Raw genomic sequence first — 111,978 nt, forward strand, 5'->3', positions numbered from 1 at the left:
AAACTGGATCCCTTCTAGCCATGACCATGAAAAGGGGAGCCACAAATTGTACAATATGACATCCATATTGCCTGGAGGACATTATTTTCAAAAAAGCTCCAGTGGTTGTCATATATTCATATAATAACCCAATGGAAATTTGTTGAGAACTTTATTCATAAGAGTGAAAATGTGTGGACATTACAACATAGGAAAAAGGCCTCAATAGGATAGGACAACCTGCTGTGTTGACTATTGCTTGTTCCAGCCCAACAATAGGTGTACTCTTTATATGGCATTAAAACACCAGAATGAATTAAACACAACCAAACAATTAAGAGCCCTGATGGTATAGGTGACCTGAAGAAGGGATATTCCAACATCAGGTGTGCTTTTCATTTGTTGATATACTACTGTAGGTTCCCCAGCTGACCTCTATTATTAAGACACCCATGCTGACTGGAATCCCACTGTGAAGATGAGAAATGCTGCAGAAGCATCCGTTTCTACTTCTACTACTTTGTCCTTTTCCAAATATGAAAGGAGACTCCCTCAATTATACAAGACGGTTGTTATATGTGCTTTGGTCAATCTGAATGATTCTGTTGTGCCATTTGAGTAGAGCACCTTCACCTTGTCATGACAAAAGTGCCCCCTTAAACTGTATGAATATATCAAATGTAATTTGGAATGTGTAAAGTACTGTTTATGATATTGTAAACATACTGTACTTTAAAAATAGGCTACATTGTTGTATGGGTGAATTGAAAATAGTAATATTTGCTTTGCCTAGTCCCATTGAATAGAAAGTATTTCTTATAGCCCAACTATTTTATTTCTTAACAATTTAAACACATTTTGCATAGACAATGTAATTGTTGTGGTAGTCTTAGTCAAACCATCTTCATTATCACAGTGCCACTCAGACCTTCTTGGAGAAAAGTATCTGGCATTGGACTTGGTAGTAGTAGTTGTGTATGTTTTAAGCTAAGGATCCCATCTCCTGCTTCCAGACATTTCACCACCTAGATTACAAGGGTTGAATTTGAAACGAAATATGGAATGTCAGCACAAGGCATGTACAAAATGTAGTATAATGATTAGCTTTACAAACATTGTCTCCTGGTATCATTTTTAAATTGAGAACATATAGCTGAACAATATGTAAACAGTGTGTCTGAAGCGATCCTATGCTTCAGATGCATAATGTCAAGGGGTGCATTGCAAATGCCCAAAAGGCAAAGGCCATTATACTGTGGGCAAGTGGTTCCCTACTCCGGTCCTTGAGTATCCCCAACAGTACAGCTTTAGTGTAGCCCCGGACAAACACACTTGTCAACTAATTATCAGGCCCTCAAATGAGTTGAATCAGGTATGTTTGTCTGGGGCTACAACAACAATTTGTGCTGTTGGGGGTATTCAAGGACTGGGGTTGGGAACCACTGCTGTAGGCCTATGGCTGCACTGGCATTGTATGACATTATCAGCTGCAAAATGGGTTCACATGGTTGATATCCTGAAAAAAATAGCAAGAATCAAATAAAACTAATTGGAGAGCTTATGACTGAACAAAAAGGTAATGTTCATTTGAGAAAACAGACAAATTTGAGACAGATTCCCTTCCCCTCTTTATTGCAGGAATGTGATCTGTGATTAATCAACATCAACACTAGTTAATCTTGAATAATAGTTAACAATTAAAACAAGTTTAAATACAACTTCAAAGAATCAACAATTTCATATAATTTCAATGTGTATAAGTAAGCTAACACATATGTAAAGGTTAGACATTTTAGTAACAAGTAGGCTATTATTACCAAAACAATTTCCGGTGAACCAAAAAAAGCCAATAGCAGTGGTGGCCAACCTTGAGCCACTGATCCCTGATCTACTGGGTGAGCAGACTAGGCAGACTAGGCTTAACTAATTAGGCTTGATATATTGAATCAGGTGTTTTAGTGCTGGGCTAAAACAGAAGCGTGCACACCCAGCAGGGTTGGTCTGCTCCAGTTGTAATAGGTTTACACATTGTGTGACTTTTAAAAGTGTATACCCTTACTCTCCAGGGACATTCACTGAGACCTCTTCATCTGCAGACAGGCTCTCTGTATCTGAAGACAGAAAACATCACTAGGAAACAGGCTGCATTTTTTCCTTTCCATTATACTCAAGTTAGACAGCCCTTAATATTACGTTGCTATATCACTCTGTCCTCAGTTTCTCGCTAGGGACAGGAACTTCCCTATCCCGAGTAGCCTACCCTCCCTTCTCTGACACCTGGAAGTGCTAGCTAATCCATTCACCCTCTTCCATGGCTGTTAGCTAGCTAACGTTACCTACCTAGCTACAAATGCATTTGGTGTTACAACGATAAATAAAGTACATCAAGATAGCTAATATGAAGTTAGCAAGCTGGTGATATGTAAAGGTAACTAACTAGCGACATTTTTACTTACTTGAATAGCTTCTCCCACTGCCTGTTTTATGGGTCCTTAGAAAACTAAATAATGATTGTAGCAAAAGGCAGCGGTTGGCATCCAATTTGTTGCATTACTGCCACCTACTAGACCTTATACTTTACTTAAAATAGAAAAATGTACTAAATAAATACCCTACCATCTAACACTATATTCACTAATTTCAAAATGATATAAAATAAAATGAACACCTCCCAACCCCACTAATTAAATGTATTTATTCCTACCTCATGCCATCACCCTAAAATGATGGGACATCACCACATCCTGTAACTCTCCTGCTGTCAAGTCCTGCACACCCAAATGCCTCTGCACCACAACCTACATTTTCTGAGACTTCTGATCTATTCCTGCAGTACAATTAATAACCATTGCTATAAATCCAATCTTACTGAAACTTATTTCACTTTTTGGCCTATCCCTCTGTACTGGTATATCTCTACTACTCTCACCCCCTTAACCCATCTTCCTCTACTTTCTCCACTGCCTCAGCATATGACTTCTGCTCTACTCCAGAAACCTCAACCTGAACCTGCTTCTCTAGCACGGGACATTTCTGATCCCCAGCCCCATGGGCACCCCTACAATTAACACATACCACTACTTTCCCCAATACTACACATTCCTTTGTCTCGTGCCCTTCTGCACATTTCTCACACCTTGGACCCTCCCTCCTACACACTGCTGCCACATGCCCATAAGCTTGACACCTGTAACATTTTAACATATTCGGCACATACGCTCGTACAGGATAACTTATATATCCTAACTTCACGTTATCAGGCAGACTCAGCTTCAAAACTCAAAACAGACTGACTCTTCTGTTTCCCCACCCTGTCTGCGTCACATCAAACGCCGAGCATCACTTACACCGGGAGTCTTTCCCCTAAGCTAGTCAACGTTTATATCTACTGCTACCCCAGTTATATCTCCTTTCATTGGTGCCTTTTTCTTGAGAACGAAACAATTCATTTTACTTACCCCCATTCGTTTTACTTCAAGCGTATTCTTCCTCTGCCCAACAGAAACACAAACAATTATCACTAGACCATTTCTAGTTACCCTCACCGATTCCACATGACCCAACACTTTTTTTTTTCCACCCACCGTGAAACCACAAATGGATCAGCCAAAAGGCAAGAGTTCACTTTCTCCATAAACTTCACTCCTACTGTCACAGATTCTTCTTCATCCTGATCCTCGGTGCATACATCGATCTCCGATGACTTTATCGCACCTACCACCTCCGATACTTCGCCCTCATTCACTTCCATTTCTCCTCCTGTCTTCTATACGGCGTACAGCTCACTCTGCTTACACTTTCTACCATTCTTCTTTAACAAACAAACCATCTTTTTTTCCCGTCCACCATTTCTAACCGACTCAAACACCCTTTTCCTCCTTCTCTCTCCTAGACCTCATCTTCCTCTCTTTTTCCCTCTAATCCTCCCCCGTATTTCAAGTATACCTTTCCTTGTGATAATACTGCACTTTTCATCCTGACATACATCTTGTTCTTGTCCTCTCAAGGGATGCCATTTAACTGGCTCTTCCAACCACCATCTACTGTTTCCCTCCCGAAAAGTCTGATGTTATTTTGTGATGTAGCTATACATGGACGTGTTCGAGAGGATCAAAACCACAATGTATCACGGGTAAATTGTGACTGACTGACTGATCTACAAATAACAATTGTAGGTTTATAATTTGTGATGTACAAGTTTTGAAAAAGCTCAGAAACCTATCTTAAGTATGAATGTTTATTTTCATACAGTATAGTTGTGGCTGCCCATAAGGTAATGTAAACACGGTTTAGATATTGTTGTGTCAAACAGTGGGTTGCGCCCACAAGGGGGAGCGCGCGGGGTCGTCAGGAACTCAGTCCGGCTTTAAACTTACTCTTGAAAGTTTTAATAGTAGAATGGTGCAATTTTGAAATTGGGTCAAATGCATCATCATTGTCATGTTAGTCATTGCATACCTTAGAGAGAGATGTATAACTTTTCAGAAATGTCCAGATCAATTAGCTCATGTCAGCTACAGTTTTTTTATTTAGATTTTTTAGTCCATAGATATTGTTGTCATTTTTTAGTCACTCAAATATCACATGAATACACATTAGACATGGCAAAATGTATAGAATTGCAAGAAAATGTGGCAACATTTTCTTTGCAACCCCTGACAAAATGTGTAGAATTGTAGGAAATAAGCTTTAAACCTGAAAGATTCTCTCCATCAACAAGAGGGGTGTAAACAGTTTGTGTCATGAACAGTGTTTGTGCCCACAGAAATAGACTTGCACGGGGTGGGGGTGCACGGGATGTTCCCCAATTCTGGAAGGGAGGACCCGATTTAAAAAGTTGGGGAACCCCTAGTATAATCCACTATTATTGTGGTCTTCCAACGATTTCCATTGGGAATTGTTTATACCTGTTGCCACCAGCAGGGGTCGCGAAGGAGAATGAGCACAGCGGTTTGCTTCTCCCCTCCCTCCTGTCTCCTATTTCTTTGTTCTGTTATACAGGTTGGTACACAGGTAACAATTTCAAAGATTTTACTGAGTTACAGTTCATGTAAGGAAATCAGTCAACTGAAATAAATGAATTAGGCCCAATGCTATGGATTTCACATGACAGAATACACATATGCATCTGTTGGTCTGGATAAGAGCGTCTGCTAAATGACTTAAATGTAAATGTTGGTCACAGACACCTTAAAAAAAAGGTAGAGGCATGGTTCAGAAAACCAGTCAGTATCTGGTGTGACCACCATTTGCCTCATACAGCTCGACACAACTCCTTCGCATAGAGTTGATCAGGCTGTTGATTGTGGCCTGTGGAATGTTGTTCCACTTCAATGGGTGTGCAAAGTTGCTCGATATTTGTGGGAACTGGAACACGCTGTCATACACGTCGATTCAGAGCATCCCAAACATGCTCAATGGGTGACATGTCTGGTGAATATGCAGACCATGGAAGAACTGGGACATTTTCATCTTCCAGGAATTATGTACAGATCCTTGCGACATGGGGCCGTGCATTATCATGCTGAAACATGAGGTGATGGCTGCGGATAAATGGCACAACAATGGGCCTCAGGATCTCATCATGATACCTCTGTGCATTCAAATTGCCATTGATTAAATGCAATTGTGTTCGTTGTCAGTAGCTTATGCCTGCCCATACCATAACCCCACCATGGGGCACTCTGTTTAACACATTGACATCAGCACACTGCTCGTCCACACGATGCCAAACACACAGTCTGTCATTGCGCGGTACAGTTGAAACTGGGATTAATCCGTGAAGAGCACACTTCTCCAGTGTGCCAGTGGCCATCGAAGTTGAGCATTTGCACACTGAAGTTGGTTACGACGCCGAACTGCAGTCAGGTTAAGACCCTGGTGAGGACGACGAGCTAAGACGTTTTCTGACAGAAATTCTTTGGTTGCGCAAATCCACAGTTTTTCATCAGCGATCTCAGAAGGTCCCGCAGGTGAAGACGGATGTGGAGGTCCTCGGCTGGGGTGGTTACACATGGTCTGTGTTTGTGAGGCCGGTTGGACGCACTGCCAAATTCTCTAAAACAACGTTGGAGGCAGCTTATGGTAGAGAAATGAACATTAAATTCTCTGGCAACAGCTCTGGTGGACATCCCTGCAGTCAGCATGCCAATTGCACACTCCCTCAAAACCTGAGATTATTGTGGCATTGTGTTGTCTGAAAAACTGCTAATTTTAGAGTGGCCTTTTACCAGCACAAGGTACACCTGTGTAATGATCATGATTAATAATCAGCTTCTTGATATGCCACACCAGTCAGGAGGATGGATTATGTTGGCAAAGGAAAAATGCTCACTAACACGGATGTAAACAAATTTGTGCACAAAATTTGAGAGACATAAGCTTTTTGTGCATATGGAACATTTCTGGGATCTTTTATTTCAGCTCATGAAACATGGGACCAACAATTACATGTTCCATTTATATTTTGTTGAGTGTAGTATACACAAGCACATTATCTATAAAAATGTTAGCCGAAATGGTTATCTGAGTGATACTAACCCTTTTATGTTGAAATTGTAAAGTTTAAATGTTGACATTGATCGAGTGAAAACTGTCAGCGATCTTGATATAGAGATGAATGGGTTTGCAGCTAAGCTAGGCTAGCCCATGGAATAACAAGACAAAATGCTAATATTCTGGTTTGAATTGATTGATTTATAGCTCCTCTGGAGGAAATATTGTTGTTTCTTTTTTATTTTGTTTATATGGTCCTAACATCTCTCCAATCAAGTGTTATATATTACAGAGCTGTATTTTTGCGATACACTCTAAGCTAACTACGGCTCCTAACCAACTGTGCTTTTTCGCATTGTTTGTAACTCATTTTGTACATAATGTTGACGCTACCGTCTCTTATGACCAAAAAGAGCTTCTGGACATCAGAAAAGCGATTACTCACCTCGAACTGGAGAAATATTTTTTCCTTTAATGTGTCCGATGCAAACGATATACTGCTTTGTCAGGACAAGGCCCAAATCCCCGTCATCAGCGTGAAGAAAAGACGGAGGAACAGGGGGAGGAGGGCGGGGTGCCTTGTAAGAATTTGCAGACGAGTTGGTAAACCACCACTACCCTCCGTATTATTGGCCAGCGTGTAATCACTGGAAAACAAACTGGACGATCTACGATTAAGACTATCCTACCAACGGGACTGTAATACCCCATAATCCAGGCTGTATCACAACCGGCTCTGATTGGGAGTCCCATAGGGCGGCGCACAATTGGCCCAGCGTCGACCGAGTTTGGCCGATGTAGGCCATCATTGTAAATAAGAATTTGTTCTTAACTGACTTGCCTAGTTAAATAAAGGCTAAATAAATAAATTAAAAATGACAAAGGTTGAGAGAATGCCAAGAGTGTGTAACGCTGTCATCAAGGCAAAGGGTGGCTATTTGAAGAATCTCAAATATATTGTTATGTTATTTCATAGTTTTGATGTCTTCACTATTATTCTACAATGTAGAAAATAGTATAAATTAAGAAAAACGCTTGAATGAGTAGGTGTTCTAAAACATTTGACTGATAGTGTATATGTTAACACATATTGCTAATGTAACCGATGTGAAATGGCTAGTTAGTTAGCGGTGGTGCGCACTAATAGCGTTTCAATCAATGACGTCACTCGCTCTGAGACTTGAAGTAGGGTTTCCCCTTGCGTTGCAAGGGCCGCAGCTTTTGTGGCGCGATGGGTAACGATGCTTCGTGGGTGTCAGTTGTTGATGTGTGCAAGGGTCCCTGGTTCGAGCCCGGGTTGGGGCGAAGAGAGGGACGGAACCTACACTGTTACACTAACATATATTTTGAAATATAAAGGGACATACATATAAGGGACATACACATACAATAAACATTTGAATAATATGTGTCACATTCAGACCCCTTGACTTTTTCCACATCTTGTTAGGTTAAAGCTTTATTCTCAAATTGATTAAATCGTTTTTTACCCCTCATTAATCTACACACAATACCCCATAATGACAAAGGAAAAACTGTATATTTATTTTGCTAATTTATTAAAAATAAAAAACTGAAATTTTACATTTACATAGGTATTCAAACCCTTTACTCAGTACTTTGTAGAGATGGGACAAGGCATCAGCTTTGATGTTTTTTTAACCTGGGCGATATGTCAGTGTGAAATCAAATCTGGTGAAGAAAAGGGCCCACTTGGCTTGGTGCGGGTTCAGTCGCCTCACTGTCCGTATGTACTCCAGGTTCTGATCGTCGGTGAGGATGAGAAATGGGTCCTCTAATGCCAACTTCACCGCCAGGAGCTCCAAATCATCAACATCATAGTTACTCTCTGCAGGAGACAGCTTCTTAGAGTAATATGCACGTTTTCTTTGGATTACCTTGACGTTGGGACAGGATAGCCCCCACACTTACTTCTGAAGCATCCACCTCCACCACGAAGGGCAGCGTAGGATCTGAATGTTTGAGCAATGGGGTGGAGGTGAAACATCCCTTCAGTAGGCGGAAGGCTTCGTCAGCTGCAGGATTCCACCCCAACTTCCGGGGACAACCCTTGAGGAAAGAAGTGAGGGGAGAGGCGATCGAGCTAAAGTTCTTAATGAATCAGCGGTAGTAGTTGGCAATCCCCAAAAACGTTGGAACCCCTTTATGGGGGTTGAGACTGGCCATGACCTGACAGCCTCCATCTTCTTCTCATCCATCATGACTCCTTGCGGGCCGATCTAGTAACCCAAAAAGGAGACATCCTCCTGATGGAATAGGCACTTCTCTGCTTTGACATATAGGTGGTTGGCCAGGAGGCGTACCAAGACCTCTCGGACGTGAGCAATGTGATCCTCCAAGGTAACCGAATAGACCATGATGTCGTCGATAGCCAGCCTGCCAGCTTAGTGGAGTCTGCCACTAGCACAGTCAGCGTAGTCAGCTCAGCTTTCCCCATTGAGACCGTGTCTGTGCCTCGATCTAGGTTGGGCAAAATAAAAAATGGCGGTGTTCGCTTTAGCAATCTCACTAGTATAAAGACCTCCTCCATTCCTGCCATTATTGAAAGAGATTGTGATACCTCACATCTCAAAATTGGGTTACTTAATGTTAGATCCCTCACTTCCAAGGCAGTTATAGTCAATGAACTAATCACTGATAATAATCTTGATGTGATTGGCCTGACTGAAACATGGCTTAAGCCTGATGAATTTACTGTGTTAAATGAGGCCTCACCCCCTGGTTACACTAGTGACCATACCCCCCGTGCATCCGGCAAAGGCGGAGGTGTTGCTAACATTTACGATAGCAAATTTCAATAGTCAAATTTCAATCCTCACTGAGTTCCCTGAATTCCTATCGGATCTTGTAGTCATAGCAGATAATATTCTAATTTTTGGTGACTTTAACATTCACATGGAAAAGTCCACAGACCCACTCCAAAAGGCTTTCGGAGCCATCATCGACTCAGTGGGTTTTGTCCAACATGTCTCTGGACCTACTCACTGCCACAGTCATACTCTGGACCTAGTTTTGTCCCATGGAATAAATGTTGTGGATCTTAATGTTTTTCCTCATAATCTGCTCAGACCCCAACCAAGGAGCATTAAAAGTCGTGCTATAAATTCTCAGACAACCCAAAGATTCCTTGATGCCCTTCCAGACTGCCTCTGCCTACCCAAGGACGTCAGAGGACAAAAATCAGTTAACCACCTAACCGAGGAACTTAATTTAACCTTGCACAATACCCTAGATGCAGTTGCACCCCTAAAAACTAAAAACATCTGTCATAAAAAACTAGCTCCCTGGTATACAGAAAATACACGAGCTCTGAAGCAAGCTTCCAGAAAATTGGAACGGAAATGGCGCCACACCAAACTGGAAGTCTTCCGACTAGCTTGGAAAGACAGTACCGTGCAGTATCGAAGAGCCCTCACTGCTGCTCGATCATCCTATTTTTCCAACTTAATTGAGGAAAATAAGAACAATCCGAAATTTATTTTTGATACTGTCGCAAAGCTAACTAAAAAGCAGCCTTCGCAAATGGAGGATGGCTTTCACTTCAGCAGTAATACATTTATGAACTTCTTTGAGGAAAAGATCATGATCATTAGAAAGCAAATTACAGACTCCTCTTTAAATCTGGGTATTCCTCCAAAGCTCCATTGTCCTGAGTCTACACAACTCTGCCAGGACCTAGGATCAAGGGAGATACTAAAGTGTTTTAGTACTATATCTCTTGACACAATGATGAAAATAATCATGGCCTCCAAACCCTCAAGCTGCATACTGGACCCTATTCCAACTAAACTACTGAAAGAGCTGCTTCCTGTGCTTGGCCCTCCTATGTTGAACATAATAAACGGCTCTCTATCCACCGGATGTGTACCAAGCTCACTAAAAGTTGCAGTAATAAAGCCTCTCTTGAAAAAGCCGAATCTTGATTCAGAAATTATAAAAAACTATCGGCCTATATCGAATCTTCCATTCCTCTCAAACATTTTTGAAAAAGCTGTTGCACAGCAACTCACTGCCTTCCTGAAGACAAACAATGTATACGAAACGCTTCAGTCTGGTTTTAGACCCCATCATAGCACTGAGACTGCACTTGTGAAGGTGGTAAATGACCTTTTAATGACGTCAGACCGAGGCTCTGCATCTGTCCTCGTGCTCCTAGATCTTAGTGCCGCTTTTGATACCATCGATCACCACATTCTTTTGGAGAGATTGGAAACCCAAATTGGTCTACATGGACAAGTTCTGGCCTGGTTTAGATCTTATCTGTCGGAAAGATATCAGTTTGTCTCTGTGAATGGTTTGTCCTCTGACAAATCAATTGTAAATTTCGGTGTTCCTCAAGGTTCCGTTTTAGGACCACTATTGTTTTCACTATATATTTTACCTCTTGGGGATGTCATTCGAAAACATAATGTTAAATTTCACTGCTATGCGGACGACACACAGCTGTACATTTCAATGAAACATGGTGAAGCCCCAAAATTGCCCTCGCTAGAAGCCTGTGTTTCAGACATAAAGAAGTGGATGGCTGCAAACTTTCTACTTTTAAACTCGGACAAAACAGAGATGCTTGTTCTAGGTCCCAAGAAACAAAGAGATCTTCTGTTGAATCTGACAATTAATCTGGATGGATGTACAGTCGTCTCAAATAAAACTGTGAAGGACCTCGGCGTTACTCTGGACCCTGATCTCTCTTTTGAAGAACATATCAAGACTGTTTCAAGGACAGCTTTTTTCCATCTACGTAACATTGCAAAAATCAGAAATTTTCTGTCCAAAAATGACGCAGAAAAATTAATCCATGCTTTTGTTACTTCTAGGCTGGACTACTGCAATGCTCTACTTTCCGGCTACCCGGATAAAGCACTAAATAAACTTCAGTTAGTGCTAAATACGGCTGCTAGAATCCTGACTAGAACCAAAAAATTTGATCATATTACTCCAGTGCTAGCCTCCCTACACTGGCTTCCTGTTAAGGCAAGGGCTGATTTCAAGGTTTTACTGCTAACCTATAAAGCATTACATGGGCTTGCTCCTACCTATCTTTCCGATTTGGTCCTGCCGTACATACCTACACGTACGCTACGGTCACAAGACGCAGGCCTCCTAATTGTCCCTAGAATTTCTAAGCAAACGGCTGGAGGTAGGGCTTTCTCCTATAGAGCTCCATTTTTATGGAATGGTCTGCCTACCAATGTGAGAGACGCAGACTCAGTCTCAACCTTTAAGTCTTTACTGAAGACTTATCTCTTCAGTAGGTCCTATGATTAAGTATAGTCTGGCCCAGGAGTGTGAAGGTGAACGGAAAGGCTGGAGCAACGAACCGCCCTTGCTGTCTCTGCCTTGCCTCTTTCCACTGGGATTCTCTGCCTCTAACCCTTTTACAGGGGCTGAGTCACTGGCTTACTGGTGTTCTTCCATGCCGTCCATGGGAGGGGTGCGTCACTTGAGTGGGTTGAGTCACTGACGTGGTCTTCCTGTCTGGGTTGGCGCCCCCCCTTGGGTTGTGCCATGGCGGAGATCGTTGTGGGCTATACTCGGCCTTGTCTTAGGACGGTAAGTTGGTGGTTGGAGACATCCCTCTAGTGGTGTGGGGGCTGTGCTTTGGCAAAGTGGGTGGGGTTATATCCTGCCTGTTTGGCCCTGTCCGGGGGTATCATCGGATGGGGCCACAGTGTCTTCTGATCCCTCCTGTCTCAGCCTCCAGTATTTATGCTGCAGTAGTTTATGTGTCGGGGGGCTAGGGTCAGTCTGTTACATCTGGAGTATTTCTCTTGTCTTATCCGGTGTCCTGTGTGAATTTAAATATGCTCTCTCTAATTGTCTCTTTCTGTCTTTCTCTCGGAGGACCTGAGCCCTAGGACCATGCCTCAGGACTACCTGGTATGATGACTCCTTGCTGTCCCCAGTCCACCTGGCCGTGCTGCTGCTCCAGTTTCAACTGTTCTGCCTGCGGCTATGGAACCCTGACCTGTTCACCGGACGTGCTTGTTGCACCCTCGACAACTACTATGATTATCATTATTTGACCATGCTGGTCATTTATGAACATTTTAACATTTTAACATCTTGACCATGTTCTGTTATAATATCCACCCTGCACAGCCAGAAGAGGACTGGCCACCCCTCATAGCCTGGTTCCTCTCTAGGTTTCTTCCTAGGTTTTTGGCCTTTCTAGGGAGTTTTTCCTAGGGAGTTTTTCCTAGCCACCGTGCTTCTTTCACATGCTTTGCTTGCTGTTTGGGGTTTTAGGCTGGGTTTCTGTACAGCACTTTGAGATATCAGCTGATGTACGAAGGGCTATATAAAAATAAATTTGATTGATTGATTGATTGATATACACGACCACCTGGCATCCAAGCATGTTCCGGAGCACCTTATTGACGAATGCCTGGAACACTGATAGAGCATTGACTAATCCAAAAGGCATCACCAGCTACTCGTAGTGACCATCTAGAAAAGAAAAGGAGAGCCGCACACTCTAGGATCTCAGATGCAATAATTGAATAACCTAATAACCAACATTTCGACAGACAAGCTGTCTTCATCTGGGTATAATGACAAACACTACGGGTCACTAGTTTATAAAGTGTCAAAGAACACACACAGGTGTCTGTAATCATGGCCGGGTGTGGCCTGATAACATTGGTTAATTCTCAGATATAAGAACATACAAAAACTTGAATGGATAGCATACGATAATAGATACATAGTCCTACAAACATTTACAATGAATAGCGAAATCACAAGAATGGCTTCAGATCAAAGTCAATGTTGAGACCGACGGGAGCAAGGGTCTTTAAATTAAAGATCCATGCAGCCTCTCGATTTAACAATAAATTGTCGAGGTCACCCCCTCTCCAAGGGAGGGCGACATGTTCAATGCCGATATACAGTTGAAGTCGGAAGTTAACATACACTTAGGTTGGAGTCATTAAAACTCGTTTTTCAACCACTCCACAAATTTCTTGCTAACAAACTATAGTTTTGGCAAGTCGGTCAGGACATCTACTTTGTGCATGACACAATACATTTTTCCAACAATTGTTTACAGACAGATTATTTCACTTATAATTCACTGTATCACAATTCCAGTGGGTCAGAAGTTTACATACACTAAGTTGACTGTGCCTTTAAACAGCTTGGAAAATTCCAGAAAATGATGTCATGGTGTTAGAAGCTTCTGATAGGCTAATTGACATAATTTGAGTCAATTGGAGGTGTACCTGTGGATGTATTTCAAGGCCTACCTTCCAACTCAGTGCCTCTTTGCTTGACATCATGGGAAAATCAAAAGAAATCAGACAAGACCTCAGAAAAACAATTGTAGACCTCCACAAGTCTGGTTCATCCTTGGGAGTAATTTCCAAATGCCTGAAGGTACCACGTTCATCTGTACAAACAATAGTATGCAAGTATAAACACCAGCCATCATACCACTCAGGAAGGAGACGCGTTCTGTCTCCTAGAGATGAATTTACTTAGGTGTGAAAAGTGCAAATCAATCCAAGAACAACAGCAAAGGACCCTGTGAAGATGCTGGAGGAAACAGGTACAAAATATCTATATCCACAGTAAAATGAGTCCTATATCGTCATAACCTGAAAGGCCGCTCAGTAAGGAAGAAGCCACTGCTCCAAAACCGCCATAAAAAAGCCAGAATACGGTTTGCAACTGCACATAGGGACAAAGATTGTACTTTTTGGAGAAATGTCCTCTGGTCTGATGAAACAAAAATAGAACTGTTTGGACATAATGACCATCGTAATGTTTGGAGGAAAAAGGGGGAGGCTTGCAAGCCGAAGAACACCATCCCAACCGTGAAGCACGGGGGTGGCAGCATCATGTTGTGGGGGTGCTTTGCTGCAGGAGGGACTGGTGCACTTCACAAAATAGATGGCATCATGAGGAAGGGAAATTATGTGGATATATTGGAGCAACATCTCAAGACATCACTAAGGTAGTTAAAGCTTGTTCGCAAATGGGTCTTCCAAATGGACAATGACCCCAAGCATACTTCCAAAGTTGTGGCAAAATGGCTTAAGGACAACAAAGTCAAGGTATTGGAGTGGCCATCACAAAGCCCTGACCTCAATCCTATAGAAAATTTGTGGGCAGAACTGAAAAAGTATGTGCGAGCAAGGAGGCCTACAAACCTGACTCAGTTACACCATCTCTGTCAGGAGGAATGGGCCAAAATTCACTCAACTTATTGTGGGAAGCTTGTGGAAGGCTACCTGAAACGTTTGACCCAAGTTAAACAATGTAAAGGCATTGCTACCAAATACTAATTGAGTGTATGTAAACTTCTGACCCACTGGGAATGTGATGAAAGAAATAAAAGCTGAAATAAATCATTCTCTCTACCATTATTCTGACATTTCACATTCTTAAAATAAAGGGGTGATTCTAACTGACCTAAGACAGAGCATTTTTACTAGAATTAAATGTCAGCAATTGTGAACCTGAGTTTAAATGTATTTGGCTAAGGTGTATGTTAACTTCCGACTTCAACTGTAAGTAGGGACAAAATCGAGTGGTTCGCTTCCAAAAAGTGGGCTGCAATTGGGTAAGTCGTGTTTTTGCACCTAATGGTACTACGATGCTCTGAGATTCGTACTTTTAATTTGCGCTTTGTTTTACCCACATTTTTTACCACAAGGACAAGTTAAGATAAATCCGAAAACACATTTTCAATACTGTCATCGGATCTTAGAATGTGCCAATGTTTGTGAACTATTCCCTTAATTTGTTCAGAGAACTTTGAATAGCAGGTAATTAGAACGCAAGAATGCTTATTTTTGCGAGACTTTCCTTGAAAGAGATCATGTCTCAATTTGTTTAGAATTTTTTCAATGGCAGTATTAATCTGACCATTTTTGTACCCCCTCACCTTGAATTTTCTTTGCATCTCAGCCATATTCTTGTCGAAATCTGTTTTTTGCAAATTCTTTTGATTTGACAGAATTGACTGTAGGGCAAACTGTGTTTCAAGGGAAGCAGGTGACAACTCATAGTGACCAGACATCGTGCTGAAGGCAGTCTTCCATTCATCCCCCTTCCGGATGAAGATCAAATTGTAGCCCCACGGAGTTGTTCGATCGCGGCCGGCACCAACGGGAGAGGGTAGCGGTTCTTCGTGGTGATGGATTTCAGATTTCTGTAATCGATGCACGGGCGCAACCCTCCGTCCTTCTTGGCCATGAAGAAGAAGCCTGCCGATGCAGGGGAGGTGGACTTGCGAATGAAACCCTGCTGGAGCACGGCCACATGGAGGCGCAGAGCCTGCAAGCAGGTCGATAGCACAGTCCCAGAGGTGATGAGGAGGGAGACAGGTGGCGCAGGTCTTGGAAAAAACCTCCCGAAGATCAATCAATCAATCAAATATATTTATGAATCCCTTTTTACGTCTGCCTATGTCACAAAGTGCTGAACAAAAACCCAGCCTAAAACCCCAAACAGCAATCAATGCAGATGTAGAAGCTAGGTAGCTAGGAAAAACTCCCTAGAAAGGCCAGAACCTAGGAAGAAACCTAGAGAGGAACCCGGCTCTGAGGGGTGGCCAGTCCACTTCTGGCTGTGCCGGGTGGAGATTATAACAGAACATGGCCAAGGTGTTCAAACGACTTGTGGTAGAGAATTCTCTGCTGTTTGGAGATGATGCCGCTTAAGTAATGTTGACTCATTGAAGAACGCGGAGGACCTCATCCATAACCATTCCCAAAAATGAGCCAGCTGGTCATGGTGTTGACAAAGTAGGTGTCCCTGTTTGCCGACCATCTGGGAGATTAACTGCTGCTTCCATTTGTTAAGGTAGTATTCTGTAACGTAGACACAGGGAGTCAGGTGCAGTTAGTGAGTTTAATGATAACGAATATGGAACGATACAAAACAAGAGAAGAGAAGAGTCTGACCTGAAAACACAAACAATACTACCTGATGACTGACAAAACAGTGTACTAGATAAATTATAAGTAATGTAGGTAGTAATGAAATTCAGGTGTGACAGATTTTTTTTAAAACCTTTAATTAACTAGGCAAATCAGTTAAGAATAAATTCTTATTTACAATGACGGCCTACCCCGGCAGACGCTGGGCCAATTGTGCGTCCCCCTATGGGACTCACAATCACAGCCAGATGTGATACAGCCTGATGATAGGATGCATGTGATCGTAATGATGGGTGCCAGGTGTGCATAAAGATGTGTTGCCAGGACCGATGGTTACTAGACCAGTGATGTCAAGCGCCAGAGCGGGAGTAGACACAACAAATACGTGTCACACATACAATACCAGTCAAAAGTTTGGCCACACCTATTCGTTCCAGAGTTTTTCTTTATTTTCACTATTTTCTACATTGTAGAATAATAGTGAAGACAAACTATGAAATAACACATATGGAATCATGTAGTAACCAACAACAAAGTGTTAAATCAAAATATATTTTATATTTATCATGACACTAGGCGAGACCCAAATGCAGACAGGAGGCAGATGGTTGGAGTTTAAGATGTTTAATAAATCCAAAGGGAATAGGCAAGAGAATGGTCATGGACAGGCAAAAGGTCATAAGCAGATCAGAGTCCAGGAGGTACAGAGTGGCAGGCAGGCTTGAGGTCAGGGCAGGCAGAATGCATAGGCAGCCGGTAAACAGAGTCCAGAACAGGCAAGGGTCAAAACCAGGAGGACTAGAAAAAGGAGAAAACGCAAAGCGGGAAAAAACGCTGGTAGGCTTGGACATACAAGACAAACTGGCACAGAGAGACAGGAAACACAGGGTTAAATAGACTGGGGAAAACAAGCGACACCTGGAGGGGGTGGAGACAATAATAAGGACAGGTGAAACAGATCAGGGTATGACAATATTTGGGATTCTTCAAAGTAGCCACCCTTTGCCTTGATGACATCTCTGCACACTCTAGGAATTCTCTCAACCAGCTTCATGAGGTAGTCACCTGGAATGCATTTCAATTAACAGATGTGCCTTGTTAAAAGTTAATTTGTGGAACGTCTTTCCTTCTTAATTAATTTGAGCCAATCAGTTGTGTAGAGGTGGCATACAGAAGATAGCCCTATTTCGTAAAAGACCAAGTCGAAATTATGGCAAAATCAGCTCAAAGAAGCAAAGAGAAATGACAGTCCATCTTTACTTTTAAACATGAAGGTCAGTCAATACGGAAAATCTCAAGAACTTTAAAGTTTCTTCAAGAGCAGTCGCAAAAACCATCAATCGTGTGTGATTCAGGCCTTCATGGTCAAATTGCTGCAAAGAAACCACTACTAAAGGACAACAATAAGAAGAAGAAAGCAATGGACATTAGACCGGTGGAAATCTGTCTTTTGGTCTGATGAGTCCAGATTTTAGATTTTCTGAAATATTGAAGGTCCCCAAAAACACAGTGGCCTCCATCATACTTAAATGGAAGAAGTTTGGAACCACCAAGACTCTTCCTATAGCTGGCCGCCAGGCCAAACTGAGGAATCAGGGGAGAAGGGCATTGGTCAGGGAGGTGAACAAGAATCCGATGGTCACTCTGACAGAGCTCTAGAGTTCCTCTGTGGAGATGGGAGACATTTCCAGAAGGACAAACATCTCTGCAGCACTCCGCCAATCAGGCCTTTATGGTAGCATGACCAGACGGAAGCCACTTCTCAGTAAAAGGCACATGACAGCCCGCATAGAGTTTACCAAAAGTTACCTACAGACTATCAGACCATGAGAAACAAGATTCTCTGGTCTGATGAAACCAAGATTGAAATCTTTGGCCTCAATGCCAAGCGTCATGTCTGGAAGAAACGTGGCACCATCCCTATCGTGAAATATAGACATATATGAATCCTACTACACTGGCTTTGAGCTCGTCGTATGTGGCAGGGCTTGCAAACTATTACGGACTACAAAGGGAAACCCAGCTGTGAGCTGCCCAGTGACGCGAGTCTACCAGACGAGCTAAATGCCTTTTATGCTCGCTTCGAGGCAAGCAACGCTTAAGCATGCATGAGAGCACCAGATGTTCCAATGTGATCAAGACTTTTAAACAGGTCAACATTTGCAAGGCCGCGGGGCAAGACGGATTACACGGACGTGTACTCAGAGCATGCGCAGACCAACTAGCAAGTGTCTTCACTGACATTTTCTACCTCTCCCTGACAGAGTCTGTAATGCCTACATGTTTCAAGCAGACCACCATAATCCCTGTGCCCAAGAAAGCGAAGGTAACCTGCCTGAATGACTGCTGCCTGTAGCCCTCACGTCGGTAGCCATGAAGTGCTTTGAAAGGCTGGTCATGGCTCACATCAACACCATCATCCCGGAAACCCTAGATCCACTCCAATTCGCATAACGTCTCAAGAGATCCACAGATGATGCAATCTCAATCGCACTCCACACTGCCCTTTCCCACCTGGACAAAAGGAACCTATGTGAGAATGCTGTTCACCTATGTGATAATGCTGTTCATTGACTACAGCTCAGCGTTCAACACCATAGTTCCCACAAAGCTCATCACTAAGCAAAGGACCCTGGGACTAAACACCTCCCTCTGCAACTGGATCCTGGACTTCCTGACGGGCCGCCTCCAGGTGGTAAGGGTAGGCAACAACACATCTGTCACACTGAGCCTCTACACTGGGGCCCCTCAGCAGTGTGTGATTAGTCCCCTCCTGTACTCCCTGTTCACCCACGACTGCAACACCATCATTAAGTTTGCTGATGACACCACAGTGGTAGGCCTGATCACCGACAACGATGAGAGAGTCTATAGGGAGGAGGTCAGAGTCCTGGCAGTGCCAGGACAACCTCTCCCTCAATGTGAGCAAGACAAAGGAGATGATTGTGGACTACAGGAAAAGGAGGACCGAACATGCCTCCATTCACATCAACGGGGCTGTAGTAGAGCGGGTCGAGAGTTTCAAGTTCCTTGGTGTTCACATCACCAACAAACTTAATGGTCCAAACACACTAAGACAGTCGAGAAGAGGGAACGACAACACCTTTTCCCCGTCAGGTGACTGAAAAGATTTGGCATGGGTCCCCAGATCCTCAAAAAGTTCTACAGCTGCACCATCGAGAGCATCCTGACCGGTTGCATTACCGCCTGGTATGGCAACTGCTCGGCATCTGACCGTAAAGCGCTACAGAGGGTAGTGCATACGGCCCAGTACATCACTGGGGCCAAGCTTCCTGCCATCCAGCACCTATATACAAGGCAGTGTCAGAGGAAAGCCCAAGAAATTGTCAAAGACTCCAGTCACCCAAGTCATTGACTGTTCTCTCTGCTACCGCACTGCAAGCGGTACCGGAGCGCCAAGTCTAGGTCCAAAAGACTCCTTAACAGCTTCTACCCCCAAACCATAAGACTGCTGAACAATTAATCAAATGAAAACTATTTACATTGACCCTCCCACACACACTTTGTTTTTACACTGCTGCTACTCGCTGTTTATTATCTCACTTTACCCCTACCTACATGTACAAATTACCTTGACTAACCTGTACCCCCACACATTCACTCGGTACCGGTAACCCTTGCATATAGCCTCTGTATTGTTATTTTATTGTGCTACTTTTCTTTTTTTTTACTTTAGTTTATTTAGTAAATATTTTCGTAACTCTATTTCTTGAATTGCATTGTTGGTTAAGGGCTTGTAAGTAAGCATGTCATGGTAATACCTGTTGTATTCGGCACGTGACAAATAAAACATAATTTGATTTTATATGTGGGCAAATACACTACATGACCAAAAGTATATGGACACCTGCTCATCAAACATCTCATTCCAAAATTGTGTGCATTAATATGGAGTTTGTCCCCTCTTTGCTGCTGTAAAAGCCTCCACTCTTCTGGGAAGGCTTTCCACTAGATGTTGGAACATTTCTGCAGGGACTTGCTTTAGCCACACGAGCATTAGTGAGGTCAGGCACTGATGTTGGGCAATTAGACCTGGCTTGCAGTCGGCATTCCAGTCGGCGTTCCAATTCATCCCAAAGGTGTTCGATGGGGTTGAGGTCAGGGCTCTGTGCAGGCCAGTCAAGTTCTTCCACACCGATCTCGACAAACCGTTTCTATATGGACCTTGCTTTTTTGCACGGGGGCATTGTCATGCTGAAACAGGTAAGAGAAAGCATTTCCACTGCTCCAGAGTCCCCACTGCTCCAGAGTCCAACGGAGGAGAGCTTTACACCACTCCAGCCGATGCTTGGCATTGTGCATGGTTGATCTTTGGCTTGCTCGGCCATGGAAACTCATTTCATGAAGCTCCCGATGAACAATTATTCTGCTTACGTTGCTCCCAGAGGCAGTTTGGAACTCAGTAGTGAGTGTTGCAACCGAGGACAGATGATTTTTACACACTATGCGCTTCAGCACTCCACGGTCCCGTTCTGTGAGCTTGTGTAGCCTACCACTTCGCAGCTGAGACATTGTTGCTCCTAGACGTTTCCAACAGCACTTACAGTTGACCAGGGCAGCTCTACCAGCACAAAAATGTGACAAACTGACTTGTAAGGAAGGTGGCATACCATAACGGTGCCACGTTGAAAGTCACTGAGCTCTTCAGTAAAGCCATTCTACTGCCAATGTTTGTCTATGGAAATTGTATGGCTGTGTGCTCGATTTTATTCACCTGTCAGCAACGGGTGTGGCTGAAATGCACTCATTTGAAGTGGTGTCCACATATTTTGTATTTATAATGTATGTTTCCACCACATATGCCCATATAAAACATATAAGTAATATAAATATATTGCCATATATTACTTTTCTTAAAGTACGATGGCCGTGTGGTCGAATCCCCCTAGGGCAACATTTTTATTTGATCACAAAATGCTCCACTGTTGGTCTTTGAGTCAAATAATGCTTATGTGACAAAGTAGATTATTTTTAGAACGTTGTACATTTAGTTTACACGTCTATGTAGTCTGCGCTCACTGAAGTCTGAAAACACTTTCGAAAAACTCTATATTTATATAACCTTACAAACATGGCGATTGCAGTGTCCATCAGCGTGTTTTAGAAGAGTTATTTTGCTGACCAGTCCTTTACAAGCGCTTTCATCCAATCCCAGTCCTGCTTTGCATAGAATGCCACACCCTCTCTATCGTCACTCAGGAGATGGTGGTCCTGTGTGAGTTTGTGGTCCTCGTCTTGGCAGGACAGGGGAAACGCTCGGATTTTCAGAATTAAAGCAACAACTGACCGAGAGGGGTACAGTAAGGAAACGGGTTCAACCAATTGCTGATTCACTTCTAAAGGTGTATCATATCAAGTATTCGTTTGGGTCTTATTAACTTGAGACATAACAAAGTTCTAGAATTGTTTCGCGTCATTGTATCCGAAACGAGAACCCCTTTGAGGTTCGACGGATAGATAAAGCGACAGGGTCAGACAGACTATTGTTTCCCCGTGTTTTTTCTCCAACTTCAGCCATTAACAGGGTTAACAAAAAAAACAAAAAGACTGGGATATAAAAAAATAAAAAACTTTATACAACGCCAGAGAATAAATGGGATAATACATGATTCCGGTAAGTTTGTTTCTTTGTTATTACCGAAGCGTGTCCGAGTGAGTGCGCCTGTGCAGTCTGACCATTTGAGCTAGTACGCCACAAAGGATCAAAATATCTGTTCCAACTTGTGAGCTGTTCAGCATTGTATGCTGTCTTGATGTTACATTTGTAACAATGTTAAAATTATGAGGGCTGTTTAGGCTACTATTAGCAAAGCGCCGGATATCTTTCTCTGTCTTCGGCCACATTTGTACCTAGCATTTTTTTGTTGTTGTCATGGGCTACTAGTTTGCTCGCTCACTGATTGACCCACATCATTTTGGGGAATATAAATGTATAATTTCCGAAAACGAATGACTTGCAACAGAACGCAGCATGATACATTTAGTTCGCTAATCACTTGAGTGATTTGGTTCTGGGTTCGGAGATTATATAGCCCAGCCCCTGACCGTCAGTCTCGTAAATTGGATCAGGGCCAGCGCCCGAAGGAACCAATTGGACTGCCATTTGAATTCTATAGGCGGGACCGTTTTTTATCAATGGGTGTTCTAGTAAATGGGTGTCACAATAAAGAAATGGGCAGCTCCTGAGTTTCAAATTTGGGCAAGCTTACAATTGATCCTACATTTCTACCTATCTGCGTGTCAGTTGAGTATTTGTAAATGCAAATAAAAAGTTGGAGAAGATGGACACGTTTCATTTCAATAATTGTCACGTGGTTAATCATAAAAATCTGAGTTAATTAAAATGAAACAAATAAAAAAGTTTAAATGTCACTAATGCAAGAGCACCAGCCTTTGCCATATGGACACATTGATTGCCTACACCGTGATCCATTGGCGGCTAAAGAAATTAGCGCTTGGAACTCCGAGATAGGTCTACTGCGCCATTGGCCTATAGGCTATCACTTCCATCGTCAACTAAGTAAAATGCATAGGCCTAAAGCCAATAAATAGAAACAGTAGGAAATATCCTGATACATTCAGGTTCTTTTAATCCCATTAATCTCTTTTGCGTCTGTCTGCCTCTGTCTTGATTTGAGCTATCTCTAGTGAAGTGCAATTTTGTATGACCTCAGCAGTTTGGTGTGCTCAAGCGCGCACACTCCCTCAACGTTATCAGGACAGAGAATCCAGACACATGCTCACATGAAGCACTCCAAACAAAAGACAATGACATTTACAAAACTCGTAGATGATGGTTATGAAATTAACCAAAAGTTGTTTCTCACAAGTGTAGCCGGTTGTGAACTCTGCAAACAACGTTTACACTCCGAGAATGTGAACGTAAATGACTGTAATACATGCGTTAACAGAAATGAATGTAACCAAATGACTGGGATTAATGGTACATTTTACTAGGCCTACTGGTTAAATATGTAAAAGGGAATTTATAAAAATAAATAATCAAAGGGCAAACAATTCACACAATGAAGCAATGAATGTGCAAGAATTGGCAGGAGACAATGGGGCACATTCTGTAAAGCTGAGTGCATGCATTCTGGAGAGCGATGACCATATCTTTGCCACACAACCCTTCCCTTCTAGGCCTATGCACTTGTGATTTTTATTTAACCTTTATTTAACTAGGCAAGTCCAGTTAAGAACAAATTCTTATTTACAATGATGGCGTACCCCGGCCAAACCCTAACCTGGACGACGCTGGGCCAATTGTACACTGCCCTATGGGACTCCCAATCACGGCCGGTTGTGATACAGCCTAGAATCGAACCAGGGTCTTTAGTGACACGTGATTTGTCACATATGCCGAATACAACCGGTGTAGACCTTACAGTGAAATGCTTACTTACAAGCCCTTAACCAATAATGCAGTTTTAAGAAAAAACAAGTGTTAAGTAAAAAGTAAATAAAAAAGAACTAACAAATAATTAAAGAGCAGCAGTAAAATAACAATAGAGGCTATATACAGGGGGCACAGGTACAGAGTCAATGTGCGGCGGCACCGGTTAGTCAAGGTAATTGAGGTAATATGTACATGTAGGTAGAGTTAAAGTGACTATGCATAGATGATAACCAGAGTAGCAGCAGTGTGAAGGGGGGAGGGCAATGCAAATAGCCTGGGTAGCCTTTTTATTAGCTCTTCAGGAGTCTTATGGCTTGGGGGTGGAAGCTGTTAAGTCTTTTGGACCTAGACTTGGCGCTCTGGTACCGCTTACCTTTCGGTAGCAGAGAGAACAGTCTATGACTAGGGTGGCTGGAGTCTGACTATTTTTAGGGCTTTCCTCTGACACCGCCTGGTAAAGAACACCAAGGAACTTGGTGTTGAGGTTCAGCGTAGTGGATGTGTTTGTTACTTGCCTCGAAGCGAGCATAGAAGTAATTTAGCTCATCTGGTAGGCTCGTGTCACTGGGCAGCTCACGGCTGTGCTTCCCTTTGTAGTCTGTAATAGTTTGCGAGCCCTGCCACATCCGACTAGCGTCGGAACCGGTATAGTATGATTCAATCTTAGTCCTGTATTGACGCTTTGCCTGTTTGATGGTTCGTCGGAGGGCAGAGCAGGATTTCTTATAAGCTTCCGGGTTGAGTCCCGCTCCTTGAAAGCAGCAGCTCTTCCCTTTAGCTCAGTGCGGATGTTGCCTATAATCTATGGCTTTTGGTTGGGGTATGTATGTACAGTCACTGTGGGGATGACATCATCGATGCACTTATTGATGAAGCCAGTGACTGTGGTGTACTCCTCAATGCCATCGGAAGAATCCCGGAACATATTCCAGTCTGGGCTAGCAAAACAGTCCTGTAGCTTAGCGAATGACGGTGATGAGGGCCTTGTCGGGTGTCTGGAGTAAATCCTTTGCGTCCGACTCGTTAAAGAAAAAAAAATCTTATCCAGTATGGGGTGAATAATTGCTGTCCTGATATATAGAAGCTCTTTTCTCATCATAAGAGACGGTGGCAGAAACATTATGTACAAAATAAGTTACAAATAATGCGAGGGGGGGGGGAGAGAAACACGCACAATTGTTTAGGGGACCGTAAAACGGCAGCCATCTCCTCCAGCTCCATTTGGACAGGCACGGAGGTACGGTTGCCCGCCCATAACGCCGTCCCAGAATTAGACCGCATATCTTAGTCAACTTGATCTAATTTCTCAAATACTTAGCTAATTTCATTTTGGGTTAGTTTCGGCTTATGTTATTGTAATCATCATGTAAACTCCTATCTGGAAGGCTGCAGGGTTTGCATATTTTGTCCCATTTATGCCCTTATTCATTCATTGTATACAGTCGTGGCCAAAAGTTTTGAGAATGGCACAAATATTAATTTCCACAAAGTTTGCTGCTTCAGTGTCTTTAGATATTTTTGTCAGATGTTACTATGGAATACTGAAGTATAATTACTCGCATTTCATAAGTGTCAAAGGCTTTTATTGACAATTACATGAAGTTGATGAAAAGAGTCAATATTTGCAATGTTGACCCTTTTTCTGCAATCCGCCCTGGCATGCTGTCAATTAACTTCTGGGCCACATCCTGACTGATGGCAGCCCATTCTTGCATAATCAATGGTTGGAGTTTGTCAGAATTTGTGGGTTTTTGTTTGTCCGTCCGCCTCGAGGATTGACCACAAGTTCAATGGGATTAAGGTCTGGGGAGTTTCCTGGCCATGGACCCAAAATATCGATGTTTTGTTCCCCGAGCCACTTAGCCACTTTTGTCTTATGGCAAGGTGCTCCATCATGCTGGAAAAGGCATTGTTTGTCACCAAACTGTTCCTGGATGGTTGGGAGAAGTTGCTCTCAGAGAATGTGTTGGTACCATTCTTTATTCATGGCTGGGTTCTTAGGCAAAACTGTGAGTGAGCCCACTCCCTTGGCTGAGAAGCAACCCCACACATGAATGGTCTCAGGATGCTTTACTGTTGGCATGACACAGGACTGATGGTAGCGCTCACCTTGTCTTCTCCGGACAAGCTTTTTTCCAGATGTTCCAAACAATCGGAAAGGGGATTCATCAGAGAAAATGACTTTACCACAGTCCTCAGCAGTCCAATCCCTGTACCTTTTGCAGAATATCAGTCTGTCCCTGATGTTTTTCCTGGAGAGAAGTGGCTTCTTTGCTGCCCTTCTTGACACCAGGCCATCCTCCAAAAGTCTTCGCCTCACTCTGCGTGCAGATGCACTCACACCTGCCTGCTGCCATTCCTGAGCAAGCTCTGTACTGGTGGTGCCCAGATCCCGCAGCTGAATCAACTTTAGGAGACGGTCCTGGCACTTGCTGGACTTTCTTGGGCGCCCTGAAGCCTTCTTCACAACAATTGAACCGCTCTGCTTGAAGTTCTTGATGATCCGATAAATGGTTGATTTAGGTGCAATCTTACTGGCAGCATTATTCTTGCCTGTGAAGCCCTTTTTGTGCAAAGCAATGATGACGGCACGTGTTTCCTTGCAGGTAACCATGATTGATAGAGGAAGAACAATGATTCCACGCACCACCCTCCTTTTGAAGCTTCCAGTCTGTTATTCGAACTCAATCAGCATGACAGAGTGATCTCCAGCCTTGTCCTCGTCAACACTCGCACCTGTGTTAATGAGAGAATTGCTGACATGATGTCAGCTGCTCCTTTTGTGGCAGGGCTGAAATGCAATGGAAATGTTTTTGGGGGATTCAGTTCATTTGCATGGCAAAGAGGTACTTTGCAATTAATTACAATTCATCTGATCACTCTTCATAACATTCTGGAGTATATGCAAATTTCCATCATACAAACTGAGGCAGCAGACTTTGTGAATATTAATATTTGTGTCATGCTCAACTTTTGGCCACGACTGTACACCTGATTCAGCTAATGAAGGTTCGGTATTGGCGATCGAAGTTGAATTAGATGTTAGTTCATTTTTGTCATTTAGCAGATGTTCTTATCTAGAGCGACTTACAGGAGCAATTAGGGTGAAGTGCATTGCTCAAGGGCACATTGGCAGACTTTTCACCTCGTTTCCTCTGGGGTTCGAACCAGTGACCTGTCTGTTACTGGCCCAATGCTCTTAATCGCTAGGCTACCTGCCGTTAGTGCCAGGCTAGGACATCCACACTGCAGCCCTCCAGGACCAGGGGGGCAAAAAGGACCGTATGGGATATTGGATTTAATCCAAACTTTGTAAATATATTTGTCAGGGGGAAATGTGCACATGATACAAATGGTGTACACACTACAGTACAATAAAATGTTTACTTCCAGGTTCCCTCTCAATAATGCTACAACAAAAGGAATATAAGAAATACAAAATATGCACTTGTTGCGTTCCATAGAGTTTTCTCTGTGAATTGACAGTTAATTTATGCTTTTGGTCAGAATCGGGCAGAGTTGTACAAAAATTCTCCCTAATAGCCAGTCTCGAGTTTGCCTTTTGTATGAAGTCAATTGTCCTCTGCCATAGCTGTTTTTCAAAAAGAGATTATATAATCAAACATCTTACTCTATGAATGACAATTTTTATATATTTTGTCATGTATGAATCGCCTACACATTGAAAATGTCAAATGTTCAATCTTTCTCTTTCCATAGGTGTTTCTGTTGTGATTCACTGCCTCTGGTGGTGGGTCAAACTTGATTCTCAGAGGACAGAGAACTTGTGAAAAGAGGACATAGCGCTTTGAAAAGTTGATGTAATTCTACTTTACTGTGGATATATTGTCTCACATTCCTACCGCCAAAAGGACCAACTGCACGGACAACCGGTAAAGTACATTAAAATAAAAAAAAAATCAACATTCTTGCTTGTAGAGGTTGTGAGAGCACACTTTCCTGATTCAAATGCTAATTTCAGCCCGACAGGCAAGCGATCTACCTGTTGGAGACCCCTGGACTAGACATATTTTTTGTTAGTGTGATAATCAATTTGAGCACAATGTATTTTACATCTTTGTCTTATCTCTACTAGACTGGAGTGACGTGCTGTGACATCACCGATGGCAACACACGTTGACCGTAACAGAAGAATAGGACTGGAGGTGAACATGGAGTCATTCCAGAGTGACGTCACGAAGACAGCGTGTGAAGGAAAGCATGCCTCCCCGCGTTCCTCCAAAACTCCACACCACCAGATAACCAATGGAAAGAGCCATCTATCCTTTGACCACAATGCAACAGACAGTGATGGAGGCAAGGTCAGAGATGGTGGTGTTAGTTTCAGCACCAACCACAACTCTGTGGTGTGCCTGCCTTTGGTCTCTGAGGGCCTGAAGCTAGTATGGACACAGTCAAATCAGACACGTGAGCTTGACACCATCCAAGAGCTGGTCCAGGCATTCAATGTGTTCCCATACCCAACATCTCGTGAGGTGAATGCCTTGGCACGGCTCTGTGCCCTGCCTCTGGACAAAGTCAAGGTCTGGTTCATGGTGCAGAGAATCAAATACGGCATCAGCTGGGCCTCAGAGGAGATTGAGGAGACGCGTGGCAAGCTGGCCGGACCTGAGTGGACTAACGACTATGCAAATGAGAAAGAGGAGATGAAGATGAGGAAGGGGTGTGGGGAGATGTCTGTGGAAGCAGAGGACAAAGGTCAAATGAATAATGGTCTTAACTCTTCCCTGCTCCACCCAAGAAAACGAGCCAGACATGAGACTCCAGAACACTGCAAACCAGCCTCCACTATCCGACATTTCAGTTCCTCTCTCCCACCCCCTCAGGATTCATACTACTACCACCCTCCTGTAGACATGCCAGCAGCTACTGCAACAGAGGCTTCCCTGAGCCTCTCTGAGACCTCACTTGGCTCTACACAGCAACAGCAACGCGGACGCTACAAAAAGACCAAAGCTCAGCTTGCAGTCCTTCGCAGCAGCTTCCTGCGGGAAAACTGGCCTGCGGAGACAGAGCTTCGATGCCTGCAGAATGAAACGGGCCTGAGCCGCAATGACATCCGCAAATGGTTCAGCGACAGCCGGTACCAGCTTAGAAATGGGCGCGGACTGCTTAGAACATCCATGGTCTACCCTCAGCTCATCATAGGAGAAGCAAAGGACAAGTCTCAGCAAGTTCAGTCTTTTCCACTCGTAGCTCACGGGCCTCGGGATCAAGAAAATGGTATTGAAGTGCAGAGAGGGGCTCAAGGGAAGGGAGCTCGCAGCAATGGGGTGAAAGATTCACATTTCTTCCAGAACTTCCTGTCAAACAGCCTGGAGACCTTTGGGGAGGGAGCAGTGGAGGAGGTTGCAGAGGAAGCCTCTGTTCACACTGAGACTGTTAAGGAAGTGGAGGTGAAAAAGGAAGAAAAGCCCCTACAGTTTATTAGAGGCAACAAAGACCCAGAGATTAAACAACCACCATCAGCCGTTACCATCTGCGCTGCTTCTTCCTCCCCCTCTCATTCTACCACCCCTCCCCCTTCGACTACTGTCCCCACTATTAAGCATAGTTCCACTAGCACCAGCACCCTGCAGAAGTCTGCTTGCTCAGCCAAAGCCTCACTCACAGCCCTGTCTCTCTCCAGTCCTCCCTCATCCTGGTCTCCTCTTACACCTGCTGGCCGACCACGGAAGACCAAGGAACAACTGGACATACTAAAGGAGCACTTCCTGCGCTGCCAGTGGCCTAAGAGTGAGGACTACACCCAGCTGGTAGAACTCACAGGCTTGCCCCGTGCAGACATCATCCAGTGGTTTGGGGATACGCGCTACGCTGTTAAAAATGGGCAGCTACGCTGGGTGCAGGGGGTCCGTGAACAATTTCTGGCTGAACTAGCCACACAGCAAAATGGCAGTGGAGTCACCGGTGGAAACGGTTCCAGTGGGATCCCTCGGGTTATGGGTAGCCGCAAACGTAAGACTCAAGCGAATGGCGCCACAGCAACATCCACTGCAGATTTCCCGGACATCAAGCCGCTGGGGGTTTACCATCGCTTGACAGGGGTTCTTCATGAGAAAGACCTTGATGCCCTTTGCAAAAAGTCACGAATGAGCTACCAGCAGGTGCGAGACTGGTTTGCATCTCAGGAGAGCAAGGAAATTGACCCAGAAACCAATGTTACTGATTGAGATTGTGGGCGGCTAAGGGTTGGAAATCGGCACTCTCTTTTTTTACAGAGGACAAGACAGATCATGTCTTACGCAGACCGATGACGCTCATTAGTTACAAAAACGTTTCATATTGAATTTACTTAGCTTTAATGTGAGCAGGTGTGACTCTTAAATGCTTACTGTCTTTGTAGTATAAGCACAGATCTGGTGACTGTGCTGAATTATTGCTGCATTCAGTGTTTTTTTTCTCATAAGCTTGGTCTTGAGGTCCTGCTTGTGCTGCCTGCCTACTATAGATAGGACATTACCTAGTGCACTGGTTCAATTCCCCCACCCCCTTATGTTGTTTGTGTGTTATGATATAATTTGTAGTCTAGTATTGTAGCAAAATATAATTAACTGGATATAAAGTATGTATTGGTTGGAGCTCCTTAGGTAGTGTAGTTCTCCATTTTTCAGAAGTGAAACTGCACTGTGGAAACCTAAATAGAACAATTTATGAGTCTTAGGGTAAAGACACTGACTAATCACTGAAAGTAGTAATCATTAATTTACAACCTACAATTCCTTTCCACTAGATTAACAAACTGGACATTAACACTTTATCCTTCTAAATAGACACGTTGCACTTGAATATTTTTAACCCTGACATTTTAGCTGCCATAATGTTCATTAAATGTATTCCTTTTTATAAAAGTTTGAATTCCTATTAAAATTGTTATGCAGTTTGCACTGACCTACAGATGTTTTAAAGTGAAGTTCAATGTCCGTGCAGACCACACGTTTAAAACATTTTGATCAACTGAATTGCACTCTTTGGTCCTGTAAAATCCTGTATTTTTGGCCTCTGCTCACCTCTGAAAATGAATTATGTACTGAAGGGCTGCAATGTAGGCTTATTTTATCGTTGTGTGTGCAGTTTATTTCCCCTTGTTCATACCCCAGATTGGTGGGAGTAGAGTATTCTGCCTATATCGAGCATTTGTGTGAGTAGAATGATTAGGGGCACAGAAGTCACTGGAAATGTGTAATCCAACCAAATTCAAAGTTCAGGCATAGAAGTAATAGGTTGGCTTAGTCCACTATAATCCAAAACAATAACTGGTGTTTTGTGCAGGCCATTTCCTATGTCTTAGAGATTAAAAAACATGCAAATGTGTCATTCAAACCGGTATACTAGAAAGTATTTAATCAATATTTTCTAGTGTAGAAGTTTGTTCTGTTAGCTATGAGAAGATTACAAGAATACTGAAGGAGAAATGTTTGTCTTATTACACTAGTCATGTTGCAGCCTTCAGTTGTAAACAGTTTTTTACATTTGTACTTCACTGGATAGATGGCACTCATTTTCATAAATTAATGTTTGTTACATTTCAAATTTGCCCTACTGCGTCACTAGAAACAAGTAAAAAAAAAAACATATTTGCAATTGTGTGAATGTTTCCTTGTTTGTGTGAACTGGTTCGAGGGAGGCCTTTCATTCCCTGAACTTTCTGAGATGGGGTCAGCTTTTCATCACAGATGCTGTAGGAAGAGGTAAGAACTATGCCAAAATACTTAGTTGTCTTTTGGCTTAATGTTATGTTAGATCACATAACGAAATTGATCAATTGGATCTCTGTTTTGTCGTTTTGACGAAATGTAATTTTAATTCCAATGTGGTTTACTTGCCATTTCTGAAAGGACTTGCAGAGTGTTGTGATTATCCAATTCCAGTTCTTGACTGGGTTATGTTAGCTACAACTTTCAATGACGCACCGTGGAAATCTTACCGGATGGGAGTGTTAATAATGGTGGGTGTCCCTATGAGGAGAGATAAAAACTATAAACATTTCAGTCCCACATTTGATGTTTGAATTGATTTACAGAAAAATAAAGTATTGTTCCTTGAATGGACAACGATGGCATGCTAAGACAATTTTGTGCCAATCTTTTACCATCTGTATGTGGACTTTAAAAATATATATTGATACCAATCATGAGAAACGGCAGTAGAATGAATACACACTGAGCAAAAATATAAATGCAACATGTAAAGCGTTGGTCGCATGTTTCATGAGCTGAAATTAAAGACCCCAGTAATTTTCCATAAGCACAGAAATCTTATTTCTGTCAAATGTTGTGCACAAATTTGTTTACATCCCTGTTAGTGAGCGTTTCTCTTTTGGCAAGATCATCCATCCACCTGACAGGTGTGGCATATCAAGAAGCTGATTAAACAGCATTATCATTACACAGGTGCACCTTGTGCTAGGGACAAAAGAACACTAAAATGTGCAGTTTTGTCAGACAACACAATGTCGCAGATGTCTGCAGGAATGTCCTCCGGAGCTGTTGGCAGATACTTGAATTTCTCTACCATAAGCCACCTCCAACGTAGATTTTATTATTTTAGTAGGACAGGCAACTGGTCTCACAACTGCAGACCATGTGTATGGCGTTGTGTGGGTGAGCGGTTTGCTGATGTCAACATTGTGAACAGTTCCCCATGGTGGTGTAAGCTACGGACAATGAACACAATTGCATACAGTGAAGAGAGGCCAGTTTATTTTTAAAGGTAACTAACCAACAGATGCATATCTGTATTCCCAGTCTTGTGAAATCCATAGATTAAGACCTAATTAAGACCTAATGAATTTATTTCAATTAAGAAACTGTAACTCAGTAAAACCTTTGAAATGATTGCGTTAATTTTTGTTCAGTGTACAGTTTGGTAATTTTTTTACGGTTAGAAATTATACAATTTGAACATGGCAATGTGTGAAAATAATGGTTGTGGAAGACCCTTTCCCTCCCCTGATCCCAACCCCTCCTAGCTGTCACTTTGTGGACTGTTGAATTATTTCTGTGACGTCTTTAAAAAATGTTTGGCATAAAAATGTGGCCGAAATGTATTTTTTTAATGAGATCAAGTAATCTGGTGTGTACCACTCACTGAAGCTACCACGCTCGTGCAGAGAGCTCAGGCTGGAGATTGATGTGGCAGAACCAGGTGGAGTCTGGGAGCAGGCAGGATTGAGACCGTAAGCAAAGGCACTACTGGAGGAAAGAGTTAGTCAGCTGCAGAAGAATGTCAAGACAGAGGACAGGGACATGAAACCCGCTTCCGCAAAGAAGGAATGCAAATTCACTGCAAGGGTGAGTAGAGTTTCTGTCTCTGAACATCCCCTGGGATTCAGCAGAGCCTGGGTGTGTCAAACAGTTGACGGGTGAAAACATCTCTGAATTGAATAAATTGAGACCATATAGTACATTGTTTGACAAACTGTTTTGTTAGTACGCATACAGATGTAGGATCTTAATTTTAGCCAGTTTGCTACAGCATTAAACAATCATGGATTATGATTAATCAAATCTGAAATTTGAAAGTGGAAATTACAAACGTCAGAAGACTTTTTAAACCTCAATTACACTACACGTTTTACATTTCCTGCATTGAAGAAATCCTGCAACATGGTGATCAAATTAAGATCCTACATCTGTACATGCCTATCTGCAACCATATATCTTCAATCTAATAGGATGTGAGCGAGAGGTGGCTGTAAGAGTAAGGATAGATACAGAAAGTTGCACACCATTGCTCATCATCTGAGGTTTAAAATGGATTTCCCCATGGGGATTCATTTAAATTGTATTGTCATGTTAAGATCTCTAAGATGCATCTGACACAACACATCAGTGTTCCCCATTCCCTGGGGAGATGACAGCCACTGGTAGACATACTTTTGACACTGCTGGGGAAACAGATCCCAGTTGTCAGTAAACACTTTGAGCTCATGAGATAAGGACAGCATATTGAAAAGCAATATGTGATAAATAGTAGAGGCCCCCCCCAAAAAAGTATAATATATGCAGTTGAAGTCAGAAGTTTACATGCACTTAGATTGGAGTCATTAAAACTCATTTTTCAACACTCCACACATTTCTTTTTAACAAACTATAGTTTTGGCAAGTCGGTTAGGACATCTACTTTGTGCGTGACACAAGTAATCTTTCCAACAATTGTTTACAGACAGATTATTTCACTGTATCACAATTCCAGTGGGTCAGAAGTTTACGTACACTAAGTTGACTGCCTTTTAAACAATGATGTAATGGCTTTAGAAGCTTCCGATAGGCGAATTGACTCAATTGGAGGTGTACCTGTGGATGTATTTCAAGGCCTACCTTCAAACTCAGTGCCTCTTTGCTTGACATCATAGGAAAATGAAAAGAAATCAACCAAGACCAAAAAAAACAATTGTAGACCTTCACAAGTCTGGTTCATCCTTGGGAGCAATTTCCAAACACATTAAGGTATCACGTTCATCTGTACAATGGTACGCAAGTATAAACACCATGGAGCCACACAGCTGTCATACTGCTCAGGAAGGAGAGCCGTTCTCTCCTAGAGATGAATGTACTTGTGCGAAAAGTGGAAATGAATGCCAGAACAGCAAAGGACCTTGTGAAGATGCTGGAGGAAACGGGTACAAAAGTATCTATATCCACAGTAAAACAAGTCCTATATCGACAACCTGAAAGGCCACTCAGCAAGGAAGAAGTCACTGCTCAAAAAAGCCAGACTACATTTGCAACTGCACATGGGGACAAAGGTCGTACTTTAGAGAAATGTCCTCTGGTCTGGTGGAACAAAAATAGAACTGTTTGGTGGCGGTGCAGATCAAAGGGATCACCAGTTAGCGGCAAACTTCAAGCGCATTTATGGGTAAATTCATTGTTGAACCCGTTGTAGGAGCAAACAGAATTTTTGGAAATAATCTTTAAACTTGCAAAATTCTCACCAACAAGAGGGTTTTGAACAGTGCATATTCCCATAGAAAGATGTGCTCAACGATGCTCCTACAATGGGTCCAACAATGAATTTACCCATAAATGCGCTTGGGAAGTTGGCTGCTAACTGGTGATCCCTTTGATCTGCACCGAGTTGGGTAAATTTGCCTTAGGTTTACACTTTACTGTCGGAATAATCTCCACAGCACTCAAACTGGTGCCTCTTGGGCAATTCAAGAGGTCCAATTGAGGACCTTTAACTGAAGGTGTTGTTTTCTATGATTGTGTACACAGGGATTATCTACAGTAACAGATACCTTGGTAAAAGGTTAAATATAAACTGAAAGACTAGTGGAAGAAAAGGAGAGCCATGTCAAAGTGATTGTACCTACAAGCTTAGTGTTGTGGCTCAGGCTTCTTGTTCGCAGCCAAGTACAACTAAAAACTCTAGTGAAGGCTGCACTTAGTTCATTTATAGCCACTTCAACTGCTGTGTCACGCTTTCACAACTGCAGGCATCAGGGCACTGTTGTAGTCTACTTCAGAATCACTAGCACCAATCTAGTGTGGCTCAGTCATGAAACATAATGGCCAAGGCATAATACCAGGACTACTCTGCCAATGCAGTGGTGCTATAGGAGAGCACTTGAGCCTCGTCAGGTTAGAGCAATAACAAATTTAAGTGGGTTTCTGCTCTGTAAGCATAGTTGAATTGTCCGAGCTCTAGCATGTTATAATTAAAATGCATAATTTACTGTCACTGCATCCTCCATCACCGCACAATGTTAGCCACTGACCTGCTCCCAAAACCAAGTTCATCACCAACATCCACCCACTATAGCTTTAGATGCTTAATGAGAGACTTAACCAAGACAACATTGTAAGAATTAAACATTTATTTCAAATGAAGTCAAACACTACAGAGTCAGGCATGCGTGGTATATGGCTGCCCACCTCCCAGGAGTCACAGCTGGCCTCAGGTTCAAACCTGAAACAAAGACAACTGACTTACAGGTCAATGAAATAATGCATATCCAACAACAAACTTTCAAATGTTAATTGGGGAGGAATAAAAGCAAACCATTCAATCTTCTCAGGCCAGTGATTTGTCAGTGACTACAAGTGGTCCAATAACAGCATTTTGAGTTATCCCATGTTTCCCTGAAAATATGAAGTTCAAACATTTAACCTGATTGCTGGATAGAAATTAATGCATCCCAGTCTATTGCCCTGGGACAATAAGTAAACATTTTAGTGGGGTGCACAAAGAATAGTACCTGATGCAATGCCACTCGTCTTCCGGGACTCGCAGCTGGAGTCACAGCAGCCACAGAGGGTACTGTGGTAGGGGTCATCGAGGAGCACCCAACTGGAGGGGGAAAACAAACACATGAAACCAGAGTAGTAATCAGTTAGTACTTTAACTTGCTAAAAGTTACCTCTAAAATATTTAGTCTTTGTAACGTGTACACATTTTTACCCATGCCCTTTCACATAGTGGCAGGCCTTCTTGCTTGTGTCAAGGCCACTGGGGTCCCAAGCCAAAAGATTGCAGTGAATATACACCTGAGAAGAGAGTAAGGATATTACTGCACATTTAAGGTGTCAAATATGTCACTCATGTAGATTAGTACACCCACTTCCTTGCCAACGGTGAACTTGAAGGCTTGCAGAGACAGACGGATTTCAGAGGCTTTCTGTCTTGGTTCAAACTTTGAATTTGAAGTCTTGCTAGCGACAAGACATCTGAGGAGAACAAAACATTTGACAATCACTAATGATTCTTTGCACAAATCCAGATTCACTTGGAGCAAAAGCACTAACAGCATCCTGCTGTATAGCCCAGTGGTACATACCCCTTGTTGGTGATGATGGGGTGCACCAGGCCCTCAGACTGCAGCTCTGGTGTTGTGGTTGCCACACACTCCTCCAACAGTAGCAGCAAGGGCTGATGGAACATCTGCTCCACTGCTGCAGAGATGTGGATGAAGGAGCCCAGGGGGTATTCCCTAGACAGATGTGGTCCAGAGAAGTCATCTGTAGGATACATATCATGTGGTCAGGCTTACATCTACAGGATTCAAGTTGTGTACTTCAGGCAGTGTCAAACCTACCCTTCATAATCTCCATGTGGAAGACTAGATCTCCTTGACCATATGTCTGAAACACTGGGTCAAATATGCGAGGCGCCCAGTCTACAGGCCTACACAGACCCAGGGAAATAGATTAAACATTTAGCCAAGAGTCAGAGTCAGTTGTTCATGGTTAAACTTGTTCTAGTCCAGCATTTGGACATGATGCAACATCAATAAAATAGAAAAATGTATTGAGTATGCAAACAGCCACAAATCACCTTTCATAGGCACAAACCACTGGATGAGAGAAAGACTTCAGTTGAGCTTTGGGACCAGACATATAGGTCAGCTCATTCATGTACATCAATGTGTCCCCAGTCACCTGTAGTGAGGTAGAAGGGATAGGGGTTAAACACCATTGTTGACATCCAAATATACATATAACTTTAGCTAAACCCTACCAGTCTCCTGAAGTTACAGTCACTGAGCTCCACTTGAAACATGGCCTCCCCAGCAGAGATACTGCTTGGATAACAGCCTCCCAGCCGGAGGAGTGAGGTGTCAATCTGTGACTGGGCCGCCCCCCATCTCAGGGTGACTGAGTCACGGCCACAGTCCACCTTCAGATCTGCCAGGAGGAAAATAAGAGGCTGCCTATTTATAGTCTCAAATATATAACTCCTGCAACATTGCCATTTGTTTTTTTAAATGCCAATGCTCACTTCCAAAACATAATGCACAAAGAAAATAGAACACATTACCATCCAATGCCACAATGGTAGCAACAGCCATGCCTAGGAGGACCGCACTATGCCAAAAGTAAGCCTTCATGACTAAATAGTATTCATTGAATAATAATGTTCAGTTGAAGAGACTTATTTATACCTGCCAGCAAGCACTCAAGTTAATCACTGTCGTCCGTGTGTTTGCTGTTAACAACCTCCAGCTGCAGGCGATCAATCACTGATTTGGCAATCGTTATGAACTCATCCCATTCTCCTAACTCATTTATTATCAGATATGCTGCATTTACACAGGCAACCCAATTCAGATCTTTTTTTTTCACTTGTTTGTTTTTTGACCAATAAGATCAGCAATGAAAAAGAGCTATTGTGAAAAGATCTAATGTGATTGGTCAAAAGACCAATTACTGGGGGAAAAAAATATCAGAATTGGGCTGCCTGTGTAAAGCAGCCATAGTTCCTAAAGCAAAAGGATCAGTTGGTTTTCATTGCAACGATATCGTTGAACAGTAACATCAAGCAAATGTAATCTTGTGCAGATTTAATATTGTGCAAATAAAACTGAGATAGTGGTTTCTATGGTTAAACACTTTTTAACCTTTTATTATGGTGGAGTGCTTTCACTCAGTCATGTCAGATCAGTGATTAGCTCATAGAAAGAAGCAAACAATAATGCATTTTCAAAGTATTTGTACAGAGACAGAAATATTAAAGGGGGACTGCCTCGTAGAACCAACTTGTCTGGTTATTAACAGCCTATGTGGCATTGATATGAGTCAGAAACATTCATAATCGTGTCAAAATGGACTACAAAGTGTACATAGGATAACTTTGGTCATAAAGTCAGTCTCGTCCAAAACAAGATTTGGAAGTGAGTACGTCACAATGGGTTGGGTATGGATTACTTGCATGCCCACTTTTGCCAATGATGTCCAGTTGCCCAGAGACAATAAGGTGTGGTCCGCCACCCAGCTGCCATGTGTTGTGGACATGTTGTCAAGTCTGCAACGTACGGTGAGGTATTGTTGCCACTCAGATTTTTTTCATTTATGTAATTATTACGAGATAAGATCACGTTAATACAAAATAATTAAATAACTCGTTATAATGAAATAAGCCATTAGCTCATTATTACGAGAAAGATGACATTACTATGAAATTATCTGGTTGCACGTTATGAGAACTATTCTATGCCTTTATTATGCTGAAATGTTAGCAAAGGCTACTGGGCAGGCTTGGCTTCCTCTCATGCACAGGTTGACATTATGAGTTGATCAACTTTTATTTTCTCCTCGGTTTTAGGCATTGGGAGATATTAGTGTCACTGTTCAACTATTTATTGTCTTTCTCTCTCTTTGAGTCAACTACTCAACACATTTTATGCACAGCAGTGCTAGCTAGCTGTAGCTTATGCTTTCAGTACTATAATCATTCTCTGATCTTTTGATTGGGTGGACAACATGTCAGTTCATGCTGCAAGAGCTCTGATAGGTTGGATGACGTCCTCCGGAAATGATCATAATTACTGTTTATGGATGGGGTGTAAACCATGAGCCTCCTAGGTTTTGTATTGAAGTCAATGTACCCAGAGGAGGACAGAATCTACACCATGGTGCTACCCTATATCAAATCAAATCAAATCAAATTTATTTTTATATAGCCCTTCGTACATCAGCTGATATTCTCAAAGTGCTGTACAGAAACCCAGCCTAAAACCCCAAACAGCAAGCAAAGCATGTGAAAGAAGCACGGTGGCTAGGAAAAACTCCCTAGGAAAAACTCCCTAGAAAGGCCAAAAACCTAGGAAGAAACCTAGAGAGGAACCAGGCTATGAGGGGTGGCCAGTCCTCTTCTGGCTGTGCAGGGTGGATATTATAACAGAACATGGTCAAAATGTTAAAATGTTAAAATGTTCATAAATGACCAGCATGGTCAAATAATAATAATCATAGTAGTTGTCGAGGGTGCAACAAGCACGTCCGGTGAACAGGTCAGGGTTCCATAGCCGCAGGCAGAACAGTTGAAACTGGAGCAGCAGCACGGCCAGGTGGACTGGGGACAGCAAGGAGTCATCATACCAGGTAGTCCTGAGGCATGGTCCTAGGGCTCAGGTCCTCCGAGAGAAAGACAGAAAGAGAGAAAGAGAGAATTAGAGAGAGCATATTTAAAAACACACAGGACACCGGATAAGACAAGAGAAATACTCCAGATGTAACAGACTGACCCTAGCCCCCGACACATAAACTACTGCAGCATAAATACTGGAGGCTGAGACAGGAGGGATCAGAAGACACTGTGGCCCCATCCGATGATACCCCGGACAGGGCCAAACAGGCAGGATATAACCCCACCCACTTTGCCAAAGCACAGCCCCCACACCACTAGAGGGATGTCTCCAACCACCAACTTACCGTCCTAAGACAAGGCCGAGTATAGCCCACAACGATCTCCGCCATGGCACAACCCAAGGGGGGGCGCCAACCCAGACAGGAAGACCACGTCAGTGACTCAACCCACTCAAGTGACGCACCCCTCCCATGGACAGCATGGAAGAACACCAGTAGGCCAGTGACTCAGCCTCTGTAAAAGGGTTAGAGGCAGAGAATCCCAGTGGAAAGAGGGGAACCGGCAAGGCAGAGACAGCAAGGGCGGTTCGTTGCTCCAGCCTTTCCGTTCACCTTCACACTCCTGGGCCAGACTATACTTAATCATAGGACCTACTGAAGAGATAAGTCTTCAGTAAAGACTTAAAGGTTGAGACTGAGTCTGCGTCTCTCACATTGGTAGGCAGACCATTCCATAAAAATGGAGCTCTATAGGAGAAAGCCCTACCTCCAGCCGTTTGCTTAGAAATTCTAGGGACAATTAGGAGGCCTGCGTCTTGTGACCGTAGCGTACGTGTAGGTATGTACGGCAGGACCAAATCGGAAAGATAGGTAGGAGCAAGCCCATGTAATGCTTTGTAGGTTAGCAGTAAAACCTTGAAATCAGCCCTTGCCTTAACAGGAAGCCAGTGTAGGGAGGCTAACACTGGAGTAATATGATCAAATTTTTTGGTTCTAGTCAGGATTCTAGCAGCCGTATTTAGCACTAACTGAAGTTTATTTAGTGCTTTATCCGGGTAGCCGGAAAGTAGAGCATTGCAGTAGTCCAGCCTAGAAGTAACAAAAGCATGGATTAATTTTTCTGCGTCATTTTTGGACAGAAAATTTCTGATTTTTGCAATGTTACGTAGATGGAAAAAAGCTGTCCTTGAAACAGTCTTGATATGTTCTTCAAAAGAGAGATCAGGGTCCAGAGTAACGCCGAGGTCCTTCACAGTTTTATTTGAGACGACTGTACAACCATCCAGATTAATTGTCAGATTCAACAGAAGATCTCTTTGTTTCTTGGGACCTAGAACAAGCATCTCTGTTTTGTCCGAGTTTAAAAGTAGAAAGTTTGCAGCCTATAGAGTGCTGCTGAGGCTCCTGTAGACATTCATTTAAAAACAGTGTGTTTTACTCAGTTATTTGGTGATGTAAATATATTTAGTATAGTGTTATCTAAAAATGATAACTTTTTTAATGTTTCACTATTATTATTTGTATGAAATTCACTGAGGAGGATGGTCCTCCCCTTCCTCCTCTGAGGAGCCTCCACTGGTGTGAGGTGTATACTTTTGTTTAAGACTACCAAGAAACACTCTGTGTGACCCTGATTAAGCACACTGCAGTGAAATGTTTAATAACAACCACACCAAACCTTCACAAACGTTTCTCAACTTTATTAGGGTAATATCAAAAGTAAGTCAAGCTATTGTTTACAGGGAAAATACGAGCAGGCTATTACATTGCAGCAAACACAGCATTACAGTTGGAACTTAATTTGGACAAAGAAAATGGCTCAACAGAATGAAGCAAAACAAGCTTTCCTGATCAGTGAGAATATTTGAAATACACTGCTCAAAAAAATAAAGGGAACACTTAAACAACACATCCTAGATCTGAATGAAAGAAATAATCTTATTAAATACTTTTTTCTTTACATAGTTGAATGTGTTGACAACAAATTCACACAAAAATAATCAATGGAAATCCAATTTATCAACCCATGGAGGTCTGGATTTGGAGTCACACTCAAAATTGAAGTGGAAAACCACACTACAGGCTGACCCAACTTTGATGTAATGTCCTTAAAACAAGTCAAAATGAGGCTCAGTAGTGTGTGTGGCCTCCACGTGCCTGTATGACCTCGCTACAACGCCTGGGCATGCTCCTGATGAGGTGGCGGATGGTCTCCTGAGGGATCTCCTCCCAGACCTGGACTAAAGCATCCGCCAACTCCTGGACAGTCTGTGGTGCAACGTGGCGTTGGTGGATGGAGCGAGACATGATGTCCCAGATGTGCTCAATTGGATTCAGGTCTGGGGAACGGGCGGGCCAGTCCATAGCATCAATGCCTTCCTCTTGCAGGAACTGCTGACACACTCCAGCCACATGAGGTCTAGCATTGTCTTGCATTAGGAGGAACCCAGGGCCAACCGCACCAGCATATGATCTCACAAGGGGTCTGAGGATCTAATCTCGGTACCTAATGGCAGTCAGGCTACCTCTGGCGAGCACATGGAGGGCTGTGCGGCCCCCCAAAGAAATGCCACCCCACACCATGACTGACCCACCGCCAAACCGGTCATGCTGGAGGATGTTGCAGGCAGCAGAACGTTCTCCACGGCGTCTCCAGACTCTGTCACGTCTGTCACGTGCTCAGTGTGAACCTGCTTTCATCTGTGAAGAGCACAGGGCGCCAGTGGCGAATTTGCCAATCTTGGTGTTCTCTGGCAAATGCCAAACGTCCTGCACGGTGTTGGGCTGTAAGCACAACCCCCACCTGTGGACGTCGGGGCCTCATACCACCCTCATGGAGTCTGTTTCTGACCGTTTGAGCAGACACATGCACATTTGTGGCCTGCTGGAGGTCATTTTGCAGGGCTCTGGCAGTGCTCCTTCTGCTTGTCCTTGCACAAAAGCGGAGGTAGCGGTCCTGCTGCTGGGTTGTTGCCCTCCTACGGCCTCCTCCACGTCTCCTGATGTACTGGCCTGTCTCCTGGTAGAGCCTCCATGCTCTGGACACTACGCTGACAGACACAGCAAACCTTCTTGCCACAGCTCGCATTGATGTGCCATCCTGGATGAGCTGCACTACCTGAGCCACTTGTGTGGGTTGTAGACTCCGTCTCATGCTACCACTAGAGTGAAAGCACCGCCAGCATTCAAAAGTGACCAAAACATAGCATAGGAAGCATAGGAACTGAGAAGTGGTCTGTGGTCCCCACCTGCTGAACCACTCCTTTATTGGGGGTGTCTTGCTTATTGCCTATAATTTCCACCTGTTGTCTATTCCATTAGCACAACAGCATGTGAAATTTATTGTCAATCAGTGTTGCTTCCTAAGTGGACAGTTTGATTTCACAGAAGTGTGATTGACTTGGAGTTACATTGTGTTGTTTAAGTGTTCCCTTTATTTTTTTGAGCAGTATAGATAAGATTGCGGCATACACATTGTTGGATTACTTCACGGAGCCAAACATTTATTTTATTTAATAATGTAGCATTAAGTCAGGAAATGAGTAAGTGTATCACCAAGTAAACGTGGGTCAAATTCTTTGTGCTATGCTTTACACCCCTCAAACTAAACTCTGGACCTCGAAGCCAGTTCCACTAAGTTTTTTTTTTATTGTTTAGAGACCTAGGACACCGGGTGGGTGCATTTAATTATCATGTAGAACAGAAAACTAGCAGGTTTCGGACCTCGTATGGTAAGAGTTGAATAGCCATGCTCTACACTACCAAAGTAAGTCATCAAAAGTAATCCAACAATGTGTATGCCGCCATTCAAATCTTCTGTCATTGATCGAGACAGGCGAGAGTCATCATGACATGAGGCACTTTGGGGTGGACTCACCTGTCTTAATTAATAAGAGAAGATTACTTCATGGAGCAATGAAAAAATATATATTTTCATAGCATGCATCTTCTAAAATGTCATTTTAGAAGATGCATGTTTGGCCGAATTGAGAACGAAGATAGTCCCCCAACTGGCGGCCCGCGGTTGATTTTATGTTGCCCCCCAAGTTTTCTGTGCAAAAGAAATAGATTTTTTAAAATACATTTTTTATTATTCTTGGACATAAAATACATAAAAGATCAGCTCCAAGTGATTTTAATTTTGGAAATATGTTATAATAGAGAAATATACAGTATGTGAGTGTATACAAATGTAAGCAAGGTTTGGAATTATTCTGTTTTAGTTAAATATTTTATCCGTATGGGCTTCTTGCTGTCAATTTGCAGTTTGCAAATTATTTGTAATTATGTTACTGCAGTACAACTGCAGTTAGAGTGCAGTATAACTGCAATATGTTGCAAATACCATCCACTCAAGAAAAAATTGTCTTGAGGCTGAATCTAGTTACTGATCCCTGCACTAGCCGATGTTTTCATGATGGAAACACTTGAGTAAATGAGGGATACAAAATGTATTGAAAGCAGGTGCTTCCACACAGGTGTGGTTCCTGAGGGCAAAAAGATCATCAAGGACATCAACCACCCAAGCCACTGCCTGTTCATCCCATTATCATCCAGAAGGCGAGGTCAGTACAGGTGCATCAAAGCTGGGACCGAGAGACTGAAAAAGGCCATCAGACTGTTAAATAGCCATCACTAACACATTAGAGAGTGCTGCCTATATACACAGACTTGAAATCATTGGCCACTTTAATAAATGGAACACTAGTCACTTTAATGATGTCACTTTAATAATGTTTACATATCTTGCATTACTCATCTCATATGTATATACTGTATTGTTGTCCATTCTACTGTAACTTAGTCTATACCGCTCTGACATTGCTAGTCCAGATATTTATATATTCTTAATTCATCATTCCTTTACTTAGATTTGTGTGTATTGGGTATATGTTGTGAAATTGTTAGATATTTCTTGTTAGATATTACTGTACTGTCGGAGCTAGAAATACAAGCATTTCGCTACACCCATAATAACATCTGCTAAACACGTGTATGTGACCAATACAATTTGATTTGAGTTAATTCATTAATTAACATCTTATCATGCTTAAGGTCATGTATAAAAATGCTGGGCAGGCCATTATTTTGGCTCCCATGGCTATGCTTCCATAGGATGAAGATGCCCCCATTCACAGGGCACGAGTGGTAACTGAATGGTTTGATGAGCATGAAAACGATGTAAACAATAAGCAATGGCCATCTTAGTCACGAGCTCTCAACCCAATTGAACACTTAGTTTCTGGAGTGGCGTATGGGATTGTTTTTTCTGACACTGTCAATAAACATAAAATCATGGAATTTCTAGGATAGGGTCTGTTTGGCATAGCACCACATTTACGACCAACCTTAACTTGGCGATACTATCTTCGTTCTCGATACAGCCAAACATGTATCTTCTAAAATGTCAGTGTCCAGTTGCAGGTGGTTTGTTTGAATTTCAAAAATGCTCCAGTATTAAAATACTGTAAATGATTGTTTTGCTCCATCAATAATAATCCAACAATGTGTATGCCGCCATTCAAATCTTCTGTCATTTTTCGAGACAGGCGAGAGTCATCATGACATGAGACACTTTGGGGTGGACTCGCCTGTCTTGATTAATAAGAGAAGATTACTTACATTTTACATTACATTTTTACATTTAAGTCATTTAGCAGACACTCTTATCTAGAGCGACTTACAAAATGGTGCATTCACCTTATGATATCCAGTGGAACAACCACTTTACAATAGTGCATCTAAATCTTTTAAAGGGAGGGGGGGGGGGGGGGGGGTTAGAAGGATTACTTTATCCTATCCTAAGTATTCCTTAAAGAGGTGGGGTTTCAGGTGTCTCCGGAAGGTGGTGATTGACTCCGCTGTCCTGGCGTCGTGAGGGAGCTTGTTCCACCATTGGGGTGCCAGAGCAGCGAACAGTTTTGACTGGGCTGAGCGGGAACTGTGCTTCCTCAGAGGTAGGGGGGCCAGCAGGCCAGTGGTGGATGAACGCAGTGCCCTTGTTTGGGTGTAGGGCCTGATCAGAGCCTGAAGGTATGGAGGTGCCGTTCCCTTCACAGCTCCGTAGGCAATCACCATGGTCTTGTAGCGGATGCGAGCTTCAACTGGAAGCCAGTGGAGAGAGCGGAGGAGCGGGGTGACGTGAGAGAACTTGGGAAGGTTGAACACCAGACGGGCTGCGGCGTTCTGGATGAGTTGTAGGGGTTTAATGGCACAGGCAGGGAGCCCAGCCAACAGCAAGTTGCAGTAATCCAGACGGGAGATGACAAGTGCCTGGATTAGGACCTGCGCCGCTTCCCTGTGTGAGGCAGGGTCGTACTCTGCGAATGTTGTAGAGCATGAACCTACAGGATCGGGTCACCGCCTTGATGTTAGTGGAGAACGACAGGGTGTTGTCCAGGATCACGCCAAGGTTCTTAGCACTCTGGGAGGAGGACACAAGGGAGTTGTCATGTACTGTCATGTATGTTGCTCCATGTACTTCATGGAGCAATGAAAATATATATATTTTCATAGCATGCATCTTCTAAAATGTCATTTTAGAAGATGCATGTTTGGCCGAATTTAGAACGAAGATAGTATGGCTTAGATAATGTTGGTCAAAAATTCTCCGCGCTACGCCAAACAGTACCTATCCTGTAACGACTAATGGCGCATCAATCTGCTAGCTAGATTTCAACCAGCCGTGGGCAGCACCTCCTCTTCTAGGGTATCTGAGTCACACTCACCATTAAGGATTGCAATGTGGAAAACCAATCCTCCATGAGCCTCGGCACTACCAGATGCAGGGATAGGTAACAGGGGCATCCACCCCTCTGGTCTACAAACAAGGGGGAATGTTTGGTTGAATTATTTGAGTTGAAAAGGTGACAAAAGCTAAACTGGCTCAACACTGCACCCCATAGATGTTTACCTTTTGTAAACACACAATTGGGTGATTCAATAGCAGCAGGTTTAGGCCTTAAGTCAGGTCTGTTAGTCAGGTTGGTTGAATATATATGTTTATTTCCAGTCATCTGGGGAATAGGAGGAACAGTCTTTGAGGGATCCAAGATAGTGTAACCGATGTGAAATGGCTAGTTAGTTAGCGGTGGTGCGCGCTAATAGCGTTTCAATCAGTGACGTCACTCGCTCTGAGACTTGAAGTAGGGTTTCCCCTTGCGTTGCATCGGCCGCGGCTTTTGTGGCGCGATGGGTAACGATGCTTCGTGGGTGTCAGTTGTTGATGTGTGCAAGGGTCCCTGGTTCGAGCCCGGGTTGGGGCGAAGAGAGGGACGGAACCTACACTGTTACAATAGCATACATTGGGGTCAATATACAGTGCCCTTGGGTCCTGTTGGAAGGTGAACTTTTGTCCCAGTCTGAGGTCCTGAGTCCTCTAGAGCAGGTTTTCATCAAGGATCTCTTTGTACTTTGCTCCATTCATCTTTCCTGCGATCCTGACTAGTCTCCCTGCCGCTGAAAAAGCTACCCACAGCATGATGCTGCCACCACCCTGCTTCACTGTAGGGATGGTGCCAGCTTTCCTCCAGACGTGACACTTGGCATTCAGGCCAAAGAGTTCAATCTTGGTTTCATCAGACCAGAGAATCTTGTTTCTCATGCTCTGAGAGTAATAAGGTGATGCTGTGACTTTACTTTCATTAATCTTTAGACTGTTATTGTCACGTCCTGACCAGTAAAGGGGTTATTTGTTATTGTAGTTTGGTCAGGATGTGGCAGGGGTGTGTTTATTTAGAGTGTTTCGGGGTTTGTTGGGCTATGTTCTGTTTTAAGAGGGGTGTTTGTTTAGAGTGTTTTGGGGTTTGTTGGGCTATGTTCTATGTTAGTATATTTCTATGTTTATCTAGTATGTCTAGTTCTATGTTTAGTTAATTGGGTTCACCTTCAATTGAAAGCAGCTGCTTCTAGTTGCTTCTAATTGAAGGTCCTATTTAAGAGGGGTGTTTTTCTGTGGGATTTTGTGGGTAGTTGTTCCTTGTTTAGTGTTTGTGCACCTGACAGGACTGTTTTTTTTTTTTGTATAAGTATTTATTTGTTTCTCCTTCAAAATTAAAAGATGAGTATACATATTCCCGCTGCGACAACCGTGACAGTTATTTATCTAATCAACCAACTATGTTTAATTGTTACCCAATTAAATCAATCATGTAACAATAAACTCATTAGAATTTGGGGCACCACGAGAGCGGTTCTTTAAACTTTAAAAGGTCCTATCACATCCATTAACAGTCAACTTCTTAATCATAACCTCGTATTATATCGTCATTCTGAACAGTCGTAACCTCCTGCATCTGCAAAACCCCCAGCCTTAGCTAGTAAATTTGTAGTACTGAATCATAACTGACTAAATTGTAACACAGGATAAACATACACACTTAATACATTACAAACAGGTCCCTAGTGGACTGATACAAAATGGCGGCTTGTTACAAAAGACATGGAGAGGGCAAGAGAGAGAGGGACAGAGACATAATACTTTGGTACATTTAGAGACATTCTCACAGTAATCATATACTTTGCACACAAACTTCCGCCGGTTTGGAGTAAGAAATTATGAATGTCTTGGTTCTTTGTGTATTTCTGTCGGAACCAGTCCTTCTTGGAAAGGGTGTTGGGCCTTTTCGCGGGAAAGCTTGTAACGCTCCGATTGTCCAAAAGGGTTCCCTACCCGTATCCTACTGTTGCACTCCTCTGCCATCGCTTGGCATCCGGCGACCCATCGTGTAGTCCTGAACAGAACTTCAGAGCTCACTCTACTTTCACTCGCTCTGGAAGATGATTCTTTGAAGATAGGCTAGCCAGCCGCATTGATGGTTCTCAGTGGGGTGATAAGAGTAGCATACTACGGTGATTTGAGAAGAGTAGTAGAATGGTCCCACTTAAATTCACTTTTCTAGATACTTTATATAGGACAGCTAATCAGCCGTACCAGTGATTGTTCGGGAGGTGACTATCGTCTCTACCTCGTGTTGAGATTTCAGAGTTCAAACCACTTTGGACGTGAGCTACAGATTGACGCCTTTCTGGTCTGATATGTTAATTCTTAACCAATCATTTTGTACAGTTCTTCAAAAGGGGCAGTTCGTGAGGCTGACATGCTCTCTGACCTCAATCAAAGGGGCGGTGACTACTTGTACAAAGTTATAGAAACATTTTCCTCTTATAGTTAAGATCACATCCCTCTCTTAACAAAAACCCCAAAATAATTGTTCATATTTCATACACAACGTTGAAGATGGAAACTTCGTACATGTAGTGTGTATACTTTTCAAGTTACAGTATTTCCATTATAACACTTTTAATGACATCACAAAATAACTGAAATTACATTATTTTTTAGATCGCCTTTGACCATTCCCCACGTTCTATGTTAGAAATATTGTTCCAGTATTCACTTCAGAACGTGTTTCGGAAGGAAAATGTATGTGTAGACAAAGGCACATTCCTTAGGTGAATTTGGAGAGGGAGATGAATGTTCTTGATTTACAACAGGGTGTGAGCTGTCAACCCCCCACCAGTTCCCTTCTCTCCCCTCTGCGGTTGAAAGGGGGTCTAGCTGGGGTCTAGCTGAAGTCTAGCTGAAGTCATTGTCAGCTGACCTGACCTATTTGGATCCTTACAGGACTGTCATGAGTGTCTTTTGGCAAACTCATAGCGAGCTGTCATGTGCCTTTTACTGGGGAGTGGCTTCCATCTGGCCACTCTAACATAAAGGCCTGATTGGTGGAGTGCTGCAAAGATGATTGTCCATCTGGAAGGTTCTCCCATCTCCACATAGGAACTCTAGAGCTCAGTCAAAGTGATCATCAGGTTCTTGGTCCCAAATCTGACCAAGGCCCTTCTCCCCTGATTGCTTAGTTTGGCTGGGTGGCCAGCTCTAGGAAGAGTCTTGGTGGTTCCAAACTTCTTCCATTTAAGAATGATGGAGGCCACTGTTCTTGGGGACCTTCAATGCCTTGACACGATCCTGTCTCGAACCTCTACAGACAATTCCGTTCGACCTCATGGCTTGATTTATGCTCTGACATGCACTGTCAACTGTGGGACCTTATATAGATAGGTGTGTGCCTTTCCAAATAATGTCCAATCAATTGAATTTACCACACATGGACTCAAATCATGTTGTAGAAACATCTCAAGGATGATCAATGGAAACAGGATGCACCTGAGCTCAATTTCGAGTCTCATAGAAAAGGGTCTAAATACTTATGCAAATAAGGTATTTCTGTTTTTAATACATTAGCAAAAATGTCCAAAAATTCTGTTTTCGCTTTTTCAGTATGAGGTATTGTGTGTAGATTGCTGAGGAAATTGTTTTATTTAATACATTTTAGAAAACGGCTGTAATGTAACAAAATGTTGAAAAAGTCAGGGGGTCTGGATAGTTGGGGACACAAATGACCCGTTTCTGGATGATGCGGTCATGGATGTTGTAGTGGAATGTTGACTCCTCTTCACTAGGAGAGGGACGTAAACTGATACACTAGCATGTAATTACAAATTCCAAACCAAGTGTTGGTGCAGGTGATTTACTATGTATATCCATGAAGAAGAAACCATATAAATTCATGTAAAAAAAACTATGTTGCCTCTTCTCCTGTGCGTTTGGTAGTTGAGCGAGTGAGTGTTATAGTAGTTTTCCGTCATTTGTAGCTAGTTCTGTAATACCCACATAGAGTAGTAATACCCACAAGGATGGGGTTACGACTCATTTGTGCCCCAAAAACAAGAAGCTAGCTTTGCATTGGAACCGGTTTGTCTGGTTGAAACATGCGGATTGGCGATTGGGAGCTATGCACACGTCTACTATATACAGTGCTAATTTCATCCCGGAGAACTTCAGTGGCTTAGTATAACTAGTGGAAGGCAGGATTCAGAATGAGCAGAGCGTGAATGTGAAACCTGCAACCTCTATTTCCTACCAACCTACCAGTACATCGCGAGTGTCATCGCGAGTGTTACCTTGGCTGGTGAAACGGCCTCTCCCTCTGAAGGCCTCTCCTTGGCTCTTCTTTGACTTTGGTAGCTAACTCAGCCGTCAATTAGTAAGTCTTCACTCTCTCTACTTCATATCCCCTTATAAAACAAGATAGCAGTTTTGAGACTGCAGTAAAAGGGCAGTAACTGCAGTCAACTGTGGTATTTTGGCGTAGTAATTTCAGAATAACTACAGTGTACTGCAGTTGACTTGCCGTTATACTGCACTAAAACTGCAGTTATTTTGGATGCAGTATTTGCAACATACTGCAGTTATACTGCACTCTAACTGCAGTATACTGCAGTGTACTGCATTTATATTGCACTCTGACTGCAAAAGTTTGTTGTAAGGATGCTGGCTTTGTTGTTGTTCTGTGGGTTCCTTCCTGTGCTAGACTAGTTATTCTCTGGCTTAACGTTACTACTTAGCTATGTTGACCGTGGTGGTTGGCTAGCTAGGCTAGCTAACAGGCTAAAATAAAAAATAAAATAGCTAGCTGGCTTGCTGGCTAGGATAACTGCATATACCGGTAACATTATTTGATAACTGGTTAGATTGCATATTTCCAAAACTTTAGTTTACATTAATGTAGCTGTAAGCTATCGTGTTGATAGCAACTGGCTGACTCATGCAGTAATAACATAACATTATCAGGCTGGTAGGGCTAACTTTAGCAGGCTTGTAGGGCTAACATTAGCAGGCTAGTTGGCTAGCAACCTTGCAAGGTGATTTGTAATAATAAATTCATTAAGTATTTACTTGTATGTTGGCTGAAAATGTAATTGAAACAAGTAGTCATGAGTGCAAATGATTTGGTTTAATTTGAAGTTATTTCTGTTGGAGTTTATAGTATAGGGAATAGGCTGGTGTCACGCTCTGACCTATGAGAGCTGTTTTTTCTCTGTGTAGTTAGGTCAGGGTGTGATATCGGTGGGCAGTCTATGTTTGTTGTTTCTATGTTTAGTTCTTGTTTTTCTATTTCTATGTTGAGTTTTGGGATGATTTCCAATTAGAGGCAGCTGGTTCGTGTTGTCTCTAATTGGAGATCATATTTAAGTTGGGGTTTTTCTATGATGTTTTGTGGGTAGTTGTTTTCCGTTTTGTGGTTGTTGCCTGACGGAACTGTTTGCTGTCGTTTTTGTTCCTTTGTAAAGTGTTTCATTTTTTTCATTAAATAATAATCATGAGCACTCAACACGCCGTGCCTTGGTCCCCTCTATACAACTGCCGTTACAGCTGGCTTGCCGGGTACTCCATATTACGTCACACCCCCCAAATGTTTTTTCCGGCGTGACATCGGCATTCTTTGGAATTCTGATCAGTTTTATGTAATAAAAAAAAAAAATTGAAAAGTGAGGTGTAACTTTGCATTGGTACTTTTGATTCTAATGAAAATCCAAAATCCCAAATCCATGTGGTTAAGTTTATTAATGTCACGTCCTGACCAGTAAAAAGGGTCATTTGTCATTGTAGTTGGTCAGGGCGTGGCAGGGGGTGTTGTTTTTTGTGTGTTTTGGGGTTTGTTTGTTTCCAGGGCATATGTTCTAGTTTTCATTTTCTATGTTCGTTTTTCTATGTGTGGCTGAGTATGGTTTACAATCAGAGGCAGGTGTCTTTCGTTGTCTCTGATTGGAAGCCATACTTAGGCAGCCTGTTCTTTCCTGTGGGTTGTGGGTGGTTGTTTTCCGTATAGTCTATGTACCTTACGGAACTGTCGTATGTCGTTGTGTTATATTTTGTTTAAGTGTTCACTTTACTCTAATAAACGAAGATGAGCACTCAACACGCTGCGCTTTGGTCCAATCCTTCCGACAGTTGTGACAATTAAATATATTTTTTTAATCATCACTGTATGTCTAATAAATCAATGTGTGTGTTTATTTCATGAAATTAACTCAAAATACATTTGTAATCATTTATTTCCCTGAGCCTCCTTTTGTCATTGAAATGCTCAGTCTGATTGTGTGGGCGTGATGATAATTTTTTTAATATATTTACATAAACAGCACTGATTGGTGGATAGGATCATCTAGACTCTAGCGAGCCTACCCTATTTCCCCTTTAAAGTAGAAGGATACATATGCAAATAAAAATTACTGGTTATTGGTCAGAATAATCAGATCAGAACGTGGGCCAAAAACTCTATCCCATCTGAAGAGGCTGAAATTCCAGGCACTTTTTCCCCAAAAAAGCTGACACTGAAAGGCCATTATCATCATTCTCTCAATTTCAGAGTGTTATTTCGATCTCATAGCATGGAAATATCTTCTTTCTTTTTTTTACAGGAAAATCACGTTTTTGACTGCACTGCCCCTGTAACAAAAAGCACATCTCAATAGATGGTCCAGGTCAGACATGACATGGCACAAGTGGCGGGGTGGGCCTTTCCTCTTTAGTTCTCCTCAAGGGGGAGGCTGATGACATCACATTTGACCATCAGACCAACTCCTTGAATGACTACTCCTCGAAGTTTGCAGATGTTTTAAAAAAACACTATTTTGCTCAAAACATTGTGTGTGTGTGTGTGTGTGTGTGTACTTTACTGTATTTATACCAGCATTGGGCTCAATTAGAATTAGGCAGTCAATTCAGGAAATAATCTAAAATTATAATTAAATAATAAAAAAAGGGCATTTATTTTCAATTACTTCTCAATAAACTGAAAAGTATAAGCTATTTATTTAAAAACAGGGCCGGCTCCAGGCATAAGCGACATAATTGGTCACTTAGGGCCCCATAAAAAACCCATAAATGGAACTCAGTCGGGGTCTCAATTTACTGTTGTGAGTTCAAATAGTAGAATTGCAGGCAATTTGCTTTAAATGACCAAGAACCCAATGGTCACTCTGACAGAGCTCCAGAGTTCCTCTGTGGAGATGGGAGAACTTTCAAGAAGGACAACCATCTCTGCAGCACTCCACCAATCAGCCCTTTAAGGTAGAGTGGCCAGACAGAAGCCAATCCTCAGTAAAAGGCACATAACAGCCAGCTTAAAGTTTGCCAAATGGCACCTTAAGACTCTCAGACTATGAGAAACAAGATTCTCTGGTCTGTTGAAAGATTTAACTCTTTGGCCTGAATGCCAAGCATCACATCTGGAGGAAACCTGGCACCATCCGTATGGTGAAGCATGGTGGTGGCAACATCATGCTGTGGGGATGTTTTTCAGTGGCAGGGACTGGGAGACTAGTCAGGATCGAGGGAAAGATGAATAGAGCAAAGTACAGAGAGGTCCTTGATGAAAACCTGCTCCAGAGCGCTCAGGACCTCAGACTGGGGCAAAGGTTCACCTTCCAACAGGACAATGACCCTAAGCACACAGCCAAGAAAATGCAGGAGTGGATTCGGGACAAGTCTTTGAATGTCCTTGAGTGGCCCAGCCAGAGCCCGGACTTGAACCAAATACAGGTGTGCCAAGCTTGTAGCGTCATACCCAAGAAGACTCGAGGCTGTAATCACTGCCAAAGGTGCTTCAACAAAGTACTGAGTAAAGGGTCTGAATACTTATGTAAATGTGCTATATATTTTTTTTCTACATTTGCAACAAAAAAAAGAAGCTATTTTTGCTTTGTCATTATGGGGTATTGTGCGTAGATTGATGAGGAAAACATTTTTACATTTTAGAATAAGGCTGTAAAGTAACAAAATGTGGAAAAGGTCAAGGGGTCTGAATACTTTCCGAATGCACTGTATGTGAAAACGGCAAAATTCTACGTTTTGAAGAGGTAAATACAAAGTTAAAAAGTTCTAACCAATGAAGTCATCAAAAGTCTCGAAACTTGTTACAGGTTTTGAAAGTCACCGTTTTTTCGTTTAATCCAACCAAGTGATGTTACAAAGAAGCATTGTTTTAGGACCTTATCTTTTTAACCACAGATCATAGAAATGTCTCTGCCTGGCCGATTCCCCTCTCTCCACTGGGATTCTCTGCCTCTAACCCTATTACAGGGGCTGAGTCACTGGCTTACTGGTGCTCTTCCATGCCGTCCCTAGGAGGGGTGCGTCACTTGAGTGGGTTGAGTCACTGACGTGATCTTCCTGTCTGGGTTGGCGCCCCCCCTTGGGTTGTGCCATGACGGAGATCTTTGTGGGCTATACTCGGCCTTGTCTCAGGATGGTAATTTGGTGGTTGAAGATATCCCTCTAGTGGTGTGGGGGCTGTGCTTTGGCAAAGTGAGTGGGGTTATATCCTGCCTGTTTGGCCCTGTCCGGGGGTATCGTCGGATGGGGCCACAGTGTCTCCCGACCTCTCCTGTCTCAGCCTCCAGTATGTATGCTGCAGTAGGGTCAGTCCGTTATATCTGGAGTATTTTTCCTGTCTTATTCGGTGTCCTGGCCGTGCTGCTGCTCCAGTTTCAACTGTTCTGCCTGTGGCTATGAAACCCTGAACTGTTCACCGGATGTGCTACCTGTCCCAGACCTGCTGTTTTCAACTCTCGAGAGACAGCAGGAGCGGTAGAGATACTCTTAATGATGGGCTATTAAAAGCCAACTGACATTTACTCCTGAGGTGCTGACTTGTTGCACCATCGACAACCACTGTGATTATTATTATTTGACCCTGCTGGTCATCTATGAACATTTGAACATCTTGGCCATGTTCTGTTATAATCTCCACCCGGCACAGCCAGAAGAGGACTGGCCTCCCCTCATAGCCTGGTTCCTCTCTAGGTTTCTTCCTAGGTTCTGGCCTTTCTAGGGAGTTTTTCCTAGCCACCGTGCTTCTACACCTGCATTGCTTGCTGTTTGGGGTTTTAGGCTGGGTTTCTGTACAGCACTTTGAGATATCAGCTGATGTAAGAAGGGCTTTATAAATACATTTGATTTGATAGAAATGTAATGTTTTTACGTATGTATACACTGGTTTGGTGCGGAAGATGATGAATATGAGGTTGAAAAGTTGTGGAATTGCCCTTTAAAACTGCAATAATTCCTCTCCACCCCATGGCAAAAAGTGTAGAACTGCATGAAAAAAAGATTTAAACTGCAAAGATGTCTCTCCACCCTAAGGCAATATTAGAATTGCATGAAATTTGTTATAGAATTGCTAAATGTTCTCTCCGCCGCATGGCAAAATTTGTAGAACTGCAGAAATGTGCTTTAAAACTGAAAACGTTTCTCTCCGCCCCATGGCAAAATTAGTAGACTTGGAAATTCCCTTTAAAACGTAAATATTTCTCTCCGCCATCAAGATGGGGGCCACAAAAAATGTTTGGTGGGGGGGCCTCTGTCTTCGGTTGCAACACTCACTACCGAGTTCCAAACTGCCTCTGGAAGCAACGTCAGCACAAGAAATGTTAGTCGGGAGCTTCATGAAATGGGTTTCCAAGGCCAAGCAGCCACACACAAGCTCACCATGCGCAATGCCAGTGGTGTAAAGTTCACCGCAATTGGACTCTGGAGCAGTGGAAACGCATTCTCTGGAGTGATGGATCACGCTTCACCATCCGACGGACAAATTTGGATTTTTCTGGATGCCAGGAGAACGCTATCTGCCCGAATGCATAGTGCCAACTGTAAAGTTTGGTGGAGGAGGAATAATGTTCTGGGTCTGTTTTTCATGGTTTGGGCTAGGCCCCTTAGTTCCAGTGAAGGGAAATCTTAACGCTACAGCATACAATGACATTCTAGACTATTCTGTGCTTCCAACTTGGTGGCAATAGTTTTGGGGACGGCCCTTTCCTGTATCAACATGACAATTCCCCCGTGCACAACGTTTTTTAAAGTTAACTTTATAACAGTCACATACAGTATTTTCCCAGAAAGGAATTATTTGCAAAGCGGAACCTATGTCTCACAAAATACGGTAGATGGACAACGGACAAAACAGTGACTTACACAGGAAGTAAAGTTCAATCAGAAGGTTTGCTGAATTTGACAACAATACCACAACACTATAATTGTGGATTAGGTATTTAATCTTAAATTGATTTAAAACGTATTTAAAGTCAAAATGCTGATCAAGGTTAAGGTAAGACCAGCCATTTAATTTGTGGCCATGCCCTCTAGTATGTTCGTATCTCACCATCGTCGAGCTAACGTTAGTTGGATTGTAATATTAGACGTAATTTACATGTTAGTTATACATATCTTTGGTAAATGTATTTATCTGAACAGCGCTAGTTATATAGTGGACATTACAGGTCATTGGCTATTGAACCGTCATCCCCGTATAAGCGACAATGTTGTAACAACAGCCATGTTAGCTAACTAGCTACCTAACGTAACGTTAGTTAGCTAGTTAACGTAATTTTTCTGTTTCAGACTCTCACTGGCAAAGAAATAGAGATCGACATTGAGCCCACAGACAAGGTATGAAACATCATTACTCTGAAGGTTGATTTTAATCTATTGCATTTTCTTTCTATGTGTAATATAAGGATTAAGTTACTCATGTCAGTAATACATTGGAGAGTCATGTCCTGTAATGATGTGCTTATATGCGCTCTTGTACATTTATGAAGGTGGAGAGAATTAAAGAAAGGGTGGAGGAGAAAGAGGGGATTCCACCTCAACAACAAAGACTCATCTACAGTGGAAAACAGATGTAAGTGATAAACCCTTCCATCACAATCTTGTCATGTTAAATAAAGGTGAAATAAAAAAATAAATAAACATCTGCGCCCTTTAACACCAGAAGCGCCTGGCCTTTCTGCCTATAAGTACCCTCTAGAGCAGTTGTTCCCAAACTTTTTGTAGTCCCGTATCCCTTCAAACATTCAACCTCCAGCTGCGTACCCCCTCTAGCACCAGGGTCAGAGCACTCTCAAATGTTGTTTTTTGCTATTGTTGTAAGCCTGCCACACACACACACTATACGATACATTTATTAAACATAAGAATGAGTGTGAGTTTTTGTCACAACCCGGCTTGTGGGAAGTGACAAAGAGCTCTTATAGGACCAGGGCACAAATAATAATATAATAATAATCAATCATTTTGCTCTTTATTTAACCGTCTTACATATAAACTTTTTGTTAATTGAAAATTGTGAATAACTCACCACAGGCTAATGAGAAGGGTGTGCTTGAAAGGATGCACATAACTCTGCAATGTTGGATTGTATTGGAGAGAGTCTGTCTTAAATAATTTTCCACACACAGTCTGTGCCTGTATTTAGTTTTCATGCTAGTGAGGGCCGAGAATCCACTCTGACATAGGTACGTGATTGCAAAGGGCATCAGTGTCTTAACAGCGCGATTTGCCAAGGCAGGATACTCTGAGCGCAGCCCAATCCAGAAATCTGGGAGTGGCTTCTGATTAAATTCAGTTTTCACAGAACCGCTTGTTGCAATTTCGACGATGCTCTCTTGTTCAGATATCGGTAAGTGGACTGGAGGCAGGGCATGAAATGGATAACGAATCCAGTTGTTTGTGTCATCCGTTTTGGGAAAGTACCTGCGTAATTGGGCACCCAACTCACTCAGGTCCTTCGTTATATCACATTTGACATTGTCCTTAAGCTTGAGTTTATTTGCACACAACAAAATCATACAGTGATGGAAAGACCTGTGCGTTGTCCTTTTTGACGCAGACAGAGAAGAGCTCCAACTTCTTAATCAAAGCCTCAATATCCATGTATAAATATAACATCAATAGTTATTTGTTAGTCATGGATATGTTTTAAATTATTCTACGACATCCTCGTGAAAAACGCAGGCCTAAAGCCATTTTTTGACACTTCCAGCCAATGACCCATCAACATTATAACAGTCTAATAAATACATTTAATATATGCAATCTGAAGAATAATCATTTGGTTGTGTTTATAAAGGTCTTAGCTAACATTAGAATACTAAATAATTATTTCAAAGAGCATAATAGCGTTTTCATTAGTTTGTCAAAACGAAAAAAACACTAGTTCAAGTCCATCACAAATAAGTCCTTTATAATTTAGTTTTGGCAGGTCAACAGAAACATTGTGGAAATAAGAAAATGTATTTAAACGAAAACAGAATACCATATTTTAAGTTTATTATGTTACTCATCTTTTCTTAGTAGCCAGAGAAATGCTGCCCCTGAGTGGGCATGTGCTGAGTGCATGGACAGCAGATATTATTTGGAAATAGAGCTGCACCTCTTGAATTTTGAGTTATTTGACAAACGTAAGCATCATAGAAACTGCACAATATGATCTTTCTGATACTATATAGAAATCAAAACGTTTTACCTGCATGTGATGAAGTGATGCTTCTTTCCCTGCATCTGTCAATTACAAAATGTGCCCGTCTCTTCGTGTGCAATTTGACAACTGATAATATTGTCACTCAGACTGTCAATTTAATCTTGTTTATAGGCTGTCTTATTACGTGTGAAATTAGTTTCGGTATAGTTTAGGTGTAGTTTCGATGGGCCGGCTGCGTAGGCTGACTTGCATCGTTTCTTTCTTTCCCCTCGCTCATCATCTTGGATAGAGTCAAGGATGTGTTTTGCATTATTCTACAGGCCTAATGCAACACGTAGCATATTTTAGTTGCCCTTACAATAAATATGATTTAATAATAACAGTCCCGTATCAACCAGCAAAGCACGCGGTCAAATTATTAACACGAGAGCCAACGCCGATAAATAGGCATAACACAAACTCATCATTACACTGTTGTTCTAAATTAAATCAACCTCTTCACCCTCCTTATCATTTAGTTAGGCCTATTTTAAATGACATTGTGAAGTAATGTGCAATTATCGCCCATTCATTCAGTGGGCTGGCACCGTTTGAGTCCCTTGGCTCAACTTGGATATTCAAGGATATGTTTGGCATTATTCTAAGGACCTACTGCAACACGTAGCATGTTTTCCGCTCTAGTAAATAAAACAGGCCTGTAACAGCTTCTTTTTACAAAGTAAAACGTGAAGAATGATAAACCCGCAAGGAGCACGGTCAATTTAAATTCAGTTGTGAAGTGCACAATTTTCGTCCATTCGTCGTTAATTTAGTGAGGAGAGTGACACGCATCAGCGCCTGGCTGCCTACCAACGTCTTACAGAGCATTGTCTTGGCAGGTTAAGTTGGGAATAGGTGTGCATTTTTTTAAATGTTTGTGATAAACAAAATTCGGACAAATGAGCAATGTAAAATACAACAGGGAAGGAGCAGGACATGGCTTTTTTTTTGGGGGGGGGGCTGATTTATTTTATTTACAATATAAACACTGTTGGTTTAGGGTGGTTCTAGCATTAATCAAGTGGCAGCATTACATCTTGGATGCAACACTTGTTTTATCTGCTCTGACTTAATCCCATCCCTCTCAGGAACGATGAGAAGACAGCTGCGGACTACAAGATCCAGGGAGGCTCAGTGCTGCATCTGGTCCTGGCGCTAAGAGGAGGGCTAGTCTGCCACTGTTCCTGCATCCACCTCATCTCCTAGTGGGGCAGTGGGGCCAACCGTAGTGGGCAGAGTTTGTCATCGTCACACCACAGAGCAGCAATTTGGACTGCTATAATTCCTCTGTGTAGATTGTATGGTTGGTTACAAAAACACTGTTGGAATTTAAGTAAGTGGGACACAGCGAGAGAGTTTGGACACTGGTTATTTTGCTTGTGAATAAAAGGTGAAATGTACCGTTTTTCTTTTGAAGTACATGCATGGCTGCTATTGCATGAGTGTGTGATTTAGCAGTGCATTGTAAAACAACTTTCCATATAGGCAGGTACAAACTCTGAAAATAATGCATTCATAATTCAATTTGATAACCTTTAATTACAAAATGTCAAAGGCAATGCACACAAACTGAATTCTCTTTCCCGGTACTACACATCATTCACAGATAAAACAGCAAGTCCCACCTCAAAATAAAGTCTATATACACATACATGATAATACCTCAGCTCCAAAAGGGGGTTCTGAGTGACAGGCACAGGGGAAGAGAGAAGCAGTTGGTAAATAGAGGTAGGGAGGAGGAGAGTACACCAATGGAAGGCATGTACCGTTAAGTATGGATAAGGTGTAGTGTTAGGGGATGCTAATCACGTGGCTCAGATGGATGCGAGGGAACTACAACAACAGGTATGTAAGTAGTCCTGGAGTGAAAGAAAAGTTGTCAAGACTTCACGGTACTCTCTTAAAAGATGATCCCGGCGGACGCCTTTCAGGTGGACAGTCTCGGTTGCACAGTTCTCAGGATAGATTTCTCTTCTGATTGGTCAAGTCCCACAGGCCCAGGCAGACGGCTGCATATTACTATTGTCGATTGATGTGACACCAAATACACACCAAAGATAGTGCCATTAATACTGTTGGTTATGCTATGGGAAATGTAATACCAGTAGTCCAATCAGAAGCTGAAAAGGTAATGGTGACAATGGCTTTTAGGGTGACAGTATCAAGAGTTTACATAAATCCCTGCCAACTGTAGGGGAACATTTTCCACAGTTCTTGAGGGTCAGCCATTTAGAAAAATAAGAGAAGAGTCATTTGGAAAACCATCAGGATGTACTGTAGAATAGTTGATTGACAGGCAGCTGTCAGGTAGAATGGATCCCCACTCCTGGGCCTGGTCGGCTGTCGATCCTTCCATGGTCTGATGTCAGCTGTCATTACCAGGCGGGGCTGGGAAATGAGTCGATCTGCACCGTGTCCTGGCAGACAAAGTCCTGGCTGGTGTAGCACACGCGCACCCTCATTTTCAGACTCACCTGGTTGGAAAGGAAGTGAATGTTAAGTTCATTGTGAGTGTGGCAACCACGGACTGACTGAACGAAGACCCACCTTGTTAGGGTTGTTGAGGAGCACAGTCTGGGTCACCTGACCTAAGCCGTGTGCGGGGACGACGTCACCACTCGGAGCCTTCATCTGTAACTGGACGCTCTGAGGTGGATGGAAGTGAGAGACAATGGTCATGAATAGCCTATAACTAGGGCCCAGGGTTTTTTCTGGTCTGGTCACATGGCCTAGAGGGGCCTACTCATGACGTACAAGTTTGGAATACCAAATAAGGTAAGGTAGTCTGACAGGTGGACACAAATACAGACGGACAGACCTTGGGTACTGCTGCTTGCAGGGTGAGGCTGGTGATGTCCCTGTCAGTAGAGTTGGTGGCAGTGAGGGTAATGGTCATGCCCGTGTCTGTCTGTTTGTCAGTCTGTAGTTTCAGTGTCACGCCGTTCTTCTCATACACTATAACACTAGGTGGCACTATGGAAACAAAGAAACATCTGTCACACTGGTGGCTCATGTAATTCAGCACCAGAAAACAGACCATCATTAAATACATTATGAAGATGTATCTTTCGCATTAAGCTACTGGTGTGTTCATTCTAAAATCCCAAACAAGTACATCTTCAAAATGTTTTTCTGATGGCTTAATGATGGCTTTGTCCATCTCTCTGAAAACCCCCCATCTCCGTTTCTCGTTCAGTCTCACTCAACAGCTCTGTGTCTCACCAGGCGTGACGTCCAGGCCTCCCAGCAGGTCCAGTAGGTCTCCCCCAGCCGTGCTGCTAACAGGGCCTAGCGCTGTGGTGGACAGGGCGGGGCTGGGCTGGGGAGGCTCCCCAGAACCACCTAGCAGGTCCAACAGATCACACACCTTGACGAGAGAAAATGAGGGAAATATTCCACATCGAGTTACTTTTGAGAGGTTTAGCTTGAGAAAGTACACAATAGGTCAAGTCCATACTTCATATCCAGATAGCTGAACTACCAAAGTTTATTGCAGTCATTTTCATCCCTTACCTGGTTAGCAGGTTCCTGGGGTAATACTACTTCCTGTGTCCGTTTGGTTGGCTCCATCTCTTTCATAGACCCCCCTGCTGATTCTCCATTGGTATGTCCCGGTGAGCTCTTGTCAATCACTGGCATTCTCTCCAGAACAGCAGCCCTACGAACACAGAGCTCTCTTAGCAGTGTAATGGGCAAAGCAAAAGTGGCTACCATGATGAAGACCATAATTGAGTCACTGAGGGGCTGCCATTTCCCCTCAGTGTTGTATTCATAGATATAATAATATATGTACACATCATTGGCTATCACTGACAATATACTGTATGTATATACATATGGTCTACCTCATGTGGTCGTATTTCTTAAACAGAGCGTTGTATTCCACTGCCCTCTGCTGGAGTTCCACGTCAATGCAGCTGCCGTAGATGCTGACGATGCTCCTAATGCGACTGCCGGTCAGGGACGGACAGGGACGGGGAGAGGAAATGCAGCAGGAAACAAGAGCTATTTTAGTATTCTCTACATCAGCAATGAGAGTCACAAGTCCCAAGACCCCCACGCAGTGGGCAAAACTGACAAAGCCGTTTTCAGTAGCTGCGGTCTAGCGGTTGCAGCAGTGTTCTGAGGGGTGTGAGTTAATGATGCTTACTCCACGTTGTGTGTTATGCGTGTGCTGAGTTTCATCGTTGCCGTGAGAGCAAAGCCCCTGGTTGCCGGCGACGACATATGTGACTGTAGAACCATTTCCAAGGCGTCCAGGACATCGTCCTCTGCCACCTAATAGCAGGACAGAGAAACAAGAAGAACTGTCTCGGTTTTATGACAGTTAAATACTGTATTGTCAATGGTTATTAACCATGCCTGTGTTAAAACAACCACAGCGTCCTCCGTCGTGTACCTGAACAGGTTCTGTCTCCTCACACTCTCCTCTGAGAAGCAGGTCTCCATACTCCCCAATACACCAGCACGCCACCTGTACCAGGGATTGCTGCACACACAAACCAACAACGTTGCACAGTTCCACAGCTGAGAATAGAGGATAACCAGGGCATTGAGGTTTTCCTGACTGATAACACAAATCCCATTTCGAACAGAGCGTGGCACACAAACACATTCACACTAAAGCCATACCACTGAGATGTCTGTAATCAGGGCTCTGTACAGCTTGTGGACCGTGTAGCAGTGTAGTTCTGTTGCTGTGGTGATGAGCTGGATCAGGTTGGGAACCGTCTCATCCCTCACGTCGCCCCCTGCCTAAAAGAGATGGTACTACTGTCAAACACAGGAATGTCTAGACTAGTCCAAACAGGGCAAAAAGTGGCAATGTGGACGCTACCTAGTTTCCACCCAGACAGCTTGAAGTACAGTGGGGTGATATAAGTGGGATACATCTTGGGGTTATTTACAATAGCTGGCCATAGTTAAAACAAGTCGTACGGTAGTTAAAACAAGTTGTGCAGTCACCGGGTGATTGCGGTGCAGTAGAGCGTCAGTATTTACCGTGGTGAGGACATGCAGGATGGTGTCAATGTGCCAGCGCTGAGAGGGAGCATACCTGACAGAGACACGGAGGCAAGAGACTCAGTGGTGTTCAGTGCTGCGGCTCAGACACAAACACAGACAGTGACACACAGCGAGTACACAGGCTACTGGCTAGGCCTGTGTGTGTGTTCAGTGGTAGAACAGCCAGATAGCAGTGAGACATATACAGACACAGAGAGCGAGACAGAAACACACTACCACACCTGGGACAGGGAAACATTCACATAGACATAGATACAAAATGAGACATCCAGATACACAGAGACATTTAAAGCCCCCTAGACAGGTGACGGCCGGCCCAGTACCTCTCTGCGGCGTTGAAGATGCCTGAGGTGGTGTGTGCTCGGAGCTCTGGGGGACAGCTGGAGAGGAAGAGGAGCAGCTCTTTCATCAGAGAGCGGATGTTGACAGCTGACACCAGGGCCAGAGAAAGCTCCAATGCCCGGCTGAGGGATAAACACAAAGACGATTGTAACTATATACCGTCATTCACTACAGTTATATGCCACCTTCCATTGTAGCACATGAATAGGTGACGCGTGGCCAACTGGCAGTACAGGCTCAGAAATCAACACAGTACCGTTTGACAGAAGCATCCTGGTCCTTCAGGCAGTCCACTATGGTCCCTCTGTGACGCTGCACTGCATTGTGGTCTGTCTGAACAATCTTCTGAAGGGAAGTCATTGAGATGTACCTGTGCCCAAATAAAAAATATTTAGACATAGAAAGAGAAAGACGTGTTACATGTGTTTGTTTCTGGACGTGTAGAAGGGCTGTGATAGTTTATCAACACAACTGGTGCATGGATACATTTCATGGAACAAACTTCCCATCTGCAACTACCATTTCCAAGGTCTCCCACCTCACGCATCTTCCGCAAACATTTTAGCTGTGTGCCGTCTTCCCGGATGGTGAGCATGACCGCTCTCCTCTAAGTTTTAAGGTCTTTGAAATGTATATCTGGTGTAACGATCTGCGATCACTCTGCATGCTGAGAGAATGGTCATATCTGCTCTGAACCAGTCTAGCAGCTTTCCACCAGCCACAGGGAGGACGCGGTTAAGCCTGGGACCAGACCAGAATAACCTGCTGGGCCAGACAGACCCTACGGGAACAATCCCAACAGGAACAGACGGATAAAAAAGGAAACTTATATGTAATCGCTAGCCCATAACATACAGATAGCCCCACAACCCTGTCTGTCACTGTAAGGCCTCTAGCTAAATAATCACAGAAATAGACGTTACAGACTGTGTTTCGATTTATTAGAATTCACAGGTTTGTCTGCCTCAGGCAACAATGAGCTTCTAAGCAATGGGCTAGAAACCACGAAGAAGGACCAAATGAGGACCAGATGAGATAAAAGGAAGAGACAGAGGGAAGGAAGGGAGGGGGGGGGGGTGAGGAGGCACCAACCGGATGTTCCTATCGTTGTTCAGAAGAAATCGCCCCAGGATGTTCACAGCTAGGACCTGTCGCACACACACACAACAGACACAACCTAGACATACGGCCTCTGATGTACATCCATGTTAGCTACATTGGCCTCTACCACTTGTAGCACATTCAAAAAGATGTGAATACATACAAACAAGAAATGACTTGATGATGGTATCACGTGTGGCACTTACCCTCAAGCCACTTTCCGATTTGATGTCCATGACAGTGAGAACCGTTTCATACAACACAGCACTGCCTGCAGTCTTACTGCTGTCTGTGTTCGTGGCCACCTGTATAAAGAAGCAGTATATAAATATCGAATCATAAACTGGGAGGTTTGAGCCCTGAATGCTGATTGGCTGACAGACGGTGCTATATCAGATTGCATACCACGGGTATTTTTTACTGCTCTAATTACATTAGCGACAGGTTTATAATAGCAATAAGGCACCTCAGGAGGTTGTGGTATATAGCCAATATACCACGGCTGAGGGCTGTGTCCAGGCACTCCGAGTTGCGTCATACATAACAGCAGCCCTTAGCCGTGGTATATTGGCCATATACCACACCTCCTCGGGCCTTTATTGCTTAAATAGAATAATTCAACAACAACAACCCTGCAAGACTATTTACTGGTGAAAATCCTTGTGTGTGAATCCTTGTGTGTGGTTTCATTACTGTACCTGGGCCAGCAGGTCATTCACGGCATCACTAGCTGTATCGTTATTACGACCCAGGATCCTCAGCAACCTAAGAATTCGCACCTAATGATGGATAGACAGAAAGAGAAATACACTATATATACGCAAAAGTATGTGGATGCCACTTCAAATAGTGGATTCGGCTATTTCAGGCACACCCGTTGCTGACAGGTGTATAAAATCGAGCACACGGCCATGCACTCTCCAATAGACAAACATTGGCAGTAGAATGGCCGTACTGAAGAGCTCAGTGACCTTCAACGTGGCAGCGTCATAGGATATCACCTTTCCAACAAGTCAGTTCGTCAAATTTCTGCCCCGGTCAAGTGCTGTTATTGTGAAGTGGAAACGTGTAGGAGCAACAGCTCAGCCGCGAAGTGGTAGGTCACACAAGCTCACAGAACATGACCGCCGAGTGCTGAAGCGCCTAGCATGTAATACCCATCTGTCCTCGGTTACAACACTCACTACCGAGTTCCAAACTGCCTCTGGAAACAACGTCAGCACAAGAACTGTTTGTCGGGAGCTTCATGAAATGGGTTTCCATGGCCGAGCAGCCGCACACAAGCCTAAGATCACCATTCGCAATGCCAAGCGACAGCTGGAGTGGTGTAAAGCTCGCCGCCATTGGACTCTGGAGCAGTGGAAACGCGTTCCCCGGAGTGATGAATCACACTTCACCATCTGGCAGTGCGATGGACGAATATGGGTTTGGTGGATGCCCAAATGCATGGTGCTAACTGTAAAGTTTGGTGGAGGAGGAATAATGGTCTGGGGCTGTTTTTCATAGTTCAAACTCAGCCCCTTAGTTCCAGTGAATGGAAATCATAACGGTACAGCATACAATGACATTCTAGACGATTCTGTGCTTCCAAATTTGTGGCAACAGTTTGGGGAAGGCCCTTTTTCTGTAACAACATGACAATGCCCCTATCCACAAAGCAAGGTCCATACAGAAATGGTTTGTCGAGATCGGTTGTGGAAGAACTTGACTGGTCTGCACAGATCCCTGACCTCAACCCCATCAAACATGTTTGGGATGAATTGGAAAGCCGACTGCGAGCCAGGCCTAATCGACCAACATCAGTTAACGACCACACTAATGCTCATGGCTGAATGGAAGCAAGTCCCCACAGCAATGTTCCAACATCTAGTGGAAAACCTTCCCAGAAGAGTGGAGGCTGTTATAGCAGCAAAGGGGGGGGGGGACCAACTCCATATTAATCCCCATGATTTTTGGAACGAGATGTTTGATGAGCAGGTGTCCACATACATTTGGTCATGTAGTGTATGCATGTTCAGTCACAAAAGTGACTCCAATTCCCCTGGTAAAATAAAGTATTTAAAACACTGACCTGTAGGAAGGGGTCACTGATACCAGCCACGTTGTGTTCTGGAGAGTAACCAGACATCACCAGGCCTTTCATTATCTGGACCAGCTCCGGCACCGCCTAGACCAAACACACACCAGGAGTCAAAAATCACAGATCATCATCTAAGGATGTGGGAGAATGTGCAACCGTCTGCCATTTTTCACAAGTATCGATTTTGGCATTTGTTACAGTGTATAACCAAATCTATCATTTTCAAGGGACTGAAATGCAATGTCTCATGTTGAGTGGGTGTACTGGAATGGGGTGAGATGAGGTGGGTGAGTGTGTGTGTGTGTGTGTGTGTGTGTGTGTGTGTGTGTGTATTTTACCTTACGAAACTGCTCTAGTGTGTCTGGGTTGCGCTCACACAGCTCAGTAATCAGAACCACAGCTCCATGTAACACCCCTGCAATCAGACCAAACCACGAGGGGAATAATTGCCACACGGACACGGTTTACTATGCTATAACACACATAGTAACGGCTAACAGTCAGAATGCAAGACTACATACCGTACTCGAACGTAACAGACTGTGAAACAGGTAGGCACAGAAAGATTGACAGAGAGGAGCAGACAGTTGAACAGCTGGTGATGTAAGAAAAGCAAAACAAAACAGACTCACCGTGGTTCTTTTCAGAGAGCAGGGATCGAGATGCAGGGGTAAACAGCTCTCCTAGTTCTGGTACTTTCCTCACAATGTGCACCGCACAAAGAGCAGCCTGAAATGTCAATGTCATCACGATCAGCTCCATAACGACGAAAACCTTCAATGTCAGCGCATCACTTCACGTCTCACCCGCAGTTCAGTCCGCATGACGGTTTCCTTTAGTCTGTTGCAATGCAGTGTTTTACTGTAGTGCTCAAGATGGATTGGTTTGGGTTTCTGCATTACCAAGGTCAGCCATGAAGGCGTGATGAAAGGAATGGCATTGTGTGTGTGTGTGTGTGTGTGTGTACAGAGAGTGCTCACCTTCTTTTTGATGTAGGAGTTCGAGGCTCTGAGGAGGCGGTCGATCTCTGGGGCCAGGTCTCGGCACATCTCAGCTGAGCCCATACAGCCCAGAGTACACAGAGCCAGAGACTGGACATACTGACTGCTGTGGGACAGGTCACTGAGATGGGGGTTTAATGACAATTGCTCAATTGCTTTGTGCTCAGGTAGAGGTTACTAGACCACTAGTTCAATGTTTATGTATGGCAACATTGATGATTATGGAACTGTCTGAGAATGCCGTCCGCCTGTCTCAGCGTTCCGTCCGCCTGTCTCAGCGTTCCGTCCGTCTGTCTGACTGTCTCAGCGTTCCGTCCGTCTGTCTGACTGTCTCAGCGTTCCGTCCGTCTGTCTGACTGTCTCAGCGTTCCGTCCGTCTGTCTGACTGTCTCAGCGTTCCGTCCGTCTGTCTGACTGTCTCAGCGTTCCGTCCGTCTGTCTGACTGTCTCAGCGTTCCGTCCGTCTGTCTGACTGTCTCAGCGTTCCGTCCGTCTGACTGTCTCAGCGTTCCGTCCGTCTGTCTGACTGTCTCAGCATTCCGTCCGTCTGTCTGACTGTCTCAGCGTTCCGTCCGTCTGTCTGACTGTCTCAGCGTTCCGTCCGCCTGACTTTTTCAGAGTCATGTCTCTCTAATTGTCTTAGTTCCGTCTGTCTGTCTTATACAAGTTTCAAGATTTGTTTTCACGTGCACAAGTAAAGTGAAATGCCTTTCTTGCTAGCTCTTTCCCAACAATGCAGCAATCACTTCAAATGTTCATACTTCCAATTTCATGGTGAAATTGCTGATAAAACTGTCCTTACTTCTTGATGGAGTTAGTGATGAGAAGGCTAGCATCCTGCTTCTCGTCTAGAAGCATCATGGCACCCAGGTACCCAACACGCTTCTCATTGTACCGAGGGCTGGCAATCAGACGCACACACTCCATCTGAGACCAGAGAGGGACTTGGGGAGTTGCTAGGATACAAATATAGCAAATATACCAACACTACAGACATCTTAAGAGGCGCTGTTCGTTACCTGACCGAAGTGGGCGGGGTAACCCAGCATGTGCACATACAGCAGCTTTGCCAGATTGTGAGAGCGCGTCCCATTGTCAGCCTGTCTGAACTGCGCCCGGATTGCAGCACACTCCCTCTGGATCACACCACGCTCCTCTCCCTGTGTACGGGCTCCTCTGATCACCCTGATCATCTCCTGCAGACGCACAGACGGAGACATGGCTCCTGTGTGTATGCGTTTGTGTGGGACAGAAAGAGGGAGGTTGCAGAATTAGAGATGTTCAACAGACATAGAAAAAGACCCACACATACTAATCTGAATAAGAAAATGCATTGACTATCGGTGCATGTAGGACAACAAAGCAGGTGAAACAACTAATAAGTTATTCATGAGCACCTGTAAAAGCATTAGTATTTCCTATACAGCCATTTGCAGTGGCTGTTAATAAATTACAATGAAAAGTGAAACACGAAACAACCATGTACAACTATAAACCTTACAAGATACAGGCAGCCGTGACGTCAATATTATCTTGATACAATGTATCGAATTAATTCACCTAGCATTGCTAGCCACAACACACCGCAGCAATTGCCTAGAAATTCAGTTCATTAGGCGATCTACTTTTACAACATGTTTAGGGTAAACCCTACAAAAGCGATGTCAACTATGCATTTATTTCGCCAATTAACGCTCGATAACCTCGGATTACATGGGAGCTCGATGCTAGTCTCTTACCTTCAGAAAGTGAAAACGCCCCTAGAAAAATACCAAGCCGTTTCTGTGCTCAATTAACAGCGATGTGTCAACATTAATTAAACTCTTCCCTCACAAATGAATGGGCAACTAAAACTACTCGGCGGCTATCTTGGATGGACGCCTGCTGTACCGTCCCCTAAGCTTCATGTGAAAACCATAATGGCAGCATCACTTCCGCCATCTGATCTCTGACTAGGCTTGAACTCCGCCCCTTAGGAAAAGTGTAGGCTATCGACGTGGAGGTCGGTGTCCTTGACAACAGGTGGAAGATGGATGAGGTGGGGGTGCAGTAACTGATGGTGCATGGTCAGATAGAGAAGTGATCACCTGAATAATTACAATGAAGCTAATGGTCAGTCTCCTTTACAATTATTGTCATACATATAAGTGTGTGCAAGAGCAGTGAGAAGATGATTTTATGTTTTTTTAAGTTTAAAACTTTTCCCGTCTGCTTCCCTGCCACTGCAGACATGTCAGAATATTCAATGAACACATTTAGGTGGTGTTGGCCAAGAGCTCTATTACATCATGTTGTTTCAAAACAGTGGTGACACATCATATATTGCATAACATGATGAAAGTGGTGCTGAATACCCAGGGCCTGTCCTGACTGTTCTGCAGCCCTAGGCGAGACAGAAAATGATTGGTTCAGATTTGGTCCGGACGGGACAAAAAAAAACAACATCAGTGGACGTGGAAATCTAGGCAAGTCTGGGCAGGACCAAATAAAGACGTCGGCGTCGGTCCATGCTTATACTGAGGTGTAACCTACAGTGTCTCCTGAAAAACAAGCGGTTGGCTTTATTAGTCCTGATTCCTGTGACTATTCAATTTGGCTATTTAAGCTCTGCATATCAGCTATCCAACTTTATTAGTAGTTATCCTGAACCTATTTGCAATGTGTACGAAGTGTGAAATCAGTAGTATTTTCCTTTTTACCATGATCAGTTCATAAAAAATGGACAGATACACACTTGAACCCACTGATCATGACAATTTACCCCACAGGGTGAAACTCCTGGACAGCAGTTGTGAGTAGCCCGATTGTCCATTCAGTATTGTCTATTTTACTTTGACCTGTCCTGTTTTTAGGATATGTTGTTTGCTAACATGTCAGCACATTTTCTATTTGATAGGGCGCCATTTAAGTTAGGGTATTTGATCGGAGAAACGTGCATGATATAAAAAAGTGTCCGTCTCATTACATTGTCATACATTTTATCTCCAGCCTGTAGGCTTCAAAAAGGCCACATACTCTTTTCTACTATATAGTATATCCAGGGGTGAAAGTATAATTCATTTCTTCCCAGTACGGAACCAAGCGCATGCACCAACATTTACATACACAATCCCTATTAATTCAATAGGATCAATGTGGGCCCAGTCGTACATCCATCCACTCGCAACGTATGAGGTGAATGGAAAAATACATCTGTTACACAAAATGCCAAATTTGGCTGATGTTTCAGGCCAGAATTGATGCATCCACTGGGTCGTTTCAGTGTCACCCCTTCATCTCTGCCTCGGCAAAATTTGACTGTTCTCGTAGAACCACATTGCATTTGAGAGTAGTCTATACCACCCATTTTCAAGTCCATTCGCTCATTTTTTATGACTCTGACATGCAGTAATGATAAAAAGTGATGTAATGGCCTGAAGTTTTTCACATTTTGCTTTAACTATTGTGACTGTTTTACCCTGGCTACATCTGCTACATGCTTTATGATAGATAATTTTTTTGACTCTCCAACATCACACTGGAGAGGCGCGCTGGGAAAGGACAAGCAAAATATTTTGCTCCCCTGCCTTTGACCAAGTGGGTACTGCTTATCACAGGGCGGCATCAGCGCTCACCTAAAAAGCCCATATGCCACTGGTTGAGAGAAATTGTAATTGTTTTGGGGCACAATTCAGTGAGGTTTTACGTGTTGTTGGAGTTGCATCTTGGTCAGTTTAGCTCAGAAAATGCTGCCCTCGTCAATCTGCCGCCACAGGAGGGAACCTACTCCTGCCTAATGAGCGGGCCGACCCTGTGAATATCATATGGAAAGTTAAGTAATGTCCTCTGAAGCATACATGTGACCACATAAATGGAGCAGAGGTAATTGTGTTTGTGGGAGGATTCTATAATGTGAACTAAACTAACAGTATGGGGTTTCCCAGCATCACAAGGAGGCAGTGTGATTGGGCATGTTAATTTTCACATCGAGAGGTAATATTGTCATGGAGCGAGCTGCCTGTTTGTTGTTGCATTGCAAACTGGGTAACGAAGCATGTGAGTTTTAGTGGCAGTTCACAGTGAGGGGTTACTTCTATTATAAGTGACTGTTTCTGTGCAGGTTTGTAATGATATTGTAGAATACAAGAGGGTAATGAAACTTGAAAGTGTACGGAAATAGCTAGAGCTCAGCACCACTGTAATACCAAAAATGCCAATCAATGCTAAATGTGTACAGCCAAACAAAAATACATTTATTAATCAATTATTTTCATTATTACATTCAGTGCATGTGTCATGTTAGCTCTCGAAAACTAGGCAACATTCTGCATTCTCACTACAGTGATCAGCCATTAACGTCACCCGCGACTGCCTTATGTGAACTACAATTCCGACGCTGAGTTTTAACGTCAAAAAAGATAAATAATCATCTCTTGCGCTACAGCTTTCGAAACATATGGCATTATCTTTCATCAGCGAGAAAGAATCCTTCAAATAAAAAAAGATGCAGTTTTGCACAGATCCATACATCAATGGGTGCCTCCATCCAACGAAACTACACTTCTCCTCCCCTTCCCGAGTTACGCTTACACACAGGTGTTCTGAGCATGCTGAATAGCTACTTAGCACAGGTCGACCTCTTGTCTTCCATTTTCCGTAAACAAGCGCTGTAACATGGCTATAGGGCCGTGTGGGAACCATAACAAGGTGTGTATCAATTTAAAAAAAAAATGTATTATTTCTCGTTGATATGAAAGATAAACATCCTTATGCTTCCAAAACCGTACCGCAAGTGATGCATATTAATGTTCAGACTGAGCGTCGGGGATCTTAACAACACGCCCCCCTACAGAAGACTCCTATCGTCCAATGACTCTTATTTGTAATGTAATGGACCTGAGCGTCATGATCAAGGGCTAGTTGGTCATGCTAGTTCTTTCGCAAGAGTGAAAAATAACATCTTGAACATGCATAATGACAAGTTGTGGGAGAGAGAACTTTAACGTTGCTTTATCATCACATAAAACGATGTGATCATTCAGGAGTTTTCCATACACCTGCCCTCTACAATACAGTACGTTGAAGAACAGCCTCCAGAAAATATATTACACCCATGTATAACCATAACATAAGCCAATGAAAAGGGGTGATAACAAAAGAAATACAGTAAAACCAAAACATTTAGGGAATTACAACTTTTTTTGGTGTCTTGTGGTGGACAATACATTTTAATACCACTCTTAAACATAAGAACAACTTTGCCACAACTAACAACAGATACCAAAATAAAAATAAGACAATACAAAATTGACCCCCCCAAAAATAAATCGATCCCACAGCAACGTTTCACAAACTCAGTCCTTGGGACCCCAAGGGGTACCTGTTTTGAATTTTGCCCTACACAGCTGATTCAAATGATCAAAGCTTGATAAGTTGGTTATTTGAATCAGCTGTGTAGTGCTAGGGCAAAAAACAAAATGTGCACCCCTTGGGTACTCGAGGACTAAGTTAGGGAAACCTGTCCTACGGGAAATGATCGTTACATCTGAATATCTAAAAAAAAAAATACATTTATCCGTCCAATATTGACATTGCACCTCAGATTCCTGGGAATGGGAGGTAGTATTGCACTGAGGCAGATGTGTAAAGTCTAAAGGCCAGTCAACATTTAAGAGAGAACCCAGTGCTCTAGCATCTCGAGTGTATCTGTCCATCTTTTGAAATCTCCCCTCTCTCTCTCTCGATACCCCATTAATAAATGTCTGTGTTTCGGTCTGTGCCATTGTTCATTCAGATGGGTCCAATGTCTTCCCCAGTAGTAGTAGTAGTACTTCTTCTCCCTGTTCCAATCGCTCATTCCGTACATTTCTGCTTTCGCACGTCTGGGGACACCACCACACAGAACTTTTGGTACACGTGGGTTATCTTACTTGGGTGGGAAAAGGAAGTGAGGAGAGACAGAGTGAAAGAGCAGTGGTGTGTATTTATGGATGCCAAGGGATGTCAGGCTTCCTCCAAAAATTGACCACATTTTTAAAATAAAATACTTCCAATAATATGTCTTTCGTCTATGTGTTTCATAATTGTCCTTCAATTCGCATGAGGCTGAATGTATCTCCCCGGAGAAAGCATCTGAACGAACAAAACAGTGCCCCTCTGTCTCTGTATGCCATTTATCTGATGCTGTCTGGTCCAAAAGAGTGACATTGTTGCTGCCCATAGCATTGAATGCAAAGGAAGCCAGCGAGCATTTGGCCTCCCTTGAAAGAAATAAGTATAAAATGAGTGAGCTCAACTGTGAATGGTCCTGGTGCACCAAAAAAAAAAGTGTCAAGGGAAGCCAGTTTGGATTTGTCGTCACTCCTATCAAATCGCATCGAGACCATACGTCATTGACAGAAACAACTTGAATTGTTGCATCTCATTGTGTTGTTGTCCTCATTTGCCCTCTCCTAAATTAGCCATGGATGGAGATAGGGATTTGGACTCGTGGTTTTACTTTATTCTCCGTACTGGCCAATGATTATAATGGCAATTCTGATCCAACCATTAATTCATACATTGTTGTGTCCCGGGCCTGAGAGGATGGAAGTTCAATATGTAGCTAGATGTAGAAGGTTAATGTTAACTAGCTAACGTTGCCCATGAAAGGAAGTTAGGATACCTGGCTAAAATGCTTGCTCGCTAGCCTAAGACAACAAAAATAAAATTGTGTACTGTATGACAGAGTGATAAACCACTTCATCAACATGAGAGGAGGATGGCATTGGTGTTTCTCTACAAGTCGGGTGAGCCAGAAACATGGACAGTCACATTAGATTTAGCTTACGTTGATTGGACTAAATTGTTTTTGGTATCTTTTAGTTGTCACTGTATTAGACTAAGCAAAGGTGATTTGATGTTGTTGAAATCTTACTGGAATAGTAGAGGCAGCTTCTGTTGTCTTTGCGACTTGCGGTAACGCTCTGTGGTTCTAAGTCAATAGTTGTTCAGTAGTCCGAAAATGTTGTAAACATTAACTTACATGACCTACAGCATGGTCAAGCAACAGTTTGTTACATGCGAAATGCTTTGTGGACTTCACCGGTTTTGCGCTCCAGTTTTGTGACGAAATAAAAGTTGTGGTTGAATTTATTCTGCCACTGTGTCTTCTTATCGGCCTTCAGGCCTATATATCACGGTCGCAAAGCATTTGAACTAACAGGTTATAGAACAAACAACACAATTATCACAACACATAGGTTGTAATATGGCTTCTTTTTTTTTTACTTCCCCATTGATTTTACCCACACACTGCTACTGGGAAAGAGTCGAAAAATAAAAGAGAGATTTAATATCAATATAACTTATGAGCTATTTTACTAGGTCCTCAAGTACTGAAGTACTGAATATGGTTGTCATACCCATGAAGGTGTTGAAGCATTGGGGCTTGTTGTCCCAGTAGACACCCAGGAAGTAGACAGGGACTCCAGATGATGGCCAGGCCGATACCACCAGCTCAGAGTACAGCGGGGAAGACGACCAGGAAGGCCCAGAACAGCAGGTAGATCACTGGCCACACCGGGCTCACCCAATGACAGTCAACAATCTATACACAAGCACACTATACACCGTGGTAGGCAAATGGATTCAGCTGCAGGCCGATTTTTGTCAGATCGGATGGTAATAATTTGTACATGGAAAATTGACCACAATTAAGCCCACAAATAGGTTGTATTTGAAAAGGACAATCATTTTATACCTTGGTTACATTGAGACACGATCACGTCTCTTTATTCGTGGGAATACTTCGATTTTCGAAATGAAACGCATTTCTACATGAATTTCTAGTGATTTTATAGTCTTTGTTGACAAAAAACTAAAACCACTTTTTTTTTTTTAATCTCCCGCAGGCAGCCTGTTGCAGACCCCTGCTATACACAATCCCGTACGTCAATGAATCTATACATCTAACACACAAACATTCAATTAATTGTAATACAAACAAAGTACAGAGTACAATTGAACAATGCACAGAGAACACAACAATTGCTTTGAACATGATGGCATCGTGCATGTGTCAGCGTGTAACTTGTCATAAAACAATAGTAGACCCATTACTCAATACTGTCCTGACTGCTGTCAAGCATTCCTATCAAAATCATGCTCCTCACAAAATGTACCAGCTGGCAATAACCTTGTCCAACAGGATTCAGTGCACAGATATGGAGAGTTTATCTTGATAGGCCGATACAGGTCTGGCTCTTTTGATGAGCAGCACAATCTGCCCAGCGACAGTGACCCCATAGAAAAGGTTGCTTATGAAACCCACATAGTTGATAAGGGTATACAGTGCCTTTGGAAAGTATTCCGACCCCTTGACTTTTTCCACAGTTTATGTTACAGCCTTATTCTAAAATGTATAACTTTTTTTTTTTTTAATCCTCAGCTATCTGCACACAATTTCCCTTAATGACAAAGCGAAAACAGGTTTTTAGAAATGTTTGCACATTTATTAAAATAAAAAACTGAAATACGTTATTTTCCTAAGTACTCAGACCCTTTGCTATGAGACTCGAAATTGAGCTCAGGTGCATCCTGTTTCAATTGATCATCCTTGAGATCACCCTACAACTTGATTGGAGTCCAACTGTGGTAAATTCAATTGATTGGACATGATTTGGAAAGGCACACACCTGTCTATATAAGGTCCCACAGTTGACAGTGTATGTCAGAGCAAAAACCAAGCCATGAGGTCGAAGGAATTGTCCGTAGAGCTCCAAGACAGGATTGTGTTGAGGCACAGATCTGGGGAAGGGTACCAAAACATTTCTGCAGCATTAAAAGGTCCCCAAGAACACAGTGGCCTCCATCATTCTCAAATGGAAGAAGTTTGGAACCACCAAGACACTTCATAGAGCTGGCCGCCCGGCCAAACTGAGCAATCGGGGGAGAAGGGTCTTGGTCAGGGAGGTGACCAAGAATCTGATGATCACTCTCCCCAGAGTTCCTCTGTAGAGATGGGAGAACCTTCCAGAAGGACAACCATCTCTGCAGCACTCCACCAATCAGGCCTTTATGTTAGAGTGGCCAGACGGAAGCCACTCCTGAGGAAAAGGTACATGACAGCCCGCTTGGAGTTTGCCAAAAGGCACCTAAAGACTCTCAGACCATGAGAAACAAGATTCTCTGGTCTGATGAAACCAAGATTGAACTCTTTGGCCTAAATGCCAAGGGGATGTTTTTCAGTGGCCGGGACTACTCCAGAGCACTCAGGACCTCAGACTGGGGCGAATGTTCACCTTCCAACAGGACAATGACCCTAAGCACACAGCCAAGACAACGCAGGAGTGGCTTCTGTACAACTCTCTGTATGTCCTTAAGTGGCCCAGCCAGAACCCGATCTAACATCTCTGGAGAAACTTGAAAATAGCTGTGCAGCAACACAACACTCTCCATCCAACCTGACAGAGCATGAGAGGATCTGCAGAGAAGAATGGGAGAAACTCCCCAAATACAGGTGTGCCAAGCTTGTAGAGTCATACCAAAGAAGACTTGAGGCTGTAATCGCTGCCAAAGAAGCTTCAACAAAGTACTGAGGAAAGGGTCTGAATACTTATGTAAAATGTGATATTTCCATAAAAATAAACTTTTTGCTTTGTCATTATGGGGTATTTTGTGTAGATTGATGAGGAAAACATTGTTCTCATCAATTTTAGAATAAGGCTGTAACGTAACAAAATGTGGAAAAAGTCAAGGGGTCTGAATACTTTCTGAAGGCACTGTACATGTCACTGGTACACAGCAACAGTATGGTTGAAAATAAACACTGAAAATAAGATAGGCGAGGTGGAACAAAAAAGATCCATTCATTTCCCAATCTAATTGGGCATTAAAAGTATACCCTTGAGAGATAAGAGTACATAGTGAACTGGTATCATGTTTGTAGATGTGTAAGTGTGTGTGAGAGACTGAGGAAGAGCGATGCGTTGTTGTCAGGTAGAGTAAGTAGGACTCAATGAATAGCAGGGCTGGGATCGGGGTGCAGCGTTTCAAATAAATCATGGCCAGGAGTCGAGGGAGATGGCCTTCCCTCGCTCCAGCGAAAAACAGCCTGAAGAGAGAGAGAGAGTGAAGAACAACATTAACACAAAGTCAGCACTGAGAAACTGGAAAAACAGTTGTTGCTTTTGGGCACACAAAGAATGAAGAAACAGTCCATTGACAAATTGGATATTAAAGTAAGGCAGTAGGTTTCCATTCAATTGGCGACAGATTTTCATGCAAATATTCAAAAATCTGCATAAAAACAATATGCACATTTTCCCACCAGAGAGATGTTTCCATCAAACTGACTTGTCGCGGATAAAAGTCTGTGCGTGATGACATAGTGCACATCAAATGAACTTTTGCAGTTAAATTCCCACGTACCGAATAAAAATACAAGTTAAATGGGTTTCCACAGCATTTTAAACTCTGCTGATTTGTCACAATAAATGTTTGCGTTATATTGCGAATGTGCCCACTCTGGTTCTAGCCAACAGCTTGCAGATACAGTGCGGGTAGGCTGCCTACAAAATGTGATTATTATGGACAAAAGAGCGAGATTATTTGTCAAACGGCATGTCAGATTCATGTAACCAGAAAAAGACTCTCGATATCTATTGGAAAGGAGCATCAAGATCACTGTGCACTTTCACCACCCTGTGAAGTTCATTATAACTTATTTCATCTGTAGCCTTATAAACTGCATGCTTTCCCGAGTCGTAGTGGAAGGACCACACAACAGTATCATGGTTATATCAATATTTTAGCATAAAGGCAGTTCCACAGCCATTTGTCACATAATACATTTTACAGACACAAAAAGATCCCACCTTGTCTAGCGTACATTTGTTTAGTCAACATTTAGAAAGTATACAGACACATTTTCCGTTTTCATCAGGCCTGTCGTGACATTTATTTTTATCCGACATGTACTTTACTTGCATAAAAAGGTTGGATTGAAACAGTTATTAATAGATATAGTGGCACGGAGAGATGAAATACAAGGGACAGAAATTGAGAAAAGATTGCACAGGAAGAACAAGGAACTGAAATGTGACCACAGGGTCATGTATTTTTGTCACATTGATTTCGGTCAAGTTGGGGTTCTAGCACACCTGTAGGGGGGGGGGTCGACAAGCTCCTCTGTGACAGTTGAGGAAGTTCCATCCCCCGTAGGCAAAGGAGCCCTGCAGGAAGGACAGGGCTATCTGGCCAATGTTGTAGGGATGGAAATTCTCGAACGCATGCGCCGGCTCCAGACAGTAATACTTTCCTGGGTACACACACAACACAGAGTGGGTGGGTGGTGGAATCAGTGTGTGTGTGTGTGTATTAAGTTTGGCCGGATGTATGGAGCGTGGTCAGGGATTATGAGTGGGAAGAAGAGGTATGTGGATTTTAATCCCCTCTTTCACATCAGCATAATGCAATCCCCCGGAAAACACAAGTTAACAGTATTGTGGCGTTTTGGCACTACTTTAAGGTTCTTTAGCCATTTTTCCCCCTCTCACATCTTGTGATTACTACTGAGTGTTTCACATTTTCTGGGTGAATAACAGAGCAGACTAGCTGCTCAGTCTTAGTAGTGCCTCAGAGACACTTTGTCCAGCAGGGGGAGACAAAGATTAAGGCTGTAAAGTGTGTGAGTTGGCCCAGAGTATGTAAATGTGAAGTGATGAATAAAACAAATAAACAGCTACAGATACATAAAATGAATGAGTGAGACAGAGACAGGGAGAGCCTACCTTTGCTGATCTGCACAAAGGCCATAATAATAAGCCCCCAGGCCAGTAGCTTCCGATTATTTCAGTCCTCCGCACCTCTCTGATTCAGGTTGGGTTAAATGTGGAAGACACATTTCAGTTGAATGCCCCCTTTCCTGGAAGTGAAGACATCCTGAACACGTGTGGCCCAGCGCACACTGGAGCAGTTCACCCATGTCAGCAAAACTGGGAGGAAGGGAGGAAAAGAGTCTCACAAAATAGCATTCAGCAACACATGTATACAGCAACACATCACACGTTGCCTATAGTAACATTATACTAGATTGGGTAATATGGGAGTAATTCTGAGAAAGAGAGAACAAAACTGACATAAAAAAAATCTCATATCTTTATTGTCCATGTTACAGACAACGGAAATGTTTCTTCTGCTCGTTCTCAGAGCGCACTTGTTTACCTGAACTGTTTTTGTTTCTGGCTGATGGGAGATCTTCTGGTAGATAATTGCAATAATGACCTCTGATGCTGTAGTTCTCTGAGGGACTCACGTAGACAGACGGAGGGAGGCCGCTCTCTGGGGGGGAAGCAGGAGGGCAAGTGTGGCTGCAGGACATAGTTGGAGAAGGTGAGGATGATTACAGCCTGGTTGGTGGGGTAGATCAGAGGGTGGACAGACTAGAATTGTTTAAGGTCATCCTATTTCCCAAGTAAAATGCTCACTAACAGGGATGTAAATAAATTTGTGCACAGAATTTAAGTGAAATAAGCTTTTTGTACATATGGAAAATTTCTCTGATCTTTTATTTCAGCTCATGAAACCAACATGTTGCGTTTATATTTTTGTTCAGTATACTTCACAAGAATGAGTAAAAAGCATTATAAATGACAATATGTTCAGAATTTAATGTAATGATCAGACATTTATTTGCTCATTTACAATAGGCCAACATAGCCAAATATTGATCAACATGAACTCCCATGAGAAATAATGGTAAGACATCATTTGAACAAGAAACAAATATATTAGAGGCATAGAGCCTAATATAGGCACCTGGCCACCCTACAGTGTGCAGGATCTCATTTATTTGTACAATTTGTAACTCATCTCCCATTCGAATGCTTGAAAAAAAACTATAAAAAGTAACAAAATGTGAAATCATATGACATAAAAGTTAATTGCTTAAGCAAATGCAACCAACTACAGAGATGGAGGGGGACCCATGTACCTCGCTTCAATTACGCAGGCTTCAGTCACTCACTTTGCTTCAGTCATTACCAAGATTGAAGCGGGAGACAAATCCAGCTATCCTCCTTGTCAGGCCTCTGTCGTGGAGGCCTCTCACACTGGGCACAGGGGTTCTGCGATGGACAGCTCGCACAGCTTCCCCACATACAGTACACCGCTGGATCGAGGATGACCTCGTTGAAGAGGAGATCCAGGAGCCTGTTCTGCACAGCTTCCCAGGCAACCATCATAGCAGGAATGCTGTCATACAAAATCAGCCTTCCCAAGGTAAAGAAGGGTGATATGCTGTGAAGTCTGTGAAGACGGACCCAACATGCTGTCAGTAATAGTTTCAAATCAATTGAGCATTTCAGGCACACATATTCCAAATACAAACACTGCAATGTTTCACCCCAAAAAATGCACATCCAAATATTGCCTAAAAAATACCAGAAAAAAACCCATTGTAGAATGAGTAGATCACTACATAAACAAATTGATAGCAGCATATCTCAGAGCAGTAAATAAAAAGGAGATTAAATTCACTACCCATTTTAACAAACATTTCCCCTTTCAAAAACATTACAGGCTGTGCAGACAGAGTAGACGTTACATTTTTAAAATGCAACGTTACAGTTGATGATAGTGGAAAGTGAAATAATAGTAAACCCCCCCCTGTAATATTCATATGTGAATACATACTGAATTATAATTGGATGCATTTTACCGCCGTACCATACTGTGCGGTGATTGGTTAAGACCACCCAGACGGTTAGGTCAGGGGCAGTTGATCGTGGTTGGAGATAGCTACAACTACCTGTTAGCCTAGTTAATAAAGAGTTATGTTAAGAAACATCCTGTAGTTCTGCGTTTTATTATTTTGTACAAAGTGTACAAAACAAAACATGGTGTCAGAGTAAATGGTCTTAAAAGATGGATTTTTCTGGAGTTCCTTCACCTCGAATGGACTGGGAGTCTACAAACTTACCCGATGCATGGCGTAAGTACAAACAGCATGTGGAGCTAATGTTCACGGGTCCCCTGAAGGAAAGAGGAGAAGAGGGAAAATGTAGCTACCTGCTCCTCTGGATCGGTGAAAAAGGGAGAGATATTTACAACACATGGACACTTACGGAGGCTGAATCAAAGGTACTGAAAACATACTACGATCGTTTTGAAGCATATGTTGTGCCGAAGACTAATACAATTTTCGCTAGGTACAAATTCCATGAGAAAGTACAGGGAGCTAGCGAGTCTTTTGAACAGTTTGTGACTGAGCTGCGTCTGCTTGTGAAAGACTGTGATTATGCAAACAAGGATGAGATGGTCAGGGACCGTATTGTATTTGGAATACACTCACCGCGAGTGAGAGAGAAACTTTTGAATGTTGGGTCTGAGCTAACGCTGGACAAAGCTATCGACATAGCCAGATCTCACGAGCTAGCACAGGCTCAGATGAAAACCATTTCGCGCCGCAGCACGAGCGCATCACGTGAACAAGCAGTGCACGCAGTCAGGCAGACATCAAAGCACACCTCCGGTGCCCAGAGAGAGCGTTTCAGAACGGAGAGAGACATAACTCCAAAACAGAGCGACACAGACTCAAAACGCCCCAAAACATGTGGATATTGTGGATACAAAGTGCATGGCGAACAAGGAAATTGCCCAGCTAAAGGCAAACAGTGTACTAAATGTGGTAAATGGAATCACTTTGCAAAAGTGTGCAGAGCTTACCGTGGAAAAACAGTACACACAGTGAGTGAAGATGAAATGTCAATCAAAGAGTCAAATGATGATGAACTGTTTATTGATTCAGTGACACAGAAAAGTCACATATCAGAGACAGAGCAAGCCTTTGCTGACATTGAGATAGGAACACAAGGCACAAAGCTAAAGTTCAAACTAGACACTGGTGCACAAGTAAACATTATTCCTCTGAATAAATACCGCAGCTTGACATCTGAGTGCGAGCTACAGCCCACCATGCGCAGACTGACTGGTTATGGTGGTGAACAGCTCCCAGTAAAAGGCACATGCACTTTCAAATGCAAATACAAAGAAAGTGACATGATGTTGGACTTTTACGTTGTTGACACTAGAGCACCTGCAGTGCTAGGTCTTAAAGCATGTTTAGACATGGACCTCATCAAGCTAGTTTTATCAGTAACAGCACCAGTAGAGACAGAAAATGTACTGGAGGAGTTTGCTGATGTCTTTACAGGAATAGGATTATTCCCAGGAGAATGTACCATTCACCTTGACCCAGACGCAACCCCTGTGGTCTACCCACCGAGAAAGATTCCCCTTGCTCTCCGTGCCCGTCTGAAGAAAGAGTTGGAGAGCATGGAGCAATCTGACATAGTCACCAAGGTTACAGAACCGACTGACTGGGTAAACGCGTTAGTGGTGGTGGAGAAACCACGCACAGGCAAGCTCCGAGTATGCCTCGACCCAAGAGACTTGAACAAGGCTATCAAACGGCCCCATTACCCTTTACCGACGCTAGATGGTATCACGCACAAGCTAGCGGGAGCACGCTACTTCAGTGTCATGGACGCTAGATCAGGCTACTGGGCTATCAAGCTCACAGAAGAGTCATCTAAGCTCACAACATTCAACACACCGTTTGGACGCTACAGGTTCCGTCGCCTGCCTTTTGGGATTATCTCAGCCCAAGACGAGTTTCAGCGAAAGATTGACGAAGTATATGAAGGCCTCGACGGAGTTGTGGCAATTGTGGACGACATCCTTGTTTATGGTCGAACCAAAGAGGAGCACGACCGAAACCTCCGCGCGATGCTGCAAAGGTCCCGCGAGATAGGAGTCCGGCTCAACCCCGAGAAGAGCACAGTCAGCGCTACAGAGGTCAGCTACTTCGGACATCTTCTCACAGCGAATGGAATCAAGCCAGATCCACAGAAGATCTCAGCCATAAAAAGAAATGGAGCCACCAAAGAACCGTGCAGAGCTGGAAACAGTGCTTGGCATGGTCAACTACTTAGCCAAGTTCGCACCCAGCCTCTCCAATGCTAATGCACCCCTGCGTCAACTGCTAAAGCAGTCCAGTGAGTTTCTTTGGGACAAGCAACACGACATTGCTTTCCAGAATGTGAAAGACTTGATCACGAGAGAACCAGGACCAATCCTTGCCTACTACGACCCAAACAAAGAGCTCAGACTCCAAGTGGACGCGTCGAAGTATGGACTAGGTGCAGTGCTACTGCAAGAAGGAAAGCCCATCGGCTACGCTTCCAAATCTCTCACAGACTGTGAAATTAACTACGCCCAAATCGAAAAGGAGCTCTATGCCATTCTGTTCGGATGTAAACGTTTCCATCAGTACGTATATGGACGACAAGTCATTGTGGAATCCGACCACAAGCCCCTTGAGTCAATCATGAGGAAACCACTAGCTGCAGCCCCGCCAAGGCTACAGAGAATGATCCTTCAACTACAAAAATACGACTTCACAATCACTCACCGTCCAGGCAAAGACATCCCTGTCGCAGACACACTCTCCAGGAAGTTTCTTACCTACAAGGACAGCAGCCTCAGTGAGGGCATGGACATGCAAGTGCACACTGTGTACAGCAACTTACCAGTTAGTGACACGAAACTGAAGGAGATCCAAGCTGAAACAGACAAGGACTCACAACTCACACAGCTGAGGAAAGTCATACAGGATGGATGGCCTGAGGAGAGGAGAAAATGCCCTCAGAGCGTCTCAGAATTCTGGAACCATCGTGATGAACTATCACAGATCAACGGAATCATTTTCAAAGGAGAGAAAATCATTATTCCTACCAGTCTCAGAGAAGAGATTTTGACAAAGATCCATGCTGGACACATGGGCATGGAAAAGTGCAAACAGAGAGCACGGGACATTTTGTTTTGGCCTGGAATGTGCAAACAAATAGAGGACATTGTTGGTAGATGCACCATCTGTCTTGAAAGACGCCCCTCAAACACCAAAGAGCCAATGTTACCTCACTGTATCCCAGACCGACCCTGGCAGGTTGTGGCAACCGATCTGTTCACCTGGAACAACGAGGACTACATCGTAACAGTGGACTACTACAGCAGATACTTTGAACTCGACAAGCTTCACAGCACCACATCTGCAGCTGTGATACACAAGCTGAAAGCAGCCTTTGCCAGGCATGGCATTGTAGAGACTTTAATATCTGACAATGGGCCCTGTTACAAATCAAATGAGTTTGAATCCTTCACAAAAGCATGGGAGTTCACACATGTCACCACAAGCCCACATTACCCTCAAAGTAATGGCCTTGCTGAAAAATCTGTGCAGATTGCTAAATCACTCATGGACAAAGCAAAAGCAGACAAGAGAGACCCCTACCTCAGTCTCCTTGAATACCGCAACACTCCAGTTGACAATTTCAAATCACCAGCCCAGCTGTTGATGAGCCGCAGACTTCGCTCAACCCTTCCCAGCACCAACCAGCAGCTGCAACCTGAGGTCGTCAGCTACAAGGAAATGCATGAAAAACGTGCACAGAGACAACAACAACAAAAGCGATACTACGACAGGTCAGCTAGACCACTGCCACCACTGATCGACGGAGAGTCAGTTAGAATCCAGGAGCATGGCCTCTGGAAACCAGCAGTCGTCATCCAGCCAGCTGACACTGAACGTTCATATCACGTCCGCACAGCAGAAGGAGCAGTGTACCGCCGCAATCGTCGTCACTTACTGAACACAAAAGAACAACACACTGATGAGATGAACTGTTCCCCTGAAAGAGAATGTGATGGACTAAACACACACACAGCACAACATACTTACCTGCAACACCACAAGAGCTGTTGACTGACACAGAAGCATGCTCAACATCATATCGCACAAGGTCAGGAAGAGAGGTCAAGCCCAGAGCTCTCCTTGACCTATGAAATGTCAAAGGGTGTAGGCGGATCGCTGCCCTAAAAGAGTTCCAGACTGTAAACTTGTTATTGAAAGTTGACTTGACATGCTTTGGTATTGTATTTGTTTGAAATGTTAAGATGTAATTTCTACAGTGAAGCTGAGTTGCTGAGAATCCCTTGTTTGAAAAGTAACAGTATGTTGGATCATTGTTTCAGAGTCTATGTTGATTCAGTTGGTGTAGTATGCAATATAAATGGTTACTTACCTTGAGTTCAAACTACAGAGCATGTATCCAAAAGAAAAGCTTAGAATATGTAAAACATTTGTATTTTGTTTAAAAGAAGGGGGATGTAATATTCATATGTGAATACATAGTGAATTATAATTGGATGCATTTTACCGCCGTACCATACTGTGCGGTGATTGGTTAAGACCACCCAGACGGTTAGGTCAGGGGCAGTTGATCGTGGTTGGAGATAGGCTAACAGGTAGTTGTAGCTAGTTAATAAAGAGTTATGTTAAGAAACATCCTGTAGTTCTGCGTTTTATTATTTTGTAAAATAAAACAAAACACCCCCCCCCCCCATCAACACTATTATCCAATGACACAAGCTACGTAAACTGTAAGACAGCAACCCACACAATGGAATGCCAAAATATGATTTTCAGGGGTAAATTACAAATACTATACACACCTGCAACTCCTTTTGTGGACAACTCCTTCGTGTCAACGTGTGTGCTGGCATTTCTCAGACTCGGTGTAGGGGGCTTAGGGATGGAAGAAGGAAAACCCATTTAGTGAATATCAGGTGTTACAGAAGATACACCGTTCACAAATCAAAACAACTACCGTGTCAGACTCATTCAACTCTGATACTTACATTTTGGTCAGCGCTGGCAAGATCCACTGATCACGATGGTACAGCATCCGCCTTCAGGATTAGCTTCCTGGCAACCCGTCAAATGTTCTCCCCCGTTGATATGGCAATTTTGCTCGAAATGTGCACCGCACACACACGTGACATGATTTTAATTTTCGGTGCAGCCTGTCCACCCACTATGAAAAGCAGCCACTTTAGTGTAACATTAAATGAACACTGTCATCCAGTCGCAAAACAGTTCGCTTTTGACCGCATGCTGGTAAGTAGCTTGCTAGCTAAAAGTCACAACACAGACGAAAAGGGGTTAGTTACCAGTATCGTTCTGCTTGTGCCATTTTACGGTTTGTAAACAAAGCCGTATGATGCGCACATGTGAAGACAGTTTTAAGGTGTTAACACTACATATTTAAATTAGTTCAGATTATAAGACGCTACCATTGGTGTATACAATTACATGGGGGGACTAATAACTTTATGATAAACTGTGTAAATGTACCAGCTACAGTCATTTTTCATACTTGGGTCACCCTACTATGAACTGTTTTCATCCAAATATCATCCAATTTGATGAAAAACATGATTTTTCACTATTTGGGACCTTTAAGTTGGACATGTGCTCTTCATGACAGAATTGTCAAATAAAAAGTTCTCCCACCAAGTTACACTATCCAAAAATGGATTAATTTCGTGGAATGACCCACATGCATTATCTCATCACTATGCATTTCTCTCACCCGGCAAGTCCTCCAAAGACGTCCTTGATGTATGAGTAGTCTCCTCCAGATTTGAGGATAGTGACGCCCAGTTCGGCATAGCAGAGTGCACCAACGGCTGTGATCACTCCGGTGACAATCCACACGACGAGAGCCAGCCCCACAGAGTTGGCATTCTCCATAACGCCCTTTGGGCTCACTGACCTGATTACCTGAGACAAAGACAAAGAGACAGGGAGGATGAGGGTGGAAATGCTGCATCAATCTTTCAAAAGAGGTGAGTAATACTCACTTTCCTCTTCCTCATTTATATCAGTATCAAGACACAACAACGACATCTTCAGACTACTGGTTGTGATTCAGAAACATAAGATCAGGATTATCCGAAAGCTTTTTGGAGATCTCATTATCTGGGTTAATACGGTAGCTCAAAACCGGGCAGCAGCATTATACAACCGACTGCTGACTGTGAAAGGGCTCAGGAACAGTCTGGGACTTCACATTTTCTCCCAGGTTTATCTGACCGGCCCTTTGGCCACAAAGTCCCCCAGGAGGTAAGCTCTCAGACTCAGACTGCAAAAGTAATTCTAAAAGATTAGCGCTACATGCAGAGGGAATGGTTGTCGTTATGAAGTTTCTGATTCTACAGCTATCCAGTAAAGATCTTGGTTTCCCCCCCAAAAAAACTGTATCACCCATCGGTCTAGCCCAGGGCTTTCCAACCCCCGCACCTCTCTGATTCAGAAGGGTTGGGTTAAATGCGGAAGACACATTTCAGTTGAATACATTCAGTTGGACAACTGACTAGGTGCCCCCCTTTCCCTGAAGAGCTACTGCTCTACAGGGGGTAGCTCTCCAGGAACAGGGTGAGCGAGCCCTGGTGTAGCCTATTTTATAGAACTGGGTGAGGTTATTATCTTGTCTTGGTGCAGGAGATTTGCAACATGCTTCTTGTGAATGGTGCGGCCTTAGCCACTATGCTGATCCATGCCGATGATGTAAAATGCAGCCGCTACACAGGCCAAGCATTAGTGAGATTACTTTTCATCTACTTTCTCTGCCTGTGGGTGGCGTGGCTGCTGCTCTGTGACAGCCATTTAGAACAAATCCACATATTGGTGAAATAGACACGACTCACACATAATGCATTATGTTGGGCCCTGTGCATTTTCTTGCTATGACAAAAAAAAAACTGTCTGAAGGATGTAGTTTGGCCAGTAAAGAAAAAGACTGGAAAAAGAGAGGTTTTGAAGATCCTGTTCAGATCAACTGTGATGAAATGAGCACTGTTAACTGTGCAATCTGTGAAAGGTTCTTTACTAGTTTCTGCAACAACAAAAAAATCCATGTTAGGTTGGATCTCAGGTGGTCACACGAAGATTGAGGAAGTCATTATAGCTAAGATAAAAGATGAGCATGATGATTTACCCACAATAATTTCACATGCGCTGACATGGCCAATCTCATTCTTCAGGGCTACTCTTCCCAAACCCTCTTTACTGGATTAGGAGGAAGGGGTATCCCCGTCCGCGGATGTGTTGCCCCGCTGCCTAGGACCGTCGGTCATCCAAGATTACTGTTGTTGGATGAAATGCGCAGCTGGAGTACGACCTAGGTCAGTTTCGTGTTACCTGCACTAATGGAGAAAAAAAATGTTTGTGGGTCTATAGCAAAACAATAAAAGTCATAGCTCCTGGACTACTAAACACACATTTCCAAATGGCAAATGCCAGATTACTCTGTATATTCAACTAATAGAAGGCCTTCAGACATGCCTTAACGCCCAGTAGCGTTTCCCTGCCAGTCAGTGTGTTGATTACACTGAGATTACTGCTATTATTAGAAACTACATCACTTCAGACTGCAACCAGCCAGCCCAGCTCCAACTAGCGGAAATAGGCCACTGAAGACAATATTGTACGCCTACTGTACTCACCGGCTGGTGCACATCGAAAATAACAATGGTAGGCTGGCAATAGCATGCAATTTACAGTATCAGTAAACTACTTATTTCCAAGAACGCATGTTGTGCCAGTGTGCGACTCAGATTAGATGTTAACAATATAGCCTATGCCACTGCAATCGTTGACAGCCTCAAATTAAAGCAATCGACAGTCATTGACCCACCCCACCATTCTCCGAGTTGCCGTGATTTTTAAAATGAAGAATCTCCAGCATCCTGTTGTCAGCACACTCGACAGCTGTTTTATCTGGCTAAATGAAAAATGTAACATAATTTGCTTGAAATGCTAATTTCGAACCAATCAACATGGCCGGGGTGTCAATGTATTATTTTACTGTAAGAATGCGTCGGTATTAACTCAAATTCAATTGAATCGTTTTTGTTTCTATTAGCTTGGGAAAATTCAAGCGGAAGTAGAATGATAGAAAGTATTCCAATAAATTAAATAGGGCGGGAATAAGTAGCCACCACATTATAGTGCCAGTGAATAATGCCAGTGTTATCTGTGAGTTGTCTGGAAACTAGACTGATCTAAGAGACAAAACAGGACCGAGGTAAAGACAGTTTCAAGACGGATATTCGCGCTTTCAAACCACTTGAGCCACAGACTCAAAATAAGTGTCATGATGTTGGGGAAATTGCGCACATTGCATAGGTCTTATTTTCACGATTTGGACATTAATTCGCTTTCCAAAGGTAATTAACATGTGGAAATGTGAGCAGCATTTCGTATTCCAAGTTGAATTAGTTAGGGAGCGTAAACAAAGTACAAACTTTTTTACATTCAAATTTCAATAGCTCCTTGGTCATGTGACCTACTGACTTCAAACAAGGTTCAGAATGTCCAATGACTACCCTTCTATATTGCACACCCTTTAGTTTGTCAATTTTCATCTCACATGGTTTTACATGAATTTTTCCAAATGTAGAATTTCAATAGCTCCTTGGTCATGTGACCTAGGGTCTTCAAACAAGGTTCCCGAATATCCACTCAGTGGGCCTACACATTGCACACCCTTTAGTTTGTCCATTTTCATCTCAAGATTTAAAAATAATTTTTCAAAATGTAGAATTTCAATAGCTCCTTGGTCATGTGACCTAATGACTTCAAACAAGGTTCAGAATGTCCACTGACTACCCTTCTATATTGCACACTCTGATGTTTGTCTACTTTCATCTCATGCTATTAGACTTAAATCTGTAAGCTTTGCAGGCCTTCATGTTACATGGGTGTTAAAAAAGTCAACAAATATTCCGTCTTCGCAATAACTATCTTTCACATGGACACTGAAAAGATCTTCAAATGGCTGTATGTGGTATGGATCAAGGACAGGAGAGGTGTTCAAACAGAGGTGCTTAAAGGAAGGCGCACAGGTAGGCCTCATGAAAAACAATGTTTCATATGCTCTTTTTAATGACAGTAACAGGCAGTGGTTTGTCAGTCACAGTGAGCTTGATAACGTGATAGAATCCTTTTCATAGCATCACTTTCATATACTGTACATTAAGACAAATCCTTCTACGTTGAGTATTAGAACGCAGTTTACATAACCTGACAATGACTTGATATTTGAGTACATTCACAACAAGCCACCTGCAGACAACTTACAAAATGCAATATTGCATTTAAGGGTTCGTTTTTCTGATGAACATAGTTATTTGATGCATTGCCTACTACTTCTAACTGGGAAAATAAATTCCTACTTCTTTTGTGAGTAAAATCCTTTTTCCAAAATTGATTTAGGTACATTTTTGTGAAGAGGTATGAGGGTTGTGATATGGGTCATTTAATAGTAAAATCATTTAAGGGATCAATACATGTCTATGTTGCTTCCCCAGTATCCGCATGAACCATCAGGCCAAGTGTTTTTGGTTGTCCCTGCTGGACAGAAAGAGAAGGAACACGCTGCATTCATATTCAGGTCTTAGTTATTCCATTCTACTGGATCTAATACATATTAGCATTTTACATACATTCATAAGTGTAATACTTTTTTATGACATACTGTGAAAAACTCTCTTGGCTGCTGGCTCTGTCACTTTCAGACATGCGCAGAGCAGACTTGAACCACAGGGGTTCTCTGTAAAGAGAGAGTAATCCAAAAGGCACAGACACACTCCTTGACTTTCAATTGGCACCGTTGACCTGTATGTATTCTCTCCTGATTGTCAGACTGTGCACCACAGAGCCAGTCTGACTAAAGTGCCAGAGGTATGAGGAGAGACATCCTCCTTTGTATTTATGGGAACAAATATTTCCTAACACTTTGGATCCTATTCTTGGACAGTTAAAAGACACAATGCATCAATGCAAAAAAAAAAAAAATATTACTGTCCATGAGTAACCTCCACCTTGTGGGTCTGTGGGCCAATAAAGTGCCAACTCAATTCTACCACTGACTAGTCTCTCATGCCCCTATGAACGGGGACACAGGGCAATAGTTTTTAATCTAAACCAGCCCTTTTTTACTGGAGTACACTAACCCCTAATTGGGGCTCTTTTCTTGACACATAGTAGCAGTTAACCAGATAAGTCAATAAGATCAAAAAGTAGATTGTTGTAAGGGTGTATTACGTCCTGTGCTGGCCCCATTGTCATATCCATTCTGGATTCTGAGTGGTAAAATCATAGCTGAAAAATGCCTCTATGTATGCGTATACATTTTCCGCCAAGACAGAACTGCCAAAGGGGGTGGAGTTGCAATCTACTGCAGAGACAACCTGCAGAGTTCTGTCATGCTATCCAGGTCTGTGCCCAAACAGTTCGAGCTTCTACTTTTAAAAATCCACCTTTCCAGAAATAAGTCTCTCACTGTTGCCACTTGTTACAGACCCCCCTCAGCCCCCAGCTGCGCCCTGGACACCATATGTGAATTAATTGCCCCCCATTTATCTTCAGAGTTTGTACTGTTAGGTGATCTAAACTGGGATATGCTTAACACCCCCGCCGTCCTACAATCTAAGCTAGATAACCTCAATCTCACCCAAATTATCATGGAACCTACCAGGTACAACCCCAAATCCGTAAACTCGGGCACCCTCATAGATATCATCCTGACCAACCTGTCCTCTAAATACACCTCTGCTGTCTTCAACCAGGATCTCAGCAATCACTGCCTCATTGCCTCATCCGTAATGGGTCCGCGGTCAAACGATCACCCCTCATCACAGTCAAACACTCCCTAAAACACTTCAGCGAGCAGGCCTTTCTAATCGACCTGGCCCGGGTATCCTGGAACGATATTGACCTCATTCCGTCAGTAGAGGATGCCTGGTTATTCTTTAAAAGTGCTTTCCTCACCATCTTAAATGAGCATGACCCATTCAAAAAATGTAGAACCAGGAACAGATATAGCCCTTGGTTCACTGCAGACCTGACTGCCCTTGACCAGCACAAAAACATCCTGTGGCATACTGCATTAGCATCGAATAGCCCCTGCGATATGTACCTTTTCAGGGAAGTTAGGAACCAATATACACAGGCAGTTAGTCATTGCTTTCCTATCTTTTTCAAACAGAAATTTGCATCCTGTAGCACAAACTTCAAAAAGTTCTGGGACACTAAAGTCCATGGAGAATAAGAGCACCTCCTCCCAGCTGCCCACTGCACTGAGGCTAGGAAACACTGTCACCATGATAAATGTACGATTATCGAGAATTTCAATAAGCATTTTTCTACAGCTGGCCTTGCTTTCCACCTGGCTACCCCTACCCCGGTCAACAGCTCTGCACCCCCCACAGCAACTTGCCCAAGCCTCCCCCATTTCTCCTTCACCCAAATCCAGATAGCTGATGTTCTGAAAGAGCTGCAAAATCTGCACCCCTACAAATCAGCTGGGCTAGACAATCTGGGCCCCCTCTTTCTAAAATTATCTGCCGCAATTGTTGCAACCCCTATTACTAGCCTGTTCAACCTCTCTTTCGTATCGTCTGAGATCCCCAAAGATTGGAAAGCTGCCGCGGTCAGCCCGCTCTTCAAAGGGGGAGACAGTCTAGACCCAAACTGTTACAGACCTATATCTATCCTACCCTGCATTTCTAAGGTCTTCGAAAGCCAAGTTAACAAACAGATCACCGACCATTTCGAATCCCACAGTACCTTCTCCGCTACGCCATCTGGTTTCCGAGCTGGTCATGGGTGCACCTCAGCCACGCTCAAGGTCCTAAACGATATCAAAATCGCCATCGACAAAAGACAATACTGTGCAGCCGTATCCATCGACCTGGCCAAGGCTTTCGACTGTCAATCACCGCATTCTTATTGGTAGACTCAACAGCCTTGGTTTCTCAAATGACTGCCTCGCCTGGTTCACCAACTACTTCTCAGATAGATCAGTGTGTCAAATGGGAGGGCCTGTTGTCCGGACCTCTGGCAGTCTCTATGGGGGTGCCACAGGGTTCAATTCTCGGACCGACTCTTTTCTCTGTATACATCAATGATGTCGCTCTTGCTGCTGGTGATTCTCTGATCCACCTCTACGCAGACGACACCATTCTGTATACTTCTGGCCCTTCTTTGGACACTGTGTTAACTAACCTCCAGACGAGCTTCAATGCCATACAACACACCTTCCGTGGCTTCCAACCGCTCTTAAATGCAAGTAGAATTAAATGCGTGCTCTTCAACCGATCGCTGCCCGCATCTGCCCACCCGCCTAGCGTCACTACTCTGGACGGTTCTGACTTAGAATATGTGGACAACTACAAATACCTAGGTGTCTGGTTAGACTGTAAACTCTCCTTCCAGACTCACAATAAGCATCTCCAATCCAAAATTAAATCTAGAATCGGCTTCCTATTTTGCATCAAAGCATACTTCACTCATGCTGCCAAACATCCCCTCGTAAAACTGACTATCCTACCGATCCTTGACTTCAGCGATGCCATTTACAAAATAGCCTCCAACACCCTACTCAGCAAATTGGATGCAGTCTATCACAGCGCCATCCGTTTTGTCACTAAAGCCCCATATACTAACCACCACTGCGACCTGTATGCTCTCGTTGGCTGGCCCTCACTTCATATTTGTCGCCAAACCCACTGGCTCCAGGTCATCTATAAGTCCTTGCTAGGTAAAGCCCTGCCTTATCTCAGCTCACTGGTCACCATAGCAGCACCCACCCGTAGCGCGCACTCCAGCAGGTATATTTCACTGGTCACCCCCAAAGCTAATTCCTCCTTTGACCGCCTTTCCTTCCAGTTCTCTGCTGCCAATGACTGGAACGAATTGCAAAAATCACTGAAGCTGGAGACGTATATCTCCCTCACTATATTTAAGCATCAGCTATCAGAGCACCTTACAGATCATTGCACCTGTACGTAGGCCATCTGTAAGTAGCCCATCCAACTCCCTCATTCCCATATTGTTATTTATTTTATTTATATATTTTTTGCTCCTTTGCACCACAGTATCTCTACTTGCACATTTATCTTCTGCACATCTCACTCCAGTGTTTATTTGCGAAATTGTAATTATTTTGCCACTACGGCCTATTTATTGCCTTACCTCCCTAATCTTACTTCATTTGCACATACTGTATATAGACTTTTGTATTGTGTTATTGACTGTATGTTTGTTTATTCCATGTGTAACTGTGTTGTTTGTGTCACACTGCTTTGCTTTATCTTGGCCAGGTCGCAGTTGTAAATGAGATCTTGTTCTCAACTGGCTTACCTGGTTGAATAAAGGTGAAATAAAAAAATACTGTATGTGGGAATGTCTTATGTCTGTCCTACATGTAGTGTTGGTACATGGAATATTCCTCAACTGCATATATCATAAATTGCTATTGCAAATAGAAGTATTATGTTCAACAACTGACATTTTCAGATATTATTTTGACAAACACACTGGTGCTTAGAATTCATTCTCTATTGTCATAGATTTGGTGGGCACTGTCATCTGTGATCTTTGTGATATGACTTTAAGCACGTACTGATGAAACTGTCACTTATTTTTTTCTTAAAATCTACAAACGCTCTACCTTTATTCACTCTGTGATAGGGTTGGATCCTATATGCTACTTTTATTATTGTCCTGTAAATGGTTCAGTGCCTATAATTTAGGCTGTGTGTAGAATGGGGCATAAAGGAAATTACCTCTACTAATAAATTACTACTAGATTATAGTGATAAGGAAAACAACATACAAATTTGGCTTGTGTATTCATTTGCAATGTGTGTCTATGCCATCGGGTTAGCTACAACCAGTTTTGAAAGTGTTAGGAGTAATGGTTAAAGAGCTATTGAAATTTGAAAAATGTGATTTGTCACTATGTTGACGGTCCCTAACTGCTGTTGGTGGACGCAAGGAAAACTACAGGCGAATATCCAACCTGCAACTGTCTTTACCTCGGTCAAAAACCGGTTCCTCTAAAACAGAGGACATGGAGTCAACCATGTCTTCTGGGTGGAGGCTACATATTACTCAACTAGAACGCCACAGCTGGTGGTTTGTTTTTCTCATAATAGGAGACACTCAGTCATCCCAAAACTCTTGCAAAATACCTTATTACAGTCTCACACAAACAGAAACATTAAACACTGACTTCAAGTTGGTCAAAAAAAAACATGCATCTTATACATGTCATTCTGACTGACTGCCATAATGACACTGATCATGTATGCATACATTGCGTACACGCACCGAGTGATTACGGACATTTTCAATCTCTCCCTATCCCAGTCTGCTGTCCTCACTTGCTTCAGGATTTCAAGGGCACAGATAGATATTGCACCTTGTTGAATATATAAACTCAGCAAAAAAAGAAACATCCCTTTTTCAGGACCCTATCTTTCAAAGATAATTTGTAAAAATCAAAGTAACCACAGATCTTCATTGTAAAGGGTTTAAACACCATTCCCATGCTTGTTCAATGAACTATAAAAAATTAATGAACATGCACCTGTGGAACGGTCGTTAAGACACTAACAGCTTACAGACGGTAGGCAATTAAGGTCACAGTTATGAAAACTTAGAAAGGCCTCTTTAGTGTCCTGACTCTGAAAAATACCAAAAGAAAGATGCCAAGGGTCCCTGCTCATCTGCGTGAACATGCCTTAGGCATGCTGCAAGGAGGCATGAGGACTGCAGATGTGGCCAGGGCAATAAATTGCAATGTCCGTACTGAGACGCCTAAGACAGTGCTACAGGGAGACAGGACAGACACCTGATCGTCCTCGCAGTGGCAGGGTACATCTGAACATCACACCTGCGGGACAGTTACAGGATGGCAGCAACAACTGCCCGAGTTACACCAGGAACGCACAATCCCTCCATCAGTGCTGACTGTCCTCAATAGGCTGAACAGGGCTTGTAGGCCTGTTGTAAGGCAGGTCCTCACCAGACATAACCGGCAACAACGTTACCTATGGGCACAAACCTACCGTCGCTGGATCAGACAGGACTGGCAAAAAGTGCTCTTCACTGACGAGTTGCGGTTTTGTCTCACCAGGGGTGATGGTCGGATTCGCATTCATCGTCAAAGGAATGAGCGTTACACCGAGGCCTGTACTCTGGAGCGGGATCGATTTGGAGGTGGAGGGTCTGTCATAGTCTGGGGCGGTGTGTCACAGCATCATCGGACTGAGCTTGTCGTCATTGCAGGCAATCTCAATGCTGTGCGTTACAGGGAAGACATCCTCCTCCCTCATGTGGTACCCTTCCTGCAGACTCATCCTGACATGACCCTCCAGCATGACAATGACACCAGCCATACTGCTCGTGATTTCCTGCAAGACAGGAATGTCAGTGTTCTGCCATAGCCAGCGAAGAGCCCTGATCGCAATCCTACTGAGCACCTCTAGGACCTGTTGGATCGAGGGGTGAAGGCTAGGGCCATTCCCCCCAGAAATGTCTGGGAACTTGCAGGTGCCTTGGTGGAAGAGTGGGGTAACATCTCACAGCAAGAGCTGGCAAATCTGGTGCAGTCCATGAGGAGATGCACTGCGGTACTTAATGCAGCTGGTGGCCACACCAGATACTGATTGCTACTTTTGACCCCCCTTTGTTCAGGGATACATTGTCACGTCTATGGAACTTCTTCAGTTTGTGTCTCAGTTGTTGAATGTTCATACAAATATTTACACGTTAAGTTTGCTGAAAATAAAGTGTGTTTCTTTTTTGTCTGAGTTTATATTAGCGACCTTTCGGTTACTGGCCCAACGCTCTAACCGCTAGGCTACCTACCGCCCTTTTGATAGAGGTAAACCTAATGCACATCACATTCAATGCCAATATGGCATCCTGCCCTCTCCTACTGGACACTACACAAATCAGTAGTACATTCAATGGTGTAGTGTTGAGAAGACACTAGGATGAGGATATTTTATAGACATACATGTGTACAAGCGTGCATTCATGTTTGAAATTCCAAATAGCTTTTGATATATGCTTGGCAATGGAATAGGGACCTTGTCACAGCCTGCCATTTTACTCATGAAGGGGACATGCAAAATAAGTAAGTCAATGAAGCACATACAGTGCAGAGAGCAGCAAATATCTAGTAGTATTGTCTTTATTGACAACATGGCTCAGACAAAAACTGAAAATGAACACCCGAAAAACATACATCCTGAAAAGCCCGTCTCCTACACCCTGCAGTAGCGGAGTTGTAACCAGGTAAGTGTTGAGTGAAAATTTAGAGCCATCTCATCCGAGTTGTAGCTTGGAATGTGTGCTCAGCAGACCTAGACCAAATAAATACTTGTACTCTTTCAGATACTTGAGGTGCGCTTGATTTAGCTTGCCAGAGTTCACGTTTTTGGGACTATTCCATTGGGTCGTGCACATTAAATCAAGCGCACCTAAAGTATTTGATCGAAAACATGTGCATGTTTGACCCAGGTGTGGTTGTCAGTAAGGCTGAGGTCCTGTTGGCAAGTCTGTGTGACTGTGATGCCAGGTGACTGAAACAATATAAAAAATAAAATAAAAACATCTGAGGGAGGACGGATGACGACCCACGTAGACAGAAAAGGCTGACAGTCTATGAGATCCACTCTCTAAAGACATCTTGACTGCCTGCTATACAAGTAACGTAATCTCAGTAAACATTGTATTTGAATGATAGTCCATGCCTGAAACTGACTTCTCTGAACAATACTGTAAAATAGACTCAAAAATCGGTCCCACCTAAACCATTGATTGGAATCTCATTCGCAGATCTAAAGCGTCACCGTGATCCTGGTCCGTATGTTTCATGGTATGAGCAGGCTCATTATTACAGCCCAATTGGTGAAATGCTGGACATTTTGTGAGAAACTACCTGCACTTCATTAGCAACGAAGTGCCTGTTTAATTGTGTCTGTATATATGTGTGTGTGAGTATATGCGAGTATGAGAGTGTGTGCGAGGTCTTCACAGGCCGATGGTGTAGGATCTTCCTGCTGGGTTGTGGATAGCAGAGCATGAGGGCTCTGTCACGGCCCACTCATACCACACCTTCTTCCCATTGTTACACCTCCAGAACCTCACCACGACATCATCATCCCGCGTCACAGGGATCGGTTGCTGCAGGTGGAAGAAACGGGTCAAAATACACTACATTCTTTTGGGTAATAAAAATGTGCTAAATGTAAAGTATGCATTTTACATGACAGTCAATTTACTTTGAGAGGGAACAGGATGGGGAACCAGGAGAACATTCCGGGAGAGTGGGTGTCTGGCTTGATACCTTGACCAAACAGACACACACATTGATGTTAACGATATCCATCCATCTTATATGTCAAAACATCACCATTCCCACTCTTGGTACTTACTGAGTGTGACGTCTCCGTAGAGAGTGGTCTCGAAGTATCCAGCAAAGCCATGCAGCACTGTGTTACATCCCACAGAGAATCTAAGGCACTGATACCTATTGTTGTTCATATCTAAAAAGGAAAGAAAAGTGCATTTATTACATATCTTGTGTGATCGTTACCCGGTGTTAGCTAGGGAGTGTGTATTACCTATGGTGGGATGTGTGAGTGTTGGTGTGTAAGCATTAGCCATGCAAGGGGGTTTGACGCGTGTATGTTACCTGTGGTGGGGTGTACAAAGGTGAAGCAGGCTTTGGGCTCAGCCAGCTGGTGGAAGTTGTGGAGTCTGACGACGTAGGGGGTCTCAAAATGACACTCGGGGTCCTTGTCTCGCTCCCTGCAACCCCTAACCTCATTATACAGCTTGGAGGAGGAGAGGGGGGCTAGGAAAGAGGTGTAGGAACAGGGGATGCTAACCCCACCATCTGAGGAACGAGATAATCGGGACAAGTTTGGATGAGAGAGGGTATAGGCAAAAAAAGTGCATTGAATGACAATTAAAATGATGATATATATCATCACTGTCTGGTGAAAACCTCTCATCTCCAAAACAAACTTTTCAGTAAATGGAGAAAAAATTTTTTCCCATTATTTTCCAAATATACAATGACATTTCAGAAGCAATTTTTTATCAACTTTGTTGGTCCTAGTCATGAAATGTTACAATGAGTGGAGTTGAGTACAATGAGTGGAGTTACTGCTTACGAGGTTGTCATCCGACAGCGAAGAGATGGCCCTTTCACCGCTCTTTAGTAAGTAGTGTGACATTTCAATATCAACGAGGTGCACTGCAGAAGTGCAATATTTACCCCTACCTTTGAGAAAGTGCTGTGCTCCATCTAGACACTCCGGGGACAGCTCATTGTCCCCGAAGGACCCGAGCAGCTCGCTGACGATGATGTCCGCCTTCTCAGGTGCCGCCCACTCCCTCATGTCACACGACACCACGGTGACCTGATCGCCCCACTCCTCAAACTTCCAGTTCTCAAGCCTGGGAGAGAGTGGCAGGATCAGTCTCACAGACAGAAGATGGAGCTCAATGGAGATTAACATTGCCAACCGTCCCATTATAGTCTTGTAATTTACCTGCCAGAAAGTATTAAACCTAACTGGGCGATTACTCGTAATACATGAATTAAATGATTACATTAATGAAACTACGTTGAAAAGGAGTTCTATAATCTCCTTGAATGAGGTTGGTGAACAATGGAAACCCAATTAGAGGGTCAGCGAGTTCACTCACGTGACAACAGCGTTGGGGTTCTTTTCCACAGCGTAGATACGGAGCTTCCTGTCAGCCTGCTTGGCAGCACGCAGGGAGGCATTGACCAGAGGACCTCTCCCAGCCCCCAGCACCATCAAAACTCTAAGGTCACAGAGCATACATACTGTTACGCACCAGATACAGAGGGGGAAGGTCATTGTCAGGAGAATAGATACTAAGAGAGATGACAGACAGGTAGGTGTTGGAGCTACTCACTGTGTATTGGTCGCCTTCTGCTCCTCCGGGACTCTGTCGAGCAGACACTTGTACACAGCCTGCAGAAAGATCAGGAGAACCCAATCAGTACTTCATTATATTACCCTACCAGCCACAGCACCATTTGCTAGCTGTTACAGTGTATTAGAATGGGAAGACATCTGTGTCAAAGGCTCCTTACCTGCTGGTACTGGGAGTATTTGATGGGATCCTTCTCGAACACTTCATAGGTCTGAGACTCCAGATTGTCCATGAGGGGCTAATGGGAAGAGAACAATTAGAGACAAAGAATCCAATACATACACACAAACAATATAATAGGGGTGGGAATTGCCAGGGACCTCACGATACGATATCACGATACTTAGGTGCCGATACGATATGTATTGCGATTCTCACGATTCTATAAGTATTGTGATGCGATACTGCGATTTGTTAAACATATTGCACTCTGCATGTCTGCTACAGATGAGAAAATTTGTTTTGATCAGTCAGGGAAATAAGTGCTGAAAAAGTTAGCTCACAATTTAAAAAGACTGAGAACAAGCTATAGGATGAAAAATACCGGCGTTTTGGCGCAGGTACAGCCAACTAACGCTCGCTAACGCTACCTAGCTAAAAATACAAAAATATAATTTAATTTTTTTACTTGGCGTCAAAGTAACAATATAATATTGCCCAAAATTGGCAATCAATCAATTCCCCGCCCATCACTACAATATACAGTACCAGTCAAAAGTTTGGACATACCTACTCATTCCAGGGTCTTTATTTAAACAATTTTCTACATTGTAGAATAACAGTGAAGACCTCAAAACTATGAAATAACACATATGGAATCATGTAGTAACCAAAAAAAGCATTAAGCAAATCAAAACATATTTAATATTTGAGATTCTACAAAGTAGACACCCTTTACCTAGATGACATCTTCGCACACTCTTGGCATTATTTATTTCATAGTTTTAAAGCTGATGTCTTCACTATTATTCTACAATGTAGAAAATAGTAAAAATAAAGACCCTGGAATTAGTAGGTGTCCAAACTTTTGACTGGTACTGTAGGTATGACTATTTGCAAACCTCAACACACATACCTGGAGAGGAGACTGTAGGTAATCCTCGTAACCCTTGGCAAACAGTTCATAGGCATTAGGGACAGGGCGGTTCTGGTTGAGATATTCAAGGTACTGCAGGTAGGAGCGGAAGTCCTTCTCACTGTGACGACTGGTGCCAGTGAAGATGAACTGGGCCTCAAGCTGGGAGAAGAGAAAATGTTTTGTAAAATACATATTAAAGGACAGAGTGAAGATAAAACACTTCTTTGCTATCACAATTGCCGTAGCCTAGAATTTACTGTACCTTGAAGAGACGGAAGATGATTTTCTGGTGGGGTTTTGAAAGGACCGGGAACCCTTTCTTATTGGTCAAAAAGATGCTGGTGGGAAGAACGGCTGCTTTGATTGGCTCCCCAAGCCACTTGTCAATCACAGCGTCGGAGGGCATGTTTTCTCCAACCTCAATGGCTTCAGCAAAAGGAAGGGAAGACAAATCAGGAACAATTGTGACCAAATCAATTACTTATCAGTTTGTCAACACCACCCCAACATGTTTCCCCGTCCTGCTCCCTTACCTAAACAGATTCTCTTGTTGTAGTCACAAAGAGTTCTGAATGAATGCCACCTGAAAAAGGAAAAACCGAAGGTACATTTAAAACAGAAACTAAAACTAAAAAAAATTCTGCAGGCCCTGGTCACAGCACAATACTTACCAGGCCCAGGTCTTCTCGTCATCACTGCCATCATCTGTGTGTTTTGTAGGCTCGTTCTCGATGATGTCATCACGCATGTCGTCAGCGGAAATCAGGGGGACCCGGATCCAAAACTGATATGAAACAATCCAGTTGCTTAGTTTAAAGTTAACCGATTTACCTTAACATTGCCCGCCACAATATAAGTCAAGGATTAAGAATTAGTTCTAATTTGTATACGCTATAGATAGAGAACGCTTGAGTGCTGTAGTCACCATGCAGGAGTGGTGTCCTGTCTGGATGTGGTTGAGCAGCACGCGGGCCAGGTTGGCACAGTGAGGGCCCTTCAGAGGGACCATGAAGGCTGGCAGACCCAGATACGCTGAAAAGTTCAGCTCCTGTACCAGGGCCTGAGACAGGACAGAGGGATGGCAGGTAGGAGAGCAACAATTCAACTTGTAGCTAAGATGTTTAAAACTTTCTGCTTGAACTTTTCTTAGTTCACGAACAAGGCCGGGGGTGTATTCGCTAAACCAAACAGAGCCAAACGGAAGAAAATGGGGAGGGATCCAAAATAATTTTCCCAAAAGAAACAATCGTTCTCATCGCAAAAAGTTATTTTGGGAAATGTTTTGCAACTGTTTGCTACGTTGGAAGTTAATGAACACACCCAAAGTCTGTCCAACTCACCGCTTCTGAATTCCTGCGTTCTGTCTCCACCTCTGAGTCGGTCTCGATCCATGGAGAAAGCTTTCCAACAACCAGAGTGTTCCAGTCTGGGTAAGGAAGAAGTGAAATTCAATATCCCGATACTTAATTAAATATACATACTATAGAGCCATTAGATGGCCCTGTAAGTAGATGCTCCTGTGCTCAGTGGAACTGGGCCATGTGCATGAGAATGAACTGTCTACCATTGAGGTCAGTATGAATACAGGTAGCCTCCTCACCTCTCCCACAGAGCAGAAGGTCAGAGCGCGTATGGGCTCCTGATCGGACTTTGGCTGGGTCCAACTCAAACTCCCTCCTGAACCTCGGGTGGAAGAGGGGCATGCACAGGAAGTCAAACCTGAAAGTGACAAATGGGACACATTACTTGACACTTGATCTAACAATAGTTTATTTGGATCCCCATTAGTTACTGCACATGCAGCAGCTACTTTTCCTAGGGTCCACATAAAACATACAAATACATGACAAAGTACAGAACAGTTATAGACAAGAAAACAAGATATTACATTAAAATTGAATAAGAATAAACCTTGTTGAAAAGACAAATTACAGTTACGGTTGGAAGTTTACATACACTTATGTTGGAGTCATTAAAACTAGTTTTTCAACCACTCCAAAAATTCCTTGTTAACAAACTATAGTTTTGGTAAGTCGGTTAGGACATTACTTTGTGCATGACAAGTCATTTATCCAACAATTGTTTACAGACAGATTATTTCACTGTATCACAATTCCAGTGGGCCAGAAGTATACATACACTAAGTTGACTGTGCCTTTAAACAGCTGGGAAAATTCCAGAAAATGTCATGGATTTAGAAGATTCTGGTAGGCTAATTGACATCATTAGAGTCAATTGGAGGTGTACCTGTGGATGTATTTCAAGGCCTACCTTCAAACTCAGTGCCTCTTTGCTTGACATCATGGGAAAACCAAAAGAAAATCAGTCAAGACCTCAGAAAAAAGACCTCCACAAGTCTGGTTCATCCTTGGGAGCAAATTCCAAATGCCTGGAAGGAGACATGTTCTGTCTCCTAGAGATGAATGTACTTTGGTGCAAAAAGTACAAATCAATCCCAGAACAACAGCAAAGGACCGTGTGAAGATTCTGGAGGAAACCGGAACAAAAGTATCTATATCCACAGTAAAACGAGTCCTATATCGACATAACCTGAAAGGCCGCTCAGCAAGGAAGAAGCCACTGCTCCAAAACCTCCATAAAAAAGCCAAACTACAATTTTCAACTGCACATGGGGACAAAGACAGTACTTTTTGGATAAATGTCCTCTGGTCTGATGAAACAAAAATACAACTGTTTGGCCATAATGACCATCGTTATGTTTGGAGGAAAAAGGGGGAAGCTGCAAGCCGAAGAACACCATCCCACGGGGGTGGCAGCATCATGTTGTGGGGGGGGGGGGTGCGTTGCTGCAGGAGAGACTGGTGCACTTCACAAAATAGATGGCATCATGAGGCAGGAAAATTATGTGGATATATTGAAGCAACATCTCATGACATCAGTCAGGAAGTTAAAGCTTGGACGCAAATGGGTCTTCCAAATGGACAATGACCCCAAGCATACTACCAAAGTTGTGGCAAAATGGCTTAAGGACAACCAAGTCAAGGTATTGGAGTGGCCATCACAAAGCCATGACCTCAATCCTATAGAAAATTTGTGGGCAGAACTGAAAAAGCGTGTGCGAGCAAGGAGGCCTACAAACCTGACTCAGTTACACCAGCTCTGTCAGGAGGAATGGGCCAAAATTCACCCAATTTATTGTGGTAAGCTTGTGGAAGGCTACCTGAAATGTTTGACCCAAGTTAAACAATTTAAAGGCAATGCTACCAAATACTAATTGAGTGTATGAGGAGGTTAACTTCTGAACCACTGGGAATGCTATGAAAGAAATAAAAGCAGAAATAAATCATTCTCTACTATTATTCTGACATTTCACATTCTTACAATAAAGTGGTGATCCTAACTGACCTAAGACAGGGAATTTTGTACTAGGATTAAATGTTAGGAATTGTTAAAAACTAAGTTTAAATGTATTTGGCTAATGTGAATGTAAACTTCCGACTTCAACTGTATATTTACACAATTAATATACAGTACCAGTCAAAAGTTTGGACACACCTACTCACTCAAGGGTTTCTCATCCAAGAGTGTGTAAAGCTGTCATCAAGGCAAAGCGTGGCTACTTTGAAGAATCTCAAATATAAAATATATTTTGATTTGGTTAACACTTTATTGGTTACTACATTTCATAGTTTTGATGTCTTCACTATTATTGTACAATATAGAAAAACGTAAAAATAAAGAAAAACCCTGGAATGAGTAGGTGTCCAAACTTTTGACTGGTACTGTATATACACATACGCATATATACAGTACAGTTAAAGTAGATATTTAGAAAGAGGAGAGACACTGATACAAATATGTTGTTTTAAAGCTAAACTTGCTTTTTGCCTGAGTAACCTCTGGTGGCAGAGCATTCCATGACGATATGGCTCTATACATAACTGAACGAAATATTACATCGGTTTTTGGTTTTGGGACAGTGAAGAAACCCATAGTGGCGGGGTCTGTATGAAGTGTACCCAAATATATTACTCAAGTTAGGCATTTTCAACACACAGATGTTTATTAAAAAGACTCGAAGAGAAGTAGTCAATTTCTCCTCAACCACGAATGACTATCATTAATATGGGCAAGGCATGCTGCTTTGTTTTGAGCCAGCTGCGGCTTTACACGGACTTTCTTTGCTGCACCTGACCATTACTGGACAGTAATCGAGATGAGACAAAATTAGAGCCTGAACAACTAGTACAGTTTATCTCTGTGTCAAAAAATATTTGTATAAACAAACATACATACGTCGCCCCATCTTTACAACAACTTAGTCAATGACTTGATAACGATAACTGGCCATTGAAATAACTTCACGCTCTTGCGTAAAGTTGACTGTAGCTAGGCATATTGCTGTAGCTACAAACTTTAAAGGTTATTTACTTGGATAATACATTCAAGTAACGTCATGGCTCCACTGTCAAATGTATTCTCATCAAATCATATTGAGGTCGTGGTAAGGAGGATCATCTCGTTGTTAGCCATTGTGATGGTGCACGTGGTAATTCACCGTCACCGGAAAATTCACCTAGCTAGCGAGCTACGAGTAAAATAGCTAGCAACATCACATGCAGAAATGAAGCCGAATGGTATATACTAGCCTTGTCGGCTCCTGTATTGACCTCCACCTCCCCCCAAATAATTGCTGGAGCGAAACAGTTTACTTACCCAAGTTTAGCCACCGCCGCAAGTGTGTCAGCAACCTCAGGCACACAACTCAAATCTCTCCCGCAGGACACCCTGCCTCCTGTGCTGTGGGACGCCATCGTCAGCCGAGTGAATGGGAAAGAAGAGAGTTGCAGTTTAGTAAAAGGGAAACCGACGCCATTTTGGCTCGGGTCATGTATTTGCTATCATTGGAGATGAGAGTCAAAATGACTTCCTCAGGAATGCAGTTTCACACGTTTCGAGAACTGTCGCGATACTTGCACGTCCAGTGAGATTATGTTAGTTTGAGGCTGTTCGAAAAATATTTGGGATCGTCTTGATCACATACGCTGCGTTCTAAATAAATGGGAACTCGGCAATCTCCAACTTCAGTGCGTTCAACACAACTGGGAATTCGGAAGAAAATAAATAGCTTCCGACTAGAAAAATGATTTTGAATGGTCATCCAATTCGGGAATGTTTTTATTTAACCTTTCTTTAACAAGGCAAGTCAGTTTCCCCTTTGTTTTCCCCCCCCTATTTACAATGACGGCCTACCACAGCCAAACCCTAACAACACTGGTTCAATTGTGCGCCGCCCTATGGGACTCCCAATCACGGCTAGTTGTGATTCAGCCTGGAATCGAACCAGGGTCTATAGTGACGCCTTTTGCACTGTGATGCAGTACCTTAGACCCCTGCGCCACTCTGGCCTCTTTCTGGAGATCAGACCAATGACTGTATATATGAGTTCCCATGCCGCGTTCAGAACAACTGGGAGCTCTGAAAAATACAAGATCAGATCATGACATCAGTTATCTTCTGGTCCGTAAGTTGGAGATCTAGAATGAGGCCAGAGTTCCTGAGTTGAAATTCTGAGTTGGATGATCGTTTAAATGATTTTTCCCGGTCTGAGTTGTTCCCAGTTGTTTTGAACGCACTGAAGACGGAAGTTAGAGATTTCCCAGTTACGAGTTCCCAGTTGTTTTGAAAGTGGCACCAGTTGTCTTGAAAGCACCTACAGAGGGGTTGGCTGACAATGTCACGAAAATGATGGCAGGATTCAATAGGGCTAAAGGAAGTGGCCGTGTTCGAGAGGATCAGAACTGCAATGTGTCATGGGTAAATTGTGACTGACTGACTGATCTACAAATAATAATGAGTCCTTATTTATGATACAAGGTGATTTGTAGATCAGTCAGCATGCAGTCGTTTTGATGCTTTCAAACATGGCCGGTGTGTTGTTGTGATTCTGGATGGAAATGTAGCTAGCAACAATGACAATAATTTGTTGATGTTGCTGTACGTGATCCAACACGCTCATAAAAGCGTACCTAACAGAAGTCCAATGGCACTTCTGATAATCAAAACAACTAGATCACATGCATTTGACTGACTGGTCACAGTGCATTTGACTAACAGCTCAGAGTGATCACTAGTTTTTTCCCCCTTTGAAATGTAGAATTACATGTATTGTGTTAGTGTGTTGAATGGATAAATGGTGCTGGAGAGAATAGCAGCCGTTTTACGGGCTCCTGACCAATTGTGCAATTTTTTGTGTTTTTCTTCTTCTTAAAGTTTTTTGTAATGTTTCCGCCATCACTTCCTATGACTGAAAAGAGCTTCTGGACATCAGAACAGAGATCACTAATCAATTTGGATGAGGATTTCTACTTCAATGAGTCGGAGGCAGAAGATATATTGCTCATCCTAGACATGGACCAAATGCCCGATACTCGGAAAAGGAAGAGGCGGCATTACAGAGGCTGGTGTGCGGGATACCTGATGAGACTTCGACGGTGAGTTGATAAAATGCTTTTGCCCTCCGTTCTATTGGCGAACGTGCAATCACTGGAGAATAAACTGGACGAACTCCGTTCGAGACTATCCTATCAATTTTTTATTTTTTTTTAACATTTTTTATTTATTTCACATTTATTTAACCAGGTAGGCTAGTTGAGAACAAGTTCTCATTTGCAACTGCGACCTGGCCAAGATAAAGCGCAGCAATTCGACACATACAATATCACAGAGTTACACATGGAATAAACAAAACATACAGTCAATAATACAGTAGAACAAAGAAAACAAAAAGTCTATATACAGTGAGTGCAAATGAGGTAAGTTAAGGCAATAAATAGGCCATGGTGGCGAAGTAATTACAATATAGCAATTAAACACTGGAATGGTAGATGTGCAGAAGATGAATGTGCAAGTAGTGATACTGGGGTGCAAAGGAGCAAGATAAATTAATAAATACAGTATGGGGATGAGGTAGGTAGATAGATGGGCTGTTTACAGATGGGCTATGTACAGGTGCAGTGATCTGTGAGCTGCGCTGACAGCTGGTGCTTAAAGCTAGTGAGGGAGATATGAGTCTCCAGCTTCAGAGATTTTTGCAGTTCATTCCAGTCATTGGCAGCAGAGAACTGGAAGGAAAGGCGGCCAAAGGAGGAATTGGCTTTGGGGGTGACCAGTGAGATATACCTGCTGGAGCGCATGCTACGAGTGGGTGCTGCTATGGTGACCAGTGAGCTGAGATAAGGCGGGGTTTTACCTAGCAGTGACTTGTAGATAACCTGTAGCCAGTGGGTTTGGTGACGAGTATGAAGCGAGGGCCAACCAACGAGAGTGTACAGGTCGCAGTGGTTGGGTAGTTTATGGGGCTTTGGTGACAAAACAGATGGTACTGTGATAGACTGCATCCAGACTGCAATGTGATCTATAGACTGTAATATCTTATGTTTCTCCGATTCGTGGCTGAACAAGGACATGGAAAATATACATATTTTCTATACATCGGCAGGACAGAACTGCAGTTTCGGTTAAATTCAGGGGTGGTGGTGTGTGTCTCTTTGTTAACAACAGCTGTTGCTCGATCTCTAATATTAAGGAAGTGTGTGGAAATTCTACCTAAAACTAATGATGAGGAGAGGCAAAATCAATGAACAATCAATGTATTACTTTTAGTAAAAACGTATTATAAGGAGGCTGGTCGCCCCACCCACGCAGGTGAGATGGAGTGATGAGTACAGGATCATTTATATAGACAAGCTACCCCATGCAAGCATCTGCAAAACACGTGACCCTATGTATGTGTGTATGAGGGGGATGAAAAGGATGCCTCAGTCTGTCGCAACTGAGTGAGGACAATAGGGGCCAGAATGACAGGAAGTCACTCCAGACATACTTCCTCTAACAGTAGCTCAACAGTTCCCCCAATTTGGGCAAGCAAGTGCCTTTGACTGTCGGCCCAGATAATGTATGGTCGTAGTGGACACACACACACACACACACACACACACACACACACACACACACACACACACACACATATATATATGAATCTGTGGCCCAGAAACAGGCTCCAAACAGTACTGGCCAATAAAAAGAAACGGTTAAGATTTGCAAAATGACAGACACTGAACAGAGGAACTCTGCCTAGAAGTCCAGCATCCCGGAGTCGCTTCTTCACTGTTGACGTTGAGACTGGTGTTTTGCGGGTACTATTTAATGAATCTGCCAGTTGAGGACTTGTGAGGCGTCTGTTTCTCAAAGTAGACACCCTAATATTCTTTTGATCTTGCTCAGCACCAAAAATATTAAATAAAATTGCATATTGTATTCTGTCTCTGTTGTCATTCAGTTAAGCCTGTACTCGATTGAAGTGTCACGTGCAACTACGTCAACGTTTGTAATTGTCTGATGCGCATTTTAAGACAGAGGTCTAAGTTCAACTTAAACTTTTTCTAATGTTTGCAACAATGTGTTGTTGTTATTGTAGGTGCAGAAATGTAATAATTGTCATGTGAAAAGAAAACAAACTTGGCCCCGGACCCTAGATCAGCTGTCAAGGACCCTGAGTAATTAAATCAAATGTTATTTGTCACATGGTTCGTAAACAACATGGGTTGACTAACAGTGAAATGCTTACTTATGGGCCCTTCCCAACAATGTAATAATTGTAATGTGAAAAAGCAAACAATCTAGGCCCCAGCCCCTAGATCAGTTGTCAAGGACCCTGAGTAATCAAATCAATCAAATCAAATCTTATTTGTCACATGCTTCGTAAACAACATGTGTAGACTAACAGTGAAATGCTTACTTACGAGTCCTTCCCAACAATGCAGAGATAAATAGCAAAATAATAGCAAAAATAAAAACACGAGGAATAAATCCACAATTCGTAACGATAATTTGGCTGTATACACAGGTACCAGTACAGAGACGATGTGGAGGGGTGTCGTGGAAATTCTTACACAGGGACACTCAAAGTCAATCTTAATGAATTATTGTTTATTGTCCGCGTGCCTGAGAGGTTCCAACCAACTCAATGCACCATAGTACACATATCAATTAGGAGCTCTCCCTGGGCAGTCTCAGCAGTTGTCTTATATGGCTATACACAGACAAGTTATATTTGCATGATTTAGCATAATTAATTAATCATTACCGTTTTGTTTCATTCATGTGACCGACCAATACTGTTTCATAACATGTGAAAGACCAATACCTCACGAGGCTTCTTCTCTTTAAGCTGAGACCTTGAAACTGAGATATCTTTAGTTCATTCTCAAATCAAGGTCTGGGCATACTGCCAAATTGCAGATACTGATAAGTGAGGATTCGTTAAATCAGCCACTTGCATGAACACAGAAATTGGTTATTAGAACAGCACATGAATAGAACACAGAAATTAGTTATCAGAAAAGCACAAACATAAAAATTCACATTACAGGGGTACGAGGTAATTGAGGTAGATATGTACATACTGTATAGGTAAGGGTAAAATGACTAGGCAACAGCATAGATAATAAGCCTTAGCAGCAGCATACTGTATGCGATGACTCAACAGAGTTAATGCAAAAGGTCAATGCAGATAGTCCGGGTAGCTATTTGGTTAACTATTTAGCAGTCTTATGGCTTGGGGGTAGAAGCTGTTCAGGTCTTGTTCCAGACTTGGTGCATCTGTACCGCTTGCCGTGCGGTAGCAGAGAGAACAGTCTATGACTGTGGTGGCTGGAGTCTGACAATTTTTAGGGCGTTCCTCTGACACCACCTGGTATAGAGGTCCTGGATGTCAGGGAGCTCGGCCCCAGTGATATACTGGGCCGTACTCACTAACCTCTATAGCGTTTTGCGGTCGGATGCCAAGCAGTTGCCATACCAAGCGGTGATGCTGCCAGTCAAGATGCTCTCAATGGTGCAGCTGTAGAACTT

The 111,978-nt window shown here is 43.1% G+C and overlaps 5 protein-coding genes and 4 long non-coding RNA genes across 11 annotated transcripts; 3 read left to right on the forward strand and 6 right to left on the reverse strand.

Annotated features, from left to right (window-relative positions):
- Positions 1-1,594: 1,594 nt before the first annotated feature.
- LOC106600272 (uncharacterized) lies at positions 1,595-4,126 on the reverse strand. The gene is made up of 2 exons (XR_001327757.2): positions 3,564-4,126; positions 1,595-3,470 (listed from the first exon to the last, which is right to left on the reverse strand). It is a non-coding gene; the product is annotated as an uncharacterized lncRNA (long non-coding RNA).
- A 17,452-nt stretch (positions 4,127-21,578) lies between these two features.
- LOC106600269 (homeobox and leucine zipper protein Homez) lies at positions 21,579-31,885 on the forward strand. Its single transcript, XM_014191586.2, has 3 exons — positions 21,579-22,017; positions 27,523-27,695; positions 27,899-31,885. The coding sequence occupies exon 3, from the start codon at positions 27,927-27,929 to the stop codon at positions 29,994-29,996; it is 2,070 nt and encodes a 689-aa protein (XP_014047061.1). The 5' UTR covers positions 21,579-22,017; positions 27,523-27,695; positions 27,899-27,926; the 3' UTR covers positions 29,997-31,885.
- A 3,747-nt stretch (positions 31,886-35,632) lies between these two features.
- LOC106600453 (zona pellucida sperm-binding protein 3) lies at positions 35,633-37,661 on the reverse strand. Of its 2 annotated transcripts, none has more exons than XM_014191815.1 (10): positions 37,588-37,661; positions 37,288-37,454; positions 37,105-37,208; positions 36,866-36,954; positions 36,608-36,788; positions 36,392-36,497; positions 36,232-36,317; positions 36,029-36,120; positions 35,833-35,912; positions 35,633-35,739 (listed from the first exon to the last, which is right to left on the reverse strand). In XM_014191815.1, exons 1-9 carry the CDS (start codon positions 37,655-37,657, stop codon positions 35,845-35,847), a joined length of 963 nt encoding a protein of 320 aa, XP_014047290.1. In that variant the 5' UTR covers positions 37,658-37,661; the 3' UTR covers positions 35,633-35,739; positions 35,833-35,844. The 2 variants fall into 2 exon arrangements, with proteins under 2 accessions (XP_014047290.1, XP_014047291.1); XM_014191816.1 differs by having other exon boundaries at positions 35,676-35,754.
- An 18,711-nt stretch (positions 37,662-56,372) lies between these two features.
- nedd8l (NEDD8 ubiquitin like modifier, like) lies at positions 56,373-60,180 on the forward strand. Its single transcript, XM_014191583.2, has 4 exons — positions 56,373-56,587; positions 56,881-56,928; positions 57,081-57,163; positions 59,869-60,180. The coding sequence occupies exons 1-4, from the start codon at positions 56,570-56,572 to the stop codon at positions 59,984-59,986; spliced, it is 267 nt and encodes an 88-aa protein (XP_014047058.1). The 5' UTR covers positions 56,373-56,569; the 3' UTR covers positions 59,987-60,180.
- Positions 60,181-60,299: 119 nt separating this feature from the next.
- On the reverse strand, positions 60,300-70,293 carry ap1g2 (adaptor related protein complex 1 subunit gamma 2). The gene is made up of 22 exons (XM_014191576.2): positions 70,069-70,293; positions 69,349-69,554; positions 69,132-69,256; positions 68,309-68,450; positions 67,961-68,057; positions 67,667-67,743; positions 67,320-67,415; positions 65,947-66,027; positions 65,455-65,553; positions 65,240-65,295; positions 64,404-64,517; positions 64,129-64,269; positions 63,782-63,836; positions 63,413-63,535; positions 63,180-63,269; positions 62,931-63,058; positions 62,626-62,730; positions 62,294-62,438; positions 62,003-62,147; positions 61,599-61,753; positions 61,328-61,426; positions 60,300-61,254 (listed from the first exon to the last, which is right to left on the reverse strand). Exons 2-22 carry the CDS (start codon positions 69,547-69,549, stop codon positions 61,156-61,158), a joined length of 2,373 nt encoding a protein of 790 aa, XP_014047051.1. The 5' UTR covers positions 69,550-69,554; positions 70,069-70,293; the 3' UTR covers positions 60,300-61,155.
- A 2,626-nt stretch (positions 70,294-72,919) lies between these two features.
- LOC106600257 (uncharacterized) lies at positions 72,920-76,814 on the forward strand. The gene is made up of 3 exons (XR_001327752.2): positions 72,920-73,015; positions 75,753-75,851; positions 76,201-76,814. It is a non-coding gene; the product is annotated as an uncharacterized lncRNA (long non-coding RNA).
- A 1,166-nt stretch (positions 76,815-77,980) lies between these two features.
- LOC123741637 (uncharacterized) lies at positions 77,981-82,342 on the reverse strand. The gene is made up of 3 exons (XR_006769126.1): positions 80,513-82,342; positions 80,080-80,283; positions 77,981-78,401 (listed from the first exon to the last, which is right to left on the reverse strand). It is a non-coding gene; the product is annotated as an uncharacterized lncRNA (long non-coding RNA).
- Positions 82,343-86,756: 4,414 nt separating this feature from the next.
- Positions 86,757-90,491, reverse strand: LOC123741636 (uncharacterized). Its single transcript, XR_006769125.1, has 5 exons — positions 89,696-90,491; positions 89,192-89,395; positions 87,781-87,971; positions 87,047-87,222; positions 86,757-86,933 (listed from the first exon to the last, which is right to left on the reverse strand). It is a non-coding gene; the product is annotated as an uncharacterized lncRNA (long non-coding RNA).
- Positions 90,492-98,222: 7,731 nt separating this feature from the next.
- On the reverse strand, positions 98,223-107,004 carry prmt5 (protein arginine methyltransferase 5). Of its 2 annotated transcripts, none has more exons than XM_014191567.2 (16): positions 106,780-107,004; positions 103,703-103,821; positions 103,443-103,528; positions 103,028-103,162; positions 102,774-102,886; positions 102,636-102,685; positions 102,365-102,528; positions 102,100-102,261; positions 101,185-101,262; positions 101,004-101,062; positions 100,767-100,889; positions 100,339-100,514; positions 99,745-99,948; positions 99,485-99,595; positions 99,332-99,396; positions 98,223-99,233 (listed from the first exon to the last, which is right to left on the reverse strand). In XM_014191567.2, exons 1-16 carry the CDS (start codon positions 106,875-106,877, stop codon positions 99,081-99,083), a joined length of 1,896 nt encoding a protein of 631 aa, XP_014047042.2. In that variant the 5' UTR covers positions 106,878-107,004; the 3' UTR covers positions 98,223-99,080. The 2 variants fall into 2 exon arrangements, with proteins under 2 accessions (XP_014047042.2, XP_014047038.2); XM_014191563.2 differs by having other exon boundaries at positions 99,332-99,402.
- Positions 107,005-111,978: the final 4,974 nt, after the last annotated feature.

Source organism: Salmo salar, chromosome ssa03 (assembly GCF_905237065.1).
Source record: "Salmo salar chromosome ssa03, Ssal_v3.1, whole genome shotgun sequence".
Taxonomy (NCBI): Eukaryota; Metazoa; Chordata; class Actinopteri; order Salmoniformes; family Salmonidae; genus Salmo; species Salmo salar.

Bases quoted from the DNA above. Each gene is read 5' to 3' on its own strand.
- LOC106600269 (XM_014191586.2), top strand. From the start codon at position 27,927: ATGGCAACACACGTTGACCGTAACAGAAGAATAGGACTGGAGGTGAAC.
- LOC106600453 (XM_014191815.1), bottom strand. From the start codon at position 37,657: ATGAAGGCTTACTTTTGGCATAGTGCGGTCCTCCTAGGCATGGCTGTT. The intron at 37,209-37,287 runs GTAGGGTTTAGC...ACCTCACTACAG, and splicing joins ACTGTAACTTCAGGAGACTG to GTGACTGGGGACACATTGAT. The intron at 35,913-36,028 runs GTACTATTCTTT...TCATATTTTCAG, and splicing joins GACGAGTGGCATTGCATCAG to GGAAACATGGGATAACTCAA.
- nedd8l (XM_014191583.2), top strand. The intron at 56,929-57,080 runs GTATGAAACATC...ACATTTATGAAG, and splicing joins ACATTGAGCCCACAGACAAG to GTGGAGAGAATTAAAGAAAG. The intron at 57,164-59,868 runs GTAAGTGATAAA...CATCCCTCTCAG, and splicing joins ATCTACAGTGGAAAACAGAT to GAACGATGAGAAGACAGCTG.
- ap1g2 (XM_014191576.2), bottom strand. From the start codon at position 69,549: ATGTCTCCGTCTGTGCGTCTGCAGGAGATGATCAGGGTGATCAGAGGA. The intron at 65,296-65,454 runs GTAAGTGCCACA...TGTGTGCGACAG, and splicing joins AATCGGAAAGTGGCTTGAGG to GTCCTAGCTGTGAACATCCT. The intron at 61,255-61,327 runs GTGGGTCTTCGT...CTTTCCAACCAG, and splicing joins TCCTCAACAACCCTAACAAG to GTGAGTCTGAAAATGAGGGT.
- prmt5 (XM_014191563.2), bottom strand. From the start codon at position 106,877: ATGGCGTCCCACAGCACAGGAGGCAGGGTGTCCTGCGGGAGAGATTTG. The intron at 102,262-102,364 runs GTACAGTAAATT...CTCTTCTCCCAG, and splicing joins TCATCTTCCGTCTCTTCAAG to CTTGAGGCCCAGTTCATCTT. The intron at 100,890-101,003 runs GTGAGTAGCTCC...CTGTGACCTTAG, and splicing joins CAGAAGGCGACCAATACACA to AGTTTTGATGGTGCTGGGGG.